Source organism: Coregonus clupeaformis, chromosome 6 (genome assembly GCF_020615455.1).
Source record: "Coregonus clupeaformis isolate EN_2021a chromosome 6, ASM2061545v1, whole genome shotgun sequence".
Lineage (NCBI taxonomy): Eukaryota > Metazoa > Chordata > Actinopteri > Salmoniformes > Salmonidae > Coregonus > Coregonus clupeaformis.
In genome coordinates this window covers 20,917,898-21,062,076 of record NC_059197.1, presented here as the reverse complement: position 1 = coordinate 21,062,076, position 144,179 = coordinate 20,917,898, and the positions used below count along the sequence as shown (strand labels likewise).

The following is a 144,179-nucleotide window of genomic DNA, read 5'->3' as shown; positions in this document are numbered from 1 at the left end:
ACCCCCCAGTCCACACTGACAATCAGAACTCAAACTGTCAAACTGCATCTGCCAGCCTTACAAAGTCACACAAATATCCCACACATCACGTGCCTCTGCATGGGGACCAGCAGATAGCTGCTTATCTTTTCTGTTGTGTAAGGGGCTGAAGTCTCCTCTCCCAAAGTGACAAGGGAGGATATACACTCTGGCCAGGATAAAACTCTCCTTCTATCCTTCTCTCGATCCCTCCCTCTATCCATCCCTCCATCCCTCCATCCCTCTCTCCCTCCCTCCAGACACCTAAGGGTTGTTAAGGACCTGCTACTGCTCAGCAATCTGCTGGAACTAAAGGAGCTCCTCCCCACCCTACTGCCCCCTTTAACTCAATCAATCAATCAAATTTGATTTATAAAGCCCTTTTTACAGTGAGGGAAAAAAGTATTTGATCCCCTGCTGATTTTGTATGTTTGCCCACTGACAAAGACATGATCAGTCTATAATTTTAATGGTAGGTTTATTTGCACGGTGGGAGACAGAATAACAAACAAAAAAATCCAGAAAAACACATGTCAAAAATGTTATAAATTTATTTGCATTTTAATGAGGAAAATAAGTATTTGACCCCTCTGCAAAACATGACTTAGGACTTGGTGGCAAAACCCTTGTTGGCAATCACAGAGGTCAGACGTTTCTTGTAGTTGGCCACCAGGTTTGCACACATCTCAGGAGGGATTTTGTTCCACTCCTCTTTGCAGATCTTCTCCAAGTCATTAAGGTTTCGAGGCTGACATTTGGCAACTCGAACCTTCAGCTCCCTCCACAGATTTTCTATGGGATTAAGGTCTGGAGACTGGCTAGGCCACTCCAGGACCTTAATGTGCTTCTTCTTGAGCCACTCCTTTGTTGCCTTGGCCGTGTGTTTTGGGTCATTGTCATGCTGGAATACCCATCTACGACCCATTTTCAATGCCCTGGCTGAGGGAAAGAGGTTCTCACCCAAGATTTGACGGTACATGGCCCCGTCCATCGTTCCTTTGATGCAGTGAAGTTGTCCTGTCTCCTTAACAGAAAAACACCCCCAAAACATAATGTTTCTATCTCCATGTTTGGGGATGGTGTTCTTGGGGTCATAGGCAGCATTCCTCCTCCTCCAAACACGGTGAGTTGAGTTGATGCCAAAGAGCTTGATTTTGGTCTCATCTGACCACAACACTTTCACCCAGTTCTCCTCTGAATCATTCAGATGTTCATTGGCAAACTTCAGATGGCCCTGTATATGTGCTTTCTTGAGCAGGGGGACCTTGCGGGCACTGCAGGATTTCAGTCCTTCACGGCGTAGTGTGTTACCAATTGTTTTCTTGGTGACTATGGTCCCAGCTGCCTTGAGATCATTGACAAGATCCTCCCGTGTAGTTCTGGGCTGATTCCTCACCGTTCTCATGATCATTGCAACTCCACGAGGTGAGATCTTGCATGGAGCCCCAGGCCGAGGGACATTTACAGTTATTTTGTGTTTCTTCCATTTGCGAATAATCACACCAACTGTTGTCACCTTCTCACCAAGCTGCTTGGCGATGGTCTTGTAGCCCATTCCAGCCTTGTGTAGGTCTACATCTTGTCCCTGACATCCTTGGAGAGCTCTTTGGTCTTGGCCATGGTAGAGAGTTTGGAATCTGATTGATTGATTGCTTCTGTGGACAAGTGTCTTTTATACAGGTAACAAACTGAGATTAGGAGCACTCCCTTTAAGAGTGTGCTCCTAATCTCAGCTCGTTACCTTTATAAAAGACACCTGGGAGCCAGAAATCTTTCTGATTGAGAGGGGGTCAAATACTTATTTCCTTCATTAAAATGCAAATCAATTTATAACATTTTTGACATGCGTTTTTCTGGATTTGTCTCTCACTGTTCAAATAAACCTACCATTAAAATTATAGACTGATCATTTCTTTGTCAGTGTGCAAACGTACAAAATCAGCAGGGGATCAAATACTTTTTTCCCTCACTGTACATCAGCAGATGTCACAAAGTGCTATACAGAAACCCAGCCTAAAACCCCAAACAGCAAGCAATGCAGATGTAGAAGCACGGTGGCTAGGAAAAACTCCCTACAAAGGCAGAAACCTAGGAAGAAACCTAGAGATTATAACAGTACATGGCCATTAAGTACATGGCCAGTACAGTACATGGCCATTAAGGCCAGATTTTTCTCCAAGATTTTCAAACGTTCATAGATGACCAGCAGGGTCAAATAATAATCACAGTGGTTGTAGAGGTTGCAACAGGTCAGTACATCAGGTGTAAATGTCACTTGGCTTTTCATAGACATTTTCATAGGCATTTAGAGGTTGAAATAGCAGGTGCGGTAGAGAGAGAGAGTTGAAAACAGCAGGTCTGGGACAAGGTAGCACATCCGGTGAACAGGTCAGGGTTCCATAGCCGCAGGCAGAAGAGTGGAATCTGGAGCAGCAGCACGACCAGGTGGACTGGGGACAGCCAGGAGTCATCAGGCCAGGTAGTCCTGAGGCATGGTCCTAGGGCTCAGGTCCTCCGGGAGGGGAGGGAGAGAGAGAGAATTAGAGGGAGCATACTTAAATTCACACAGTACACCGGATAAGACAGGAGAATAACACCAGATATAACAGACTGACCCTAGCCCCCCGGCACATACAGTGGGGAAAAAAAGTATTTAGTCAGCCACCAATTGTGCAAGTTCTCCCACTTAAAAAGATGAGAGAGGCCTGTAATTTTCATCATAGGTACACGTCAACTATGACAGACAAATTGAGAAAAAAAATCCAGAACATCACATTGTAGGATTTTTAATGAATTTATTTGCAAATTATGGTGGAAAATAAGTATTTGGTCACCTACAAACAAGCAAGATTTCTGGCTCTCACAGACCTGTAACTTCTTCTTTAAGAGGCTCCTCTGTCCTCCACTAGTTACCTGTATTAATGGCACCTGTTTGAACTTGTTATCAGTATAAAATATACCTGTCCACAACCTCAAACAGTCACACTCCAAACTCCACTATGGCCAAGACCAAAGAGCTGTCAAAGGACACCAGAAATAAAATTGTAGACCTGCACCAGGCTGGGAAGACTGAATCTGCAATAGGTAAGCAGCTTGGTTTGAAGAAATCAACTGTGGGAGCAATTATTAGGAAATGGAAGACATACAAGACCACTGATAATCTCCCTCGATCTGGGGCTCCACGCAAGATCTCACCCCGTGGGGTCAAAATGATCACAAGAACGGTGAGCAAAAATCCCAGAAAAACACGGGGGGACCTAGTGAATGACCTGCAGAGAGCTGGGACCAAAGTAACAAAGCCTACCATCAGTAACACACTACGCCGCCAGGGACTCAAATCCTGCAGTGCCAGACGTGTCCCCCTGCTTAAGCCAGTACATGTCCAGGCCCGTCTGAAGTTTGCTAGTGTGCATTTGGATGATCCAGAAGAGGATTGGGAGAATGTCATATGGTCAGATGAAACCAAAATATAACTTTTTGGTAAAAACTCAACTCGTCGTGTTTGGAGGACAAAGAATGCTGAGTTGCATCCAAAGAACACCATACCTACTGTGAAGCATGGGGTGGAAACATCATGCTTTGGGGCTGTTTTTCTGCAAAGTGACCAGGACGACTGATCCGTGTAAAGGAAAGAATGAATGGGGCCATGTATCGTGAGATTTTGAGTGAAAACCTCCTTCCATCAGCAAGGGCATTGAAGATGAAACGTGGCTGAGTCTTTCAGCATGACAATGATCCCAAACACACCGCCCGGGCAACGAAGGAGTGGCTTCGTAAGAAGCATTTCAAGGTCCTGGAGTGGCCTAGCCAGTCTCGAGATCTCAACCCCATAGAACATTTGTTGAAAGTCCGTGTTGCCCAGCGACAGCCCCAAAACATCACTGCTCTAGAGGAGATCTGCATGGAGGAATGGGTCAAAATACCAGCAACAGTGTGTGAAAACCTTGTGAAGACTTACAGAAAACGTTTGACCTGTGTCCTTGCCAACAAAGGGTATATAACAAAGTATTGAGAAACTTTTGTTATTGACCAAATACTTATTTTCCACCATAATTTGCAAATAAATTCATTAAAAATCCTACAATGTGATTTTCTGGATTTTTTTTCCTCATTTTGTCTGTCATATTTGACGTGTACCTATGATGAAAATTACAGGCCTCTCTCATCTTTTTAAGTGGGAGAACTTGCACAATTGGTAGCTGACTAAATACTTTTTTCCCCACTGTATCCTGTTCTCCTGAAATCAAATCTGGTATATGCATGTTGATATAGGTTGGTGTGAGTGTGTGTGCTTGCATGCACATGCATATGTGTTTGGCAGTGAATGGCTTTCCCAGGCCCTCCAGGCCTTTCATAAGGCTTAGTTTCCTCCATAGTGAACGGTAATGAGAGACAGTAGAGGAGACTCGTGGTCAGGTCCCATGCTGACATCACACCACTCTCTGATCTTGGCACACACACACACACACACACACACACACACACACACACACACACACACACACACACACACACACACACACACACACACACACACACACACACACACACACACACACACACACACACACACACACACACACACACACATATGCAGGCACAAACACACAACACACACACAGGTAGGCACAAACACCTACATACAGACACACAGACACACACGTTTGTTTTAACCTTAACCCTAAACCTAACCCTAACTCTTAACCCTAAACCTAACCCCTAACCCTAATTGTAACCCTAACCCTAAACCTAACCCTTAAGCCTAAAATAGCCTTTTTCCTTGTGGGGATCGGTGAAATGTCCCCACTTGTCCGAATTTTGTTTTACTATCCTTATGAGGTCCCACAAGGATAGTAAAACCAAAAGAAAACACACACACTCACACACACACACACACACACACACACACACACACACACACATATGTTCGAATACACACACAAACAGCCACGATGATCCCATGTTAACATTATACGGTGTTTGATATTCACAATACCTTAAGTCATACGTGTGTGTGTGTGTTCATCTGGAGTCAATCAAGACCATAGAGTCTCTCCAAGGAGGTGGTCTCTCTACAGAAACAGAGCGATGTGAGATTGAGTGATATACTCACTTTAGCAGACAGCCTTTTACAGGTCTGGTTTCGTTCTGCTCACATGCTCTCACACACACACAGCAGGAAGTGGGAGCTTAAACTGCAGAATGGATTTCAGTGTGTCTAGTGTTTTATCTCAGCAGGAGTGGAGAGCTGAGGTAAGAGGGCCTAACAACATGTCTCTCAGTGTTACCAAAACAAAGACCTGACCAAACCAAGGCCAGCAGCCAAATCAATTACAGACCTGACCAAACCAAGGCCAGCAGCCAAATCAATTACAGACCTGACCAAACCAAGGCCAGCAGCTAAAACAAGAACAGTACTCTGTACAACAAAACAAATTACTGTAATAATTTCGCTTCTACCATGGACTATTATGAAACAGTAGTATTCAGATGTTCTCAGGCTCTGAAACCCTGTTTAATGCTTGTTAATGAGAGAGAGAGAGAGAGAGAGAGAGAGAGAGAGAGAGAGAGAGAGAGAGAGAGAGAGAGAGAGAGAGAGAGAGAGAGAGAGAGAGAGAGAGAGAGAGAGAGAGAGAGAGAGAGAGAGAGAGCTGCCAATGGCTCACCTAATGGCATTGATTGCAGTTGTTAATTGCAAAGAGCCATGACATCAATACTGATTAGAGATCAGCACCAGTAATTGTTATAACATCACAAATGATGGATACCATTATGACATCACAAACAAGTAAGAATCCGTCATGGATACCATTATGACATCACAAATTAGTAAGCAGCCACGGATACCAAGATGACAACACAGATGTGAGGACAACCAGCATAGTCACCATTATGAAACTGTTGACAACTATGGCCACTATTATGATGACATCATATTACATGACTCACACTTCACTCAGTCACGCACAGTCACAGCTGATGGCTAAGCAGAATATCAATCAACCAATCGAGCGCATGTAGCCATGATCCTAGTTCTCTAATAGAACCAAAGCCCTTCCTACAGGTTCCAGCTTTCATCCTCTTTTACTCTGTTCTGTCTTTCATTTTTACCCTTTTCTCTCTCTCTTCTCTTCTCTCCAGACTCTGGCACAAAACTCAAGTCAACAAATAGTTTTTTATTCATGATTTTAGCACATGCAAAAAAAGGTATTGGATTCCTTTAAGACGGGGTAGGAACCAGAGTTTAAAAACAGCATTATTCTTCCAACAACCTTCACTCAATTAGATTCCCTTTAAAAAACTTGCTAATGATCCCTAAAGAGTCATCTCTCCTGCACACACACACACTGTCTCTCTACCACTCCTATCTTCACACACACACACACACACACACACACACACACACACACACACACACACACACACACACACACACACACACACACACACACACACACACACACACACACACACACACACTCTGTCTGTCTACCACTCCCATCCTCACACTCACACACACACACTGTCTCTCTACCACTCCTATCCTCACACTCACACACACACTGTCTCTCTACCACTCCCATCCTCACACTCACACACACACTGTCTCTCTACCACTCATATCCTCACACTGACACACTCACTGTCTCTCTACCACTCCTATCCACACACACACACACACTCTGTCTCTCTACCACTCCCATCCTCACACTGACACACACACTGTCTCTCTACCACTCATATCCCCACACTCACACACTGTCTCTCTACCACTCATATCCTCACACTGACACACACACTGTCTCTCTACCACTCCTATCCTCACACTCACACACACACTCTCTCTCTACCACTCCTATCCTCACACTGACACACTCTGTCTCTCTACCACTCATATCCTCACACTCACACACACACTGTCTCTCTACCACTCCTATCCTCACACTGACACACACTGTCTCTCTATCACTCCCATCCTCACACTCACACACACTGTCTCTCTACCACTCCTATCCTCACACTGACACACACACTGTCTCTCTACCACTCCCATACTCTCTCCCTTCTCCCTCCCGCCTCTCTCGCTCTGGCCTGTCTCCCATTCCCTCACACTCATACTCTCTCTTTCTCAAGCGTTCAACCACCACACCTTCAAACACACAGACACTCACGCACACACGCACAGAGGATATGGGCCAGATGCAAGGCTTGGATCAGAGGCAATGTGATGCACTTAACACAGTGGGACCAGGATGTCTCCTGCCCTTGATGTCAGTGGAGCTGTCCACACATCATCACACACATCACAACTGACCTCATTGGCTAGTCCTGCACTCTCAACCAACCATGAAAGAGTGAGTAAGAGCTGAGTGCCAACCACACAGCTCAACTGGCTCTAAAGCTGCATATGTCCACCAATCACAAAATCACTTGAAAAGCAAAGTGATAAGCCCGCTGGACAGTTTTTTTTACAGTTGTTGAAATATAAAGTAATGCTGTCAGTTGAGCATGTGAATAATACTTTGTTGATAGTAAAGGTGTTCAGGAACGAGGAACCACCTTTTCTCTCTCCATCGTTTACCCCCCCCACCCATTTGCTATCCATTTCTCCTTCTCCATCCGTTTTACCCATTCCACCTCTTTCCAAACCCTCATGCTCCCCTCTATCTTGCTTCATCTTGAAACCAACTCTCGTCTTCCTGTAGCCTAATAGTTTAAATGGATCAGATCTCTCTCTCTCTCTCTCTCTCTCTCTCTCTCTCTCTCTCTCCATCTTTCAAAGTTCAGATAGATTACCTTTCACTTTCTCTATCTCCTTCTCTCTCCCCTCACTCTCTCCCTCTCTTTCAAAGTTCAGATGGATCACAAAGTCTCTGCAGCCACCTATTGTTTACTGTGGAGTCTGAGGCCGATATATCGTGGCCATAAAACACAGTGCCATGCACAAGGGAGAGAACACACTCAGTCACTTACTCACAGAAAAATACATAACACATTGGCCAAGTCACACACACACAAACAAAATGCCCCATTCATGAGATGAATTGTGTGTGATTGTGTGTGATTGTGTGTGATTGTGTGTGATTGTGTGTGATTGTGTGTGATTGTGTGTGTGCATGCGGTGGAGATTTTAGTTTCCTCAAGGCCATGTCTGCCCTCTTATTACTCATCTATCAATGGACTAACAAGATCAGTGACAGTGATGCAGTACTCTATGAATGCCTCTTATCTAACTAGCTGTGATTCACTTCTCTAACATGGATGTCAGGCATCAGGCAACACTCACACAGCATGAGACCAACTCTTCACCAGGAAACATGAGCTCTGACAAACACAGCATGAGACCAACTCTTCACCAGGAAACATGAGCTCTGACAAACACAGCATGAGACCAACTCTTCACCAGGAAACATGAGCACTGACAAACACAGCAACATCAACAAAGACATCATCTGTAACTGCAGTAATGCTCCGGTCGTTGGGTTCCTGACTGTGCTCCTATGTGTTTGTGAGTGTGCGTGTGTGTGTGTGTGTGTGTGTGTGTGTGTGTGTGTGTGTGTGTGTGTGTGCACATGCACTTGTACGTGAGGTACACGTGCAGTGTTTGTGTTTGGTGTGTGGGTGTGTACAGGGACTTTGGGGGGCAGGATAAGGGAAGCAGAAGGCTGGCTGTGGGCCAGGGTTCCTAGGAGGAGAACATTGGGCTTATCAGAACAAGCACATGGCCCCAGCTCTACTCCCCTCACTCACTGTCAAAGCTGCCCATACACAAGCCTCTGAAAGAGAGGGGGGAGAGAGTAGGGCGGAGGGGGGAGGATGAAGGGATATGTGGTCAGAGAGAGAGAAGGATGGAATGGAGAGATAGAGGGGGAGAGCAACAAGGGGAAGGTGGCGGGAGATCCAGAGAGATAGAGGACAGAGAAAGAGGGGCAGGTATGGATAGATAGAGAGATAGAGGGAGAAATGGAAAAAGAGCATACAGAAAGAGGGGAAGGGAAACAAAATGAAAGAGAAGTCGAGTTAGAGAAAATGTTAACAGCAAAAGACAGAGAAACACATTTACATTACATTTTAGTCATTTAGCAGACGCTCTTATCCAGAGCGACTTCCAATTAGTGAGTACATACATTTTTCATACTGGGCCCCTGTGGGAAAAACACAAAAGGAGAGGAGCAAAATAAAAGTCCTTCAGTCTGTAAAAGAGTATGTGAAAGAATGTGACTGCAAAGAACACCAAGGAGAGAAAGAACAAGTGGGTGAGAGAGAGAGAGAGAGAAAGAGAGAGAGAGAGAGAGAGAGAGAGAGAGAGAGAGAGAGAGAGAGAGAGAGAGAGAGAGAGAGAGAGAGAGAGAGAGAGAATGAATGAGTGATAAGAGGTCAGGTTTGGTAATGTGTGGCGTAGGGAGTGTCAGCATGTTTCTGTCTAATGAGAAGCCAGGTCAGTGGAGTGTGGAGGTCATTATTAACTTTTCTAGAGGAGCTTGGATTAGTGGATATTACCCACTAATCACTCTGTCTCCATCTCAACTGTCAGATAGCCAGGGAGGGAGGGAGTGTCTGTGTGTGTGTGTCCTCGTACAATTGTATGTGTGTGTGTATGTGCATTTGTGTATGTGCGTACATGCGTGTGTGTGAGTTCATGTGCTTACAAATGAATGAGTCAAGCCTGTGTGTTTATGTGAGCTCAGCCATTGTAAATATTCTGTCTAGATGAGAACAGCTGTCCCAGTCTAACAGATGAAGTCTAGGTGGAGCCACAAACCCAATCTCCAATATTTATTCCTGTTCATTTGCAATTCCCCACTCAGGTAGCTGCTGTTGCAATAGCGACCACGGAAGAGGAGAGTCTGGATTTATAAAGTCAATTGTCAGTAGGATAAAGGTACTGTAGAAAGGTAGGCTGGTGGTGTCCATTTCTATAGCTGTAAAGATACCAACACCTCACTGGGCACAGACGTCAGTTCAACGTCTAGTTTTGATTTACATTTGGTTGAGTTGTCAACTAACGTGAATTTAACAAAAAATGTCACCATGTCATTGGATTTAGGTTAAAAGTTGGGTGATGATGAAATGCCCTTATGTTGATTACTTTTTGCAAAACCAATCAGTTTTCCATGTTGATTCAACGTCATCACATAGATTTCTTGGGTTGAAATGACGTGGAAACAACGTTGATTCAACCAGTTTTTGCCCAGTGGGAAAGTGACCCAAAATTGTCAAGGCACATGGAATGTTGTGGTAATGTTTTTTAGATGTTGTGTGAATGTTTGGGTGGGTTGAAGCAATGGACTGGGATCCCTTGCAGGTCTTTAAGTACAGAAAAACATATTTCCCAAGCCTATTATTTATCGCTGAGGTGATATGCATTTTACCTGGAGAGAGTGAGAGATGGAGGGGGAGGTGGAGGGGGGAGGGGGTTGAAGGGAAAAGCAGAGAGGAAAAACAGAGTGGAGAGGGGGAAGAGAGGGGGAAGAGAGGGGGAAGAGAGGGGGAAGAGAGGGGTCCTGAGATGGCTGCTATAAACATAAGGGTTTCTTTCATCAAAATATGAGTTACAGCCTCATGAGGCTAGACCAACTTTAATCTTATTCACTCACTCCATCCTCCTGTCTTCCTCTCTTCTCTCTCTTTCTAACTTCCTGCTATGTAGAAAACAGATTTTATTAACTATTTTTACTCTCTCCCCCTCCCCTCTCCCTCCCTCCTGCTCCCTCTCTCCCTCTCCCTCACTCTCTCCCTCACTCTCTCCCTCCCTCTCCCCTCTCTCCCTCCCCCTTCTCCCTCCCTCTCCCCAGTGTGTCTGGTTTTATGAGTCCAAAGGATATGAGGTGGGTTGATCCTTGATGGCTTCACCATGTGTGAGTGGGCTATAAATCTATCATCACTAGCCTCTCCACTAGTCAATAGAAGCCCAGGCAAAACATCCTCACAGGTAACCCCATATGCCCTGAAGGATATGGACAGAGAGGGAAAGAGGGATGGAAGTAGGGGGAGAGGGATAGAAAGAGAGGGGAGGTATGTGTTGAGGGGTACAGCTAAGGGAGTGTATGTTTTCTTAACCCCCCCTCACACACAGCTCCCTCCAGATCAGTCCCAGAGCAGTGATCCTGTGGTCAGTTAGGGGCTGTGGTAGTGGACGGAGTATCACCTTTCACCAGCAGGGGGCCTCGGCTGTCACTCTGACAGGACCTCAGGAGACCCCAGGGGGGACAGGGATGACCTGTGTAGCACAGCCAGGCCAGAGAGAGACATAACTGAACACACACCAGGCCTGATTTCACAATGTAACAGAGTACTGAGTGTAGTGGTAGTGAACCCCCCACACACACACTCACACACAGATGCATTGAACATTGAAGGTATGGAAACCTTCTCTTTTCATTTTGGTCAGATCGGGCGCACGCATACACACACACACACATGTACACACCTCTGTTTGTGATCTTTCTCAATGTCACGCCTCAACAGATTCAATCAGAAGGGAGCCTTTGTTTGTCCTCCTTTCTGCCATTTTATTCCCCTTTTCTCTCTCTGTCCCCCGCCGGAACCAAATCACTTCAGTCTGAAAAAAAAACACAGAGACAGGCCTGGGACTCACGGCAACAACACACACACACATAACTGCAAAAACAAATACCTAAAATCACTGAAACACACACACACATCCACTGCTTGCCTACGAAGACCGGGGGGAGAAGTTGATTGAAACTACCAGATTTTGGTTATATGTGGGTGAAACAAGAGTTTGTGTGTTTGTGTGTGTGTGTGTGTGTTTGTGTCCAGGAGGAAATGAGTGTGTGATTTACAGTGTGTTGTCTGTGTGTTGGTCCAAGTGACAGAGTGAGTGACTTGCAGCTGTGTCTCTGTGCTCAGATTGGACCTGAGATTTACACAACCTCTTCAATAGACACACACATACAGTATACACACGCACACGCACACACACACACTGCTGAAGTCTGGATACATTAACGATGCCCCAACTCACTGTCATAAACACTTATAACGAATGTCAGGAATAATTAGTTTATTACAATTTATGAGGTAACCCATACCCCAAAAGTTGTACTAACAGATACAAGGAGAGAGAAAAGTTGTCACTCTCTACACTGGTATGCCATTAAAATGTAATTCAACCTGACATACAATCTTCCTCAGAATGGTTTTGAATGACAGAGCCTCTCTCTCTCTTAAAAGTCTCTTAAAAGTGATACATTTTTAATGTAGGGATGTGCCTTACAATAAACAGGTCTGGAGTATGAACCTGTCTTTTTCTGTTTCCAAGGTGATGTTTACAATGACACACAAATGGGGAAACCTTCAGAGACTGACCAAACAGCTTTATTCCTAAAATCCCCAAAGACCACATCTGTCTCCCTCTCTCTTGCGCTCTCTCTTTCATTCTCTGACTCTCTATTTGTCGCTTTTTCTCTCTACCTGTTTGTCTTTCTCTATCTCCATCTCTCCTCTGTCTCTCCCTCCCTCTGTCTCTCTCACATAAAGTATGCTGTGCTTCTCTGACTTATATATGACAGTGGCATTTTCTGCTGGGGCTAAAGAACAACACACAGAGCAGTTAAAGTGTCAGCAGCCATCTCTCTCTCTCTCTCTCTCTCTCTCTCTCTCTCTCTCTCTCTCTCTCTCTCTCTCTCTCTCTCTCTCTCTCTCTCTCTCTCTCTCTCTCTCTCTCTCTCTCTCTCTCTCTCTCTCTCTCTCTGTCTCTTCTCTCTCTCTCTCTCTCTCTCTCTCTCTCTCTCTCTCTCTCTCTCTCTCTCTCTCTCTCTCTCTCTCTCTCTCTCTCTCTTTCTCTCTTCTCTCTCTCTCTCTCTCCAGTAGTACCCCTAAACCACACTTGACTACACCTCACACTCAGCTACCAGTCCCTCTAACCCAGACATTACCATACCAGTCCCACTCAACCATACTCAACTGCACTCAATGACTCAGAACCATGTTGAAGCACACACTGATTGTCATTGAACCACTGGACAAAAATAAGTGGTCATGCAGAGCTTAAGGGCGTAGCAGGGGAGTGATGTCTCCCCGACTCACAGACATGGGCGTTTGTGCATCAGTAAATGAGTGCGCTTGGCGGGTGGTAGGTAACAGTCCATTACCGTCCAGCCAGCCATTCCTTCTGCACCAATGTGCTTGAAAACTTACTCATGCACTCTCTCACAATGTTCTAATTACCAATGCTCTAACCAACAACAACAAAAACACACACAATTAAGATGCTCACTCTTCTGTGTCCTTCCCCATTTTCTTTCTTTCTCTAAACCTGTGATCTCTTGTTCCCATAGAGGTTGAAAAGTCTTAATTTGATGCCTGTGTGTTTGTTCCCACGGCGATAAAAGATAAACAGACTCACCTGGGAGAAGAAAAGACACAATGCCATTAAACAGGAGTGGTAATGAAAACCTGCTGCTTAAAGATGGAGGGAGGAGATGGGAAGGAAATGAGAGGAAGAGGGAGATGGAGGAGGGAGAAGAGAAAAAGGGGAAGAAACATTTAAGAAAATATTAAGAAAAAATCAGATGAAAATATTAGGAAAAATTCAGAGATGAAAATATTAGGAAAAATTCAGAGATGAAAATATTAGGAAAAAATCAGAGGAGATGGAAGATGAGATGGAAATGAAGAGGAGAAGAAAATGAGGTAAAGAGAGGTAAGTTAATAAAATAACAGGTGGGAAACAGGGAGAGAGAAAATAATAAATGAGGGAAATAGAGATGTAGTACATGCTGAGAGAGAGGGGAGGAGAGAGATGTTGAGAAGAGGGGGATAGTTAGGGAAAGGAGGGTAGTTAGGGAAAGGAGGAGAGTGGAAGGGACTTTTAGGGACCCTATACTAATGCAAGAGCAGACGCGCACGCACGCGCACGCGCACGCGCGCACAGACACACACACACACACACACACACACACACACACACACACACACACACACACACACACACACACACACACACACACACACACACACACACACACACACACACACACACACACACACACACACACACACACACACACACACACACACACACACACACACACACACACACACACACACACACACACACACACACACACACACACACACAGGTCTAACCATACGTTTGTTAGGCCTACTGCTGCTAGGTAGCTCTCTCTCTGCTCTCCCCCTCCCCTCTGTCTGTCCTTGATTGCAGGAGTGAAGTCTGGTGTGCGGGAGTCAGGGTTCCAGCTGCAGCTCATTCACCATAATCACCTCAGCCTTTAAGACCCGGTCAAACTTTCCACTCATCGTCAGATCATAGTCAAGACAACCATGTTAGTCTCGCTGCCGACTCAACCTGTCTGTTTTTCGCTCTTGTGTTTTTTTGGACTGTTTATTTACTTTTTCTCCTGTGCCACAGATATTTGGAACCTGACTCCTGCCTCCGCTTCACTCCTGCCACCACCATCCTGCTCTCCACTATCGGGCCTCTCCTTTGGACTCACCACGGACACTAGGACATTACGGTACCACACCTGCCCTGACCTGGATCTGTACCCTCCCTGTAACCTGGACTTGCTCTTCCCCATTTATTGGAAACCTGGACTATTGAACATTATAATAAACCTGTTAAAACTTCTCTGGCTTGGTGTACTTGTCTGCATTTGGGTTCTATCCAGTTAAATCATAACAGTATGATCTGACCAACATGAACCCAGCAGACAGTAGCTCGGATACCACCCCAGAGTGCACTCAAATTTGGACTGCCATAGCCAATCAGGGCATTCTACTTGGCCAACATGATACCCTGTTTAAGACGATTGCTGAGGACAGTCAGGTGCTGCTTAATCAGGTTCAATTACTCACCAATCAAGTGTCTGCCCTTACTACCCCCTTCAGCCCAGATCAGAGAGCCTTTTGTTCCTGCTCCAGAGCGCTATGACGGGAACATGGGAACCTGTGGCGATTTTTTGACTCAATGCTCGTTAGTGTTTGAACAACAGCCCCTCACCTACGCCTCAGAAAGAGCCCGTATTGCCTACCTTATCAACTCTACTAGCGGTTCCGCTCGTGCCTGGGGATCCGCGGTCTGGGAGAGTCAGTCGGACATTTGCAACGCTTACGTGGCCTTCACCACGGAGATGAGGAAGGTTTTGACCACCCCGTACGAGGCAAGGAGGCTGCGAAACGGTTGTTTTCTTCGGCAGGGGGCTCGTAGTGGGCGGAGATGGCAGTGGAGTTTCGGACTTTAGCAGCAGTGAGTGGTTGGAATGACGAGGCATTACAAGGAGTGTTCATCAATGCTTTGTCTGAGACTTTAAAAGATGAATTGGTGTCATATGATGAATCGCCTACGCTGGATAATCTTATTTCACTCACTATCAGGTTGGATAATCGGATTCGGGAGCGCCGCCGGGAGAGGAGTGTTAGTTCCAAGCAACCTGTCTGTCATCAACAAACTCCTCCTGCATCGTCCCTACAGAGAGAGCCGTGTCTTCCCGAGTCGATACGAGGAGCACTGAACCCAAGCCATGGAGGTGGGTCGTGCACGGTTGTCCTCAGAGGAGCGTGCACGTCGTATTCAGGCTCGGGTCTGCCTGTATTGTGGAGAAGCTGGTCATTTCGTTCCTTCCTGCCCAGTTCATCCGGGAAAAGGGCCGGCTCATCATTTATGGGAGAAGTTTTGGTGAGCCGAGCAGCGGATTCTTCCTCTTCTTCCCGCATTCTGCTCCAGGCATCCCTCCAGTGGCAGTCCCAGAATTTCTCTGTTAGTGCGCTGATTGACTCTGGTGCCGACGAAAGCTTTTGGATAGAGAGTGGGCTCAACAAATGGATTTGGAGACTGTTCCTATGGACTGTCCGCTGCAGGCTAAGGGTCTAAATGGACAATTGTTGACCCGCATTACCCATCAGACTGTTCCTGTTTGTCTTAGAGTGTCGGGAAATCATCAGGAGAACATTCAATTCCATATTATCGACTGCCCACAGACTCCCCTGGTCCTTGGTATCCCCTGGCTCATAAAACACAATCCACACATTGATTGGGTGACAGGTAGCATTGTTTCATGGAGCACATTTTGTCATGTGAATTGTTTGTGTTCTGCTCAGACTCCTGCCAGTACTGTGCCTCAACCTCCACTGGAGTCCATGGATCTTTCTGCTGTTCCTGACGTGTATCATGACCTGGCATCCGTTTTCTGCAAACACAGAGCTACTTCTCTTCCTCCTCACCGGCCTTACGACTGCGCCATTGACCTCCAGCCAGGAGCCCCGCTCCCCAGCAGTCGCCTGTACAATCTCTCCCGGCCGGAGACGGAGGCTATGGAGAACTACATTCGGGACTCCTTGGCGGCAGGTATTATGCGTCCTTCCTCGTCACCTGTAGGAGCGGGATTCTTTTTTGTTGCTAAGAAGGATAAGACCCTCAGACCCTGTATTGATTACCGTGGACTTAACAACATCACCATTAAGAACAAGTATTCTCTGCCTTTGATTAATTCTGCTTTTTCCCCTCCTTCATGGTGCTACCATCTTTACGAAACTGGATCTACGAAATGCGTATCACCTGGTGCGCATTCGTAAGGGTGATGAATGGAAGACTGCCTTCAACACACCCTTGGGACATTTTGAGTATCGGGTTATGCCTTTTGGGTTGTCTAATGCCCCTGCTGTTTTTCAGGCACTAGTCAATGATGTCCTTCGGGACATGTTGAATCGGTTTGTTTTTGTCTATCTGGATGATATCTTGATTTTCTCAGAGTCCTCCCAGGAACATGAACTGCATGTGCGCCAGGTGTTGCAAAGGTTGTTGGAGAACAAACTGTTTGTGAAGATGGAGAAATGTGAATTTCATGTGTCTGAGACCTCTTTTTTGGGTTACATCATAGCTCAGGGGGAGCTGCGGATGGACCCAGCTAAGATCTCTGCTGTCACGGACTGGCCAGCTCCCTCTACCCGCAAAACAACTTCAACGATTCCTGGGGTTTGCGAACTTCTATAGGAGGTTCATCAAGGACTACAGCCGCATTGCGGCGCCACTCACCGCTCTCACCTCCATCTCACGACCGTTCGCTTGGAATGAAGGGGCCGAATCAGCGTTCGAAGAACTGAAACATCGCTTCGCCTCGGCTCCCATTCTGATGCAGCCGGACCCCGACCGCCAGTTTGTCGTGGAGGTGGATGCATCCGACACTGGGGTAGGTGCAGTGTTGTCACAACGTTCTCCTGAAGATAACAAACTGCATCCCTGTGCTTTTCTCTCAAGGAAACTTTCTCAGGCAGAGAGGAATTATGATGTTGGAAATCGTGAACTGCTCGGCCGTTAAGCTGGCTCTCGAGGAGTGGCGACATTGGTTGGAGGGGGCGGAACAACCCTTCATCGTTTGGACGGATCATAAGAATCTGGCTTACCTCCAGTCAGCGAAGCAGCTCAACCCCCGTCAAGCCAGGTGGGCACTATTTTTGGGAGATTCAATTTTTCTCTGTCTTACCGTCCTGGGTCACGCAACGTCAAGCCTGACGCCCTGTCTCGGGTTCATTCGGCTGTTGATACTGGTAGTAACCCTGAACCCATTTTGCCTCCTACCTGCAGTATTGCAGTCATCACATGTGACATCGAGGGGATTGTTAGACAGGCTCAACATCATCAAGCTGACCCTGGGAGGGGTCCTCCTAACCGGATGTTTGTCCCTGAGTCTGCTCGCTCCCAGGTACTTCAGTGGGCTCACTCGTCTCCCCTTACCTGTCACCCTGGAGTTTCGCGGACCCTTGACTTTGTGCGACGGAAGTTCTGGTGGGCCACGATGGAGGCGGACACTCGAGCCTTCATTGCTGCTTGTACGGTATGTGCACGAAGTAAAAACTCCACCCAGGCCAGCGCTGGTCATCTACGACCTCTACCTATACCCAGCCGGCCCTGGTCGCATATCGCTATGGATTTTGTCACTGGACTTCCCCCTCATCTGGTAAGACTGTCATTCTTACGGTGATTGATCGTTTTCTAAGTTCGCTCATTTTTTGGCCCTACCTAAACTGCCCACTGCCAGAGAGACGGCTGATATTTTGGTTGAACATGTGTTCCGCTCTCATGGTCTACCCACGGATATTGTCTCTGACAGGGGTCCCCAGTTTGTCTCCCAGGTGTGGAAAGCTTTCTGTAAAGCTTTGGGCATTACATCCAGCCTGTCCTCTGGATATCACCCCCAGACCAACGGGCAAGCCGAGAGAGCGAACCAGGAGATGGAGACCGCACTTCGCTGTGTCACTGGGTCTAACCCTGGGTCATGGAGCTCCATGCTCCCCTGGGTGGAATATGCTCATAACACCTTGACTAACGCTTCCTCTGGTTTGTCTCCCTTTCTGTGTGCTCTGGGTTATCAACCTCCCTGTTCCCTTCCCAAGAGAGGGAACTTGCGGTACCCTCGGTGCAGTCCCACATGCGCCGCTGCTGCAAGGTCTGGAGGAAGGCCAGGGTAGCTCTGTCCCGAGCTTCGGGCGTACATGCAGAGGCAAGCCAACCGTCACCGGTCCCAGGCTCCCGGTTACTCTCCTGGTCAAGAGGTATGGCTGAAGTCACGGGACCTTCCATTGAAGGTGGAGTCGAAGAAGATGGCGCCTCGTTTTATAGGACCGTTCAAGATACTGTCTATTGTTAACCCTCTGCGCGGTTAAGCTACAGCTTCCTGCCTCCCTACGGGTTCATTCCACCTTTCATGTTTCCCAGATTAAGCCTGTGTCGGTTAGCCCTTTGTGCCCGCCCTCTCGTCCCCCTCCTCCGCCCAAGATCGTGGGTGGGGTCCGGTCTACACTGTCCGGCGACTTCTGGATGTTCGCCGCCGGGTCGTGGGTTTCCAGTACCTGGTGGATTGGGAGGGTTATGGTCCTGAGGAACGTTCCTGGGTGCCCAGGAGCTTCATTGTGGATCCTGCTCTGGTTCGTGAGTTTCATAGGTTACATCCTGATAAACCCTGTCGGCCGCCAGGTGGCGTCCCGTAGAGGGGGTACTGTTAGGCCTACTGCTGCTAGGTAGCTCTCTCTCTGCTCTCCCCCTCCCTCTGTCTGTCCTTGATTGCAGGAGTGAAGTCTGGTGTGCGGGAGTCAGGGTTCCAGCTGCAGCTCATTCACCATAATCACCTCAGCCTTTAAGACCCGGTCAAACTTTCCACTCATCGTCAGATCATAGTCAAGACAACCATGTTAGTCTCGCTGCCGACTCAACCTGTCTGTTTTTCGCTCTTGTGTTTTTTTGGACTGTTTATTTACTTTTTCTCCTGTGCCACAGATATTTGGAACCTGACTCCTGCCTCCGCTTCACTCCTGCCACCACCATCCTGCTCTCTCCACTATCGGGCCTCTCCTTTGGACTCACCACGGACACTAGGACATTACGGTACCACACCTGCCCTGACCTGGATCTGTACCCTCCCTGTAACCTGGACTTGCTCTTCCCCATTTATTGGAAACCTGGACTATTGAACATTATAATAAACCTGTTAAAACTTCTCTGGCTTGGTGTACTTGTCTGCATTTGGGTTCTATCCAGTTAAATCATAACAACGTTTACACAGCCTGGTCCAATAACAGTGAATTAATATATGAAATCTGCCAACCTCATAACTACATTCATTTCCCTGCTTTCTTCCTCGTCTCTCTTCCCCAGGACAGACAGGGCTTTCAGACAGAGAGCCTGAACCCAATCAACAAAGAGAGCCTGCAATCATTATCTCTCTCTCACACTCTCTCAGCTCAAACTATTTACACAATTTGGGAGCAATTTGAGCAGAACCTAGCAGAGATCTGAGTCACCCAACATAGCACTTAACTGCTAGGTATTGAATAGGTTCTTCTGTAAGAACACAGTATGAAACATCACACAGGACAGGACTAGAGGTGTCATGCCCCATTGATCTGAGGTATCTCTGTATAACATCTAATTGAAATACCCCCTCAATTTCATCCACTTGTATGACGGAAATACATCAGATGTAGTTTTGGTTCCATCACAGAGAATGAATAGCACAGACAGCAGGACATTTGGCCACCAGCGATCCTTTCAAACACATGAAGCCTATGATGCCTGGGGTCATGATGGCATGGCACAGCTCGACAACTCACAACACAGCAGCTACACACAGTGGATTCAGGTATGAACTCTACAGCACCTCTAAAACTCAGTGTGAGTTGTTATTGTTGTTTAGTGGTGGTCAGGGGGTGGGCAGGCAGGCAGGCGGGCAGGAAGATGACGAGTGGCTCCTCTTTGTTGTAATAACACCCTGCAAGCTCTTTATCTCCCCAGAGCAAACAGCCCAATCAATATGCAGCAGGTGTGTGTGTACCCACGTGAGAGAGAGAGAGAGAGAGAGAGAGAGAGAGAGAGAGAGAGAAAAAATAGAGAGAGAGAGAGAGAAAATAGAGAGAGAGAGAAAAGAGAGAGAGAGAGAGATAGAGAGAGAGAGAGAGAGATACACTACCGATCAAAAGTTTTAGAACGCCTACTCATTCAAGGGTTTTTCTTTATTTTTTACTATTTTCTACATTGTAGAATAATAGTGAAGACATCAACACTATGAAATAACACATATAAAATCCTGTAGTAACCAAAAAGTGTTAAACAAATCAAAATATATTTCATATTTGAGATTCTTCAAATAGCCACCCTTTGCCTTGATGATAGCTTTGCACACTCTTGGCATTCTCTCAACCAGCTTCACCTGGAATGCTTTTCCAACAGTCTTGAAGGAGTTCCCACATATGCTGAGCACTTGTTAGCTGCTTTTCCTTCACTCTGCGGTCTGACTCATCCCAAACCATCTCAATTTGGTTGAGCTCGGGGGATTGTGGAGGCCAGGTCATCTGATGCAGCACTCCAACGATGAGCCTATAGGGAGGAGGTCAGAGACCTGGTAGTGTGGTTCCAGGACAACAACCTCTCCCTCAACGTGAGCAAGACAAAAAAGATGATTGTGGACTACAGGAAAAGGAGGGCCGAACACGCCCCCATTCACATCGACGGGGCGGGTCGAGAGTTTCAAGTTCCTTGGTTTCCACATCACCAACAAACTATCATGGTCCAAACACACCAAGAAAGTTGTGAAGAGGGCATGACTACGCCTTTTCCCCCTCAGGAGACTGAAAAGATTTGGCATGGGTCCCCAGATCCTCAAAAAGTTCTACAGCTGCACCATCGAGAGCATCCTGACCGGTTGCAGTCATCCAAGTCATAGACTGTTCTCTCTGCTACCGCACAGCAAGCGGTACCGGAGCACCAAGTCTAGGTCCAAAAGGCTCCTTAACAGCTTCTACCCTCAAGCCATAAGACTGCTGAACAATTAATCAAATGGCCACCCGGACTATTTACATTGAACCCCCCCTTTGTTTTTACACTGCTGCTACTGTTTATTATCTATGCAGTCACTTTACCCCTACCTACATGAACAATTTACCTCGACAAACCTTTACCCTGCACATTGACTCGGTACCGGTGCCCCTGTATATAGCCTCATTATTGTTATTTTATTGTGTTACTTTTTTTATTACATTTTTAACTTTAGTTGATTTAGTAAATATTTTCTTAACTCAATTTTCTTAAAACTGCGTTGTTGGTTAAGGGCTTGTAAGTAAGCATTTCACAGTAAGTTGTTGTATTCGGCGCATGTGACAAATACAATTTGATTTGATTTGAGTGATGTCACAATGCAGATGTGCTTGTAGGGGCAGATTCCGACATAGGAAATGCACGCCTTTCCTACGCACTTCTCAGTAGTTGTTACCTTATGCATATTTCAACCTGCGTGTCCTGATCGCGTCTGGTGTGGGGGGACAAAATCAACTTGCGGACACGCGTGTGTGCGGTCTGGGTAGCATGTTACCTTATGCAGGTGCGTAACGGGCTATGCAGTCCTGGTTCCCTTGTGTGCACTGAATACATTTGATTCAACTGCTGAAAACCCTCCCACTTGCTGGCCAACAGATTTTGTTTATGTTTTCATTCAATTGGGTTTTCAGTACATTTATCTTAAGCCATCCATTTAAATATGGTGTACCTTTAATTAGAATTCTGTTGACAGACTCTCTAGAATACATAGAGAGAACAGGTTCAGAATATAGGGATCAATAAAAAAAAATCAATAAAAATATATGCATATTGGTCTGTTTCAGTACCAACTGGTAGATTAAAAAATACTCTGATCTTGTAGATTATATAGGTACATTTTTGGGTAAAGAAAGTATGTATGAATCACACAAAAAACAGGTTTGGAGAGCCTTTACGCTCAAAATATATTTGATTCATCCTGAAAGTTGTCGTATTCAAGTATAATCCATAAAATACTGGAAGGTGGAAAAAGAAGAGTACAATCAGGGTTGAACAATAGTCCTATAAATCTACCCTAATCATGGAACTGTTTGAAAATGGTTCAGTCATGAACTGTGCGCCTTGCTCCAGGTTTAACCTGCTATGTGTGGTCTAAGTTCCATAATGATTCAAATAGGCTACATGTCCCAAATTATTGCACAACATTAGTCTAATATGATCCACTAATGCTAGCGGCCCTCAGGAACAACTACACAGACGTGACAGAGGAAAGAAAGATAAACGGAATGGAATGATGCAAAATGATGTTAGTGACCTTCAGGTCGGAGCTCTAGAAAGAGGCCCAAGTTCCTGACTTGGAATTCCGAGTTGGATGACCATTCAAAATGTATTTTCCCAGTCGGAGCTTGTTTTTTCCCCAGTTCCCAGTTCTCTTGAACTCACTAAAGTCTGAGATTTCCCAGTTCCGAGTTTCCTGTTTTTTTTTTAAGCGGCAGAATTCATGCTGGATTGACAGTATTTATCCTTTTAAGCTTGGATAAGAGACCCTTAAACCTATTCTTGGACCACACATCCACTCCACTGAATAGCAGGCTAGTGATTGCTTTGCAATGCCTGCAGTTAGCCACTGATTCCTTCCAAATCACTCATTGTTGAATTTGCAATTTCCAACTTGTTGTGTAATGTTTATTTTCAATTGCCGATGAGCACAGATACGTTTTATCTCTAATTTCTCTTCCTATGACAAGGATTGAAAAGGATTTGCCAGTAGATTGTCGACTTGATTCATGATGATGACTGCTAGCTTGCTAGCTATGATTTTTAAAGTATGATGTTGACATGATTCAGTCCAATCAAAGCTACGGTAGATATAACGTGATTTGACGTCATTTTATCTGTGGCCAATGACCTTGATCCATCTTGGATGGGCACTTCTAATGTAACTCTATGGCAGCACCCAAGGGGCTTGAATTTTCGAGCTCTCCCCGTACATTGTGCGGTGACATCACCATGAGTGACAGAACACTGAGCCAATCACGGCGCAACTAGAGAACATTACCAAACCCTACGCTCCGTATTTTCCTAGGCTAGGCTGAAACACCTGCATTTTGGAGCTGCGGATTATGCGGCTTTATTAACTCAATGATTATTTATTTTTTACATTGTTTGCAAACTGATGTGTGACACGTATTAATGCCAAAATAACATTGCTAAACAGGTGGGGCTCTGGATAGAGGGCACACAGTATGCCCCAACCCCAATCTAATATCCAGCATCTATCTGAAACACACACACAAATACAACGACCTCCCCGACACAAATCCCTACTGTGCATATTTGTAGTACACATAGTTGAAGGGTTCACTTGATCAGAAACTGTAATTGAATCTTCCACAGTACCTTAATCATCCTTCCTGATATAGGTTTGAGATATTATGTCCCCCCCCCCCCACTTCTAAAACACGTCACACACTTCCTTTGACCTTCTCAGGGCAAATAGAGAAATCTTACACCAAATACCATGTGTTCTAAAGCACTTTCAAAGTGTGGCTCTTTATCTCAATGAAAAATGTTCAGCTCCATTTTCTGACCAGATATTGATGGTTATGTTGGGTTATTTTTCAAATCTCTCCCTTACCTGCGATATGGAATCAATTTATTTTTGTTGCCAGCTAGGGGACAGGGCATTTTGGCTGGCTGGAACTGTCTGTCTTAGTCTGTCTAGACTGGAGCCTTCCCATCACTCCATCCAAGTCTAGTTTATTTGAGAAACACAGCACAGTTGCCACAAGGCCTACACCTGCAAGACACATTAACTAATTAACCTTGACACACCCAGAGTTTACCATAGACAGGGCCATAACCAGAGTTTGAGTTTAAATGATTCAGCCTGACACGTACAGTGAGGGAAAAAAGTACACTGCTCAAAAAAATAAAGGGAACACTTAACAACACAATGTAACTCCAAGTCAATCACACTTCTGTGAAATCAAACTGTCCACTTAGGAAGCAACACTGATTGACAATAAATGTCACATGCTGTTGTGCAAATGGAATAGACAACAGGTGGAAATTATAGGCAATTAGCAAGACACCCCCAATAAAGAAGTGGTTCTGCAGGTGGTGACCACAGACCACTTCTCAGTTCCTATGCTTCCTGGCTGATGTTTTGGTCACTTTTGAATGCTAGCGGTGCATTCACTCTAGTGGTAGCATGAGACGGAGTCTACAACCCACACAAGTGGCTCAGGTAGTGCAGCTCATCCAGGATGGCACATCAATGCGAGCTGTGGCAAGAAGGTTTGCTGTGTCTGTCAGCGTAGTGTCCAGAGCATGGATGCGCTACCAGGAGACAGGCCAGTACATCAGGAGATGTGGAGGAGGCCGTAGGAGGGCTACAACCCAGCAGCAGGACCGCTACCTCCGCCTTTGTGCAAGGAGGAGCAGGATGAGCACTGCCAGAGCCCTGCAAAATGATCTCCAGCAGGCCACAAATGTGCATGTGTCTGCTCAAACGGTCAGAAACAGACTCCATGAGGGTGGTATGAGGGCCCGACGTACACAGGTGGGGGTTGTGCTTACAGCCCAACACCGTGCAGGACGTTTGGCATTTGCCAGAGAACACCAAGATTGGCAAATTCGCCACTGGCGCCCTGTGCTCTTCACAGATGAAAGCAGGTTCACACTGAGCACAGAGTCTGGAGACGCCGTGGAGAACGTTCTGCTGCCTGCAACATCCTCCAGCATGACCGGTTTGGCGGTGGGTCAGTCATGGTGTGGGGTGGCATTTCTTTGGGGGACCGCACAGCCCTCCATGTGCTCGCCAGAGGTAGCCTGACTGCCATTAGGTACCGAGATGAGATCCTCAGACCCCTTGTGAGACCATATGCTGGTGCGGTTGGCCCTGTGTTCCTCCTAATGCAAGAAAATGCTAGACCTCATGTGGCTGGAGTGTGTCAGCAGTTCCTGCAAGAGGAAGGCATTGATGCTATGGACTGGCCCGCCCGTTCCCCAGACCTGAATCCAATTGAGCACATCTGGGACATCATGTCTCGCTTCATCCACCAACGCCACGTTGCACCACAGACTGTCCAGGAGTTGGCGGATGCTTTAGTCCAGGTCTGGGAGGAGATCCCTCAGGAGACCATCCGCCACCTCATCAGGAGCATGCCTAGGCGTTGTAGGGAGGTCATACAGCCACGTGGAGGCCACACAGGCACGTGGAGGCCACACACACTACTGAGCCTCATTTTGACTTGTTTTAAGGCCATTACATCAAAGTTGGATCAGCCTGTAGTGTGGTTTTCCACTTTAATTTTGAGGGTGACTCCAAATCCAGACCTCCATGGGTTGATACATTTGATTTACATTGATAATTTTTGTGTGATTTTGTTGTCAGCACATTCAACTATGTAAAGAAAAAAGTATTTAATAAGATAATTTCATTCATTCAGATCTAGGATGTGTTGTTTAAGTGTTCCCTTAATTTTTTTGAGCAGTGTATTTGATCCCCTGCTGATTTTGTACATTTGCCCACTGACAAAGACATGATCAGTCTATAATTTTAATGGTAGGTTTATTTGAACAGTGAGAGACAGAATAACAACAACAAAAATCCAGAAAAACGCATGTCAAAAATGTTCTAAATTGATTTGCATTTTAATGAGGGAAATAAGTATTTGACCCCTCTGCAAAACATGACTTAGTACTTGGTGGCAAAACCCTTGTTGGCAATCACAGAGGTCAGACATTTCTTGTAGTTGGCCACCAGGTTTGCACACATCTCAGGAGGGATTTTGTTCCGCTCCTCTTTGCAGATCTTCTCCAAGTCATTAAGGTTTCGAGCCTGATGTTTGGCAACTCGAACCTTCAGCTCCCTCCACAGATTTTCTATGGGATTAAGGTCTGGAGACTGGCTAGGCCACTCCAGGACCTTAATGTGCTTCTTTTTGAGCCACTCCTTTGTTGCCTTGGCCGTGTGTTTTGGGTCATTGTCATGCTGGAATACCCATCCACAACCCATTTTCAATGCCCTGGCTGAGGGAAGGAGGTTCTCACCCAAGATTTGACAGTACATGGCGCCGTCCATCGTCCCTTTGATGCAGTGAAGTTGTCCTGTCCCCTTAGCAGAAAAACACCCCCAAAGCATAATGTTTCCACCTCCATTCCTCCTCCTCCAAACACGGCGAGTTGAGTTGATGCCAAAGAGCTCGATTTTGGTCTCATCTGACCACAACACTTTCACCCAGTTCTCCTCTGAATCATTCAGATGTTCATTGGCGCCCCAGGCCGAGGGAATAATCGCTCCAACTGTTGTCACCTTCTCACCAAGCTGCTTGGCGATGGTCTTGTAGCCCATTCCAGCCTTGTGTATGTCTACAATCTTGTCCCTGACATCCTTGGAGAGCTCTTTGGTCTTGGCCATGGTGGCGAGTTTGGAATCTGATTGATTGATTGCTTCTGTGGACAGGTGTCTTTTATACAGGTAACAAGCTGAGATTAGGAGCACTCCCTTTAAGAGTGTGCTCCTAATCTCAGCTCGTTACCTGTATAAAAGACACCTGGGAGCCAGAAATATTTCTGATTGAGAGGGGGTCAAATACTTATTTCCCTAATTAAAATGCTAATCAATTTATAACATTTTTGACATGCGATTTTCTGGATTTTTTTGTTGTTATTCTGTCTCTCACTGTTCAAATACACCTACCATTAAAATTATAGACTGATAATTTCTTTGTCAGTGGGCAAACGTACAAAATTAGCAGGGGATCAAATACTTTTTTCCCTCACTGTAGCATCAGCGACTGATCAGTCAGTTGTAATGATGAATTTCATAAAATCAATCAACTCTTTAGATATCTATTTTCTCAATTGCAGTGTTCATATTTGTATTAACGGAATTACCAATCAAGCACCACACAGACATCAATGGAGCACACAGATGATCGTATTACATGAATTATTAGAATATTAATTACAATTCTGTATTAATATCAGTGATGTAGTGTTAAAAAAAGGTGGGTAATGGGTAAACTATAAACTCCAGTGGGCAATTGAGAGATAAGCACCAATATAAACAAGCGTATGACATTTTTACACTTGGTCTGCGGTTGTGAGGACGGTCGGACGTCCTGCCAAGTTCTCTAAAACGACGTTGGAGGCGGCTTATGGTAGAGAAATGAACATTCCCGCAGGCAGCATGCTAATTGCACACGCCCTAAAAACAACTTGAGACATCTGCGGCATTGTGCGGAGTGACAAAACTGCACATTTTAGAGTGGCCTTTTATTGTCCCCAGCACAAGGTGCACCTGTGTAATGATCATGCTGTTTAATCAACTTCTTGATATGCCACAGGTGTCAGGTGGATGGATTATCTTGGCAAAGGAGAAATGCTCACTAACACGTATGTAAACAAATTTGTACACATTTTTGAGAAATACGCTTTTTGTGCGTATGGAACATTTCTGGGATCTTTAATTTCAGCTCATGAAACACAGGACCAACACCTTACATGTTGCATTTATATTTTTGTTCAGTATACTTACGGACCTTAACATAGACACATCAATCAACACTTCAACTAGGTTTAGATCAATTACTGGCAGACTCAAAACTAATGCACAATGTGAAATTAAAATAAAGATCACACAGAACTTAAACAAAACAGCTTCTTTATTCAATCACAATATACACACTTTAAAATATTATGATTTGGATGGTACTTTTAAAAAAGTGACATTTTTTGTTTAATTTAAAATAGTGTTGATGTACAGGTATCTGTGTTCCAGCAAAAAGTAATTGAGCTGCATAGGACCTGTCCTATCCCAGAATTATTTGCATAGGAGTGTAGTGTCCAATAGAAGGGCTCCATGGAGATGAAAGATCTATATAGAATAGATATCCCTTCAGTAAACATCCATGGGATTCCATGTAGACTAGAGTTGGACTAGAGTTGGTCCAGGAGTTTGTCCTGTTGAAGGAAACTACTGGTCCTGAAGCCTACATGAGGAGTGTGCAATGTCTGCTACACCCAGGCACACAAGAGCACTTTGTCATTCTGATTGGTTCAGTCAGTAATACATAGTCATAATGGTACAAAGGAAAATATTTCTAAAAGGAAAAAAAGATCAAGAGCACCCAAATATATTTCTTAATTTTGTTGTTGTTGTTGCAATAAACAGATCGCTGGATTTTCATATTTGAACTGTAAACTTTTAAAAGGTCACATGTTTCTCAACCGAGCTACTCACTCTCACAATGAACAATCACTCACAAAGGACAAGGGGGCAGAGGGAACACTTATACACAGACTACTGAGGGAATGCGTACCAGGTGTGTGTGATTGACAAGACAAGACAAGACAAATGGAGTGATGATAAATGGAGAGGTGGCTAGTAAGCCGGTGACGACGAACGCCGAAACCTGCCCGAGCAAGGAGGAGGGGCAGCCTCGGCTAAATTCGTGACACATTTAGCTGAGCTCCAATGACTTGGCAGAGTGTCAGACTTCAGTCCCCTTGAAGGAGAAAAATCTATATATTATTATCATTTACTTTTTGGACAGTGCAACCCTTCCATATTCATAAGGAGGATAGGGGCAGGGAGGAAACATATTAGTCCTGTATTTTAGTACAGCTTTGGGGAAGGTAAGTGGATCCTTGACCTTTGTCTAAGTACCACTTCTACTTGCAGCAATTTGGTAAGGGGATGAAATAAGGGTTTAAATCAAGGGTCAGCTGGTTTAAGTTTGGGGTTAGAGTTCAGGGGTTAGAGGTCGGTGGTGAGGACAGGCGTAACCCCGTGTATGAGCAGGGTAGGACCCAGGTCCTTGGTGAGCAGGTCCAGCTGGCGCAGGTAGGCCGTGTAGCGGCGGGTGTCAGCAGGGGGGCGGGGCAAATACAGGAAACGCACGGCCGGAGGGGGGCGGGCCTGCTCCAGGATCAACTTGTTAACGGCCGACAGATACTCATCAGACAGCCTTGTGGCGTTGCTAGGGAAGCTATTCACATAGTCGTTGTCTCCTTCCTCCTCCTCAAACAACCCCCTCTTCCCCACCCCCTCCTCCTCTCTCTGTGATTGGCGGGAGGGCCTCCTCTTGCCCGCCTCACCCTGCCTCTGCCAATGTAGCGCCACCTGCTGGTCCCAGGGCACCGTGTACACGTTGGCTTTGATCCTCAGCTCCTTCAGCAGCTGACCCAGCTTCTCCTCAGAGCCTCGCAGACTCCGCCCTTCCTCCACACACAGAAAGAGGCGGAGTCTAGCATGGCGCCAGGCGCGGACCATGTTGAGGACGCAGGCGAGCTGGAGCAGGAAGAGGGAGCAGGTGTCTACGTAGCTGGAGCTGTCTGGTCTCAGCAGGTTGACGGGCCACACGTCCACGTACAGAGCACCCTTCCCTTGGGACGAGGAGATGGTCGAGGCCCGGTCGAACTGGTGGAAGTAGCGGGCTAGCGCTACGTTCTTCAACATCTTCATGGCGTCTGCGATCACCGCCACGTATTCTTGGGGTCCCATGACTTTTCCGTTTTCTCCGTTGCCCTCCTCCTTGCCATCATTGGATGCCCGCAGGGCGGGGAAGTGGTAGGGCGGGTGTTCGTCCTCGGGGTCCTGAGTGGCGACGGCGGCATCTGTGAGGGCGGGGTCAGTGAGTTTGTCTTTGGGGGTGCAGTCATCATAGAAACCCAGGACCAAGGTGTTGGGCCTCATCCCACCTAGAGAGACAGAGAGGGATGGAAAGAGGGAGAGATGAGTGAATGGGTGAGATGTGATTGTAAAAGAGGTGTGTATGAGTGACAGTTGGGCCAGAGTTACAGCTAATAGAGTACATGGTATCAGAGAGTAGTGAATAGAATCACTGACCTAGGCCAGAGATGAAGAGTAGGTGTTGGACTCCGTGCCGTACTGAGTCAGCCAGGGTGAGGTTGACAAATGCCTTGATGTTGAGGTGGTCCACCAGAGACAACCACGAGTCATAACGACACTGGAGAGGGTCGGACGGTAACGTGTCTGAGAGGGGTGGGGGGGGGGCCAAAGAGAGCGAGAGAGAGAAACAAAACATCAATATCTATGCAAACATTTTGGCCAGGGGCCATTATCTGCCAAGTGCTCTTAGAGAATAAGCGATTAAGTTATTTCTCTGTATTGTGACCTGATTGGGCAGAGTGCCACAGAAGAACAAAAGAGCTACAGACAGAAGAGACACGAGAGAGAGACACGAGAGAGAGAGACACGAGAGAGAGAGACACGAGAGAGAGAGAGACACACAAGAGAGAGAGAGACACACACGAGAGAGAGACACACACACACGAGAGAGAGAGACACACACACGAGAGAGAGAGACACACACGAGAGAGAGAGACACACGAGAGAGAGACCGACACACGAGAGAGAGACCGACACACGAGAGAGACCGACACACGAGAGAGAGACCGACACACGAGAGAGAGACCGACACACGAGAGAGAGACCGACACACGAGAGAGAGACCGACACACGAGAGAGAGACCGACACACGAGAGAGAGAGCGACACACGAGAGCGAGAGAGCGACACACGAGAGAGCGACACACGAGAGAGCGACACACGAGAGAGCGACACACGAGAGCGAGAGAGCGACACACGAGAGAGAGAGACACACGAGAGAGAGAGAGACACACGAGAGAGAGAGACACGAGAGAGAGCGACACACGAGAGCGAGAGAGCGACACACGAGAGAGAGAGCGACACACGAGAGAGAGAGCGACACACGAGAGAGCGACACACAAGAGAGAGCGACACACGAGAGAGAGAGCGACACACGAGAGAGAGAGCGACACACGAGAGAGAGCGACACACGAGAGAGAGCGACACACGAGAGAGAGAGCGACACACGAGAGAGAGAGAGAGACACGAGAGAGAGAGAGACACACGAGAGAGAGAGAGCGACACACGAGAGAGAGCGACACACGAGAGAGAGAGCGACACACGAGAGAGAGAGAGAGCGACACACGAGAGAGAGAGTGACACACGAGAGAGCGACACACACGAGAGAGCGACACACGAGAGAGAGAGAGCGACACACGAGAGAGAGAGCGACACACGAGAGAGAGAGAGCGACACACGAGAGAGCGACACACGAGAGAGAGAGCGACACACGAGAGAGAGAGCGACACACGAGAGAGAGAGCGACACACGAGAGAGAGAGCGACACACGAGAGAGAGAGCGACACACGAGAGAGAGAGCGACACACGAGAGAGAGAGCGACACACGAGAGAGCGCGACACACGAGAGAGAGCGCGACACACGAGAGAGAGCGCGACACACGAGAGAGCGCGACACACGAGAGAGAGAGAGCGACACACGAGAGAGAGAGCGACACACGAGAGAGAGAGAGAGACACGAGAGAGAGAGAGACACGAGAGAGAGAGAGAGACGAGAGAGACACGAGAAAGAGAGACACGAGAGACACGAGAGAGAGACACGAGAGAGAGAGACACGAGAGAGAGAGAGAGACACACGAGAGAGAGAGAGACACGAGAGAGAGAGACACACGAGAGAGAGAGAGAGAGACACACGAGAGAGAGAGAGAGACACACGAGAGAGAGAGAGAGAGACACGAGAGAGAGAGAGAGAGAGACACGAGAGAGAGAGAGAGAGAGACACGAGAGAGAGAGAGAGACTCACGAGAGAGAGAGAGAGACACGAGAGAGAGAGAGAGACACAAGAGAGAGAGAGACACACGAGAGAGAGAGAGAGAGACACGAGAGAGAGAGAGAGACACACGAGAGAGAGCGAGACACACGAGAGAGAGAGACACACGAGAGAGAGAGACATGAGAGAGACACACGAGTATAGAGAGAGACACACGAGAATAGAGACACGAGAGAGAGAGCGACACGAGAGAGTGACACACGAGAGAGAGCGACACGAGAGAGAGACGAGAGAGAGCGACACGAGAGAGAGACACGAGAGAGAGAGAGAGACACGAGAGAGAGAGAGACACACGAGAGAGAGAGAGAGAGACACAAGAGAGAGAGACACAAGAGAGAGAGAGAGAGAGAGACACGAGAGAGAGAGACACGAGAGAGAGAGAGAGAGAGACGAGAGAGACACGAGAGAGAGAGAGACACACGAGAGAGAGAGAGACACGAGAGAGAGAGAGACACACGAGAGAGAGAGAGAGACACACGAGAGAGAGAGACACGAGAGAGAGAGAGAGAGACACACGAGAGAGACACGAGAGAGAGACACGAGAGAGAGACACACGAGAGAGAGCGAGACACACGAGAGAGAGAGACACACGAGAGAGAGAGACACACGAGAGAGAGAGACATGAGAGAGACACACGAGAATAGAGAGAGACACACGAGAATAGAGACACGAGAGAGAGAGCGACACGAGAGAGCGACACACGAGAGAGAGCGACACGAGAGAGAGCGACACGAGAGAGAGACGAGAGAGAGAGACGAGAGAGAGACGAGAGAGAGAGACGAGAGAGAGACGAGAGAGAGAGAGACACACGAGAGAGAGAGAGACACACGAGAGAGAGAGAGACACACGAGAGAGAGACACAAGAGAGAGAGACACAAGAGAGAGAGAGAGAGAGAGAGAGACACGAGAGAGAGAGAGAGAGAGAGAGACGAGAGAGAGAGAGAGACGAGAGAGAGAGAGAGAGAGAGACGAGAGAGAGACACGAGAGAGAGAGAGAGACACGAGAGAGAGAGAGAGACACGAGAGAGAGAGAGAGAGACACACGAGAGAGAGAGAGACACGAGAGAGAGAGAGAGACACACGAGAGAGAGAGAGAGAGACACACGAGAGAGAGAGAGAGAGAGAGAGACACACGAGAGAGAGACACGAGAGAGAGAGACACACGAGAGAGAGAGAGAGAGAGAGACACGAGAGAGAGAGAGACATGAGAGAGAGAGAGAGACGAGAGAGACACGAGAAAGAGAGACACGAGAGACACGAGAGAGAGAGACACGAGAGAGAGAGACACGAGAGAGAGAGAGAGACACACGAGAGAGAGAGAGACACGAGAGAGAGAGACACACGAGAGAGAGAGAGAGAGACACACGAGAGAGAGAGAGAGACACACGAGAGAGAGAGAGAGACACACGAGAGAGAGAGAGAGAGAGAGAGAGACACGAGAGAGAGAGAGAGACACGAGAGAGAGAGAGAGACTCACGAGAGAGAGAGAGAGACACGAGAGAGAGAGAGAGACACACAAGAGAGAGAGAGACACACGAGAGAGAGAGAGAGAGAGACACGAGAGAGAGAGAGACACACGAGAGAGAGCGAGACACACGAGAGAGAGAGACACACGAGAGAGAGAGACATGAGAGAGACACACGAGTATAGAGAGAGACACACGAGAATAGAGACACGAGAGAGAGAGCGACACGAGAGAGTGACACACGAGAGAGAGCGACACGAGAGAGAGACGAGAGAGAGCGACACGAGAGAGAGACACGAGAGAGAGAGAGAGAGACACGAGAGAGAGAGAGAGACACACGAGAGAGAGAGAGAGAGACACAAGAGAGAGAGACACAAGAGAGAGAGAGAGAGAGAGACACGAGAGAGAGAGACACGAGAGAGAGAGAGAGAGAGAGAGAGAGAGACGAGAGAGACACGAGAGAGAGAGAGACACGAGAGAGAGAGAGACACGAGAGAGAGAGAGACACACGAGAGAGAGAGAGAGACACACACGAGAGAGAGAGACACGAGAGAGAGAGAGAGAGACACACGAGAGAGACACGAGAGAGAGACACGAGAGAGAGACACACGAGAGAGAGCGAGACACACGAGAGAGAGACACACGAGAGAGAGAGACACACGAGAGAGAGAGACATGAGAGAGACACACGAGAATAGAGAGAGACACACGAGAATAGAGACACGAGAGAGAGAGCGACACGAGAGAGCGACACACGAGAGAGAGCGACACGAGAGAGAGACGAGAGAGAGCGACACGAGAGAGAGACGAGAGAGAGAGACGAGAGAGAGAGACGAGAGAGAGACGAGAGAGAGACGAGAGAGAGAGAGACACACGAGAGAGAGAGAGACACACGAGAGAGAGAGAGACACACGAGAGAGAGACACAAGAGAGAGAGACACAAGAGAGAGAGAGAGAGAGAGAGAGACACGAGAGAGAGAGAGAGAGAGAGAGACGAGAGAGACACGAGAGAGAGAGAGAGAGACACGAGAGAGAGACACGAGAGAGAGAGAGAGACACACGAGAGAGAGAGACACACGAGAGAGAGAGAGAGAGACACACGAGAGAGAGAGAGAGAGACACACGAGAGAGAGAGAGAGACACACGAGAGAGAGAGAGAGAGACACACGAGAGAGAGAGAGAGAGAGAGACACACGAGAGAGAGACACGAGAGAGAGAGACACACGAGAGAGAGAGAGAGAGAGACACGAGAGAGAGAGACACACGAGAGAGAGAGAGACACACGAGAGAGAGCGAGACACACGAGAGAGAGAGAGAGAGAGACGAGAGAGAGAGACATGAGAGAGAGAGACATGAGAGAGACACACGAGAATAGAGAGAGAGACACACGAGAATAGAGACACGAGAGAGAGAGCGACACGAGAGAGCGACACACGAGAGAGAGACGAGAGAGAGAGAGAGACACGAGAGAGAGAGAGAGACACGAGAGAGAGAGAGAGACACGAGAGAGAGAGAGAGAGACACGAGAGAGAGAGAGACACGAGAGAGAGAGAGAGACACGAGAGAGAGAGAGAGACACGAGAGAGAGACACGAGAGAGAGACACGAGAGAGAGACACGAGAGAGAGACACGAGAGAGAGACACACACACACGAGAGAGCGCGAGGCTGGGCCTGTCAATACAGGAGGAGCTCGGTCACCACTGAAAGTCTAGCACTACACACAGTTTATTAGGTACACCCATCTAGTACCGGGTCAGACCCCCCTATGCATCCAAAACAGTCTGAATTCTTTGGGGCATGGAAATGTTGCTCAATTGGTATCAAGGGACCTAATATGTGCCAGGAAAACATTCCCCACTCCATTACACCACCATCACCAGCCTGTACTGTTGACACCAGGCAGGATGGGGCCATGGACTCATGCGGCTTATGCCAAATCCTGACTCTGACATCAGCATGACGCAACAGGAACTGGGATTCAGCGGACCAGGTGATGTTTTTCCACTCCTCAATCGTCCAGTGTTGGTGATTGCGTGCCCACTGGAGGCGCTTCTTCTTGTTTTTAGTTGTTGGAGTGGAACCTGGTGTGGTCGTCTGCTGTAATAGCCCATCTGTGACAAGGACCGACGAGTTGTGCATTCAGAGATACCGTTCTGCAGTGGTTCCCAAACTGTGTGGGCGCGACGGGTCGGTGCAGGATGTTCTCCAATGCTGGAAGGGGGGCCTGAATGAACAAGTTTGGGAACCCCTGGTGCACACCACTGTTGTACTGCGCCGTTATTTTCCCGTTTGTGGCCCGCCTGTTAGCTTCCACGATTCTTGCCATTCTCCTTCGACCTCTCTCATCAACGCGCTGTTTTCACCCACAGAACTGCCGCTGAATGGTTGTTTTTTGTTTGTCGCACCATTCTCGGTAAACCCTAGACACCGACGTGCGTGTGAAAAGCCCAGGAGGCTGGCCGTTTCTGAGATACTGGAACCGGCGCGCCTGGCACCGATGCTTTATATAGCAAGCCACGGCAACGTGACTCACTGTCTGTAGGAGCGAAACATTTTTGGGAATGAGGTGGTGCACCTAATAAACTTCACACACTGGTAAGCAGCCTGGCTTACCACACATATAGCTTTAGTTACTGTACTGAACTAGCCAAGTCAGAGACATACTTCTTCAAACATTGCTTTGACTTCAACTCAGTCTAACACATTTCCGCTAGACATTCACCAAGAAGCCTGAATTGCGATGGATCAGTGTGAGGTATTCATCCAATCTTGGTGAATAATGGAAGTGAAAAGTGAAATGCTTCTTTATTCTTGAAAACCCAACGTCTCCAAATGTCCTCTTACCCAGGTCTCCTAGCTGTACATGTCCCAGGACATAGAGACCACTCTTCTTGATGTCGTTGATGAAGGTGATGAGACCTACACTGCTACGAGGGTTAGACACCATCAGCAACACCTGGGGTCTCCAGAACTTCACATGGTCCTTACGCACATCCAACATCAACAGGTACTTACGCACCTGGAGGAGAAGGAAGGAGAGAGAGGAGTTAGGTTACAACAGAGCTGTATACTGTATTCTCCTGCAGTGGTTCCCAACCTTTTTTGGTTACTGTACCACCAACTGAATTTAGCTCTGCCCGAGGGAGTACCCCTGAAGTGCCCCCTCGTGAATTTTACCAGTAAGCCTATGGTCTCATGAGTCTTCAAGTACCCCCTGTGGATAGGCCAAGTACCCCCAGGGGTCCTAGTACCCATTGTTGGAAACCACTGCTCTATACTGCATACACAATAGTTAAATCAGGACTGGATGACTGGAGTGCTAAGTGGTTGCAACACACAGATGTAGAATCTTAATTTGACCTATATTGTCACAGCAAAATACTTTTAGTCCATAATGTTGATTGATCGGTGGTTAGACTATTAGCTGGCCAAAAGTAGGCTACATGAAAAATGCAATACTGTTAAGATAACCGTGTGTTAGTGTGGGCTTTCAGTGAACATCTGTACAGTAGGTTGGTTGCCAAGGCATGTTGCTACTACTGTAGCCTAGTGGCTAGATTATTTGGCAAACTCCTCAGTTGTTCATTGTTATACCATACATGTTCATGTCATATACATTATGTTTACATTTTTTAGTCATTTAGCAGACGCTCTTATCCAGAGCGACTTACAGTTAGTGAGTGCATACATAATTTTTTTATTTTTCATACTGGCCCACCGTGGGAATCGAACCCACAACTCTGGCGTTGCAAACGCCATGCTCTACCAACTGAGCTACATCCCTGCCGGCCAATCCCTCCCCTACCCTGGACGACGCTGGGCCAACTGTGCGCCGCCCCATGGGTCTCCCGGTCGCGGCCGGCCACTCGGGAGGTATATGTATATGTATGGTACAACAACAAACCACAGAGGAGTTGGCTAAATTACAAACAGATCTGGTTACTACTGGCAACTACAAACATGGTGTATATTGCTAAAGTTCGACACTCTCTGCATAAAACCCTTCCTTTACTCTCCTCTGACAGACAAGTTCCTGTGCACCCCCACACCACGCCCCCTGTCTGCAGAGTGCGTGTGTGTCTGTGTCTGTCTGGTCTAAATCAGAAGGATTCCGCCACTGCAGAAACAAATTGGATCCACAATCAGAATCCCATTAAGACATGAGACCGTGGCAGAGACTGCAGACCAGGGAGTGTGTAGGAGGGGTGTGTGTGTGGTGGCCATGAAGAGAGTTATCATTATGGAACGGCAGTACCGCCGACCTCCCGCCATATTCTCAGAACATCAAATCACAGAGCTCTACAGGACTACTGTTGAAACATTCCAAGTTTGGAACATAAAACTGCCTATCCTATATTCATTCCTGTTACCTAGCCAACCATAGAGATAATTAGCAAATACTAGGTCCAAATGGCCACCAACCTAAAGATATTCAAGATAATGGGCCTATTAAAATACAGTGAAAACACTCTGTTCCTTCCACCCTTCCTTGGAGTGATCACTGAAGTGGCAAACTGGATATGTGTAAGATGTGTAGTCGATTCTAGGTTTCACTTAGATCAGTGATTACTTTACAGGAGATAGGATACTAAGATAAAAGTATTTGAATAATTAAACACTATGATACAAAGTACTGAAACCATGCTTATGACCAGACAACCTCATGTGAATAATTAGTGTGTGCATGCATGTAAATGCGTGTGTATGTATGTTTATGTGAGAGTATGTGCATGTACATACTGCTAATGATGAGAACACTAAACACTCATAACACAATCATTAACATCTTAATCATCATTATCAAAGTTTATGCTAAACAGAGCGAGGTCCTGGAGTCAACGGGCTTCTGCCTCCTCCACTCATCTACCACTCCATCTCTCCGTCTCTCTCAATCATCCTCTCTTGTGAACCATCTCCATCACTTATTTTCTCAATCACTCCTCCTCTCCATCTCATCACCTTTTCCATTGCATTTCCAACTTTTCTTAACTTCTCTTATTTTAGTCATCTATAAACTCATCTTCATGTCGATCACACCTTCAATACTATCTCCATCCCTCTGTACTATCAGCTTGTATCTCCTTGGCTGGATCACATGAATCCCTTCTTCTATGTCTTTCCTCAATGTCACCCAGTTGGCACCGATCCATACGGAGCACTGCCGAAACATGCACCCTCGTAATCCCCAGACACACACGTTAGTTTAATCTAAGTGGGCCAGTCTCTCCGCGTTCCCCTCGTTTCCCTCTCTCCCTGGGGACGGGGGGATGGGGAGGAGAGGAGGAGAGAGGGAGCAGTGGAGGAGAAAGGCTCAATAAGTTAAGTGGCTGTAATAATGCTCCTGGAGCAGCCTAGCTTTTGACAGGCTCCTGGCACCTCACTGCCCTGGAAACCATCCCCTTGGCAACGGTCCCTCCTGGCAACACTACCCCCTCCTTGAAAATATGGTGTGTAGAGCAAAAGGCTTGTAGAATAGAGGACACATATACAAATACTTCTGGTTGAGAGGCTTGGGCGGTATACCGTATATACAGTGGGGAAAAAAAGTATTTAGTCAGCCACCAATTGTGCAAGTTCTCCCACTTTAAAAGATGAGAGAGGCCTGTAATTTTCATCATAGGTACTCGTCAACTATGACAGACAAAATGAGAAAAAAAAATCCAGAAAATCACATTGTAGGATTTTTAATGAATTTATTTGAAAATTATGGTGAAAAATAAGTATTTGGTCAATAACAAAAGTTTCTCAATACTTTGTTATATACCCTTTGTTGGCAATGACACAGGTCAAACGTTTTCTGTAAGTCTTCACAAGGTTTTCACACACTGTTGCTGGTATTTTGGCCCATTCCTCCATGCAGATCTCCTCTAGAGCAGTGACGTTTTGGGGCTGTCGCTGGGCAACACGGACTTTCAACTCCCTCCAAAGATTTTCTATGGGGTTGAGATCTGGAGACTGGCTAGGCCACTCCAGGACCTTGAAATGCTTCTTACGAAGCCACTCCTTCATTGCCCGGGCGGTGTGTTTGGGATCATTGTCATGCTGAAAGACCCAGCCACGTTTCATCTTCAATGCCCTTGCTGATGGAAGGAGGTTTTCACTCAAAATCTCACGATACATGGCCCCATTCATTCTGTCCTTTACACAGATCAGTCGTCCTGGTCCCTTTGCAGAAAAACAGCCCCAAAGCATGATGTTTCCACCCCCATGCTTCACAGTAGGTATGGTGTTCTTTGGATGCAACTCAGCATTCTTTGTCCTCCAAACACGACGAGTTGAGTTTTTACCAAAAAGTTCTATTTTGGTTCCATCTGACCATATGACATTCTCCCAATCCTCTTCTGGATAATCAAAATGCACTTTAGCAAACTTCAGACAGGCCTGGACATGTACTGGCTTAAGCAGGGGGACACGTCTCGCACTGCAGGATTTGAGTCCCTGGCGGCGTAGTGTGTTACTGATGGTAGGCTTTGTTACTTTGGTCGCAGCTCTCTGCAGGTCATTCACTAGGTCCCCCCGTGTGGTTCTGGGATTTTTGCTCACCATTCTTGTGATCATTTTGACCCCACAGGGTGAGATCTTGCGTGGAGCCCCAGATCGAGGGAGATTATCAGTGGTCTTGTATGTCTTCCATTTTCTAATAATTGCTCCCACAGTTGATTTCTTCAAACCAAGCTGCTTACCTATTGCAGATTCAGTCTTCCCAGCCTGGTGCAGGTCTACAATTTTGTTTCTGGTGTCCTTTGACAGTTCTTTGGTCTTAGCCATAGTGGAGTTTGGAGTGTGACTGTTTGAGGTAGTGGACAGGTGTCTTTTATACTGATAACAAGTTCAAACAGGTGCCATTAAGACAGGTAACGAGTGGAGGACAGAGGAGCCTCTTAAAGAAGAAGTTACAGGTCTGTGAGAGCCAGAAATCTTGCTTGTTTGTAGGTGACCAAATACTTATTTTCCACCATAATTTGCAAATAAATTCATAAAAAATCCTACAATGTGATTTTCTGGATTTTTTTTCCTCAATTTGTCTGTCATAGTTGACGTGTACCTATGATGAAAATTACAGGCCTCTCTCATCTTTTTAAGTGGGAGAACTTGCACAATTGGTGGCTGACTAAATACTTTTTTCCCCCACTGTACCTTATACCGGGGTATTTGGAAATAGCCACGGGATGGTTTTTCAATACCGTTGAAACTATTTATTTGAAGTTTTTCAATACATTTTCATACTTGTGCAATAGATTAGGAGATAAAGCAAATTGCGTTCTTCATTTCACCTGGCACATTATTTTACATTATGAAGCTTACCATAGTTGAGCCACATGTTTGTTTGTAAATAACACAACGGGAGAAAGCGGGAGCAGGTGACTGAGGTGAGTCCAGCTGTGTATTGACAGGGGTGGCGTTTTATATCGAAAGTCACGACAACAGAAGTGCAACGTTATTTGGCTGGCAGCCACACAAGTAAAGGAGCTTACAATGAAAAAGCAAGGTATTTTTTGCCCAAATGATGCATGGCCATTATATTTCTAATGTTTATCAAAAGAAAGAATGTAGCCAGCTTCATTTCCTATGTTTTAAAGTTAATCTAGCATTTTACCGGAGAAAGGTAGGCTGGTTACACTGAGAAAAGTACCAGAGAAAAGTAGACTGGTTACACTGAGAAAAGTACCAGAGAAAAGTAGGCTGGTTACACTGAGAAAAGTACCAGAGAAAAGTAGGCTGGTTACACTGAGAAAAGTACCAGAGAAAAGTAGGCTGGTTACACTGAGAAAAGTACCAGAGAAAAGTAGACTGGTTACACTGAGAAAAGTACCAGAGAAAAGTAGGCTGGTTACACTGAGAAAAGTACCAGAGAAAAGTAGGCTGGTTACACTGAGAAAAGTACCAGAGAAAAGTAGGCTGGTTACACTGAGAAAAGTACCAGAGAAAAGTAGGCTGGTTACACTGAGAAAAGTACCAGAGAAAAGTAGCTCCACATCAGTCAGAGAGCTGTCTGCTGATAGAATGCCTGTTCGTGAATTTTCATCCGAGTGGAGAAGTGCAACTGAAGCACAACATTAGTCTGCTGCCGAGCAGAAATTACAACAAGAAGCATTTTAGATCCGCGTTTACAAAACACAGCATTTATGCGATTTATATGTTTTTCCTGCGTGAAAGAATTCTGCGTTAATGTGACCCCTAACTTTAACTTGCTAGTTATCTAAGTAAGTGGCTGAATTAATAAGTTGACGGGGCATCATATTGTGTTATCTTACTGCCGTGTTTGAGAAGTCAAAGCCCTTTGGATGAGTTCTCTGTAAAGCTGCCACTGTTATCTTGCTTTTTCCTTCTCTGTTCTCGGCCTGTCTGCTCCTCCCCCCTCCTCTCCGAGCAGAGCAGGCAGGCCCATTGCCCTAGCGAATCCAGACACATGTACACATGCTGCTCCAGAGACAGTACTGTTGTTGTTCCTTCAGACAAGCATGCATCAAAAATGGGTTCAATTGTACAACGTCTCTTATTCACATTCGCTTGTAAATGTCCAAACTCACCAAAAATGACATTCGGTAGCTCCTACCGATGTATAACTTTATGAGCTAGATTGCCTGTCTTTGCAATTCATTTATTTTCGTTTGCGCTCGTTAACATACAGTACTTAGATAGCAGCCTCCATGGAAATTCACTATTAATTGTGCCAATTTTGTTAGCATTCTGGTAATAGACGCCCAATAGGATTTTTTGGGCGACCCCTTGTGTACTAAACCGGTAATACCGTAAATCCCGAGATGAGGAGGACAGTTAAATGATATGAAAAACTGGATACCGCTCAACCCTAGAGGATGATGTCATGTCATAATGTTCTACAGACTGATGTAGCTGAGGAAGTGGATGAGCAGCAGAAGTGTGTGTGTGTACACACTGTACTGTGTACCTGGTGGAAGATGAGAGCCTGGCTGATATAGCCCCAGCTGCTGGTCGGGCTGAGGTAATGGATGAGCAGGAGTAGCAGCAGCATGAAGGCGATGGAGGCTGAGGCGTAGATAGAGTTGATCAGGAACATCATGACAGCACAGCCCACGATGCCAAGCACACAGGTGTGCCACGTGAAGTAACGGAAGGTGGGCCTGGAGGGAGAGGGGAGAGGATTTAGAACACACACACACACACACATACCTTTGCAAATGCATTTGCTTTTAGAGACGCAAATTATCATAATTTGATAAAGCATGATAAACAACTGGAGGTGAGTCAGTGTATAGAAAGTGATGGGGTTAATTATCTGCTGTGTTTTTGTGAGCAGTCTTAATGACTTTAACTGCATCTATAGAAAGGTGTACAGTTCCGTGTGTAGTGTACATGCATTGTGTGTGTGCTAATGTGTGTGAGTTTGAGAGTAAATTAGTGTGTGTTAGTTAATGTGTGAGTGAGTAAGTGAGTGAGTGAGTGACAACAGACATGGATTGTGTATGTGTGCCATTCAGAGGGTGAATGGGCAAGACAAAATATTTAAGTGCCTTTGAACGGGGTAAGGTAGTAGGTGCCAGGCGGACCAGTTTGAGTGTGTCAAGAACTGCAACGCTGCTGGGTTTCACACTCAACAGTTTTCCGTGTGTATCAAGAATGGTCCACCAACCAAAGTACATCCAGCCAACTTGACAACTTTGGGAAGCATTGGAGTCAACATGGGCAAGAATCCCTGTGGAAAGTTTTTGAGAGTAGAGTCCATGTCCTAACGAATTGAGGCTCTTCTGAGGGCAAATGGGGGTGCAAGTCAATATTAAGAAGGTGCTCCTAATGTTTTATGTATCTACTGCTGTACATGTCATTCTTAGTTTAGCTTGTGTTAATTACCCCGGTGTACATATGTATCGATTGCATTTTGGGTTGCATTTTGGGTTGTTAATTGGATTCGTCCCGCAATTCTTGATTTCTTGCATTCCTCCCTCTTTTTACTTAAAAAAAAAAAAAAAATGTTTCTAGCTGTTTGACATTTGACTGCATTGTTAGGAGCTTGTAACATAAGCATTTTGTTGCACCTCTATAACACCTGCTGAACTGTGTACACGACCAATAAACTTCGATTTGATTTGATAAATGTCAGCCATTTTGGTCAGGGAGTTGGTCAACCATGGTTTGCCGTGATCGTGTAAAATAATGAATGGAATAATTTATCTGCACTTTATGTTTGTTAGCTAGCTAGCCAGACAGTTTTAGAGGACAGATCGCATTCAAACATCTCCAGAAGTTGCATTGCATGCGCGGCACGGACGCTGTAACCGTAAAACCAGGAAGGTGAATCATTCTAATAAGATTGGTTGCAATAAAATAAGAAAAACAAGCACTATTTGTTTTTCAACAACAAATGTAAAATGTAATGATATCATAAAAATCTCCAGGATAAAAAAGACAAATTGCTGTTGAACCAGCCTTCGTTATAGTAGGCCTAAGGGAGGGCTTGGGTTTTCAACATATGAAATGGAAAACAAACAATTGTTACAGGTTACTTCTAAATACAAGGTTTACCGTGGTTCTCATCTGTCGTTTCATGATGGGCATGGACACAATCTACATCATGGACAGTGTTTTACGCACGTCCAAAACCTGACCTGAATGGCCAAAAATAATGTGGGCCTGCCTGCAATGCTAGATAAGGGAATGTCTGCTCACTGTTCTACTCCTCTCAAACGTTTTATTTTAATAAAGCTTTGGTGATTAAGATTTATTTCCAAGTGATCTCAGGAGCCAAACCCTTTATCGACAGTCTTGACTACTTCACGATTGCATTGGGCAGGACAAAAAGCCTGTATTGAGAGGAGAGGCTATGCCAAATAAAACTAAATATAAATACGAAGTATACAGGCACCAAAAGCACATTAGCTCTTGTTCCATGCGCATAGGGGCAGTGTGCATCACAGCTGGACAGGCTGAGTTTCCGAGGTCAAAATTCATGACATAACCAACTGCGTTACCGCTAAAACCAGGTATTGGTTGGTCTTAAATATCCCTATCAGTGCTACCTGAAATTGGCAATTTGGATCATGTTTTTAAGGACACACCTCAAACATTTCCATCTGAGCGCCAGCGAGCTGATAAAAGAACCTGGCGTTAGGGTTGGAAATTGCAAACTAACCTGCGTATGACACAAGCGCCGCCTTAACGCCAGCCGAAAATTGAGCCCCGAGACATTTATGGTCTGTTTACATATATTTTAAGAGGCTATTTATACAGAACATTGTATTTATAATTATATGACAACATTTTAGGTTGACAATTTTATTACACCATTTCTGATATACTTACAGTGCATTCGGAAAGTATTCAGACCCCTTTACTTTTTTTCTCATCAATCTACACACAGTACCTCATAATGACAAAGCAAAAACCAGTTTTTAGAAATCTGCAGCACTGAAGGTCCCCAAGAACACAGTGGTCTCCATCATTCTTAAATGGAAGAAGTTTGGTACCACCAAGACTCTCCTAGAGCTGGCTGCCCGGCCAAACTGAGCAATCGGGGGTGACCAAAAACCCGATGGTCACTTTGAAAGAGCTCCTGAGTTCCTCTGTGGAGATGGGAGAACCTTCCAGAAGGTCAACCATCTCTGCAGTACTCCATCAATCAGGCCTTTATGGTAGAGTGGCAAGACGGAAGCCACTCCTCAGTAAAAGGCACATGACAGCCCGCTTGGTCTTTGCCAAAAGGCACTTTAAGACTCTCAGACCATGAGAAACAAGAATCTCTGGCCTGATGAAACCAAGATTGAACTTTGGCCTGAATGCCAAGCGTCACGTCTGGAGGAAATCTGGCGCCATCACAATGTGAAGCATTGTGGTGGCAGCATCATTATGCTGTGGGGATGTTCTTCAGCGGCAGGGACTGGGAGACTAGTCAGGATTGAGGGAAAGATGAACGGAGCAAAGTACAGAGAGATCCTTGGTGAAAACCTGCTCCAGAGCGCTCAGGATCTCAGACTGTGGCGAAGGTTCACCTTCCAACAGGACAATGACACTAAGCACACAGCCAAGACAATGCAGGAGTGGCTTTGGGACAAGTCTCTGAATGTCCTTGAGTGGCCAAGCCAGAGCCCGGACTTGAACCCGATCGAACATCTCTGGAGAGACCTGAAAATAGCTGTGCAGCGACACTCCCCATCCAACCTGACAGAGCTTGAGAGGATCTGCAGAGAAGAACGGGAGAAACTCCCCAAATACAGTTGTACCAAGCTTGTACTGTCATACCCAAGAAGACTCGAGGCTGTAATCGCTACCAAAGGTGCTTCAACAAAGTACTGAGTAAAGGGTCTGAACACTTATGTAAATGTAATATTTCAGTTTTTAATTTTTTATAGATTTTCAAAAATGTATAAAAACCTGTTTTTGCTTTGTCATTATGGGGTATTGCGTGTAGATTGATGAGGGAAAAAAACAATTTAATCTATTTTAGAATAAGGCTGTAACGTAACAGAATGTGAAGGGGTCTGAATATTTTCCGAATGCACTGTATATATGCAAAAGTATGTGGACACCCCTTCAAAATTGGTGGATTCGGCTATTTCAGCCACACCCGTTGCTAACAGTTGTATAAATCGAGCACACAGCCTTGGCAGCAGATTGGCCTTACTGAAGAGATCAGTGACTTTCAACATGGCACCGTCATAGGATGCTACCTTTCCAACAAGTCAGTTTGTCAAATTTCTGCCCTGCTAGAGCTGTAAGCGCTGTTATTGTGAAGTGGAAAAATCTAGGAGCAACAATGACTCAGCCGCGAAGTGGTAGGCCACACAAGCTCACAGAACGGGACTGCCGAGTGCTGAAGCTCGTAGCGCGTAAAAATCGTCTGTCCTCGGCTGCAACACTCACTACAGAGTTCCAAACTGCCTCTGGAAGCAACGTCAGCACATTAACTGTTCGTCGGGAGCTTCATTAAATGGGTTTCCATGGCCGAGCAGCCGCACACAAGCCTAAGATCACCATGCGCAATACCAAACGTCGGCTGGAGTGGTGTAAAGCTCGCCGCCATTGGACTCTCGAGCAGTGGAAACGCGTTCTCTGGAGTGATGAATCACGCTTCACCATCTGGCAGTCCGACGGACAAATCTGGGTTTGGTGGATGCCAGGAGAATGTATACTGCCCCAATGCTGAGTGCCAACTGTAAAGTTTGGTGGAGGAGGAATACTGGTTTGGGCTATGGCCCTTAGTTCCAGTGAAGGGAAATCTTAACGCTACAGCATACAATAACATTTTAGACGATTCTGTGCTTCCAACTTTGTGGCAACAGTTTGGGGAAGGCCCTTTGCTGTTTCAACATGACGAAGCCCCCAGACACAAAGCGAGGTTCATACAGAAATGGTTTGTCGAGATCAGTGTGGAAGAACTTGACTGGCCTGCACAGAGCCCTGATCTCAACCCCATCGAACACCTTTGGGATGAATTGGAACGCCGACTGCAAGCCAGGCCTAATAAAGAGTGGAGGCTGTTATAGCAGCAGATGAGGGACCAACTCCATATTAATGCCCATGATTTTTGAACGAGATGTTCGACGAGCAGGTGTCCACATACTTTTGGTAATGTAGTGTATCACATGACTTACTTTTATTTTCTGCCATAAGTAAAATCAGGATTATGCCTCTACCGCCATTAATTCCAATTAGACTGGTTTGGGTATCTCCCTGACCAATATGGCTGCCAAAAAAAATAAAAAACATAATAAGTTATATGGATTCACTGTGTGAAATAATAGGGGTTGACATGATTTTTGAATGACTACCCCTTCCTCTGTCCCCCATACATACATCTGTAAGGTCCCTCAGTTAAGTATTGAATTTCAAGCACAGATTCAATTACAAAGACCAGGGAGCTTTTCGAAAGCCTCAAAGAAGGGCGGTGACTGGTAGATATGCAACAATAACAAATTAGACGTTGCATATATCTTTAAGCATGGTCAAGTTAATAATTATGCTGTGGATGACGTATTAAACCACCCAGACACAACCTAAGATGCAGTCGTCCTTCTGAACGGAGCTGCAGGACAGGAAGAAAACTGCTTAGGGATGTCACCGTGAGACCATTGGTTATTTTAAAACAGCTACAGAGTTCAATGGCTATGATGGGAGAAAACTGAGGATGGACTCTACAACAATGACCTAAACGACAGAGTGAAAAGACTAATAAAATCAAATAAAATATACAGAATAACATGTATTCAACAAGGCACTGCAGGAAGGAAACTGCTTAGGGATGTCACCGTGAGACCATTGGTTATTTTAAAACAGCTACAGAGTTCAATGGCTATGATGGGAGAAAACTGAGGATGGACTCTACAACAATGACCTAAACGACAGAGTGAAAAGACTAATAAAATAAAATATACAGAATAACATGTATTCAACAAGGCACTGCAATACTGCAAAAAAACACAGCAAAGGAATACACTTTTTGGCCTAAATACAAAGCCTTATGTTTGGGGCAAATCCAACAACACATCACAGAGTAACTGCCTCCTTATTTTCAAGCATGGTGGTGGCTGCATCATGGTATGGGTATGCTTGACATCGGTAAAGAATGGGATGGAGCTAAGCACAGGCAAAATCCTAGAGGAAAACCTGGTTCAGTCTGCTTTACACCAGACACTGGGAGAGGAATTGACCTTTCAGCAGGATAATAACCTACAACGCAAAGCCAAATCTACAATGGAGTTGCTTACCAAGAAGACAGTGAATGTTCCTGTTTTGAAAGTTTGGACTTAAATCTGCGTGAAAATCTATGGCAAGACTAGAAAATTGCTGTCTATCCCCAACACCTTGACAGAGCTTGAATAATTTTGAAAATAATACACAGGTGTGCAAAGCTCTTATGAGACTTATCCAAGAAGACTCACAGCTGTAATCGCTGTCAAATGTGTTTCTAACATGTATGAATGAAGTGTGAATACTTATCTAATCAAGTTATATTAGTGTTTTATTTTTCATAAAGCGTAAAAATAATTGACAAGTATTTTTTGTAGATGGTTGACAAAAAAATTACAATTAAATCCATTTTAATCCCACTTTGTAAAACAATAAAATGTGAAGAAATGTGAAATAACACATATGGAATCATGTAGTAACCAAAAAAGTGTTAAACAAATCAAAATATATTTTCTATTTGAGATCCTTCAAAGTAGCCACCCTTTGCCTTGATGACAGCTTTGCACACTTCGCATTCTCTCAACCAGCTTCATGAGGTAGTCACCTGGAATGCATTTCAATTAACAGGTGTGCCTTGTTTTAAGTTAATTTCTTAATGCGTTTGAGCCAATCAGTTGTGTTGTGACAATGTAGGGATGGTATACAGAAGATAGCCCTATTTGGAAAAAGACCAAGTCCAAATTATGTCAAGAACAGTTCAAATAAGCAAAGAGAAACGACAGTCCATCATTACTTTAAGACATGAAGGTCAGTCAATACGGAACATTTCAAGAACTTCGAAAGTTTCTTCAAGTGCAGTTGCAAAAACCATCAAGCGCTATGATGAAACTGGCTCTCATGAGGACCGCCACAGGAAAGGAAGACCCAGAGTTACCTCTGCTGCAGAGGACAAATTAATTCGAGTTAACTGCACCTCAGATTGCAGCTCAAATAAATGCTTCACAGAGTTCAAGTAACAGACACATCTCAACAATAACTGTTCAGAGTAGACTGCGTGAATCAGGCCTTCATGGTCGAATTGCTGCAAGGAAACCACTACTAAAGGACACCAATAAGAAGAAGAGACTTGCTTGGGTCAAGAAACACGAGCAATGGACATTAGACCGGTGGAAATCTGTCCTTTGGTCTGATGAGTCCAAATTTGAGATTTTTGGTTCCAACCGTCGTGTCTTTGTGAGACGCAGAGTAGGTGAACGGATGATCTCCGCATGTGTGGTTCCCACCGTGAAGCATGGAGGAGGAGGTGTGATGGTGTTTTGCTGGTGACACTGTCAATGATTTATTTAGAATTCAAGGCACACTTAACCAGCATGGCTACCACAGCATTCTGCAGCGATACGCCATCCCATCTGGTTTGCGCTTAGTGGGACTATCATTTGTTTTTTAACAAGACAATGACCCAACACACCTCCAGGCTGTGTAAGGGCTATTTGACCAAGAAGGAGAGTGATGGAGTGCTGCATCAGATGACCTGGCCTCCACAATCACTCGACCTCAACCCAATTGAGATGGTTTGGGATGAGTTGGACCGCAGAGTGAAGGAAAAGCAGCTAACAAGTGCTCAGCATATGTGGGAACTCTTTCAAGACTTTTGGAAAAGCATTCCAGGTGAAGCTGGTTGAGAGAATGCCAAGAGTGTGCAAAGCTGTCATCAAGGCAAAGGTGGCTACTTTGAAGAATCAAATATATTTTGATTTGTTTAACACTTTCTTGGTTACTACATGATTCCATGTGTTATTTCATAGTTTTGATGTCTTCACTATTATTCTACAATGTATAAAATAGGAAAAATAAAGAAAAACCCTTATATGAGTAGGTGTGTCCAAACTTTTAACTGGTACTGTATATATACACAGTACCAGTGTGTGTGTGTGTGTGTCAGTGAGGGTGAGCGTGTGTATGTGTGATGCATGTGTGTGTGTGTCATGCCTGAGCTCCCCCACGTGGGCAGGTGCAGACAAAGGTAGGGTCATTGATCACGTAGTGACCCTAATCTCCTGCAATAACATCTTCAGCAGATAAACAGCTATTAAGGCTAGTTACTGTAATTTCCATCCAAATGAACAGGCCCGGGCCCAGCAGGGAGTGCTAGGCTATGCTAAAAGACAGCTTCATTAACAGAGTGGAATGCACCCGAGCGCTAAATGCTACGTAGCCCACGCTAAAACGTGATGGGAAAGAGAAAGAGAAGACAGGTGCAGTCCTTATCCTTCTCTCCTTTTCCGTTCTCTCTATCACCAGAGGAGTGAAATGGCTCTTCTTTGCCCCTACTATTAGCTCTAACTTTCTCTCCCCACTTTCCATTAGTTTTATCGCCAATTTCCCATAATTTGTCACCCTCAATGTTTACTTTTCAATCTTAACCCCCCAACCCCCCTCTCTCTCGCAATGACACTCTCCCTCCCTGCTGGAGAGTGTCATTATGTTAAAACCCTACCTGCTCTCCCTCTCTCCCTCCCTGTTGGAGAGTGTCATTATGTTACAACCCTACCTGCTCTCCCTCTCTCCCTCCCTGCTGGAGAGTGTCATTATGTTAAAACCCTACCTGCTCTCCCTCTATCCCTCCCTGCTGGAGAGTGTCATTATGTTAAAACCCTACCTGCTCTCCCTCTCTCCTCCCTGCTGGAGAGTCATTATGTTAAAACCCAATCTGCTCTCCCTCTCTCCTCCCTGCTGGAGAGTGTCATTATGTTAAAAACCCTACCTGCTCTCCCTCTATCCCTCCCCTGCTGGAGAGTGTCATTATGTTAAAACCCTACCTGCTCTCCCTCCCTGCTGGAGAGTGTCATTATGTTAAAACCCTACCTGCTCTCCCTCTCTCCCTCCCTGCTGGAGAGAGTCATTATGTTAAAACCCAATCCGTTCTCCCTCTCTCTCTCCCCTGCTGGTGAGTGTCATTATGTTAAAACCCTACCTGCTCTCGCTCCCTGCTGGAGAGTGTCATTATGTTAAAACCCTACCTGCTCTCCCTCTCTCCCTCCCTGCTGGAGAGTGTCATTATGTTAAAACCCTACCTGCTCTCCCTCTCCCCCTCCCTGCTGGAGTGTGTCATTATGTTAAAACCCTACGCTGCTCTCCCTCTCTCTCTCCCCTGCTGGAGAGTGTCATTATGTTAAAACCCTATCTGCTCTCCCTCTCTCCCTCCCCCTGCTGGAGAGTGTCATTATGTTAAAACCCTACCTGCTCTCCCTCTCTCCCTCCCTGCTGGAGAGTGTCATTATGTTAAAACCCTCCTGCTCTCCCTCTCTCCCTCCCTGCTGGAGAGTGTCATTATGTTAAAACCCTACCTGCTCTCCCTCTCTCCCTCCCTGCTGGAGAGTGTCATTATGTTAAAACCCTACCTGCTCTCCCTCTCTCCCTCCCCTGTTGGAGAGTGTCATTATGTTAAAACCCTACCTGCTCTCCCTCTCTCCCTCCCTGCTGGAGAGTGTCATTATGTTAAAACCCTACCTGCTCTCCCTCTCTCCCTCCCTGCTGGAGAGTGTCATTATGTTAAAACCCTACCTGCTCTCCCTCTCTCCCTCCCTGCTGGAGAGTGTCATTATGTTAAAACCCTACCTGCTCTCCCTCCCTGTTGGAGAGTGTCATTATGTTAAAACCCTATCTGCTCTCCCTCTCTCCCTCCCCTGCTGGAGAGTGTCATTATGTTAAAACCCTACCTGCTCTCCCTCTCTCTCTCCCCTGTTGGAGAGTGTCATTATGTTAAAACCCTACCTGCTCTCCCTCTCTCCCTCCCTGCTGGAGAGTGTCATTATGTTAAAACCCTACCCGCTCTCCCTCTCTCTCTCCCCTGCTGGAGAGTGTCATTATGTTAAAACCCTACCTGCTCTCCCTCTCTCTCTCCCCTGCTGGAGAGTGTCATTATGTTAAAACCCTACCTGCTCTCCCTCTCTCCCTCCCTGCTGGAGAGTGTCATTATGTTAAAACCCTACCTGCTCTCCCTCCCTGTTGGAGAGTGTCATTATGTTAAAACCCTACCTGCTCTCCCTCTCTCCCTCCCCTGCTGGAGAGTGTCATTATGTTAAAACCCTACCTGCTCTCCCTCTCTCCCTCCCTGCTGGAGAGTGTCATTATGTTAAAACCCTACCTGCTCTCCCTCTCTCCCTCCCTGCTGGAGAGTGTCATTATGTTAAAACCCTACCTGCTCTCCCTCTCTCCCTCCCTGCTGGAGAGTGTCATTATGTTAAAACCCTACCTGCTCTCCCTCTCTCCCTCCCTGCTGGAGAGAGTCATTATGTTAAAACCCTACCTGCTCTCCCTCTCTCCCTCCCTGCTGGAGAGAGTCATTATGTTAAAACCCTCCCTGCTCTCCCTCTCTCCCTCCCTGCTGGAGAGTGTCATTATGTTAAAACCCTATCTGCTCTCTCTCTCTCCCTCCCTGCTGGAGAGTGTCATTATGTTAAAACCCTACCTGCTCTCCCTCTCTCCCTCCCTGCTGGAGAGTGTCATTATGTTAAAACCCTACCTGCGCTCCCTTTCTGCTGGAGAGTGTCATTATGTTAAAACCCTACCTGCTCTCCCTCTCCTGCTGGAGAGAGTCATTATGTTAAAACCCTATCCGCTCTCCCTCTCTCTCTCCCCTGCTGGAGAGTGTCATTATGTTAAAACCCTACCTGCTCTCCCTCTCTCTCTCCCTGCTGGAGAGTGTCATTATGTTAAAACCCTACCTGCTCTCCCTCCCTGTTGGAGAGTGTCATTATGTTAAAACCCTACCTGCTCTCCCTCTCTCCCTCCCCTGCTGGAGAGTGTCATTATGTTAAAACCCTACCTGCTCTCCCTCTCTCCCTCCCTGCTGGAGAGTGTCATTATGTTAAAACCCTACCTGCTCTCTCCCTCCCTGTTGGAGAGTGTCATTATGTTAAAACCCTACCTGCTCTCCCTCTCTCCCTCCCCTGCTGGAGAGTGTCATTATGTTAAAACCCTACCTGCTCTCCCTCTATCCCTCCCTGCTGGAGAGTGTCATTATGTTAAAACCCTACCTGCTCTCCCTCTCTCCCTCCCTGCTGGAGAGAGTCATTATGTTAAAACCCTACCTGCTCTCCCTCTCTCCCTCCCTGCTGGAGAGTGTCATTATGTTAAAACCCTACCTGCTCTCCCTCTCTCCCTCCCTGCTGGAGAGAGTCATTATGTTAAAACCCTACCTGCTCTCCCTCTCTCCCTCCCTGCTGGAGAGAGTCATTATGTTAAAACCCTCCTGCTCTCCCTCTCTCCCTCCCTGCTGGAGAGTGTCATTATGTTAAAACCCTATCTGCTCTCCCTCTCTCCCTCCCTGCTGGAGAGTGTCATTATGTTAAAACCCTACCTGCGCTCCCTTTCTGCTGGAGAGTGTCATTATGTTAAAACCCTACCTGCTCTCCCTCTCCTGCTGGAGAGAGTCATTATGTTAAAACCCTATCCGCTCTCCCTCTCTCTCTCTCCCCTGCTGGAGAGTGTCATTATGTTAAAACCCTACGCTGCTCTCCCTCTCTCCCTCCCTGCTGGAGAGTGTCATTATGTTAAAACCCTCCCTGCTCTCCCTCTCTCCCTCCCTGCTGGAGAGTGTCATTATGTTAAAACCCTACCTGCTCTCCCTCTCTGCTGGAGAGTGTCATTATGTTAAAACCCTACCTGCTCTCCCTCTCTCCCTCCCTGCTGGAGAGTGTCATTATGTTAAAACCCTACCTGCTCTCCCTCTCTCCCTCCCTGTTGGAGAGTGTCATTATGTTACAACCCTACCTGCTCTCCCTCTCTCCCTCCCTGCTGGAGAGTGTCATTATGTTAAAACCCTACCTGCTCTCCCTCTATCCCTCCCTGCTGGAGAGTGTCATTATGTTAAAACCCTACCTGCTCTCCCTCTCTCCCTCCCTGCTGGAGAGAGTCATTATGTTAAAACCCAATCCGTTCTCCCTCTCTCTCTCCCCTGCTGGAGAGTGTCATTATGTTAAAACCCTACCTGCTCTCCCTCTATCCCTCCCCTGCTGGAGAGTGTCATTATGTTAAAACCCTACCTGCTCTCCCTCTATCCCTCCCTGCTGGAGAGTGTCATTATGTTAAAACCCTACCTGCTCTCCCTCTCTCCCTCCCTGCTGGAGAGAGTCATTATGTTAAAACCCAATCCGTTCTCCCTCTCTCTCTCCCCTGCTGGTGAGTGTCATTATGTTAAAACCCTACCTGCTCTCGCTCCCTGCTGGAGAGTGTCATTATGTTAAAACCCTACCTGCTCTCCCTCTCTCCCTCCCTGCTGGAGAGTGTCATTATGTTAAAACCCTACCTGCTCTCCCTCTCCCCCTCCCTGCTGGAGTGTGTCATTATGTTAAAACCCTACGCTGCTCTCCCTCTCTCTCTCCCCTGCTGGAGAGTGTCATTATGTTAAAACCCTATCTGCTCTCCCTCTCTCCCTCCCCTGCTGGAGAGTGTCATTATGTTAAAACCCTACCTGCTCTCCCTCTCTCCCTCCCTGCTGGAGAGTGTCATTATGTTAAAACCCTCCCTGCTCTCCCTCTCTCCCTCCCTGCTGGAGAGTGTCATTATGTTAAAACCCTACCTGCTCTCCCTCTCTCCCTCCCTGCTGGAGAGTGTCATTATGTTAAAACCCTACCTGCTCTCCCTCTCTCCCTCCCCTGTTGGAGAGTGTCATTATGTTAAAACCCTACCTGCTCTCCCTCTCTCCCTCCCTGCTGGAGAGTGTCATTATGTTAAAACCCTACCTGCTCTCCCTCTCTCCCTCCCTGCTGGAGAGTGTCATTATGTTAAAACCCTACCTGCTCTCCCTCTATCCCTCCCTGCTGCAGAGTGTCATTATGTTAAAACCCTACCTGCTCTCCCTCCCTGTTGGAGAGTGTCATTATGTTAAAACCCTATCTGCTCTCCCTCTCTCCCTCCCCTGCTGGAGAGTGTCATTATGTTAAAACCCTACCTGCTCTCCCTCTCTCTCTCCCCTGTTGGAGAGTGTCATTATGTTAAAACCCTACCTGCTCTCCCTCTCTCCCTCCCTGCTGGAGAGTGTCATTATGTTAAAACCCTATCGCTCTCCCTCTCTCTCTCCCCTGCTGGAGAGTGTCATTATGTTAAAACCCTACCTGCTCTCCCTCTCTCTCTCCCCTGCTGGAGAGTGTCATTATGTTAAAACCCTACCTGCTCTCCCTCTCTCCCTCCCTGCTGGAGAGTGTCATTATGTTAAAACCCTACCTGCCTCTCCCTCCCCTGCTGGAGAGTGTCATTATGTTAAAACCCTATCTGCTCTCCCTCTCTCCCTCCCCTGCTGGAGAGTGTCATTATGTTAAAACCCTACCTGCTCTCCCTCTATCCCTCCCTGCTGGAGAGTGTCATTATGTTAAAACCCTACCTGCTCTCCCTCTCTCCCTCCCTGCTGGAGAGAGTCATTATGTTAAAACCCTATCTGCTCTCCCTCTCTCCCTCCCTGCTGGAGAGTGTCATTATGTTAAAACCCTACCTGCTCTCCCTCTCTCCCTCCCCCTGCTGGAGAGAGTCATTATGTTAAAACCCTACCTGCTCTCCCTCTCTCCCTCCCTGCTGGAGAGTGTCATTATGTTAAAACCCTCCCTGCTCTCCCTCTCTCCCTCCCTGCTGGAGAGTGTCATTATGTTAAAACCCTATCTGCTCTCTCTCTCTCCCTCCCTGCTGGAGAGTGTCATTATGTTAAAACCCTACCTGCTCTCCCTCTCTCCCTCCCTGCTGGAGAGTGTCATTATGTTAAAACCCTACCTGCGCTCCCTTTCTGCTGGAGAGTGTCATTATGTTAAAACCCTACCTGCTCTCCTCTCTCCCTGCTGGAGAGTGTCATTATGTTAAAACCCTATCTGCTCTCCCTCTCTCTCCCCTGCTGGAGAGTGTCATTATGTTAAAACCCTACCTGCTCTCCCTCTCTCCCTCCCTGCTGGAGAGTGTCATTATGTTAAAACCCTACCTGCTCTCTCCCTCCCTGTTGGAGAGTGTCATTATGTTAAAACCCTACCTGCTCTCCCTCTCTCCCTCCCCTGCTGGAGAGTGTCATTATGTTAAAACCCTACCTGCTCTCCCTCTCTCCCTCCCTGCTGGAGAGTGTCATTATGTTAAAACCCTACCTGCTCTCCCTCCCTGTTGGAGAGTGTCATTATGTTAAAACCCTACCTGCTCTCCCTCTCTCCCTCCCTGCTGGAGAGTGTCATTATGTTAAAACCCTACCTGCTCTCCTCTATCCCTCCCCTGCTGGAGAGTGTCATTATGTTAAAACCCTACCTGCTCTCCCTCTCTCCCTCCCTGCTGGAGAGAGTCATTATGTTAAAACCCTACCTGCGCTCCCTCTCTCCCTCCCTGCTGGAGAGTGTCATTATGTTAAAACCCTACCTGCTCTCCCTCTTCCCTCCCTGCTGGAGAGAGTCATTATGTTAAAACCCTACCTGCTCTCCCTCTCTCCCTCCCTGCTGGAGAGTGTCATTATGTTAAAACCCTCCCTGCTCTCCCTCTCTCCCTCCCTGCTGGAGAGTGTCATTATGTTAAAACCCTACCTGCTCTCCCTCTCTCCCTCCCTGCTGGAGAGTGTCATTATGTTAAAACCCTACCTGCGCTCCCTTTCTGCTGGAGAGTGTCATTATGTTAAAACCCTACCTGCTCTCCCTCTCCTGCTGGAGAGAGTCATTATGTTAAAACCCTATCCGCTCTCCCTCTCTCTCTCCCCTGCTGGAGAGTGTCATTATGTTAAAACCCCTACGCTGCTCTCCCTCTCTCCCTCCCTGCTGGAGAGTGTCATTATGTTAAAACCCTCCCTGCTCTCCCTCTCTCCCTCCCTGCTGGAGAGTGTCATTATGTTAAAACCCTACCTGCTCTCCCTCTCTGCTGGAGAGTGTCATTATGTTAAAACCCTACCTGCTCTCCCTCTCTCCCTCCCTGCTGGAGAGTGTCATTATGTTAAAACCCTACCTGCTCTCCCTCTCTCCCTCCCTGTTGGAGAGTGTCATTATGTTAAAACCCTACCTGCTCTCCCTCTCTCCCTCCCTGCTGGAGAGTGTCATTATGTTAAAACCCTACCTGCTCTCCCTCTCTCCCTCCCCTGCTGGAGAGTGTCATTATGTTAAAACCCTACCTGCTCTCCCTCTCTCCCTCCCCTGCTGGAGAGTGTCATTATGTTAAAACCCTACCTGCTCTCCCTCTCTCCCTCCCTGCTGGAGAGTGTCATTATGTTAAAACCCTATCTGCTCTCCCTTCTCCCTCTGCTGGAGAGTGTCATTATGTTAAAACCCTACCTGCTCTCCCTCTCTCCCTCCCTGTTGGAGAGTGTCATTATGTTAAAACCCTACCTGCTCTCCCTCTCTCCCTCCCTGCTGGAGAGTGTCATTATGTTAAAACCCTACCTGCTCTCCCTCTCTCCCTCCCTCTGCATTTCTTTTGCTCTCCTTGTCTCTGTAATCCCTCTCTCATTAGTGGCAGTGTATCGCTGGCACTCCCCATGTCTCCCCCCTCTCTCCTCGCCCACATCCCAATCATTTCCCATTGAGTGATGTCACTTTGCTGACATCAGCGAAAAACAAAAATGTCCACCATCAAGTACTTAGGGAGAGAGAGGGGACCCGGCGGCCAGCCAAAAGACACGTCATGATTAGAGAGGACATAACTGTACTACGTCAGTCATATCATTCAGAAGGGTATCTCACTGTAATTAGAGTAACCTTCACAAAACGTACGCTAAGAGTGACAGAATACACTCAGACTCACTGCATGTTAATAACAGAGCCTGGCCTTCAAGTCTTACCCAAAAACATAGCCTGTGTGTGTCTAAGCCACTCAGCCCTCTCCTCTAGTGTAAACCCAGTAGTCAGTCCCATCAGTAGTAGAACATACTGCCCCATTTACTGATAAAGCTGCAGCCAACCGCCCCTTTACACACACACACACACTCAGAAAGATGAAGAGGAGTGTGTTGGACACAGTGGACATGTTCAGGGGACACAGTTAAAAACACACACAGATTTTCACACACCACTTTACACTCTTTTCTCTCACACACACACACACACTTAACAAGCAGACAGCTCTTCCGCTACATCATCATTTAGCAGCCCCTCCCCCATCAGCTAAACACCCGTGTGCCAAATTTAGGGGAAAGAGGAAATATTTCTGCTAAATTAGTTATGCTAATTGCAGAGCAGTTCTCAGGGGAGAGCAGCGCTAAATGGCTTTAAATGATTTTCGCCTGGAAAGAGGTGCAGGGAACACAAACAACACCCAGAACCCGCCCTGCGACAACAGCAGCAGCAACAGGCTAATATAATTAAGGAAGTGCACCACAGCAGCCAGCCAACCATGCGCCTTATTAGTCCCCAGCCGAACCCCGTCGGCCAATAGGGAGGGAGATACGGAGAGAGAGAAAAGTTTGGTTAACTATATATAACTTTATATACCCTTGACACATGAACAAGCACATATATGGACAGAGAAGTACAGGGAGGCAGGAACTTCTAGAGATAGTTTCCCCTTTATGAAAAATGTGTTGTGGTACACGTGTCCATACACCAACCCAGTCACACATCATTAACAGCATACATTAGAGCTGCACGATATGATTATCTAGGTAATATTTGCTCTAAGCCTAACTGAACTGTGCTGCCTGCTTGAGTGAAAGGGGGTGGGTGGGTCTCGGTGTGTGCTATGTGGATATTGCACATGTCTATATCGCAATTTCGATAAAAATTTGATGAATTGTGCAGCCCTAGCATACATCAACATTTGAGGATTCACTGTATTCAACACCCACACTTATCTTCAGTCCCTCTCAGATGTGCAGCTGGGAGCAGTGGCCAGTTTATGTCTTAATTAGCACATGGCCACGACACCCAGCTGGCACACACTGTGGAACACTAACACACTCAACATATTCTAACCATCAGAGAGAGCATGTGTGTGAAAGGAAGAGGAGAGAGAACCAGAGGAGGTGGAGGGGAGAGAGAGAGAGACAGAGATGGAGGAGACAAAGAGAGGAGACCGAGAGAGAGAGAGAGAGAGAGAGAGAGAGAGAGATGGAGGGGAGACCGAGAGAGAGAGAGATGGAGAGGAGACAGAGAGATGGAGGGGAGACCTAGAGAGAGATTTAGGCCCCCTCAGATCAGACCTATGCCCCTCCTACCCACCCCAAGCCCCCCACTCCCACAAAGAGGGCCTCAACATGAAAGTCACACATACGCCCAGTCCGTGAGCAGGCAAACAGGCCCAACACCCACTCTTACACTAGCCCAAGCCAATGGCATGTACCAGATGCTCAGCAGGCTCTGCTCACAATTACTGGCCTGAGGCCAAACCACACAACCAACAACATTAAACACTTTATGGAACACAAAGCCTTCACTATTTCATCCTGGAATATCCAAGGCCTGAGGTCATCTGCCTTTGGCCTAAAGAGCAGGAATCTGGACTTCACCAAAGAAATCGGAAATACAGACATTGTGATCCTACAAGAAACATGGTATAGAGGAGACGGACCCACTGGTTGCCCTCTAGGTTACAGAGAGCTGGTAGTCCCATCCACCAAACTACCAGGTGTGAAACAGGGAAGGGACTCAGGGGGTATGCTAATTTGGTATAGAGCATACCTAACTCACTCTATTAAATTAATCAAAACAGAAACATTTTACATTTGGTTAGAAATTCAAAAGGAAATGATCTCAACAGAGAAAAATGTCCTCCTGTGTGCTACCTATATCCCCCCACTAGAATCCCCATACTTTAATGAAGACATATTCTCCATCCTGGAGGGGGAAATCAATCATTTCCAGACCCAGGGACATGTACTAGTCTGTGGCGACCTAAATGCCAGAACTGGACAAGAACCTGACACCCTCAGCACACAGGGGGACAAACACCTACCTGGAGGTGACAGCATTCCCTCCCCCATATGCCCCCTAGGCACAACTACGACAACATAACCAACAAAAATGGGTCACGACTCCTGCAGCTCTGTCGCACACTGGGTATGTACATAGTCAATGGTAGGCTTCGAGGGGACTCCTATGGTAGGTACACCTATAGCTCATCTCTTGGCAGTAGTACTGTAGACTACTTTATCACTGACCTCAACCCAGAGTCTCTCAGAGCGTTCACAGTCAGCCCACTGACACCCCTATCAGACCACAGCAAAATCACAGTCTACTTGAACAGAGCAATACTCAATCATGAGGCATCAAAGCCAAAAGAACTGGATAATATTAAGAAATGCTATAGATGGAAGGAAAGTAGTGTTGAAACCTACCAAAAAAAAATTAGGAAACAACAAATTCAATCCATTCTAGACAACTTCCTGGACAAAACGTTCCACTGTAATAGTGAAGGTGTAAACTTGGCAGTAGAAAACCTAAACAGTATATTTGACCTCTCAGCTTCCCTATCAAATCTAAAAATCTCTAACAGAAAACCAAAGAAAAGTAATAACAGTGATAAATGGTTTGATGAAGAATGCAAAAACCTAAGAAAGAAATTGAGAAACCTATCCAACCAAAAACAGAGACCCAGAAAACCTGAGCCTACGCCTTCACTATGGTGAATCACTAAAACAATACAGAAATACACTACGAAAAAAGAAGGAACAGCATGTCAGAAATCAGCTCAATGTAATTGAAGAATCCATAGACTCTAACCACTTCTGGGAAAATTGGAAAACACTAAACAAACAACAACACGAAGAGCTATCTATCCAAAACGGAGATGTATGGGTAAACCACTTCTCCAATCTTTTTGGCCCTAAAACAGAGAACAAACAGCAAAAAAATATACATGATCAAATGCAAATCTTAGAATCAACTATTAAAGACTACCAGAACCCACTGGATTCTCCAATTACATTGAATGAACTACAGGACAAAATAAAAAACCCTCCAACCCAAAAAGTCCTGTGGTGTTGATGGTATCCTCAATGAAATGATAAAATATACAGACCACAAATTTCAATTAGCTATACTTAAACTCTTTAACATCATCCTTAGCTCTGGCATATTCCCCAATATCTGGAACCAAGGACTGATCACCCCAATCCACAAAAGTGGAGACAAATTTGACCCCAATAACTACCGTGGGATATGCGTCAACAGCAACCTTGGGAAAATCCTCTGCATTATCATTAACAGCAGACTAGTTCATTTCCTCAGTGAAAACAATGTACTGAGCAAATGTCAAATTGGCTTTTACCAAATTACCGTACGACAGACCACGTATTCACCCTGCACACCCTAATTGACAAACAAACAAACCAAAACAAAGGCAAAGTCTTCTCATGCTTTGTTGATTTCAAAAAGCTTTTGACTCAATTTGGTGTGAAGGTCTGCTATACAAATTGATGGAAAGTGGGGTTGGGGGAAAACATATGACATTATAAAATCCATGTACACAAACAACAAGTGTGCGGTTAAAATTGGCAAAAAACATACACATTTCTTTCCACAGGGCCGTGGGGTGAGACAGGGATGCAGTTTAAGCCCCACCCTCTTCAACATATATATCAACGAATTGGCGAGTGCACTAGAACAGTCTGCAGCACCCGGCCTCACCCTACTAGAATCTGAAGTAAAATGTCTTCTGTTTGCTGACGATCTGGTGCTTCTGTCACCAACCAAGGAGGGCCTACAGCAGCACCTAGATCTTCTGCACAGATTCTGTCAGACCTGGGCCCTGACAGTAAATCTCAATAAGACAAAAATAATGGTGTTCCAAAAAAGGTCCAGTTGCCAGGACCACAAATACAAATTCCATCTAGACACCGTTGCCCTAGAGCACACAAAAAACTATACATACCTCGGCCTAAACATCAGCGCCACAGGTAACTTCCACAAAGCTGTGAACGATCTGAGAGACAAGGCAAGAAGGGCCTTCTATGCCATCAAAAGGAACATAAAATTTGACATACCAATTAGGATCTGGCAAAAATACTTGAATCAGTTATAGAACCCATTGCCCTTTATGGTTCTGAGGTCTGGGGTCCGCTCACCAACCAAGAATTCACAAAATGGGACAAACACCAAATTGAGACTCTGCATGCAGAATTCTGCAAAATCATCCTCCGTGTACAACGTAAAACACCAAATAATGCATGCAGAGCAGAATTAGGCCAATACCCGCTAATTATCAAAATCCAGAAAAGAGCCGTTAAATTCTATAACCACTTAAAAGGAAGCGATTCCCAAACCTTCCATAACAAAGCCATCACCTACAGAGAGATGAACTTGGAGAAGAGTCCCCTAAGTAAGCTTGTCCTGGGGCTCTGTTCACAAACACAAACAGACCCCACACAGCCCCAGGACAACAACAACAACAACACAACTAGACCCAACCAAATCATGAGAAAACAAAAAGAGAATTACTTGACACATTGGAAAGAACAAACAAAAAAACAGAGCAAACTAGAATGCTATTTGGCCCTAAACAGAGAGTACACAGTGGCAGAATACCTGACCACTGTGACTGACCCAAACTTAAGGAAAGCTTTGACTATGTACAGACTCAGTGAGCATAGCCTTGCTATTGAGAAAGGCCGCCGTAGGCAGACCTGGCTCTCAAGAGAAGACAGGCTATGTGCACACTGCCCACAAAATGAGGTGGAAACTGAGCTGCACTTCCTAACCTCCTGCCAAATGTACGACCATATTAGAGACACATAATTCCCTCAGATTACAGCGATCCACAAAGAATTCGAAAACAAACCCAATTTTGATAAACTCCCTTATCTACTGGGTGAAAAACCACAGTGTGCCATCACAGCTGCAAGATTTGTGACCTGTTGCCACAAGAAAAGGGCAACCAGTGAAGAACAAACACCATTGTAAATATAACCCATATTTATGTTTATTTATTTTCCCATTTGTACTTTAACTATTTGCACATTGTTACAACACTGTATATATACACATAATATGACATTTGAAATGTCTTTATTCTTTTGAAACTTCTGAGTGTAATGTTTACTGTTAATATTTATTGTTTATTTCACTTTTGTTTACTATCTACTTCACTTGCTTTGGCAATGTTAACACACGTTTCCCATGCCAATAAAGCCCTTAAATTGAAAAATGGAATTGAATTGAGAGATGGAGGGGAGACAGAGAGAAAGAGAGAGATGGAGGGGAGACAGAGAGAAAGAGAGAGATGGAGGGGAGGCCGAAAGAGATGGAGGGGAGTGAGAGAGAGATGGAGGGGAGACCGAGAGAGAGAAAGTGAGATGGAGGGGAGCCTGAGATAGAGAGAGCGAGATGGAGGAGACAGAGAGAAAGAGAGAGATGGAGGGGAGACAGAGAGAGAGAGATGGAGAGGAGACCGAAAGAGATGGAGGGGAGTGAGAGAGAGATGGAGGGGAGACCGAGAGAGAGAGAGAGATGGAGGGGAGACAGAGAGTGAGATGGAGGGGAGCCTGAGATAGAGAGAGCGAGATGGAGGAGACAGAGAGAAAGAGAGAGATGGAGGGGAGACAGAGAGAGAGAGATGGAGAGGAGACCGAAAGAGATGGAGGGGAGTGAGAAGAGAGAGGGAGACCGAGAGAGAGAGAGAGATGGAGGGGAGACAGAGAGTGAGATGGAGGGGAGCCTGAGATAGAGAGAGCGAGATGGAGGAGACAGAGAGAAAGAGAGAGATGGAGGGGAGACCGAAAGAGAGAGAGAGAGATGGAGGGGAGACAGAGAGTGAGATGGAGGGGAGCCTGAGATAGAGGGCGAGATGGAGGAGACAGAGAGAAAGAGAGAGATGGAGGGGAGAGAGACAGAGAGATGGAGGGGAGACAGAGTGAGATGGAGGGGATACCGAGAGAGAGAGATGGAGGGGAGACAGACAGAGAGATGGAGGGGAGACAGAGTGAGATGGAGGGGATACCGAGAGAGAGAGATGGAGGGGAGACAGAGAGCGAGAGAGAGCGAGATGGAGGGGAGAGAGAGAGAGAGATGGATGGGAGAGAGAGAGAGAGCGAGAGATGGAGGAGAGAGAGAGCGAGAGATAGAGGGGAGAGAGAGAGAGCGAGAGACGGAAAGTAGTCAGAGAGAGATGGAGGGGAGACAGAGAGAGAGACGGAGGGGAGACAGAGAGAGAGACGGAGGGGAGACAGAGAGAGAGACGGAGGGGAGACAGAGACGGAGGGGAGACGGAGGGGAGACAGAGAGAGATGGAGGGGACACAGAGCGAGATGGATGGGAGAGAGCGAGAGATGGAGGGGAGAGAGAGAGCGAGAGATGGAGGGGAGAGAGAGAGCGAGAGATGGAGGGGAGAGAGAGAGCGAGAGATAGAGGGGAGAGAGAGCGAGAGACGGAAAGTAGTCAGAGAGAGAGAGACGGAAAGGAGTCAGAGAGAGAGAGACGGAAAGGAGTCAGAGAGAGAGAGAGACGGAGGGGAGAGAGAGACTGAGGGGAGACAGAGAGAGACGGAGGGGAGACAGAGAGAGACGGAGGGGAGACAGAGAGAGAGACGGAGGGGAGACAGAGAGAGAGACGGAGGGGAGACAGAGAGAGAGACGGAGGGGAGACAGAGAGAGAGACGGAGGGGAGACAGAGAGAGAGACGGAGGGGAGACAGAGAGAGAGACGGAGGGGAGACAGACAGAGAGACGGAGGGGAGACAGACAGAGAGACGGAGGGGAGACAGACAGAGAGATGGAGGGGAGACAGACAGAGAGATGGAGGGGAGACAGACAGAGAGATGGAGGGGAGACAGACAGAGAGATGGAGGGGAGACAGACAGAGAGATGGAGGGGAGACAGACAGAGAGATGGAGGGGAGACAGACAGAGAGATGGAGGGGAGACAGACAGAGAGATGGAGGGGAGACAGACAGAGAGCTGGAGGTAGAGAGATGAGGAGGAGAGATGGAGCTGAGAGAGAGATGGAGAAGAGACAGAGAGAGAGAGCTGGAGGGGAGTCAGAGAGATGGAGGGGAGACAGAGAGAGAGAGAGAGATGGAGGGGAGAAAGAGAGAGAGAGAGATGGAGGGGAGAAAGAGAGAGAGATGAGGGGGGAGAGAGACAGACAGAGAGATGGAGGGGAGACAGGTGGATGGGAGACAGAGAGAGATATGGAGGGGAGACAGACAGATGAGGGGAGACAGACAGACAGAGAGGTGGAGGGGGAACAGACAGAGAGATGGAGGGGAGAGTTGGAAGGGAGAGATGGAGGGGGAACAGACAGAGAGGTGGAGGGGGAACAGACAGAGAGATGGAGGGGAGAGTTGGAAGGGAGAGATGGAGGGGAGAAAGAGAGAGATGGAGGGGAGACAGAGAGAGGGGAGAGATGGAGGGGAGAGAGAGAGGGGAGACAGACAGAGATGAGGGGAGACAGACAGAGAGATGGAGGGGAGACAGAGAGAGATGGAGGGGAGACAGAGAGCGAGAGCTGGAGGCAGAGAGCGAGAGATGGAGGGGAGACAGAGAGCGAGAGATGGAGGGGAGAAAGAGAGAGATGGAGGGGAGACAGAGAGAGGGGAGAGATGGAGGGGAGAGAGAGAGGGGAGAGAGACAGAGATGAGGGGAGACAGAGAGAGAGATGGAGGGGAGACAGAGAGAGATGGAGGGGAGACAGAGAGCGAGAGATGGAGGGGAGACAGAGAGCGAGAGATGGAGGGGAGACAGAGAGCTAGAGATGGAGGGGAGACAGAGAGGGGAGAGATGGAGGAGAGAGAGAGATGGAGGGGGGAGAGAGATGGAGAGGAGAGAGAGATGGAAGGGAGAGAGAGATATGGAGGGGAGACAGAGAGAGATGGAGGGGAGACAGAGAGAGATGGAGGGGAGACAGAGAGAGATGGAGGGGAGACAGAGAGAGATGGAGGGGAGACAGATGGAGAGGGGAGAGAGATGGAGGGGAGACAGAGAGAGATGGAGGGGAGACAGAGAGAGATGGAGGGGAGACAGAGATGGAGAGGGGAGAGAGATGGAGAGGGGAGAGAGATGGAGAGGGGAGAGAGATGGAGAGGGGAGAGAGATGGAGGGGAGACAGAGAGCGAGAGATGGAGGGGAGACAGAGAGCGAGAGATGGAGGGGAGACAGAGAGCGAGAGATGGAGGGGAGACAGAGAGCGAGAGATGGAGGGGAGACAGAGAGCGAGAGATGGAGGGGAGACAGAGAGCGAGAGATGGAGGGGAGACAGAGAGCAAGAGATGGAGGGGAGAGCGAGAGATGGAGGGGAGAGAGAGAGATGGAGAGGGGAGAGAGAGATGGAGGGGAGACAGAGCGAGAGATGGAGGGGAGAGAGAGAGATGGAGAGAGAGATGGAGAGGAGAGAGAGATGGAGAGGAGAGAGAGATGGAGAGAGAGAGAGATGGAGAGAGAGAGAGAGAGATGGAGGGAGAGAGAGAGAGATGGAGGGAGAGAGAGAGGAGAGAGGAAAACGAGAATGGGAGAGAGAGAGATGGAGGGGAGAGAGAGAGAGAGATGGAGGGGAGAGAGAGAACAGAGAGAGATGGAGGGGAGAGATAGAGAGAGAGAGATGGAGGGAGAAAAGAGAGAGAGAGAGAGATGGAGGGGAGAGAGATACAGAGGGAGAGAGAGAGAGATGGAGGGAGAGAGATAGAGAGTAGAGAGATGGAGGGGAGAGAGATAGAGAGAGAGAGAGAGAGATGGAGGGGAGAGAGATGAGACAGAGAGAGAGAGAGATGGAGGGGAGAGAGATACAGAGAGAGAGAGATGGAGGGGGAGAGAGATAAGAGAGAGAGATGGAGGGAGAGAGATACGAGAGAGATGGGAGGGAGAGAGATACAGAGAGAGAGATGGAGGGGGAGAGATACAGAGAGAGAGATGGAGGGAGAGAGATACAGAGAGAGAGGTGGAGGAGAGAGATACAGAGAGAGAGATGAGAGGGAGAGAGATACAGAGAGAGAGAGATGGAGGGGAGAGAGATACAGAGAGAGAGGAGGGGAGAGAGAGAGATGAGGGAGGAGAGAGAGATGAAGGGAGAAGGGAGACAGAGAGATGGAGACAGAGAGAGATGAGGGGAGACAGAGAGAGATGAGGGGAGACAGAAAAAAAAAAAATGTAAAAAAGAAGGAGAGATGAGGGGAGAGAGATGGAGGAGAGAGACGGAGGGGAGAGACAGATGGAGGGGAGACCGAGAGGAGAGAGATGAAGGGAGACAGAGAGAGATGAGGGGAGACAGATGGGAGAGATGGAGGGGAGACAGATGGGAGAGACAGAGGCGAGAGATGGAGGGGAGACAGAGAGGGGAGAGATGGAGGCGAGACAGAGGCGAGAGATGGAGGGGAGACAGAGAGGGGCGAGATGGAGGGGAGACAGAGAGGGGCGAGATGGAGGGAAGACAGAGGGGAGAGATGGAGGGAAGACAGAGAGGGGAGAGATCGAGATGGAGAGGAGAGAGAGAGATGGAGGGGAGAGAGATGGAGAGGGGGAGAGAGAGAGAGAGAGATGGAGGGGAGAGAGAGAGATGGAGAGAGAGAGATGGAGGGGAGAGAGAGAGATGGAGAGAGAGAGAGTGGAGGAGAGAGATGGAGGGGGAGAGAGAGATGGAGGAGAGAGAGATGGAGGGGAGAGAGAGATGGAGGGGAGAGAGAGATGGAGAGAGAGAGAGAGGGAGAGAGAGAGAGATGGAGGGAGAGGGAGAGAGAGGGAGACGGAGGGAGAGAGAGCGAGAGATGAGGGGAGAGAGAGGAGAGATGGAGAGAGAGAGATGGAGGGGGGAGAGAGAGCGAGAGATGGAGGGGAGACAGAGAGCGAGAGATGGAGGGGAGAAGAGCGAGAGATGGAGGGGAGACAGAGAGCGAGAGATGGAGGGGAGACAGAGAGCGAGAGATGGAGGGGAGAGAGAGAGATGGAGAGGGGAGAGAGAGATGGAGGGGAGAGAGAGCGAGAGATGGAGGGGAGAGAGAGAGATGGAGAGAGAGAGATGGAGAGGGGAGAGAGATGGAGAGGAGAGAGAGATGGAGAGGAGAGAGAGATGGAGAGAGAGAGAGAGATGGAGGGAGAGAGAGAGAGAGAGAGAGTGGGAGAGAGAGAGAGATGGAGGGAGAGAGAGAGAGATGGAGGGTAGAGAGAGAGATGGAGGAGACAGAGAGAGAGAGATGGAGGGGAGAGAGACAGAGATGGAGGGGAGAGAGATACAGGAGAGAGATGGAGGGAGAGAGATAGAGAGAGAGAGATGGAGGGGAGAGAGAGAGAGAGAGATGGAGGGGAGAGAGATACAGAGAGAGAGAGAGAGATGGAGGGGAGAGAGATACAGAGAGAGAGAGAGATGGAGGGGAGAGAGATACAGAGAGAGAGAGATGGAGGGGAGAGAGATACAGGAGAGAGAGATGGAGGGGAGAGAGATACAGAGAGAGAGAGAGATGGAGGGGAGAGAGATACAGAGAGAGAGAGATGGAGGGGGGAGAGAGATACAGAGAGAGAGAGATGGAGGGGAGAGAGATACAGAGAGAGAGATGGAGGGGAGAGAGATACAGAGAGAGAGGTGGAGGGGCGAGAGATACAGAGAGAGAGATGGAGGGGAGAGAGATACAGAGAGAGAGATGGAGGGAAGAGAGATACAGAGAGAGAGAGATGGAGGGGAGAGAGATACAGAGAGAGAGATGGAGGGGAGAGAGATACAGAGAGAGAGATGAGGGGAGAGAGAGATGAAGGGAGACAGAGAGATGAGGGGAGACGAGAGAGATGAGGGGAGACAGAGAGAGATGAGGGGAGACAGAAAAAAAAAAATGTAAAAAAGAAGGAGAGATGAGGGGAGAGAGATGGAGGAGAGAGACGGAGGGGAGAGACAGATGGAGGGGAGACCGAGAGGAGAGAGATGAAGGGAGACAGAGAGAGATGAGGGGAGACAGATGGGAGAGACAGAGGCGAGAGATGGAGGGGAGACAGAGAGGGGAGAGATGGAGGCGAGACAGAGGCGAGAGATGGAGGGGAGACAGAGAGGGCGAGATGGAGGGGAGACAGAGAGGGGCGAGATGGAGGGAAGACAGAGAGGGGAGAGATGGAGGGGAGACAGAGAGGGGAGAGAGAGATAGAGATGGGAGAGAGAGAGATGGAGGGGAGAGAGATGGAGAGGGGGAGAGAGAGAGAGAGAGATGGAGGGGAGAGAGAGAGATGGAGAGAGAGATGGAGGGGAGAGAGAGAGATGGAGAGAGAGATGAAGGGGAGAGAGAGATGAAGGGGAGAGAGAGATGGAGAGGAGAGAGAGAGATGGAGGGGAGAGAGAGATGGGAGAGAGAGATGGAGGGGGAGAGAGAGATGGAGGGGAGAGAGAGAGACGGAGGGGAGAGAGAGGGGAGACGGAGGGGAGAGAGAGGGGAGACGGAGGGGAGAGAGAGAGGGAGAGAGGGAGACGGAGGAGAGAGAGGGGGAGACGAGGGAGAGAGGGAGAGGGGAGAGAGAGCGAGAGATGGAGGGGGAGACAGAGAGCGAGAGATGGAGGGGAGACAGAGAGCGAGAGATGGAGGGGAGACAGAGAGCGAGAGATGGAGGGAGACAGAGAGCGAGAGATGGAGGGGACAGAGAGCAAGAGATGGAGGGAGAGAGAGAGATGGAGAGAGAGAGAGAGAGCGAGAGATGGAGGGGAGAGAGAGAGATGGAGAGAGAGAGATGGAGAGGAGAGAGAGATGGAGAGGAGAGAGAGATGGAGAGGAGAGAGAGATGGAGGGGAGGGAGAGAGAGATGGAGGGTAGAGAGAGAGAGATGGAGGGTAGAGAGAGAGAGATGGAGGGGAGAGAGAGAGAGATGGAGGGGAGAGAGAGAGAGATGGAGGGGAGACAGAGAGCGAGAGAGGGGAGAGAGAGAGCAAGAGAGATGGAGGGGAGAGAGATACAGAGAGAGAGATGGAGGGGAGAGAGATACAGAGAGAGAGAGATGGAGGGGAGAGAGATACAGAGAGATAGAGATGGAGGGGAGAGAGATACAGAGAGAGAGAGAGATGGAGGGGAGAGAGATACAGAGAGAGAGAGAGATGGAGGGGAGAGAGATACAGAGAGAGAGAGAGAGGGAGGGGAGAGAGATACGAGAGAGAGAGAGATGGAGGGGAGAGAGATACAGAGAGAGAGAGATGGAGGGGAGAGAGATACAGAGAGAGAGATGGAGGGGAGAGAGATACAGAGAGAGAGATGGAGGGGAGAGAGATACAGAGAGAGAGAGATGGAGGGGGGAGAGATACAGAGAGAGAGATGGAGGGGAGAGAGATACAGAGAGAGAGGTGGAGGGGCGAGAGATACAGAGAGAGAGATGGAGGGGAGAGAGATACAGAGAGAGAGATGGAGGGGAGAGAGATACAGAGAGAGAGATGAGGGGAGAGAGAGATGAAGGGAGACAGAGAGATGAGGGGAGACACAGAGAGATGAGGGGAGACAGAGAGAGATGAGGGGAGACAGAAGGAGAGATGAGGGGAGAGAGATGGAGGAGAGAGACGGAGGGGAGAGAGAGATGGAGGGGAGACCGAGAGGAGAGAGATGAAGGGAGACAGATGGGAGAGATGGAGGGGAGACAGATGGGAGAGACAGAGGCGAGAGATGGAGGGGAGACAGAGAGGGGAGAGATGGAGGCGAGACAGAGGCGAGAGATGGAGGGGAGACAGAGAGGGGCGAGATGGAGGGGAGACAGAGAGGGGCGAGATGGAGGGAAGACAGAGAGGGGAGAGATGGAGGGGAGACAGAGAGGGGAGAGATAGAGATGGAGGGGAGAGAGAGAGATGGAGGGGAGAGCGATGGAGAGGAGGAGAGCGAGAGATGGAGGGGAGACAGAGCGAGAGATGGAGGGAGAGAGAGAGAGAGAGAGAGATGGAGGGGAGAGAGAGAGAGAGATGGAGGGGAGAGAGAGAGATGGAGAGAGAGATGAAGGGGAGAGAGAGATGAAGGGAGAGAGAGATGGAGAGGGAGAGAGAGAGATGGAGGGGAGAGAGAGATGGAGGGGAGAGAGAGATGGAGGGGAGAGAGAGAGATGGAGGGGAGAGAGAGAGATGGAGGGGAGAGAGAGAGATGGAGGGAGAGAGAGAGATGGAGGGGAGAGAGAGAGAGAGAGAGAGGGAGACGAGGAGAGAGAGAGGGGAGAGGGAGAGAGGGGGAGATGGAGGGAGAGAGAGAGAGGGAGACGGAGGGGAGAGAGGAGAGAGAGAGATGGAGGAGAGAGAGATACAGAGAGAGAGATGGAGGGAGAGAGAGAGAGAGGGAGAGAGAGATGGAGGGGAGAGAGAGATGAGGGGAGAGAGAGATGGAGAGAGAGAGGAGGGAGAGAGAGACGGAGAGAGAGGGAGAGAGAGCGGGAGAGAGAGCGGGAGAGAGAGCGGGAGAGAGAGGGGAGACAGAGAGAGCGAGAGATGGAGGGGAGACAGAGAGAGAGAGAGATGGAGGGGAGACAGAGAGATGGAGGGGAGACAGAGAGATGGAGGGGAGACAGAGAGATGGAGGGGAGACAGAGAGATGGAGGGGAGACAGAGAGATGGAGGGGAGACAGAGAGATGGAGGGAGAGAGAGAGATGGAGGGAGAGAGAGATGGAGGGGAGAGAGAGAGATGGAGGGAGAGAGAGATGGAGGAGAGAGAGATGGAGGAGAGAGAGAGGGAGAGGGAGAGAGGGAGAGAGAGCGGAGAGAGAGCGGGAGAGAGAGGGGAGACAGAGAGAGCGAGAGATGGAGGGGAGACAGAGAGAGAGAGAGATGGAGGGGAGACAGAGAGATGGAGGGGAGACAGAGAGATGGAGGGGAGACAGAGAGATGGAGGGGAGAGAGAGAGATGGAGGGAGAGAGAGATGGAGGGGAGAGAGGGGAGACGGAGAGAGCGGGAGAGAGAGGGGAGACGGAGAGAGCGGGAGAGAGAGGGGAGACAGAGAGCGGGAGAGAGAGGGGAGACAGAGAGCGGGAGAGAGAGGGGAGACAGAGATGGAGGGGAGACAGAGAGAGCGAGAGATGGAGGGGAGACAGAGAGAGCGAGAGATGGAGGGGAGACAGAGAGAGCGAGAGATGGAGGGGAGACAGAGAGAGCAAGAGATGGAGGGGAGACAGAGAGAGAGAGATGGAGGGAGAGAGAGATGAGGGAGAGAGATACAGAGAGAGATGGAGGGGAGAGAGATACAGAGAGAGAGATGGAGGGGAGAGAGATACAGAGAGAGAGATGGAGGGGAGAGAGAGATGAAGGGAGACAGAGAGATGAGGGGAGAGAGATGGAGGGGAGAGAGAGAGATGGAGGGAGAGAGAGAGATGGAGGGAGAGAGAGATGGAGGGGAGAGAGAGATGGAGGGGAGAGAGAGGGGAGACGGAGAGAGCGGGAGAGAGAGCGGGAGAGAGAGCGGGAGAGAGAGGGGAGAGAGAGAGAGCGAGAGATGGAGGGGAGACAGAGAGAGAGAGATGGAGGGGAGACAGAGAGATGGAGGGGAGACAGAGAGATGGAGGGGAGACAGAGAGATGGAGGGAGAGAGAGAGTGGAGGCGAGAGAGAGAGGGAGAGAGAGAGGGAGACGGAGAGACGGGAGAGAGAGGGAGACGGAGAGCGGGAGAGAGAGGGAGACAGAGAGCGGGAGAGAGAGGGAGACAGAGATGGAGAGAGAAGAGAGAGCAGAGATGGAGGGAGACAGAGAGAGCGAGAGATGGAGGGGAGACAGAGAGAGCGAGAGATGGAGGGGAGACAGAGAGAGCGAGAGATGGAGGGGAGACAGAGAGAGCGAGAGATGGAGGGGAGACAGAGAGAGCGAGAGATGGAGGGGAGACAGAGAGAGAGAGATGGAGGGGAGACAGAGAGAGAGATGGAGGGGAGAGAGATACAGAGAGAGATGGAGGGGAGAGAGATACAGAGAGAGAGATGGAGGGGAGAGAGATACAGAGAGAGAGATGGAGGGGAGAGAGATACAGAGAGAGAGATGGAGGGGAGAGAGATACAGAGAGAGAGATGGAGGGGAGAGAGATGCAGAGAGAGATGAGGGGAGAGAGAGATGAGGGGAGAGAGAGATGAGGGGAGACAGAGAGATGAGGGGAGACAGAAGGAGAGATGGAGGGGAGAGACGGAGGGGAGAGAGATGAGGGGAGTGGGAGAGATGGAGGGGAGACAGATGGGAGAGATGGAGGGGAGAGACGGAGGAGAGACAGAGAGGGGAGAGATGGAGTCAAAACAGAGGCGAGACAGAGAGGGGAGAGATTGAGGGAGACAGAGAGATGAGGGGAGACAGATGAGGGGAGATGGAGGGGAGAGATGGAGGGGAGACAGAGGCGAGAGATGGAGGGGAGACAGAGAGGGGCGAGATGGAGGGGAGACAGAGAGGGGCGAGATGGAGGGGAGACAGAGAGGGGCGAGATGGAGGGGAGACAGAGAGATGGAAGGGAGAGAGAGAGATGGAGGGGAGAGAGAGAGGAGGGGAGAGAGATGGAGAGGAGAAGGAGAGCGAGAGATGGAGGGGAGACAGAGAGATGGAGGGGAGACAGAGATGGAGGGGAGAGAGAGATGGAGGGAGAGAGAGATGGAGGGGAGAGAGAGATGGAGGAGAGAGAGAGGAGAGAGAGAGAAGGAGGGAGAGAGAGAGAGATGGAGGAGAGAGAGAGGGGAGAGAGGGAGGGAGAGAGGAGAGAGAGAGAGGAGAGAGAGAGAGAGGGAGAGAGAGAGGGGAGAGAGAGGGAGAGAGAGGGGAGACAGAGAGGGGAGAGAGAGAGAGACGGGAGAGAGAGAGAGAGCGAGAGAGGGGAGACAGCAAGAGAGAGAGAGGGGAGACAGCAAGAGAGAGAGAGGGGAGACAGCAAGAGAGAGAGAGGGGAGACAGCAAGAGAGAGAGAGGGGAGACAGCAAGAGAGAGAGGGGAGACAGCGAGAGAGAGAGGGGAGACAGCAAGAGAGAGAGGGGAGACAGCAAGAGATGGAGGGGAGACAGCAAGAGAGATGGAGGGGAGACAGAGAGAGGGAGACAGAGAGAGAGGGGAGACAGAGAGGAAGGGGAGAGAGGGGAGATAGAGATGGAAGGGAGAGAGGGGAGAGAGATGGAAGGGAGAGAGGGGAGAGAGAGATGAAGGGAGAGAGAGATGGAAGGGAGAGAGAGATGGAGGGGAGACAGAGAAGGTAGCGATGGAGGGGAGACAGAGAGAGATTGAGGGGAGACAGATGGAGGGGGAGACCGAGAGATGGAGGGGAGACAGAGAGAGAGAGCAAAGCTGTCATCAAGGCAAAGGGGTGGCTATTTGAAGAATCTCAAATACAAAATATATTTTGATTTGTTTAACACTTTTGGGTTACTACATGATTCTATATGTGTTATTTCATAGTTTTGATGTCTTCATTATTATTTTCCTACAATGTAGAAAATAGTAAAAATAAAGAAAACCCCTTGAATGAGGAGGTTTTCTAAAACTTTTGACCGGTAGTGTATGTAAATAAAAACCTGTTTTATCCATTTTAGAATAAGGCTGTAACGTAACAAAATTTGGAAAAAGTCAAGGTTTCTGAATACTTCCCAAATGCACTGTACACACACACACACTCTGTTCTTTATTTTACTCGTATTATTATCTATCCTGATGCCTAGTCACATTACGCTGCCTTCATGTACATACAGTGGGGAGAACAAGTATTTGATAACCTGCAAAATCGGCAGTGTTTCCTACTTACAAAGCATGTAGAGGTCTGTAATTTTTATCATAGGTACACTTCAACTGTGAGAGACGGAATCTAAAACAAAAATCCAGAAAATCACATTGTATGATTTTTAAGTAATTAATTTGCATTTTATTGCATGACATAAGTATTTGATCACCTACCAACCAGTAAGAATTCCAGCTCTCACAGACCTGTTAGTTTTTCTTTAAGAAGCCCTCCTGTTCTCCACTCATTACCTGTATTAACTGCACCGGTTTGAACTTGTTACCTGTATAAAAGACACCTGTCTACACACTCAATCAAACAGACTCCAACCTATCCACAATGGCCAAGACCAGAGAGCTGTGTAAGGACATCAGGGATACAATTGTAGACCTGCACAAGGCTGGGATGGGCTACAGGACAATAGGCAAGCAGCTTCGTGAGAAGGCAACAACTGTTGGCGCAATTATTAGAAAATGGAAGAAGTTCAAGATGACGGTCAATCACCCTCGGTCTGGGGTTCCATGCAAGTTCTCACCTTGTGGGGCATCAATGATCATGAGGAAGGTGAGGGATCAGCCCAGAACTACAGGGCAGGACCTGGTCAATGACCTGAAGAGAGCTGGGACCACAGTCTCAAAGAAAACCATTAGTAACACACTACGCCGTCATGGATTAAAATCCTGCAGCGCACGCAAGGTCCCCCTGCTCAAGCCAGCACATGTCCAGGCCCGTCTGAAGTTTGCCAATGACCATCTGGATGATCCAGAGGAGTAATGGGAGAACGTCATGTGGTCTGATGAGACAAAAATAGAGCTTTTTGGTCTAAACTCCACTCGCCGTGTTTGGAGGAAGAAGAAGGATGAGTACAACCCCAAGAACACCATCCCAACCGTGAAGCATGGAGGTGGAAACATCATTCTTTGGGGATGCTTTTCTGCAAAGGGAACAGGACGACTGCACCGTATTGAGGGGAGGATGGATGGGGCCATGTATCGCGAGATCTTGGCCAACAACCTCCTTCCCTCAGCAAGAGCATTGAAGATGGGTCGTGGCTGGGTCTTCCAGCATGACAACGACCCAAAACACACAGCCAGGGCAACAAAGGAGTGGCTCCGTAAGAAGTATCTCAAGGTCCTGGAGTGGCCTAGCCAGTCTCCAGACCTGAACCCAATAGAAAATCATTGGAGGGAGCTGAAAGTCCGTATGCCCAGCGACAGCCCCGAAACCTGAAGGATCTGGAGAAGGTCTGTATGGAGGAGTGGGCCAAAATCCCTGCTGCAGTGTGTGCAAACCTGGTCAAGACCTACAGGAAACGTATGATCTCTGTAACTGCAAACAAAGGTTTCTGTACCAAATATTAAGTTCTGCTTTTCTGATGTATCAAATACTTATGTCATGCAATAAATTGCAAATTAATTACTTAAAAATCATACAATGTGATTTTCTGGATTTTTGTTTTAGATTCCGTCTCTCACAGTTGAAGTGTACCTATGAAAAAAATTACAGACCTCTACATGCTTTGTAAGTAGGAAAACCTGCAAAATCGGCAGTGTATCAAATACTTGTTCTCCCCACTGTATCTACCTCAAGTGCCGCATACCTCTGCACATTGATCTGGTACCTGTACTTCCTGCATACAGTATAGCACCATTCTTGTGTACTTTATTTTATTTCTCATGTTAGTTACTATTTCATTTGTTATTATTTTTTTATATATTTTTTAAAACTCTGCATCGTTGTGAAAAGGTTCGTAAGGAAGCATTTCACTGTAAAGTCTTCACCAGTTTTATTCGGCGCATGTGATTAATAAAATGTGATTTGATTTAGTACCTGAAGTTAGGAGCTGAGGCCCACTCCAGAGCCAGACAGGCCAGGTCCACAGCTGCATAGACCAGCAGGAAGAAGATGGTTACAATGCTGGCGATGGTGTTCAACTTCCCTGTGAACAACACCAACTACAGATGGAGAGAGAAGAAAATAGAAAATTGTGATTAATGAACCTGTTTCATTGACGGGAAGGAGAGGGACAGAGTGAGAGAGGGAGGATGGAGGGGAGGAATGGTTTCTCCTCTGACCTCCACAACACCAAGTCAGTGAGAGTCAGATTCCCCAGTTCTCTCCTGAGACGCTCTTTTACAACAGCATTAATTAGCTATTAACTGAGCTCTCTGCCTCAGGCCAGCATGGGCAACTTCTGGGCCTGCCACTGCACCACACCATCACCTGTGTGTGAGAGATCAGGTCAGTTGTCTTCATGGTGTATGTCCAGTCCAAGTAAACATCACGCTATTCTGAGAGGCTGAGTTATCACTACCATCACATAGCCCTTTACTAAAGGTCAGATCAAAAAGATTGAGGGGCTTCAAAATCAGTGTCATGGTCTCCCTGTTTCTCAAATATAATCTGGATCAGTTTGAATTGATGCATGACTTGTTCTTTTTCTACCCCCTTCTTTCACCCTCCTTCCTGCCCTCGCTCGCTCCCTTTCTCTCGTCTGTGAGATTAATATGGAGTGAGATTAGATTATCACACTTGTGTCATCAGTGAATCATTCAAATGGCAGAGAGAGAGAGCAATAGAAAAAGAGGGAGAGGACTAGGGAGTCAATGAGCTCTGATTCAGGCTAACGATTCCCTCTAATTACTCCCCCACTCCAGTGGAGAAGCGGAGCGAGGGATGAGAGAGGAAGAGAGAAAGACGAGCCATTTAGCCTTCAACCCTCCCTTCTAGAAGAGTGACTAGCCAGTCATTAATAGAGCTCTCTCCTCTTTGTATCTTTACCCTCCCATCTCTTGCCTCCTCTCTCACCCCTCGTCTCCCTTTCTCACTATGTCTTGGCCATTTCTCAGTACTCTCAAATGACTTCCCTTCTCCTCTCTCCATCTACCGTTCTCCTTTCTCCTCTCTCCATTTATCTTTCTCCATCTACCTTTCCTTCATCTGACCTGATCAGAGATTATTGAGCAGGTGAAATCAGACCTATCCTCTCCTCTGTGTCTTACCTGTACTAGGAACCAGGAGAGGAGGACCGACACCAGGGATTCCCATTGTCTTACCTGTACTAGGAACCAGGAGAGGAGGACCGACACCAGGAGTTCCCATTGTCTTACCTGTACTAGGAACCAGGAGAGGAGGACCGACACCAGGGGTTCCCATTGTCTTATGTACAGAGACACCAGGGGTTCCCATTGTCTTACCTGTACTAGGAACCAGGAGAGGAGGACAGACACCCAGGGGTTCCCATTGCGAGATGTCTTCTTAGCTGGAGACAACGCCGTGCCTGCAGAGAGAGGGCGAGAGAGAATATGTGAGAGCAAGAGTGAGGTCAAGAAGGAGCAAGATGGAGGGAATTAAAGTTTAGGACCACATTTCACAGTTGATACATGAAATGAATTAAATTAGGAGACTTTCAACTCAAATCAATGCAGCCAAGAACAGGGGATGGAGAAGGGGAGAGGAGAGAGAGGAGAGGAGAGGGAGGAGAGGGAGTGGAGAGGGAGGGAAGACAAAGCAGATCATTTTAAAACTGGGTGAGATGAAGAGGTGTGTACATGTGTGTTACACTATATTAGCCAGTGGGTGTAGGACAGTGGCAAGGTGAAGCAGCATGCACCAGGTATGAATGACACACACACACAATAAGAACTTCATTTGAAGTCACAAACACCTTCAATCAAACAGTCAACTAGGCAAAGAAGACAAAACCCATAAGCTAACATTTATTTTTAACCCCTGAAAGGCACTGCTAGCAATCCAGAGCTGAGTAACTGTCAGTTTGGTTCAGTCTAGTTCAGTATGGTTGAGTCATCTCCCCTGCTCTGCTCCAGCTGCCCACTACAGGGGAACCCTGCTTAATACTGCTATTAATCTCCCCTATCCACACACAATGCCAGTGAGAGGGGAGAGAGAAGAAGCTATAAAGAAAAATTATGAGGGAGAGGGGGAGAACGAGAGAAGAGGACATAGGTGTACCCACCAAAGAGGTCGTCCCGTGCCAGGGCGTAGAGGATGCGAGAGGCCCCTATCAGGTTACTCATGGCAGCAGACATGGTGGAGGAGTACACGCCGACGGTCACAAACGGGTTCCACACATTAATGTCCCGCAAGAAACTGTAGTCCCTCTGGAGGAGAATACTGAGAGAGGATGAGAGAGAAATCAGATTGTGTTACCTATGAAGAGTAAATTGTAACACTTTACGTTACAGCCTTATTCTAAAATGGATAAAATTGTTTTTTTCTCTCAATCTACACACAATACCCCATTATGACAAAGCAAAAACGGGTTATACATTTTTGGAAATGTATAAAGAATAAAAACTGAAATATTACATTTCCATAAGTGTTCAGACCCTTTACTCAGTACATTGTTGAAGCACCTTTGGCTGCGATTACACCCTCGATTCTTCTTGGGTATGATGCTATAAGCTTGGCACACCTGTATTGGGGAGTTTCTCCCATTCCTCTCTGCAGATCCTCTGTCAGGTTGGATGGGGAGCGTCGCTGCACAGCTATTTTCAGGTCTCTCCAGAGATGTTTGATCGGGTTCAAGTCCGGGCTGGGCCACTCAATGACATTCAGAGACTTATCCCAAAGCCAATCCTGCATTGTTTTGGCTGTGTGCTTAGGGTCGTTGTCCTGTTGGAAGGTGAACCTTTGCCCCAGTCGAAGGTCCTGAGTGCTCTGTAGCAGGTTTTCATCAAGGGTCTCTGTACTTTGCTCCGTTCATCTTTCCCTCGATCCTGACTAGACTCCCAGTCCCTGCCGCTGAAAAACATCCCCACAGTATGATGCTGCCAGCACCATGCTTCACCGTAGGGATGGTGTCAGGTCTCCTCCAGACATGACGCTTGGTATTCAGACCAAAGTGTTCAATCTTGATTTCATCAGACCAGAGAATCTTGTTTCTCATGTTCTGGGTCCTTTACGTGCCTTTTGGCAAACTCCAAGCGGGCTGTCATGTGCCTTTTACTGAGGAGTGCCTTCCGTCTGGCCACTCTACCATAAAAGCCTGATTGGTGGAGTGCTGCAGAGACTGTTGTCCTTCTGGAAGGTTCTCCCATCTCCACAGATGAACTTCGGAGCTCTGTCAGAGTGATCATCAGGTTCTTGGTCACCTCCCTGACCAAGGCCCTTCTCCCCCGATTGCTCAGTTTGGCCGGGCGACCAGCTCTAGGAAGAGTCTTGGTGGTTCCAAACTTCTTCCATTTAAGAATGATGGAGGCGACCGTGTTCTTGGCGACCTTCAATGCTGCAGATATTTTTTGGTACCCTTCCCCAGATCTGTGCCTCGACACAATCCTGTCTCGGAGCTCTACGGTCAATTCCTTCGACGTCATGGCTTGGTTTTTGCTTTGACATGCACTGTCAACTGTGGGACCTTACATAGACAGGTGTGTGCCTTTCCAAATCACGTCCAATCGAATTTACCACAGGTGGACTCCAATCAAGTTGTAGAAACATCTCAAGGATGATCAATGGAAACAGGATGCACCTGAGCTCAATTTCGAGTCTCATAGCAAAGGGTCTGAACACTTATGTAAATAAGGCATTTGTTTTTTTATTTTAATACATTTGCGACAATTTCTAAAAACCTGTTTTCACTTGGCCATTATGGGGTATTGTGTGTAGATGAATGGGGATTAAAACAAAAATTTATCCATTTTATAATAAGGCTGTAACGTAACAAAATGTGGAAAAAGGGTCTGAATACTTTCTGAATGCACTGCATCTCCCTCTACTCCCTAATCAACCACTATTTCCTCCTTTTCAACATTCTTCTCTTTCTCCCACCCCCAATCACCCTCCATTTCACCATCTGTCTTTCTACCCCTCTCACTTTCAATCTCTCCCCACCCGTGTCCATTCTCTCTCCCCCCCTTGCTGCCCACCCCATTGTCCATTCTCTCCCCCCTTGCTGCCCACCCCAGTGTCCATTATCTCCCCCCCTCGCTGCCCACCCCAGTGTCCATTCTCTCTCCCCCCTCGCTGCGCTGCCCACCCCAGTGTCCATTCTCTCTCCCCCCTCGCTGCGCTGCCCACCCCAGTGTCCTTTCTCTCTCCCCCTCGCTGCGCTGCCCACCCCAGTGTCCATTCTCTCTCCCCCCTCGCTGCGCTGCCCACCCCAGTGTCCATTCTCTCTCCCCCTCGCTGCGCTGCCCACCCCAGTGTCCATTCTCTCCCCCCTCGCCCACCCGTGTCCATCTCCCCCCTCGCCCACCCGTGTCCATTCTCTCCCCCCTCGCCCATGTCCATTCTCTCCCCCCCGCTGCGCTGCCCACCCCAGTGTCCATTCTCTCCCCCTCGCTGCGCTGCCCACCCCAGTGTCCATTCTCTCCCCCTCGCCCACCCGTGTCCATTCTCTCCCCCCCTCGCCCACCCCAGTGTCCATTCTCTCCCCCCTCGCCCACCCCAGTGTCCATTCTCCCCCCTCGCTGCCACCCCAGTGTCCATTCTCTCCCCCCCTCGCTGCCACCCCAGTGTCCATTCTCTCCCCCTCGCTGCCACCCCAGTGTCCATTCTTCCCCCCTCGCTGCCACCCCAGTGTCCATTCTCTCCCACCCTCGCTGCCACCCCAGTGTCCATTCTCTCCCCCCACTCGCCGCCCACCCCAGTGTCCATTCTCCCCCCACTGCCGCCCACCCCAGTGTCCATTCTCCCCCCTCGCTGCCACCCCAGTGTCCATTCTCCCCCCATCGCTGCCACCCCAGTGTCCATTCTCCCTCCCTCGCTGCCACCCCAGTGTCCATTCTCCCCCCCTCGCTGCCACCCCAGTGTCCATTCTCCCCCCAGTGTCCATTCTCCCCCCCTCGCTGCCACCCCAGTGTCCATTCTCCCCCGAGTGTCCATTCTCCCCCCTCGCTGCCACCCCAGTGTCCATTCTCCCCCCCAGTGTCCATTCTCCCCCCTCGCTGCCACCCCAGTGTCCATTCTCCCCCCTCGCTGCCACCCCAGTGTCCATTCTCTCCCTCTCTCTCTCTCCACTGTAATTAAGACTCCATTCACGTTTTTTTTTAGGTCCTCTGGTTTTAATACTTATCATCATGGCCCTATTAAATATTGTTCCGTCCAGCCACACACCATTTTTTTCACACTGAAACCCAGATAGCGCCACACAAGCACAAGATAAATTAATATCACCACCGAAAATTAGGAAATGCCAATGATTTGGTTTGTGTGTGTGTTTAGTGTGTGTGTGTGTGCGATTGTTATGAGACGGGTGCCGCAGTTAAACGTTTATGAGCCATTGCTTTAAATCAGGCTCTCTGACATATTCTTAATAGTGATCCACGTTCAATGATCCTATCCAAAAGCAGCACACACACACACACACACTGAGTCGTGAGAAAATAACACTCATGAGTGTATGCGCGTGTGTTGGTTGGACCATTGAAAGTTACTCTGTTTTGTGTGTGTGCGCACGCAATGGAGCTGGTCAGTGCTATGGCCTGGTTATTAATTCCTGTGACGTGTGGCAGGTGCAGTATAAATCTGCACGAGCTTGACATTTTCAAACCTGCACTCCAAAACAAAGCCATCATCAAGAGGTGACAGCCATGCAGAGAGGGAGAGCAGAGGAGGAGAGAATGTGTGCATTTGTGTGTGTTCATGCACATTTGGGTACTTTCATATGGGCATTTTTATTAACATGTCTGTGTAGGCTATGCATTTGTATAAGCATGTGTATATACGGTTATTTTTGAGTGTGTGTGTGCGCGTCCTGGTGTCCCCTCCATCCCATAATGCAGATTATTGATGGGATCATGAAGCTGGAATGAGCGCTGCCATGGAAAAAAAAGATTTTTAGTCATTTTAGCAGACGCTCTTATCCAGAGCGACTCAGAACGAAGTAAAGCACCTGACAGAAGAAAATAGGTTTTTTAAGAGGAGGGGAATGCAGTTAAATGAGTAAGACAGCCTGGAGACTGGACGCTCATTCTCATTCCACACCTCCTCTGTTCTTTCCCTCGTTTGTTGATCACCTCATTCATACTCTCATTTGTTTATTCATACGTTCATGTCCTTTTATCATTTATTTTCATATCTTTTAAATAAGCTTCAGAACCAACTACAGAGGGGAGGGGGGCAGAGAGAGCACCACACACACACACAGAGACAGAGAAGGGAGGGAGAGAGAGCGCCATACACACACAGACAGAGACAGAGAAGGGAGGGAGAGAGAGCGCCATACACACACAGACAGAGAAGGGAGGGAGAGAGAGCGCCATACACACACAGACAGAGAATCTCTGATGGTTAAGTGCTCCCTGGGGGCTAGGCTGTGGCTGAGGAGTATTAAATGGGATCAATAGCTAACAAGGCCTGTAGATCTCCTCTCCCTCTCTCATTCTTTCACTCACTCACTACCTACCACACTCTCCATCGTTCAGTCTGTCTCTACTACACCCCTTTTGAAAACATGTTTATGTTTTTTCTTTATTAGGATCCCCATTAGCTGTTGTTCATGCAGCAGCTACTCTTCCTGGGGTCCACAGGATTACAGAGGACATGGGCAACATAACATGAACCTTGTCCATCTCTCTCCCTGTGTGTTGGCAGGGACAGGACCAGTGGTAGTAAGGGTAGAAGGGTGAAGGACATTTGGAGCGTTCTACAGCCTACCACAGTGGACAAGAACACTCACCACACTACTGCCATGGAAAGACAGAGACAGACAGAGAGGGGGAACTAGAGAGAGAGAGATCTCTGTGGTAGAGAGATAGCGAGCAAATAAAGGGAGGATTGACAGAGAGAGCTAAGGCCAGGCACTCTGCAGTGGGGTGATAGCAAGGGAACAGAGGTATGAGACGGAGGGAGAGAGGGAGAGGACAGACAGACTGAGAATGTTGGACTTGTTGCCTCAATGTCTGGTGGACTTGTTGCCTCAATGTCTGGACAAGAGACTAGTACTACGAGCCAGCAAGTGTGTGGGGGGGAGAGAGAGAATGAAACAGTCCGAGGGGAAGCTAGGGAGGAGACGAGACGCGAGAGAGAGAAACAATACCACATTCTCTCACACACAAGTAAAAGCCATATGGGGGGCTGAAAAGCAGAAGAATAAAAAGCAAAGATATGGAGAGAGCCTTGTGGGACTGCAGCTTCCCCACACACACACCAGGCTGCAGGCTGGAGATAGCAGAACAAAAGAGGGAGGCAGACTTAAATTAATATAATTATTCAGCCAGTAATAAATACATAAGCTGCTATAGCAGAATGGGATTAGCCAACGGGTCACTGATGCACAATACACAGACGTGTACACACACACACACACACACACACACACACACACACACAACAAGGTCACTCAACCAGACACACACATACAGAAACACACACATTACAATGTCACTCATCCATAGAGGGACACACACACCACACTGCAGTTAGTCATCCACACACGCCAAAGTCACTCATCCAGGAAATGAACAAACACACACACACACCCGGTCTTCACTTTACCCAGAGAAAGAGAGAGACAGTAAGATACACACAGATCACTCGGGTCCCGGTCCCTAACCAAGATACACACTAAGCGGAGTGTATATTGGGGGATTGGGCAGGACTTAGCTGTGAGAGGGGCTGGAGAGTTGGCAATGGGCTATCTGTCACCACTGGCTACCCTGTCACACAGGGTTAACAGACTTCTCATCTCTGGACACTAGACCTTCCTCCATCATCATCATATACATTGGGCTCCTATACACCTTCCCAGAACCACCTAGAACACACACACACACACTCTGTAAATGTTCACCTGTAACAAACACACACCTGTAACCTCTTCAGGTATGCATCAGGTGTCATTCTCCCAAAACGCAGCACTATTGTAGATCTGAACACCCATTCTTAGAATCTCCCTGACATTCACGTTAAGTGAACACAGTTCCTTTACCAAGAAGGCAGAACAACTAGCTGAAGAGGGGAGCAATGTATTTAGGCTTTATTCAAAAGGTTATACCGTTTCTCTATCAGTAAGGCCAGGCAGCCCAATTCTGATATTTTCCCAACTAATTGGTCTTTAGACCAATCAGATTTGAAATAAATCTGATGCGAAAAGATCGGATGTGATTGGTCAAAAGATAAATTAGTGGAAAAATATCAGAATTGGGCTGCCTGTGTAAATGCAGCCTAAGAAACCTCTGAACATCATGTTAGAGTCTGAAATACAAAGGGAGCTCCTCATGTTGTGAAATGGTGTGACTGACACCTGTTGGATATTTCTGGGTACTGCTACCATGTTACTCTATTTTTGACAAACAAAAGGGGAATAACGTCCAACTCAAAAAGCTTCTATTTGTTCCTCCTCAGTGAGAATCACTGACCCATTTCTCACTGACCCAGACCGTGATAGAGCTTCAACTGCTTTCCTGTCAACGAGGTGATGTTGCTATGGCAATGCAGAGTCTCCGGGGGTGTTCCGGTGTTTGGCATTTAGCAATGTCGCATTGATGTGGCGTTGACTGATGGCTTTAATACACATTCTTTCTTTTTAATCTGAGTAATCCATTTAGTCTGTCTCTTAATGACATGAACAGGGACGGTGGTGACAGGTTCACTTTAAAAAGTGAATATCATAAATATTGTGATAAAAGTGAAGAACGTTTTCTTTAGTTTGGTGACAGATGTACCCATCCGTGACTAGCGACATGGGTTTTTCCAGAATAGTGACTTGACTAGGAAAAACTTTGGTCCCTTTTTTGGGTCCTACAACTGACAACCACATCTTCTAACTTTCAACAACAACAAAAATGTGGCCTATTGTTGATAGACAACCTGTGACCTGCCTTGTGACAAGGGTGTATTTGTTTCATATTGTAAATAGGAATTTATGAGAGTTTATCTCTAGTCAAGGATGTTACACAGCCCTTCTAGTGAATGAGGTTATAGTCAATGTGGAATGCCCTAACCAGAAATAAAAAGTTTATGATTCCAGTAACAGGCATGATGAAATGGTGGCTTTACCCCTGGCCAAGTTACTCTATTATGCAGTCAGTGTGTTTTTCACATGTGCAGTAACTACTAAGACAGTTAAGTAAAAGGCTTAGATATGGTTGAGAGACACCATCAAGTACTATGAAAGGACCTTGGAGGTACAGTGCCTTGCATTTCATCCCCCTTGGTGTTTTTCCTATTTTGTTGCATTTCAACCTGTAATTTAAATGGATTTTTATTTGGATTTCATGTCATGGACATACACAAAATAGTCCAAATTGGTTTCAAAAAATACTAGCAAATAAATAACGGAAAGGTGGTGCGTGCATATGTATTCCCCCCTTTGCTATGAAGCCCCTAAATAAGATCTGGTGCAACTAATTACCTTCAGACGTCACATAATTAGTTAAATAAAGTCCACCTGTGTGCAATCTAAGTGTCACATGATCTGTCACATGATCTCAGTATATATACACCTGTTCTGAAAGGCCCCAGAGTCTGCAACACCACTAAGCAAGGGGCACCACCAAGCAAGCGGCACCATGAAGACCAAGGAGCTCTCCAAACAGGTCAGGGACAAAGTTGTGGAGAAGTACAGATCAGGGTTGGGTTATAAAGAAATATCTGAAACTTTGAACATCCCATGGAGCACCATTACATCCATTATTAAAAAATTGAAAGAATATGGCACCAAAACAAACCTGCCAAGAGAGGGCCGCCCACCAAAACTCACAGACCAGGCAAGGAGGGCATTAATCAGAGACGTAACAAAGAGACCAAAGATAACCCTGAAGGAGCTGCAAAGCTCCACAGCAGAGATTGGAGTATCTGTCCATAGGACCACTTTAAGCCGTACACTCCACAGAGCTGGGCTTTACGGAAGAGTGGCCAGAAAAAAGCCATATCTTAAAAGGAAAAAATAAGCAAACACGTTTGGTGTTCGCCAAAAGGCATATGTGGGAGACTCCCCAAACATATGGAAGAAGGTACTCTGGTCAGATGAGACTAAAATTGAGCTTTTTGGCCATCAAGGAAAATGCTATGTCTGGCGCAAACCCAACACCTCTCATCACCCCGAGAACACCGTCCCCACAGTGAAGCATGGTGGTGGCAGCATCATGCTGTGGGGATGTTTTTCCATCGGCAGGGACTGGGAAACTGGTCAGAATTGAAGGAATGCTGGATGGCGCTAAATACAGGGAAATTATTGAGGGAAACCTGTTTCAGTCTTCCAGAGATTTGAGACTGGGACGGAGGTTCACCTTCCAGCAGGACAATGACCCTAAGCATACTGCTAAAGCAACACTCGAGTGGTTTAAGGGGAAACATTTAAATGTCTTGGAATGGCCTAGTCAAAGCCCAGACCTCAATCCAATTGAGAATTTGTGGTATGACTTAAAGATTGCTGTACACCAGCAGAACCCATCCAACTTGAAGGAGCTGGAGCAGTTTTGCCTTGAAGAATGGGCAAAAATCCCAGTGGCTAGATGTGCCAAGCTTATAGAGACATATCCCAAGAGACTTGCAGCTGTAATTGCTGCAAAAGGTGGCTCTACAAAGTATTGACTTCCAGGTTGTAAGGCAACAAAATAGGAAAAATGCCAAGGGGGGTGAATACTTCCGCAAGCCACTGTAGTATCATTCATAAACCCTGTACATTTCCTCCATTCAGTCGGACTATCTAAGACCAATAAAGTCACACTCCACTGCATGCCGGCCCTGTCCAACATCAATAAAGCAACACTAAACCAACAGCAGATAAGAACACAGCTAGATAACAACCGGACTGAACCCACTGGATAAATAAATGTATTATTTTATTATAATGTCCTGAAGTATGGATCAAAATGGACTCTGAATTTCCTCAAAGTGTAAAAAATAATGTACGCGTGCCTACGAGACCAGTACTGACCGGTCCTGAATGCCACTTCCCTCATGATCTAGCTTGTGTAGAAATCAACCACCTAGGATATCATGATCCGGTGTGTCTCAACTACTACATTATCCATCACTGACCACGTTTACATGCGCACAGTATCCCAGATAGTAACTCATATCCCGCTTAAGGTCTTATTCAGGATAAGCTGTTTACATGCACCTTTGATATCCCGCTCACGAGTATCCCTGTATCCATGAATAAAGTGAATATTCTTCATTTAAGTTCATATGGGTTAAATGGTATAGTAACTGAAATCTAGGCCTTTAACCTCTCACATTTAGCCTAATATAATATCAACTCCTGCATAATTATGCATTTCTTGCAGCGCCTAAAAATATACAACAAATGCTAATTTTGTCTCGGGAACAGGAGTTGAGAAATATGATCTGTCTTTCAGCATCTCTTGAGAAAATGCAAATGTGCGTGTAACTTATCTTTGACACTTATGCAAGCAGACAGTATTTCAACCAGATAAAATATGCACCCAAGACGAACTGAAGTCTTATCAGAAACGTGTTTCATCGTTTTCTCAGCTTTTCATTTCCTTAAAACCAGTCAAACTGATGACATTTGGACATTTTGCACCGGAACAATCTTTCCACTGTTCTGGAGTTATTGCATTTTCTCCCAGGGTCCCTAAATGAAACAAACAACTTTACCGGTGTTAACTAGATTATAATTCATTCATTCTATCGATGTAAGACATTCTGGTAAGCACCTACTTTATTTAACCTTCTGGGCAACAAGTTATGACAGAAGAGAAGCAGCATGCATCTAACTATAGTTGACAAATGGCCTACCAAATGCTGGAAATTATAATATAGCCTACCAAATGCTGGAGATTATAAGTAGAAACGTATCTAAATTAGGGGTGAAAGTAGCCTAAGCCAGTAGGCTATACGGTCCAGTAGGCTATACGGTCCAGTAGGCTATACGGTCCAGTAGGCTGCGGTGTATCATCAAAATACATTCTTATGGAATTATTATGGTAGATCGAACTGCGCAGGTATAGCCTACTTTTTAGTGATTTGTTTGACAATCAGATGAAAAAAAGAAATCATACAACACCCATGATATGCAAAACTGAGCCTGCGCAGACAGCAAAAAACAACAGTAAACGGGATAAGATGTTTACATGCCACAGTATCCCATCTAAGATCAGAATATCTCAGGCATCTTATCCGGGTCTCTCATAACCAGGATACAAGGGTTATTGTAAATGGGATATGTTGTTTATATGCTTCAACTCAAACAGAATACTAGAGTATCCAAATTGAATAATAACGGGATATTGGTGGGCTTGTAAACGTGGTCAATGAGTCAGCATATTTCTCTCCCCTTTCTATCTGCCAACGTCTGATCTACTCTTTCTTCCTCATACCACCTCTTCTTTCCTTTCGGTTCTCTTTGTGGTGTAAAATATGTCACATTACTACTTCCACATAACTACTATTGAATGGTCCCGGACACACACATTATGTTCTTCTATCCTCGTTGGGACCTAAAATTGATTTCCATTCAAAATCCTATTTTCTCTAACTCTTAACCCTAACCACTTACCCTAATCCTAAACTTAAAATAGCCTTTGTTCTCATGGGGACATCAGAAATGTCCCCACAAGGGAACATTATCCTTGTTTTACTATCCTTGTGGGGACTTTTGGGGATTTTAGGTCCCCATAAGGATAGAAGAACCAAGCCCCACACACACACACGTCATGTGAACAGGGTCTCATTGCCTCCATTGAAGCAGCCCTCTCATGAGGTCATGTGATTAGCACGCGGAGTGCTAGGACACAGCCCTTAGCCGTGGTATATTGGCCATATATCAGAAACCCCCGAGGTGCCTTATTACTATTATAAAACTGGTTACCAACGTAATTAGAGCAGTAAAAATAAATGTTTTGTCATACCTGTAGTGTACGGTCTGATATACCACGGCTTTCAGCCAATCAGCATTCAGGGCTCGAACCACCCAGTTTATAATCACATTTAGAATTCTTTAATTGAGTGCAAATTTGAGTCGAGTTCGATTGGATGTGTGCACCTGTGTGTGTGTGTCTATATCTGTATGTGAACATACGTGTTACAGGTGTGTTCATCTACATAGATTATGCCCAAAACGTGTGTGTGTGTGTGTGTGTGTGTGTGACTGACCGGTCACAGGAGCAGGCCACCATCAGACTGAGGAGGTTGTAGATGATGAAGGTGAAGATGACAGCTGTGATGGTTCCTCGAGGGATGGAGTAGCTAGGGTTCTTTAGGTCACCTGGGACACAGCACAACACCAGGTTAGACACACACACGTCTCTGGTCCCTTGGATAACTCCTGACCAACCCCTTTGAAAACTGAGCAGCTAAATAGATATTCCATCTCTCCACCCATTGATCAAACATCCATTTCTTACCTGACATGTTGGATCCGGCCATGATGCCTGTGCACCCGTTAAACATGACAGCAAACACCGTGGCAAAGGACATCATGGTTCCTGTTGTGTAGTCCACAGCATAGTCAGCTAGGGGGGATTTATTTAGATATCAATTCAATCAGCTCCATGTCCGAATCCCCAAATTCATATATTTAACACAAAAAAAGGAATTGATTAACGTACATGCCTCTTGGAATTCAAAAAGTACAGAAATGCCTTATCTTGCCATCTCAGGTTCAGGTATAGTTTGTGTTACATATGAAGCCATTGCCTTTTAACCCACTTCCTTCTCACTGGAGGGAAAGCTTTACAGTGGGAAACAAAGTGTGTGTAATTTTTTTGTTAACAGGGTCTTTGAAGGCGCAGTGTGTGTGTGTGTGTGTGTGTGTGTGTGTTTGAGTTATGGCGATTAGCAGAGTAATCATGTGGTTGATTTCCACACTGAAAATAAATCCCTCAGCTCAGTCCAGCAGTGAGGTTGGTATGTTACGGTGGAAATGGGGAGCCAAAGGATATTTACGAGACCCACTAATTACAACTAAATAATCAATTACCTTTTTCACTGCCAGCAACCCTGGTAAACATTCAGCAAATCAAGAGCCTAAGCCTATAATTGGTGTAAGATAATAAACCAGTAAATTCTGCCACCATAAAGTATGCATAACTGACATGAGACATCACTCACATTGCTTATGCTCACATTAATAATGCTTTGCTATATTCATTCCTTAAAGAGGCACAATGCAGAAATCGCTCCGCCATTTTCTGGTTGCTAACATTCGAAGTTTGCCTAATTCCAGTTTATGTGAGAGAACAAGCAAGCATAGTGTAGAAAATCTTGTACCATCTAAACCAATGGGAAATATATTTTCCATAACCAAAAATATTGTATTACCAGCCGTTTGAAGCTGGTGTACAAAACCGAAAGTAAAAGATGCAAAAACTAAACTTAAGAACGAGAAGCATAGAAATAGCGCACATAGAACAGATCTACCGCTTCTTAGACTTGCTTTCAATGAGAATGACAGATCTATAACACACATTTCTATATGAATTTGGAAGGGGCGCCCAAAAAGTTACATATTGCAGCTTAAATCAAGTGCAATTCTATTTAGCACACACATTTATGTTGGTGCGCAACACACACACAGTCCACCCAACCCCCCCGCCAGCACTCATGCAGACACACACACACTTTCTCACCATCCAGGTTGCCCAGCAGTGTGTCCAGTTTAAAGCCGGTGAAGTTGGCCATGGTGGGTGGCTGTGGCCCCGTGCCGTTGTGGACGGGCGGAGCGGCGGGCAGGAGGATGGTGCGCGGGCGCACGGCGAAGAAGCTGATAAAGATGGTGGCCAGCACCAGCATGACCACCAGGAAGATGAGGAAGGAGGCCTTGGCGTAGATCTCTGCCCCCACCAGACACACCAGCAGGCAGAGGAGGAGGATGCCGGTGGCATAGAGCAGTGACCACCAATACCCCGCTGGCAACACCTGGAGGGAACCCGCTGGGCTCATCCCATCTGGAGAGGGAAGGGAGAGATTGGGGTGAGAAGAGGAGGTGAGGTGAGTGAGGGGGTGAGGGGTGAGTAGGTTAAAAGGTGAGGGGTTAATGAGATGAGAGAGTGAAGGAGTGAGGGTGAAAGGTTGATAGTTGAAACAGACCATGAAAGGTCACAAAGGGTTGTAATCCAATTCAGTTTGATTTAAATTGATTCCGTTTAATTCAATAAGCTTTAATGGGCATGAAATGCATGAGTAGATATTTTCAAAGCAGATTATACTGGAAAAGTATTCTGTCTGAATGTAAACAGAGCACAGGTTGGTATTTATTGGAATGACTCATGTACTGGAGGCAGTTCTGCAGGGTAGATTTTAAACCTAACCTTAACCACACTGCCAAGCTTATGCCTAAACCTAACCTTAAATTAACATCAAAAAGCACATTTTTGTTTTCATAAATTTTTACGATATATAGCCAACTTTGACTTTGTCGCTGGCCCATCTAGTGGAAATCGCTCAGCTCTGCCTCCAGGACAAGATTCATCCGAATAAACGTTGACCTGCAAACAGAGCAGGAAGAGGGAGAGAGTATGGCTGTATACCTTCTGGAAGCCCGAAGGTTGCTACTATGGCCTCGACCAGACCCAGGATATAGAGGGCACTGCTACACACGTTGGCCAGGAAGAACATGACACCTAGGCTGCCACCAAACTCTGGCCCCAACGCACGACTTATCATGTCTGGGGAGGAGGGGGTTAAGGCTGGGATACACAGGAGTTAAGAGTGAGTGTCAATGTGTGTGTGAGAGAGAGTGTGTTTGTGTGTGTATGGGGACACTATAGTGTAGTGAAGGCCTTTAAAATATGAATGTCATCAGGCACTGAAAGAATAGGCCCAGGCACACACATCCCCTTCTCACACACTCACAATGTGTCTTACAGATAAAGTGAAAACAATACCGCCATTCACTGGCACACACACAAATACCTATACGTTGACGAATGCAATGCTACAGTAATGAAACTGAAAGAACACTGTAAGGTGGTGTGTGTGGACAGTATATGGGCTTGTGTGGGAATGGCATTCATGTATCGCCTGAAATGATGTCTATACATCTGACTATCATGTGCAGCTGTGTGTCAAGTGTTTGTGTGTGTCTTCGTGTGCGTCATGTGTCTTCGTCATGTGTCTTCGTGTGCGTCATGTGTCTTCGTCATGTGTCTTCGTGTGCGTCATGTGTCTTCGTCATGTGTCTTCGTGTGCGTCATGTGTCGTCTGTGTCTTCATGCGATGTGTTTCGTCATGTGTCTTGGTGCGTCATGTGTCTTCGTCATGTGTCTGCTCGTGTGCGTCTGTGTCTTCGTGTGCGTCATGTGTCTTCGTGTGCGTCATGTGTCTTCGTGTGCGTCATGTGTCTTCGTGTGCGTCATGTGTCTTCGTGTGCGTCATGTGTCTTCGTGTGCGTCATGTGTCTTCGTGTGCGTCATGTGTCTTCGTGTGCGTCGTGTTGGTGAGCAGGATACAGTAAGCCCCTCCTGCGTCCAGAGCTCCATTGGTTGAGATGGCACACACAGACAGCACGGTCATGCTGATGATGAAGTAGGCCACTAGGAACATGGCTATGGCCTGATACAGCCCACACTGGCCCACCACCAACCCTGCAGGGAGAGGAGAGAACACAACGACCACACTATGGTTTAACAACACTTCAAATGCAAATCATCTAAAAGTCCCCAACAGGAACTGGGATTGGTGGTTTAACAAAGTGGTGGAACAACTTTCTTACAGCAAGTTGGAACTTGGAATTTACAGTAATTGTCTACAAGAACATGCAGTGGGGAATTCACATTGGCTTTCACCTTAACTACACAGTTGAGACAGCAGTTTGACCCTCCTCCCCCATGACAAGATAAAGAGTCATGTCATTATTAATCAAAACACCATGCCAAGGCATCCAGTTATGTTTAAGAAATGTTGTTGAATGTCACACACAGTGAAATCAGTTTAGACTGACAATATATTTATTGACAATAGCATATGGCAAAATACCAAACTTCTACAATGCTACCAGTTCCTTGCAACATTCAACAATAGGTCAAGATGCAGAACAAGTTATTTCATGCTTTTAACCAAAACAGTCTTCCAATTCACTGGGCCCCACTCCTATGCATTGTTGAAACAGAAACGCCATATTGTTCCATATAAGACACAATGCACTGCAGTGCTTATGTTATGTGGAATGGTATTCTTGTCTCTCAAACTAGTGGCTGTTCAATGTGTGCGTGTCCACACCACAGCAGCTGAGGGATCACGAGACGGGGGCAAAAGAGGAGAGAGGGTGGAACAAACCAAGGCGAGCGAGAGAGAGAGAGAGAGAGAGAGAGAGAGAGGAGAGAGAGAGAACACTCACAGACAGACCACTATACTTACCATGAGAACTCTGTGATTGAATAAAAAACATCTGAACAAAGAAAACATAGATGAGAGACATTGATGAATGGGGATTGTGTTTGTAAACGTATCTTTGATTATTTGTGATTGTATTATGGATACGGTTGTCATTATTGCCATCAGAGATATTGGACCTCGAGCTCTGCGTCATGTGAACGTGATTAATAGCTCGAGACTGGAGTTATGGCGTGAGGAAATAATCAATTTCTTGCAAAAACTACATTTTACTCCATGTCGTTAGTCCACTTGAAACTACTATATTCCTCCAGTAAGAAAATTGTTGTTGTACATATTAATACATATTTAAGTTAATGATTATGACCCCCATAACGATCCATTCCTAATGTGTCCTGGGATGCACTCACTCCAGTAGGCCCTATCCATTAACCTACTTTTTCTCCACACCTCTCAGGAGTTCATACCCTTGTACTGTAACACATCAAGGGACTTTCTAAGTGGCAAAAGGGTCATTCCACCAAGTGTAACTGGCTCAACATTTTTTAAATATTTTTTTATTTCACCTAATTTTAAGATTCTGTCATAAAGAGCACTTTCAACACGTTTTCCCATCTCAAGTGGTTAAAAACAAAAATGCGTGCCTATTAAGTGCCAAATAAAGTTAGAGGGTTGATTATTTTATCTTAAATCATCCATAAATCCCCTTTTGACAGGAAGCTTGTTGTGTGCGTCAGGGAGTGGCATTTGAATGCAAGCTTCACAAAAAATGTGAAATTGTTAAAACATTTCTAGCCTGTCTATCTATGGTTAACAGGGTCGACATGTTCTGCCCGACCCGCTCGGCTTTCCATCACAAAACACCAGAAAATGGCCAATGAGAGTAGAACCAGCTAACCTGCTTTAACACCATTTAAAAAGCAATAGGTTCACCATTAAAATAAGAGTTTAGTTCACGTAACAGGGTTGACCTTAAAATGAGGGACAGATGTAAATGAATCACTACCGAATAAAACATACAAGATAAATGGGTTTCCATCGCATTTTCAACTCTACTGATGGTTTTCTCAACAACAACAAAAATACATAATATAGCGAGTGTGCCACCTCCGGTATTGGCACGTGTGTTCTAGCGCACGTATAGCCTACATGATGGGATTATTATTGACAAAATATATTATTTTGTCAAACGGCAGCCAAGCATCGATGATAATGTCACCAGAATAAGACCCTCGATATTTGTTGGAAAGGCGCATTAAGCTCATCACCTTGCACTTTCACCACCCTGTGAAGTTCATCATAATTTATTTCATCTGTAGTCTAATAAACTGCATGCCTTTCCGACGAATCGTAGTGGGAGGACCACTCAACACGTCATCGCGTGACTCCAAATTTACTTCGATATGATGGTTATTATAGCAATATTTGCGCATAAAAAGCGTTTCCACCGACATTTCTTGCATAATTAATTTTATCGACACAAAAAGATCCCACCTTGTCTAGTGTATTTTGTTTTATCGACATTTGGAAAGTTTACCGAAAAAAAGTGTGTTTCCATCAGGCTTGTCATTACATTTTTTATTCAATAATGTTGAATAAAATGATATCTTAATGTCAAAATATAATTGTATTTACTTTCCTAATTCAAACGCAAATTTCTGCCCGATGTAGAATTCAATGCAATTCAACTTCGGGTTTCCAGGCAACAACTGGCTCGAAGTTACCAACATGGGCCTATAATAAAGCTATGTTGTGGACATTATAATAAATAACGGTTGGCTATACTCACCAATTCTTAGGAAGACCACCACGCTGAACATAGACAGTAAGGTGGGTATAACCACGCCAAAGAATGTGGAGAGCTTTTTGGGCCGGCTGTGGTGCGCCGACTTCCGTCTGGAAACAGCCGGGGACTGTTCGACAGCCTCCCTGGACAGACATGGCTGATGCTCCCCGGACTGCTCATTGACACTTGTGGAGAGGCGATAGTGCAGGAGTGGTGTCCTCTCCGACATGGCGAAGCTGCTGTTGGCTACTACGACTAGCCAGAACTTCAAAACACCCCGTCACCAATTGTGTCGGCTTTATCAACTAAACTAGTTTCTAGCGTTCACTCCCAAACATAGAAGCAAAAATCTGTGCGCATGACTTTACTAAGACATTGTTTTCTCAATCATGTAAAGAGACGCTGAAGAACATTGTCACGCGCCAATCGTTGAAGTCTGAATGCTAATCAATATAGTAATATAGCTTGCCTACCTCGACATTAGAAATACATTTTCTACTCGTGTAGCCTAACTCCACTCGAAATCAGAGAAAACACGATCATGTCGTGGCCTACATAAAAACCTTACATTTTCGTAAAAGTTGTCCGTCGCATTGTAGGCACTTTCCAACAATACGTGAGCCATTTAGGTCACGTAATCATACAGCACATTTTCAAAGTAAAAGTCCCCCTAAAGTAACCTAACGTAACCGGTAAAAGAAACACCTTGCGGAGTTCCTACGTTAGGTTTTCAGGGGAAAGGGAACATAGGTTGAAGATACTGTTTCCCTGAAAACCGGATACATCCGGTTGATTCCATCGCCAGAACAACCGGATAAATCAGGTTGTGACTAACACAGCTAAGGGTGAGTTTAAAGTTACTTAAACATACATTTATCGAAAACACAAACAATATATTATCAAAATCAAATAACAAACATTGATTTACTGTATTTTTTTTATTTTACTATAATGATGATGTTTTTCATTATAGTTCCCTTGTAAAAAACAACAACAATAACAACACAATACCAACAGAAGTAAATGGTTTTTAACTACTGTCAACTCGTAACAGAACAGGATTTAAACGTTTTGAAGTGAACATTTTCACATTGGTCCTGTCCAGGGGTAACTTTGGGAGGGGGCCACAGTGTCCCCCGACCATCTCAGTCCCCAGTATCTATGCTGCAATAGCCTATGTGCTAGGTGGTCATCTGGTTTACTGTAATCTTTGGCATGCTCTCTAGGACCATGCCTCAGGACTACCTGGCCTGACGACTCCTGTCTGTCCCCGTCCCCAGTCCACCCAGTTGTGCTGCTGATCCAGTTCTGCCTGCAGCTGTGGACCCCTGACCTGATTCACCGGGTGTGCTACCTTGTCCCGGACCTGCTGTTTTGACCTCTTCTCAATTCAATTTAAGGGCTTTATTGGCATGGGAAACGTATGTTAGCATTGCCAAAGCAAGTGAAGTAGATAGTAAACAAAAGTGAAATAAACAATAACAATTAACAGTAAACATTACACTCAGAAGTTCCAAAAATATTAAGACATTTCAAATGTCATATTATGTATGTATACAGTGTTGTAACAATGTGCAAATAGTTAAAGTAGAAATGGGAAAATAAATAAACATAAATATGGGTTGTATTTACAATGGTGTTTGTTCTTCACTGGTTGCCCTTTTCTTGTGGCAACAGGTCACAGATCTTGCTGCTGTGATGGCACACTGGTATTTCACCCAGTAGATAAGGGAGTTTATCAGAATTTAACAGCTCTTTTCTGGATTTTGATCATTAACGGGTATCGGCCTAATTCTGCTCTGCATGCATTATTTGGTGTTTTTCGTTGTACACTGAGGATATTCTTGCAGAATTCTGCATGCAGAGTCTCATTTTGGTGTTAGTCCCATTTTGTGAATTCTTGGTTGGTGAGCGGACCCCAGACCTCACAGCCATAAAGGGCAATGGGTTCTATAACTGATTCAAGTATTTTTAGCCAGATCCTAATTGGTATGTTGAATTTTATGTTCCTTTTGATGGCATAGAAGGCCCTTCTTGCCTTGTCTCTCAGATCGTTCACAGCTTTGTGGAAGTTACCTGTGGCGCTGATGTTTAGGCCGAGGTATGTATAGTTTTTTGTGTGCTCTAGGGCAACGTTGTCTAGATGGAATTTGTATTTGTGGTCCTGGCAACTGGACCTTTTTTGGAACACCATTATTTTTGTCTTAATGAGATTTACTGTCAGGGCCCAGGTCTGACAGAATCTGTGCAGAAGATCTAGGTGCTGCTGTAGGCCCTCCTTGGTTGGTGACAGAAGCACCAGATCATCAGCAAACAGTAGACATTTGACTTCAGATTCTAGTAGGGTGAGGCCGGGTGCTGCAGACTGTTCTAGTGCCCTCGCCAATTCGTTGATATATATGTTGAAGAGGGTGGGGCTTAAACTGCATCCCTGTCTCACCCAACGGCCCTGTGGAAAGAAATGTGTGTGTTTTTTGCCAATTTTAACCGCACACTTATTGTTTGTGTACATGGATTTTATAATGTTGTATGTTCTTCCCCCAACACCACTTTCCATCAATTTGTATAGCAGACTCATGCCAAATTGAGTCAAAAGCTTTTTTGAAATCAACAAAGCATGAGAAGACTTTGCCTTTGTTTTGGTTTGTTTGTTTGTCAATTAGGGTGTGCAGGGTGAATACGTGGTCTGTCGGACGGTAATTTGTTAAAAAGCCAATTTGACATTTGCTCAGTACATTGTTTTCACTGAGAACATTAACTAGTCTGCTGTTAATGATAATGCAGAGGATTTTCCCAAGGTTGCTGTTGATGCATATCCCACGGTAGTTATTGGGGTCAAATTTGTCTCCACTTTTGTGGATTGGGCTGATCAGTCCTTGGTTCCAAATATTGGGGAAGATGCCAGAGCTAAGGATGATGTTAAAGAGTTTAAGTATAGCCAGTTGGAATTTGTGGTCTGTATATTTGATCAATTCATTGAGGATACCATCAACACCACAGGCCTTTTTGGGTTGGAGGGTTTGTATTTTGTCCTGTAGTTCATTCAATGTAATTGGAGAATCCAGTGGGTTCTGGTAGTCTTTAATAGTTGATTCTAAGATTTGCATTTGATCATGTATATTTTTTAGCTGTTTGTTCTTTGTTATAGGGCCAAAAAGATTGGAGAAGTGGTTTACCCATACATCTCCGTTTTGGATAGATAGCTCTTCGTGTTGTTGTTTGTTTAGTGTTTTCCAATTTTCCCAGAAGTGGTTAGAGTCTATGGATTCTGAAATTACATTGAGCTGATTTCTGACATGCTGTACCTTCTATTTCCGTAGTGTATTTCTGTATTGTTTTAGTGATTCACCATGGTGAAGGCGTAGGCTCTTTTCTGGGTCTCTTTGTTTTTGGTTGGATAGGTTTCTCAATTTCTTTCTTAGGTTTTTGCATTCTTCATCAAACCATTTATCACTGTTGTTACTTTTCTTCGGTTTTCTGTTAGAGATTTTTTGATTTGATAGGGAAGCTGGGAGGTCAAATATACTGTTTAGGTTTTCTACTGCCAAGTTTACACCTTCACTATTACAGTGGAACGTTTTGTCCAGGAAGTTGTCTAAAAGGGATTGAATTTGTTGTTGCCTAATTGTTTTTTGGTAGGTTTCGACACTACTTTCCTTCCATCTATAGCTTTCTTAATATTATTCAGTTCCTTTGGCTTTGATGCCTCATGATTGAGTATTGCTCTGTTCAAGTAGACTGTGATTTTGCTGTGGTCTGATAGGGGTGTCAGTGGGCTGACTGTGAACGCTCTGAGAGACTCTGGGTTGAGGTCAGTGATAAAGTAGTCTATAGTACTACTGCCAAGAGATGAGCTATAGGTGTACCTACGATAGGAGTCCCCTCGAAGCCTACCTTTGACTATGTACATACCCAGCGTGTGACAGAGCTGCAGGAGTTGTGAACCGTTTTTGTTGGTTATGTAGTCGTAGTTGTGCCTAGGGGGGCATATGGGGGAGGGAATGCTGTCACCTCCAGGTAGGTGTTTGTCCCCCTGTGTGCTGAGGGTGTCAGGTTCTTGTCCAGTTCTGGCATTTAGGTCGCCACAGACTAGTACATGTCCCTGGGACTGGAAATTATTGATTTCCCCCTTCAGGATGGAGAATATGTCTTCATTAAAGTATGGGGATTCTAGTGGGGGGATATAGGTAGCACACAGGAGGACATTTTTCTCTGTTGGGATAATTTCCTTTTGAATTTCTAGCCAAATGTACAATGTTCCTGAGAGTGTCTCGCTGGTCTGGGCGGGGTGTCTGTTGATCTGTTGCTCAGTGTGAGGCTTTGGGTCTGCGGTTGAGGGCGATATCCTTTAGGGTCCGGGCAAAAGTGGGCACTGCTGTCCTGTATAGGTGGACCTGGTTGTAAAGGCTGTTCAAGTCCAGGGTGCAGTGGTGGGCCAGGTAGACATTAGGTTTTGAGGCACAGTCACGGGAAATACTTGTGTGTACCTGCTGTATGGTAGCAGGGTGGAGGTATTTTCGTGGTAGCAGGGTTGAGATAACCACTTGTGCGTTGGGGAACGTAGAATAAGCTTTTTCTATCACTCCCTTGAGTGCAGTGTCCACCCTTTCCTGCTGTGTTCTCAGGTCGTTTGTGCCTGTGTGTATTATTATGTGGCTGGGTGATCCTAGTTGGTCCTCAGACAGAAGTTCTAGGGCGCGCTGGGTGTTTGGGCACCAGAGTTCATTTTCTTGTATGTATTTCCCGTTTGAGTCCATAAGGAGTACAATCTGTGGCTTGTGTATGTCCTCAGTGGGTGTGGGGGGGTCGTCAGGAGGGCTATCAGGGTGGCTGACAGAGGGGGTGCTGAGAGGGGTTGGGATCCCCTGGGCTTGGGGTTCTTCATTTGTTTGTCCGGCTGTGTTGTCGAGGTTATGGTCAGGGTCTAGGGTGTACTGTTCTGCTGCAGTGTCGAGACTTTGGTCAGAATCTGAGGTGGGCTGTTCTGCTGGCTTCTCTGCGGGGGTGGCCAGCTCTCTAATGGGTTGTTCTCTGTCACCCGTCATCGTTCTCACCTTCTCCTCCAGCACTCTGATCCTTTCTCCTGCTGATGTTGTCTCACCATAGTCGAGAGTGCTTCTCTCTCTCTCTCTCTCTCTCTCTCTCTCTCTCTCTCTCTCTCTCTCTCTCTCTCTCTCTCTCTCCTGGACCTGCTGTTTCGACCTCTGAATGCATGGCTATTAAAAGCCAACCGACATTGACTCCTGAGGGGTTGAACTGTTGCACCCTCTAAATCGTTTTTTCATTATAGCTCTACACATCAGATTTCTACTATAACATTTAAACTGTAGAAGTTGTCAGCCCTGTACATCTGCTTTCTATTGTACTTTTAAAACTATAGAAGTTGGTGTTTTGGAATCCTCAGACCCTCTACTAATGGGATCCTGTGTCATCCCGTGAAGATTTGTGTCATTAGGGTATTTTTTAGAGAGCTGTAAATAAGGCCTCTATTGATAATGTCAATTTTAGTCAGCGGTGACAGTAGGTTTCTGCCGAAAAAATACACTTATGCGCTCAATCTTCATGATATGACACTGGATCTTTTTAGTAGAGGGTCTGAGCATACTAAAATATCTCCCTTTATAGGTGACAACTTCTATAGTTTAAATGGTACATTAGCAAACAGCTGTATAGGGCTGTAATGAAGGCCTCTAATGAGAACTTATTTTTTGGTCAGTGGTCACAGTAGCTTTCTGCTGAAAAAAGACACTTATGCGGTCAATCTTCATGGTATGTAACTGGATCTTTTTAGTAGAGGGTCTAATGGTTCTGAAATACCCCCCTTTTATGATGACTTCTATAGTTTAAAATAAGTGTTATAGAATCCAACATCTGTAGATCAATCGATCACATTTATTTCATAAAGCCCTTCTTATGTCAGCAGTTGTCACAAAGTGCTTTACAGTTACCCAACCTAAATCCCCAAAGAGCAAGCAATGAAGATGCATAAGCACAGTGGCTAGGAAAAACTCCATAGGAAGCGGGAACCTAGGAAGAAACCTCGAAAAGAACAAGGCTCTATATTGTTTGTCTTTTCAATAAATGTATGTTTAAGTGACTTTAAACAATTTTTTTTTTTTGCGAATTTAAATCAGAAAACGTCCTCTAACAGTCAAGTAAAATTTTTTCAGGGGATACTTTTTTATTAGTAAATTAGCGTATGACCATGTGACGTTAATGGCGCTAGCCTTTGTGATGCTGGCTGACTGATCTAGAAAGTATTATTTATGATGCAAGGTGATTTGTAGATCAGTCAGTCAGTCGGAAGTTACCTGCACTGTCGGCTACAATGTCGAACAAGCCCATAGTGTTAAACTAAACGGAGGACTTTTATTTTGAAGCTATTTGCGCTTTTTGGGACCCGTTGATGTTGCTTATTGGCGCTGATTTTATGGAGCTTAATACTTGACTAGATTTATCATGTGACGCCAGGATTGTCTAGCTTGTCATCGATCATATGATCCAGTCCGTTCGTCCAATCAACTCCCTCCTACTTGTTAATGCACTTTTTTTTTATGTCTTAAAATATAACATTGTAACAACCTCCATGTCTTACTTCCTTATTACTGGAAACTTTGTATCGAAACGAAAGTTGACACCTGTTTAGACTCAACAAGTGACATTGTGTCGTTGGAATAAATTAGCATACAGTAATTACGTTGCGGTTGGCTAATCCTTCTATTTACCGTGGAATTGCAACCTAAAAACCGCAAAATAAATCACTGAGTCCAGCATTGATACCCAAAGTCCACACTCTTGGATTAGATTTAATATTATACTGATGTAGTCTATAAATACAAACCAAGGGTAGGCTACATAAAATCTATATATTGAATTATTCACATAGCCTACACCGTTTAATGGAATGCACTTAATGATTTCATTTTGTTATAACATTCCATGTAACGGTCTAAATCATGCATATAAAAAATACAGAAATAAGAAGCAAATAATATTTCAATATAAAATCTGATATAGCCAAACAAGATTTTTTAACAAGGACACTTTAATATCAATCATATACCCAGAGAGAGATACATATAGAATACAACACACAAAACTCTTTCTCCCTCTCTTGACATTTTCATTCAGTCTTTTGGCTCAACCTTTTCCAAACCAGTCATTTTTCAAAAGTATACCTTTGATGAATATTCCTCTTCCATTCTTCCAACCAGCGCAGTAATCAATTTTAACCAACCATATTTCCACCATGGATATTTCTTTCCCTCCTGACATGGCTTTGAAAAGCCATGCATATTAGGCTACCTTTACTCTGTTGATATTCCCATTTGAGAAAATCATGTAAGTCTTCTTCCAATTTGGCACTGAGGGACATTAAAGTCAGGGCAAAAGTCTTTAGAATTGTCTTATCTAATAAGAGCATAGGTCCAGTCTCTTTGGTCTTGGTATTGGTTTCTCGAATAGTGCCTGCTTCTGATAGAGAGCAATGGTAATGGCGTCTTTTTGTAGGCACTAACTCTGCCATGGCTTGTTGGCCAAAGCCTATGGGGAAATTCATGGGGCTCTTGTAGGGGTTTTGGATAAAAGCCAAAAAATAAAGTCTGTGATAAACACAGGCTTAAAAGATCTCACGTTTTGTTCTATGAGATAATTTTAATTAGTTAACGTCACTTTTTCTGAATTTTCACGCATTTATGTAATCAAAACAAGCACATAATGCACAGAAGGGCTTCAAAATTCATAAAGGTCAGGTTAACTGACTGATATAATCTCATAGAACAAAACGTATAAAATCTCCTAAACCTGTGTTAACCCCATTCTTTCCACATTCATTTCCCCCATAGGAATGGCCGAACCAACCATATCATAGAACAAAACCTATACGATCTCCTGAGCCTGTGTTAACCCCATTCTTTCCACATTAATTTCCCCCATAGGAATGGCCGAACGAACCAGAGGTAACTCATTTCTAGTTTATAGGACTACAAGCTGGCCTGCTCAATAGAAGCCAGTTGTAGCCTAGCTACTCAGATCCCACCTACTCCTCAACAGGTACCGCATCATATCATACTGTATATGACCAGAAGAGGGCGCGCTAACTCCATCAATAAATCCAGGTGGCAACGAAACACTGCCATATAGTACAGACAGTTATTTCGTTGCCATTTCATTTTTACATTTGTACATTTTAGTCATTTAGCAGACGCTCTTATCCAGAGCGACTTACAGTTAGTGAGTGCATAATATTTTTTTTCACCCTAGATTCCTCAACAAGTTCAGCCTTGATAAAAAGGGAGAGATCCCAGGCTATCATCCCTGATCACCAACAACGATGAGACAGCCTATAGGGAGGAGGTCAGAGACAACAACCTCTCTCTCAACGTGAGCAAGACAAAGGAGCTGATCATGGACTACAGGAAAAGGAGGGCCGAACACGCTCCCATTCACATCGACAGGGATGTAATGGAGCGGGTCGAGAGCATCAAGTTCCTTGGTGTCCACATCACCAACAAACTATCATGGTCCAAACACACCAAGATAGTAGGGAAGAGGGCACGACAATGCCTATTCCCCCTCAGAAGACTGAAAAGATTTGGCATGGGTCCCCAGATCCTCAAAAAGTTATACAGCTGCACATTAGAGAGCATCCTGATTGGTTGCATCACCGGCTGGTATGGCAACTGCTCGGCACCCGCCGTAAGGCGCTACAGAGGGTAGTGCGTATGGCCCAATACATCACTGGGGCCAAGCTTCCTGCCATCCAGGACCTCTATACTAGGCTGTGTCAGAGGAAGGCCCAAAACATTGTAAACAACTCAAGTCACCCAAGTCATAGACTGTTCTCTCTGCTACCGCACGGCATGCGGTACCGGAGCGCCAAGTCTAGGTCCAAAAGGCTCCTTAACAGCTTCTACCCCCAAGCCATAAGACTGCTGAATAATTAATCAAATGGCCACCCGGACTATTTGCATTGGCACCCCCACTACCTACATGTACATATTACCTCAATTACCTCGACTAACCTGTACCCCCACACATTGACTCGGTACCGGTACCCCCTGTATATAGCCTCGTTATTGTGTTACTTTTTTAAACTTTAGTTTATTTAGTAAATCTTTTCTTAACTCTATTTTCTTAAAACTGCATTGTTGGTTAAGGGCTTGTAAGTAAGCAGTTCACGGTAAGGTCTACACCTGTTGTATTCGGCGCATGTGACAAATACAATTTTATTTTATTTTATTTGGTCCAGACCGCTGTCTCTGAGGTCCAGGGAGAGCCACTCCAGCTTCCCCCGGAGCAGCCTGCTGTACAGCTGCAACACCTGGGTCAGACTCCGGCTCTGCTGGCTGGGACAACCTGGGTCTGGGTCTGTCAAGTCACCCTGTGGACCAACAGACACACAGTCAAGTGTTTGTGAGGGGAGAGAGAGAGGGCTGGCATGAATGAAGATAGTGAGTGTGTGTGTGTCTCTGTCTGTGCGTGCGTGAGTTTGTGTGTATGTGCGTGCATGTGTGTGCGTCTCACAGTGATGTCCAGGTTGGTGACTATGTGCAGGTAGTTTGTGATTCCATGCTCCAGTCTCTCCAGCAAAGATGACTGACATCTGAGTTTGGTCTGTGTCCTCATTCTCCCCACACTGTCCAACAACACCCCCAGAGCCCCTCTCACTTCAGCATGCTTCTGCTGTAGCTAGGTACACACACACACACAATCGATTTGCAACTTTATGTGTTATAGAGCATTATAGATGTAAGTGTTATAGAGAGAAACACTTACAGATTTGTGATCCCAGGATGCCTTTAGAATCCTGACACAGGGTAGCTGAAGGAAGGAGGGGAGTTGGTCTGGACCACTACAGCCAACCTGGATGGATCAAAGAAACAGTAAAGATACATAAAACAGATAAGATAGACACAATGTGTAGATTTCTGTGTGATTGACAAGTCTCTCACCATGGCAACCTCCAGGTTGTTCATGTTTCTCCTGGTGCTTATGTCGCACACAAAGTCGATTGGTCTGGTCTGGACGTTGGGTACCTCAGAAGAAACCACGCACAACAGCAGGAGCAGAAGTCCTAAAGGAGTGAAGAGCAGAGATTACTTAGGCTTTCATGAATACATCCAACTGTTATTGGTTCAGTGAACTCATCTCTCCAATTAACGGCAATTAGTTTAGTATTTTTCGACTTTGACGATTTGTACACATTTGTATTGACTTTACATAAGAAAATACTTCCTTAAAGCAAGCAACTCCCCCCAGGACTCCCACACAGAAGAAATACCAGCCCGCGCTGAGACGCATGAGATTGAACTTCACTCAACTTTACTAGAGTTTAGCCCGTTAGTTTACACTATCAACATTTCCCTCTACTGTGGGAATTGTGATCGAATCAACATAATATTAGCCCCTTTCAATGCAACATACCAAAACAAATCTAACTGCAAGAGTCATGACAGTCTGTGATTTTGTTTTAGGCAGAGTGCATCAGAGGAGGATTCTATTGCATTGACAGGCATGAGTGGTCGAGAGTAGATGTGCTGTTTTGAGTTCAAAGCATGCAGCCGCGTGTGCAAATTTGTTCATATTCTTTGCTAGTCAGTGAGTTATTAGCCCAGTTCTAGCTAATTCATGGTCAGCAATGGGGGAGTGACAGAGACCAGCTTTTGCTTCACTGGCCTTTTTAGCGCAGTGTGTGACCATTTGGCTTCCTAAAGAGGGTCAAAGTTACCCACCGTTTACCCCACTTCATTTCATTTCTTCACTTTGACATGAGGGGCACCAGCGAAACGGGGCTTGGCTCCTTTGAATATCATCAATTTGTCATTCTGTTTAGCCAAGTCAGTGTAGTTCTAATCCCTTTCCAGTTTACAGACTGGTCGTCAGTCTCCTTATCTAGTCATCAATATGCTATGCATTACTTACCTGGAGAAGAGAGATCCAAGGACTGACGCTATTTTGCCGGAGATGGCAGCTCAAATAAATGCTTCACAGAGTTCAAGTAGCAGACGCATCTCAACATCAACTGTTCAGAGGAGACTGCGTGAATCAGGCCTTCATGGTCGAATTGCTGCAGAGAAATCACTACTAAAGGACACGAATAAGAAGAAGAAGAGACTTGCTTGGGCCAAGAAACATTAGCAATGGACATTAGACCGGTGGAAATCTGTCCTTTGGTCTGATGAGTGGGTGGCTACTTTGAAGAATCTAAATTCTAAAATATATTTTGATTTGTTTAACACTTTTTTGGTTCCTACATGATTCCATATGTGTTATTTCCTAGTTTTGATGTCTTCACTATTATTCTACAATGTAGAAAATAGTTAAAATAAAGAAAAACCCTTGAATGAGTAGGTGTGTCCAAACCTTTGACTGGTACTGTATGAAGTGTAAGACTGTGTGTGAGTTTTGCCGGTGTGAGTGTGTGTGTAATACTTGTTACCATACCATCTCTGCACTCCTTACCAAGCGTGCATACTGTATGTGTGTGAGTATAGGTGGATGTATGTTGTGAGCATCCCCTGTTTACTTTCTTCGGCCTGCACCGTCATCAGAGTCCCTTATTCCACCATGCTCTGACAACCGCCTATGTGGACTCCCAACCGCGGTTTTCATTCTATGGAGTAGGGAGGAATATCATTATCCACTTAGCCTGATGTGGCCCTGGGTTGTTTAAACACCCTCGTCCCTTGGTGCGTCTTCCTCGAGCTGGTATGCACAGAACAATTCTCTCAGCAGATCTATGGAGTAGAGCAGGACTCTTCGGCTTACCAACTCTGCGAAGGCTGCCCTTTGGGACCGAGATACTCCCATGGCTCGTAATACTTGATTGTTACGAGTAGGCCACTTGCCCCTGGCCTCTACCAGGAAGCCAAAGAAGGTGGCCCTATCGACTCCCGGCAGCTTGTTTATGATTTATGGAGCAACAGGGAGGTACAGTGCCTTGCAAAAGTATTCATCCTCCTTGGCGTTTTTCTATTTTGTTGCATTACAACCTGTAATTTAAATGGATTTTTATTTGGATGTCATGTAATGGACATACACAAAATAGTCCAAATTGGTGAAGTGGAATGAAGAAATTCTAAAAAATAAATAACGGAAAAGTGGTGCATGCATATGTATTCACCCCCTTTGCTATGAAGCCCCTAAATAAGATCTGGTGCAACCAATTACCTTTAGAAGTCACATAATTAGTTAAATAAAGTCCACCTGTGTGCAATCTAAGTGTCACATGATCTGTCACATGATCTCAGTATATATACACCTGTTCTGAAAGGCCCCAGAGTCTGCAACACCACTAAGGAAGGGGCACCACCAAGCAAGCGGCACCATGAAGACCAGGGAGCTCTCCAAACAGGTCAGGGACAAAGTTGTGGAGAAGTACAGATCAGGGTTGGGTTATAAAGAAATATCTGAAACTTTTAACATCCCACAGAGCACCATTAAATCCATTATAAAAAAATGGAAAGAATGTGGCACCACAACAAACCTCCCAAGAGAGGGCCGCCCACCAAAACTCACGGACCAGGCAAGGGCATTAATCAGAGAGGCAACAAAGAGACCAAAGATAACCCTGAAGGAGCTGCAAAGCTCCACAGCGGAGATTGGAGTATCTGTCCATAGGACCACTTTAAGCCGTACACTCCACAGAGCTGGGCTTTACGGAAGAGTGGCCAGAAATGAGACTCAAATTGAGCTTTTTGGCCATCAAGGAAAATGCTACGTCTGTGGCCAGAAAAAAGCCATTGCATAAGCAAACACGTTTGGTGTTCGCCAAAAGCCATGTGGGAGACTCCCCAAACATATGGAAGAAGTTACTCTGGTCAGATGAGACAAAAATTGAGCTTTTTGGCCATCAAGGAAAACGCTATGTCTGGCGCAAACCCAACACCTCTCATCACCCTGAGAACACCATCCCCACAGTGAAGCATGGTGGTTGCAGCATCATGATGTGGGGATGTTTTTCATCAGCAGGGACTGTGAAACTGGTCAGAATTGAAGGAATGATGGATGGCGCTAAATACAGGGAAATTCTTGAGGGAAACCTGTTTCAGTCTTCCAGAGAATTGAGACTGGGACGGAGGTTCACTTTCCAGCAGGACAATGACCCTAAGCATACTGCTAAAGCAACACTCGAGTGATTTAAGGGGAAACATTTAAATGTCTTGGAATGGCCTAGTCAAAGCCCAGACCTCAATCCAATTGAGAATCTGTGGTATGACTTAAAGATTGCTGTACACCAGCGGAACCCATCCAACTTGAAGGAGCTGGAGCAGTTTTGCCTTGAAGAATGGGCAAAAATCCCAGTGGCTAGATGTGCCAAGCTTATATAGACATACCCCAAGAGACTTGCAGCTGTAATTGCTGGAAAAGGTGGTTCCACAAAGTATTGACTGGGGGGGTGAATAGTTATGCACGCTCAAGTTTTCAGTTGTTTTGTATTATTTCTTGTTTGTCTCACAATAAAAACTATTTTGCATCTTCAAAGTGGTAGGCATGTGTCACGCCCTGGCCATGAGAGGCCGGTTGTCTTTAGTTGGTTTGGTCAGGGTGTGAATTTCTATGTGTTGATCTAGTTTTGTATTTCTATGTTGGCCGGGTGTGGTTCCCAATCAGAGGCAGCTGTCGCTCGTTGTCTCTGATTGGGGATCATACTTAGGCAGCCATGTTGCCTACCTTAGTGGTGGGATCTTGTTTGTGTTCCTGTTAGGCTTGTGGTGTGTATAGCCCATAGGACTTCACGTTTTCGTTTGTCAAGTTTTTATTCGTCTTAATAAACATGTACGCATACCACGCTGCACCTTGGTCTGACCCGTCTCTCAACGACCGTGACAGCATGTTGTGTAAATGAAATGATACAAACCCCCCAAAAATCCATTAAAATTCCAGGTTGTAAGGCAACAAAATAGGAAAAATGCCAAGGGGGGTGAATACTTTTGCAAGCCACTGTATTTGTATTTGCCAAGGCAGCAGCTACTCTTCCTGGGATCCAGCAAAATTAAGTCAGTTTTCCAATTTCAATACATTAACAACAGATTTCACAACACATTAAGTAGTGCGCAATATTTTCAGATTGAGCCACCTCGAGGGTGTCAAAGGCGACTTCGTATCGCACTGTAACGTCAACCACCAAATCTGCACAGTTTGGTTTCCTACGTCTCCCATCCAGCGTGGAGATACGTATCTCCTTGATAAAATTCCATCCATTGCTTTCGGCTTCTGTTACTAATAGGTCACACACCTTGTTGTGCCTATTTATGCAGGCTCCTTGGATCGGGCAGTGACCCAGTATGAAAAAAATGTATGCACTCACTAACTGTAAGTCGCTCTGGATAAGAGCGTCTGCTAAATGACTAAAATATAAATGCACCTGCAAGAGGAATCCATCTCCGGCCTTACCCTTGCGAGCATCCAGGTGGGATAAACGCTGGCCCTCAACTTAAGCCCATCGATGTACTGAGAAGGGATTAGCAAGGCTTGGAGTGATTAGCAAGGAAATGTGGAAATGGATCAGCCTGGCAACTCAAGGTATGGGGTTGCAGGCCTTTGGTAATGACAAGACCAGTAACCACACTGATCCATTTCCACATTTCCTCCTGCCTCCAATCACACGGATTGGGGACTGTGGGATCACTAAGCCAGTTGTGTTGTTGTCAAGGGAGGGCATCTTTGTGTCGCTCCCACAGTCTGTCAGACATATTCCCTTGAACTCCGATTCATCAACTGTGCTGCGAGTTGTTCTCCGGGTGCACTCATCTGCTGAATGCCACAGCTGGTGGATCTTTCTGGCCTGGATCGATGGAATCTGGTGGGCCAACTTCACGATGCCAGGCCTCCTGTCTCAGTGTTTCTCATACAGCAACCCATTACAGGTGGGAAGTAGAGCCATTCCTTCACCACGGTTCTTATCATTCCAACTGTAAGGGAGTCTGTACACCTATTACTATGACATTATTAACGGGGCACCACTTGCTACATTTCAGCAAGAAACTATAAAATAGTTACAATTATAACTACGGTTAAGTTATCATTCTGAAGGCAATTAAGTTCTTAAAATGACAAGGCAATGCATTCCTGGAGACACCAAACAACATACTTTTCCTTGGACAAGCAAGCCTGTTAATTTTCAGGAAAATATATCATACACATCCTAAATACAAAATCACACACACACACATCTCAACACTTTTAACCATGTCATTTTCAGTCCATTTACGTTGTTTGCTTGAGGAAATAAGAGAGTTTGAGGCACTTTCGTGTGCAGTGTATTGTTCGCCAATGGAGAAGTTCATCATCACTCTTCATCATAACCCTGCTGTGTCCATGTCTCCGGCGGGCCGTCTGAGCACCATTTGGTTAAACTTGCCACCCTTGAGCTGATAGGAGGAGCTTGGACTAGAGGTGTGAGATGAGCAAAAGGCGACTCCTGCTGGGAGGTTGCTGTGAGTGGCACCCCTCTTCCTTTGTGCTCTGGCCAGTGAAAAGAGGCCCTTGTGTATTCTCATTGTGGTTGACGTCTGGTGTGGATGTGTTAATTCAACACTCCTCTACTCATCTATTTTGGTCAGGTCGACCCCCTTTAGGTTGCCGTGGTCAGCCTTGTAGATTAGCCTCGGGACAGCGAAGGAGTTCAACATCTTGATCTTTTGAGAAGGGCCAGATTGAACAGCAGCGGTGACATCGGATCACCTTGCTTAACACCGACTGACATGTCAATCATTGAGGATTTCACTCCATCGACAATGACCCTTGTGCTTTTCTTTTTCCATGATGTGCCGGTCGAGGCCCCTTTGACCTAGAACACCCAGAAGGTGTTTGTGCGATACCGAGTCAAAAGCCTTCGCAAAGTCCACAAATACCACTGCTAGGTGTGTTAGTTGTTTTTTAATCTGTTTGATGAGCCCCTGGAGCAACATCACATTTTTCAAACCCCCCTGGGCAGATATGAAGCCCCTTTGTCACAGATTTATCGGGCAGGCACGCACCAGCCTGGCTGTAACAATCCTTGAGAAGAGCCGTGCAACTATGGATAGGCCTCCACCCTCAGATCTGCCTTCATTCCACTGGGTCGGCCATTTTTGGTATCAATGAAGTGCGGCACTCTTTGAAGGTCGATGATAGGGCCCCTGTCACCAGTCACATTGAGAACAAGCGAACCAATTTCCTTCTTCTGGGGTTCCAACTTAATAGACTTTAATAGACTGTCCCTCTACAAGCATGGAGTCCATGAGTGAGGGAGACGCAATATGGCGACCGTGAAGTAGTCAGGTGAAGGTGATCCATTTGGCATTCCCTTTCTTTACTAAAATATGGCTCTTAAATTGAGTCAAGAAATAACTGAAACGTTATGTTGGCAACTCTATGTTATGGCAAATACTAGATCGAGAAATAGAGACAAACAAACACAACAAAACAATGCGACCATGGACCAAGTAGCTGCTGCTGACTCGACTAAAGTGAGTTTACAGAAATTCGCACTGACAATGAGAAACTGTCTAAGCAGATGAATAAAATATCAGATGATGTCAAAAAAATACTAACTGATATGACTGAACTGGGCAAACGCTTAGAGGAGGCCGAAACCACCTTAACCCTGGAAAAAATCGCATGAGAAAAGCTCCAGAAAACCGTGGCTGAACAAAAAGATAATTACAGGACTAACTGAAAGAATAAACAGGATGAAGGACTTCAATCGGCGTTAAAATCTTCATTTTGTAAATTTTCCCGAATGCTGTGGAGCATCCGGAATGGGAAAATTCCTGGAAAAGGTAATCCCACAACTATTGGGCCAGGAGAACTTCACATGGGCTCCCACAATCGAACTAGCACATCGAACAGGCGGCCCGAGAGGGGACACAAGCAGCAAACCAAGGAGCATCATCGCAAAGTTCCTTAACTATAGGGACAAAGATTAAGTTCTATGACTGGCCATCCAAGCCAAAAAGTCAGGAGTCGGACCTTTGATGTATGAAGGCCATCAGATCTACATCAACGCCGAGATGAGCAGAAACCTCTACATGAAATTCGACCGCAGAATTCGACCGCATAAAGAAAAATCTATGGGAAAAACAAATCCCGTTCTCTCTGGTGTACCCCGCGCAACTACTGGTCAAATGGAAGGAAAGAGACATCACACTGAAATCAGCAAAAGAAGCTACCCGATTCCTGGATAACCTGGACAAGGAGAACTGTGGAAATGGGGTGGCGCACAATTGGCCCAGCGTTGTCCAGGGTAGGGGAGGGAATGGCCAGCAGGGATGTAGCTCAGTTGATAGAGCATGGCATTTGCAACGGCAGGGTTGTGGGTTCGATTCCCACGGGGGGCCAGTATGAAAAAAAAAAAAAGTCATGTATGCACTCACTAACTGTAAGTCACTCTGGATAAGAGCGTCTGCTAAATGACTAAAATGTAAAAATGTAACAATGAAATGGCAACGAAATAACTGTATAGACTACAGGACAGCCTCTCAACACACAATGTACGACAGATGGGGCACTGGACTATTGAACTGTTTAGGCTACTGAAATGAGGTGAACAATGGACTATTACACCTCACCACATCATAGATAAAAAAAAAAAAGTATGTGTTTTTAATGCTTTCACTCACACGCCTATTGAAAAGACAATCACAGCACCACTCAGGCGATCTGTCTAAATGAAAAACACTTTAATAGCTATTGGCTATGCAGTCTAAATGACAACCCATTCGTTGGTAGGCTATAGCCATGATAAAGATAAGTAACAAACTGACAAGTGAACAGGACAACATAATGATTGCTATGATCTGGACAATTATTTTTGAATGCTCCCCAGCCAATATGCTATAAAGGCCTGAGTAGGTGGAAATAATTTAAATGCCCCATATGTGAAAAAAGACTGGGAGAGATGAAATGTCAGACAGCCTAAGACACTGAAATTGTAAGCACACAGTACTTTAATTTCAGTCGCGCTCTCTCCTTTCTTTATTTTTTTGTATGTTCTTTACTTTTGCCCGATTAAGGCATGCTAATAGCGAAATTGATATATGAATTGAAAAATATGTGTTATCAATGTGGGCAACATGATATCATCACGTTGATTTATATTTTCTTTTTATTTTCCCATAGAAAGTACAATGAATAATGTTAATGAATTGGTTGAGTAAATGTTGAAGAAACATGGGCAACTGCCGAGTTTATAAAATAGATAATAATACGACCTATGATTCCATTGCCCAACTAGGACTAAAAGAGAACTCAATTCTTTTTTTTCTTTTTTCATTATTTCATTTATAGTATGTGTAACCTCAGACAGTAGAGGGGTCTGAGTTGCTGCGTCTTCAGCTCCCATACCCATTCCCAACTGCTGCAGAGTGAATGTCAGCACTATGTGCACATGCTATGTGCAGTCAACTACTTTAATTCGTGTTTGTGAAGTGAATGTACAGTGGGGAAAAAAGTATTTAGTCAGCCACCAATTGTGCAAGTTCTCCCACTTAAAAAGATGAGAGAGGCCTGTAATTTTCATCATAGGTACACGTCAACTATGACAGACAAATTGAGAAAAAAAAATCCAGAAAATCACATTGTAGGATTTTTAATGAATTTATTTGCAAATTCTGGTGGAAAATAAGTATTTGGTCACCTACAAACAAGCAAGATTTCTGGCTCTCACAGACCTGTAACTTCTTCTTTAAGAGGCTCCTCTGTCCTCCACTCGTTACCTGTATTAATGGCACCTGTTTGAATTTGTTATCAGTATAAAAGACACCTGTCCACAACCTCAAACAGTCACACTCCAAACTCCACTATGGCCAAGACCAAAGAGCTGTCAAAGGACACCAGAAACAAAATTGTAGACCTGCACCAGGCTGGGAAGACTGAATCTGCAATAGGTAAGCAGCTTGGTTTGAATAAATCAACTGTGGGAACAATTATTAGGAAATGGAAGACATACAAGACCACTGATAATCTCCCTCGATCTGGGGCTCCACGCAAGATCTCACCCCGTGGGGTCAAAATGATCACAAGAACGGTGAGCAAAAATCCCAGAACCACACGGGGGGGGACCTAGTGAATGACCTGCAGAGAGCTGGGACCAAAGTAACAAAGCCTACCATCAGTAACACACTACGCCGCCAGGGACTCAAATCCTGCAGTGCCAGACGTGTCCCCCTGCTTAAGCCAGTACATGTCCAGGCCCGTCTGAAGTTTGCTAGAGTGCATTTGGATGATCCAGAAGAGGATTGGGAGAATGTCATATGGTCAGATGAAACCAAAATATAACTTTTTGGTAAAAAACTCAACTACGTCGTGTTTGGAGGACAAAGAAGGCTGAGTTGCATCCAAAGAACACCATACCTACTGTGAAGCATGGGGGTGGAAACATCATGCTTTGGGGCTGTTTTTTCTGCAAAGGGACCAGGACGACTGATCCGTGTAAAGGAAAGAATGAATGGGGCCATGTATCGTGAGATTTTGAGTGAAAACCTCCTTCCATCAGCAAGGGCATTGAAGATGAAACGTGGCTGGGTCTTTCAGCATGACAATGATCCCAAACACACCGCCCGGGCAACGAAGGAGTGGCTTCGTAAGAAGCATTTCAAGGTCCTGAGTGGCCTAGCCAGTCTCCAGATCTCAACCCCATAGAAAATCTTTGGAGGGAGTTGAAAGTCCGTGTTGCCCAGCGACAGCCCCAAACCATCACTGCTCTAGAGGAGATCTGCATGGAGGAATGGGCCAAAATACCAGCAACAGTGTGTGAAAACCTTGTGAAGACATACTGAAAACGTTTGACCTGTGTCATTGCCAACAAAGGGTATATAACAAAGTATTGAGAAACTTTTGTTATTGACCAAATACTTATTTTCCACCATAATTTGCAAATAAATTCATTAAAAATCCTACAATGTGATTTTCAGGATTTTTTTTCCTCATTTTGTCTGTCATAGTTGACGTGTACTTATGATGAAAATTACAGGCCTCTCTCATATTTTTAAGTGGGAGAACTTGCACAATTGGTGGCTGACTAAATACTTTTTTTCCCCACTGTATGTAAATGTAATATTTCCGTTTTTTATTTGAAATACATTTGCTAAAATTTCGAAAAACCAGTTTTTGCTTTGTCATTATGGGGTATTGTGTGTAGATTGATAAGGGGAAAAAATCAATTTGAGAAAAAGGCTGTAACGTAACAAAATGTGGAAAAAGTCAAGGGGTCTGAGTACTTTATTTGTGCATCTGTAACTTTCTCACTCATCATTATTTACGATTCATTCAGGATTATCCATAATCATTCATGTAGAAGTGTTTAGAAACATATTATATTCTTATTTACAATAAAGATACACCAAAACGACACAATATATTATTTACCATTCATTTCTATTGGACACAAAATAATCTGAAACACAACCAAAACAAACACTAAATACATCCAACAAATGTGTACAGTAACAAGCTTGATGTAGTCATTGCGTGAACGTGGGACCAATTAGTGAACTTTTTACTACTTCAATACACATACAAGTGAAATTATCCCAATACTTTTGCTTCCCTAAAATGGGGGGACTATGTTCAAAAAGTGATGTGGATGTGGATACCCTGATATGGATGAAAATACCCTTACATTAAAGCTGACAGTCTGCACTTTAACTTAGCCATTTAACTTAGCCATTGTTTGATTTCAAATCCAAATGTTTGGATTATAGAGCCAAAAGAAGAAAAAAAATTTCACTGTCCCAATAATTACAGAGAGCACTGTAATTCATATCATAGGCCTAATAGTACTGTAGAGCTCTTTTTACTTGCACACAATATAGCTGGATCGCCCCGTCCTGCCCCTAGGGGTCCCCCGCCCCGCAGCGCCCCAACCCAACACACTCCGCAGCGCCCCAATTTCGTGATATCCAATTGGTAGTTATAGTCTTGTCCCATCGCTGCAACTCCCGTACGGACTTAGGAGAGGCGAAGGTCCATAGCCATGCGTCCTCCGAAACACGACCCTGCCAAGCTGCACTGCTTCTTGACACACTACTCGCTTAACCTGGAAACCAGCCACACTAATGTGTCGGAGGAAACACTGTACAACTGGCGACCGAAGTCAGCGTACATGCACCTGGCCCGCCACAAGGAGTCGCTAGAGCGCGATGGGACAAGAACATCCCGGCCGGCCAAACCCTCCACTAACCCGGACGATGCTGGGCCAATTGTGCGCCGCCTCATGGGTCTCCCGGTCGCGGACAGCTGCGACACAGCCTGGGATCGAACCCGGGTCTGTAGTGACCCCTCTAGCACTGTGATGCAGTGCCTTAGACCGCTGCGCCACTCAGGAGGCCACTCAGGAGGCCACTGCTTTAGGATTTTAGGGAAACATTCATTATTGGTTTCAGGTGTGTTAGGCCAAAGCCAGAGTGACAACCAACAGTACGGCAGACCCCAAAGGCCAGGACTGAGCAGCCCACCAGCTAGGGATTGCCTAAATAGGTATCTACCCTGACGTGGGCATGTTTTCAATACAGACTCTTTTGTCGTACAGTATTCAAAAGGCATCTAGATCTTATGAAAGTTGCACAGTATACCCTTAATCTTGTAATAAATCAAATCTAGTGATACATAACTTGACATTTCTGCCATCCATTGTGACATTGAGAGAGGATAACCAACCTTCCAATTAATGGCAATGCATTTCTTAGCCGCTATAAATGCTAGGTTACACAATTTCTTCTGATAACAGTCTCCAATATAAATAATTAGTCATTTAGCAGACGCTCTTATCCAGAACGACTTACAGGAGCAATTAGGGTTAAGTGCCTTGCTCAAGGGCACTGACAGATTTTTCACCTAATCGGCTCGGGGATTAGAACCAGCAACCTTTCGGTTACTGGCACAACGCTCTTACCCACTAAGCTACCTGCCGCCCAATATCAACATTTCCAAGCAAACAAAAACAGGGAGAAGGGAGAATATGTAGTCATGCTGAGATAAAAGAACATACTCTTTGCCAGAATTCAGCCAACCTCCACAAAAGCATAACATATGCAAATATGTCCCCTTGTGTTTTACACCTCCAGCAGAGGAATTACATTTCTGATTGCATGATATACAGTTTCACTGGCATATAGTACGTTCTACAGTCATTTATGTCTGAGATTATATGAACATGACTGGGCATTCAAACATATCTGTATCTATTCATCATCATCAGTAGTGTCTCCCAGGTCCTCCTCACATTTTTGTCTTACATGTTTTGTGTCATCGGGAAAAGCCTCCATCAGCCCTTGATACAGTTCAGAAATCAACTTCAGAGGTCTGTCAGATTGCCTTAAAATAGTTTAAATATTTGAAGCTTCTGGCTTGTCCAGTGTTTGATGCACAGAGAGAATAAAGTGTTGCATCTGCAAAAGTTAACCTCAGCGCCACCACAGACTGGTCTTCCCTGGTTGCCTGACTCTGCTGAGACCCCTGCTGAAACCACCATCTGATTCTGCTAAGATGAAGCATGACAAATAATTACCTTGGTGTACATTTATACATTATATTATCCAAGAATAGAATCAATCTTTCAATCATTGAAATGACCAGTATTCCCAGATCCCAGACAGTAGCTTAAAGCTGCTGCCATGTAGCTCAAGATGGAACTTTGTATCCATTCACTGATAGTTATAATATACTGCAAAATTCACCTGAGCTCTGGATTCCCTGGCTGTCTGACCCTGCTAGGACACCTGTCACCATCTGATCCTTCTAAGACATGATGAGCATAGTGTTATGTAGTGTGTACTGATTGGGCACCATGAGTCATGACAGTGAAGCCTGTAGAGCTGTTTATGCCGTGTCAGTGTGAAAAGTAGGGAATTAGCTGAAACTGACAGATCAATAACGTTACATTGCTATACTGATTCTATTTTTTTTTTAAACACATTGTGCTGTCAACAAATGTCAGAATAACGGTCTTCAATTGTTTGGCCGCTGGTTTCATCGTTTGATTCAGGTCTAGTGTAGTTAAGGCAAAAATAATACATACAGTTAGTGAGCTAGCTAGCTAGCTGACGTTAGCCAACTTTTGGCTAGCTCTAATGATACATCAGCTGGCGAAAACTAGCCAAGTTAATTTACTTCTGTTGAAACGGGACAAAACAAAGGCTACAAAACATTTCCATACACACAACAGCTGTTAGATACTGCTACCTGACAGATACTGAGATAGCTAGAGGCTAGAGCTGAAATGGCTGTGGTAGCTACTAGCTACAGTAGCTACTGTAGCTAGTCCATTCACTTCAGACAGGACTTCAGTCAAGAGGGGATGAAACATTAGCTAATGTTACAGGTCAGTTAGCTACACTATTAGCTCAGCACTGGGAATAAATACTTTTTTTCCTCTTAAGTCAAACAGCAGTTACCTTGCATCAGTCAAATAAAGAGTAGCCAGTTTCTGCTCTGCTTGCTTTTACAATTCTGAGAAAAAGCACAACACAGACAGAGCCTGCCTCTGTTCATCTCTCCCGTGACGGTCCTATAAGCCAGCCTTTCAGAAGCTTTGCCTTCACACAGCCTGTCCACACGCTCTGTGGTGTCCACGCGGTCCTAAATCCAGCCGGCTTAAACCACCAAACAGCTACCCGACCGCTCTGAGGCGTCCGCATGGTCTTAAAGCACACCGATCCCTATTTTTGTATCACAGTGCAATAATAAAACTCGGGGGGACAAAAATGCAATTTCAGAATGTGGGGGATCAACTTCCCCCCCCGTCCCCAGTGATAGTTGTGCCCCTGTCTCATACTAATTTGAGTATCCTGGATTTATGTTTACTATGATATGTCTAGTCTATGAGCATGCTCACCTCTCTGTCTAAGATTAGGGTGCCCAGTTTTGACTGCTCTTTGTCAAACAACATCTGTTGCCAATGGAAGTCAGCCCTCTTTTCTTTCCATCTCTTATTTCCACTCATAGCCATAGGCCTGCTTCCCCCTGCAGCGCTCTGCCCAACTTGTCCTCCCGCAACTTTGCCCAGCAACTTCTGTATTTCCGGTGCCGAAGATTCGATCAGTGCAGGATTCTGATCCACACCCCTCAAAGGGTAATGCGATGGCCCCGATTTCGAAATCTTCATCCACCCCCATTTTGGCCTTGACCGCAGCCCGAAGTTTGTCGCGGGCCCAGTGTCACCTGGATTTATCGTTCACAACAGGGGCTTCCACAGGACCATCTTTCGAATTGCCAGCGTTCATTTAAAATAATGCCATTGTTGATTAGATGCTTTTTCATTAATTAGGCTATTTTCTGTTTAACCATATGGCCTATCCACTAGAAACTAATGGACAATATGGACACAGATATAAAAATGAATACTATATTTATATATATAAATACATACATACATGTTTTAAGTTTCCAAAGTTACCATAGATTGCCATAGATTACCTTTTAATTACCAAAATTACAGAAGATTCCGGTAACTTTGGTAAATTACCAGTAGTTTTGCAACCCTATACTACAAACAACGGCCACAGGTGAAATGACAACAGTTCCCCTTTCACCAAATACATATTCTCTTCATCATTGTGTGTGTGTCTGTGTGTCATTTTGTCTGTCTGTCTGTTAGTTTTGTGGCACCTTGAGTGGTTTGACTGAAGACATTCTAGGAAGGTCTTTTTGAAGGTTAAGCAAGGATCCATATCTTTGTATGCATAACAAATAGTGATAACACTTTACTTAAAGTCGACATGTGTAATGCTTTATAAGTTGCTTTTTGATGACTATACTGCCAGCAACAAACATTTCAACTTGATTTATTCAAACTAATCTTTTTGTCTTCTTCCACCTTCTTAGAACTACAGAGTGTCACGTCCATATTTAGGATACTGCATACAATCAACAAACTTAATACAGAGAACTAATCGGTTTGTTTGAGCTTCTGCCAGCATGTGTTGTGTGTGGCCTTCAGCAGAGAGTAAGTGGGGAGGAAATATGGCTTTGAGCCAGGAGAGGACACACTTGAAGAATGTTAAATTAGCAACCATAACATGACACTGCCATTACCTAGAAATGGGTTCTTGTTGATAGTAATTTCTCTTTATTACTTAAGGTGTGAGGGTGTGTGCAGGATTTAAATTGTGTGTGTGGTTAACTGAATAATTTAATGTTCATTGCCAGTAAATAATTCACTCCACTTACAAAGGTAGAATATTCATAGCAAAACCCTCAAATGAATGGGTCAATAGCCTATTGTCAATATGCTGTACAGGTAGGGTTGCAAAATGTCCAAATATTGGCAGGTTTTCCAGCACCTCTGGTTGGAGTATTCCCTGAATTAGCAATGAATAAGCAGGAAATCCGGAATCCTCCAACCAGGATTTCTGAAAAACTGGGGAATTTAGGGAAAGTTACTGGAATTGTACATCCTTATAGCTAAACCTAACAATGAACTATGGAGAGAATGAGTTGGGTACTTTCCTTGAAGCAGTATAAAGAATGGAGGTCAATGAGGAGAGGGCGGTGCAATGACAAACAATATAGTATTTTATTATTATTATTCATTTCAAAAGTATATTGTCACAGAGATCCAAATTACACATACTATATTTTATGGATTAAACACAGTATATGAGATGGATATTGGAGTGATAAACATATGTGTTACTGCTCTATGGTTTAGTCTGAGTGAGTGTGTCTATGTTGTGAGACAGAATATACCCATCACAAAATATAATGACATTTTATTGGTCACGTACACATATTTTCCTAGCTCCAACAATGCAGTAAAACCTAACAAAACAATACATGCAAATCCCAAAAAGAAAAAGAGAGGAATTAAGAAATATAGAAATATTTGAACGAGCAATGTCAGAGTCCGGAATATAAATATATACAGTATGTATATGATTGTGGGTATAAACATTATGGATAGTATAGGAATAGAAAAGGTGTGTACAGCAGTAGTTACTATTTATAGGATGAGCCTTGACTAGAATACAGTATATATACTGAAAATATATATATAAACGCAACATGCAACAATTTCAAAGATTTTTGCTGAGTTACAGTTCATATAAGGAAATCAGTCAATTGAAATAAATTCATTAGGCCCTAATCTATGGATTTCACATGACTGGGCTGTGGCACAGCCATATGCGGGCCTGGGAGAGCATAGGCCCATCCACTTGGGAGCCAGGCCCACCCACTGGGGAGCCAGGCACAGCCAATCAGAATGAATTTTCCCCACAAAAGGGCTTTATTACAGACAGAAATACCCCCCAAGACGATCCCTGCAGGTGAAGAAGCAGGATGTGGAGGTCCTAGGCTGACGTGTTACAAGTGGTCTGCGGTTGTGAGGCCGGTTGGACGTACGGCCAAATTCTCTAAAATGACGTTGGGGCGGCTTATGGTATAGAGATGAACATTAAATTCTCTGGCAACAGCTCTGGTGGACATTCTTGCAGCCAATTGCATGCTCCCTCAAAACTTGAGACATCTGTGGCATTGTGTTGTGTGACAAAACTACACATTTTAGAGTTGCCTTTTATTGTCCCCAGCACAAGGTGCATCTGTGTAATGATCATGCTGTTCAATCAGCTTCTTGATATGCCACACCTGTCTGGTGAATGGACTATATTGGCAAAGGATAAAATGCTCACTAACAGGGATGTAAACAAATTTGTACACAAATTTGAGAGAAATAATGTTTTTGTGTGTATGGAACATTTCAGGGATCTTTTATTTCAGCTAATGAAATATGGGACCAACACTTTACATGTTGCGTTTATATTTTTGTTTACTATACATATGAAGTGGGTAAAACATTATGTAAACATTATTGAAGTGACCAGTGTTCAATGACTATGTACATAGGCCAGCAGTTTCTAAGGTGCAGGGTTGAGTACCGGGTGGTAGCCGGCTAGTAACAGTGACTAAGGTTCAGGGCAGGGTACTGGGCGGAGGCCGGCTAGTGGTGACTATTTAACAGTCTGATGGCCTGGAGATAGAAGCTGTTTTTCAGTCTCTCGGTCCCAGCTTTGATGCACCTGTACTGTCTCCGCCGTCTAGATGGTAGCGGGGTGAACAGGCCGTGGCTCAGGTAGCTGAGGTCCTTGATGATCTTCTGTGACACCAGGTGCTGTAGATGTCCTAGAGGCCAGGCAGTGTGTCCCCAGTGATGCGTTGGGCTGACCGCACCCCCCTTTTGAGAGCCCTGCGGTTGTGGACGTTGTAATTGCCCTACCAGGCGGTGATTAAGCCCGACAGGACGCTCTCAATGGTGCATCTGTAGAAGTTCGTGCGGGTCTTAGGGACCAAGCTGAATTTCTTCAGCCTCCTGAGGTTGAAAAGGCGCTGTTGTGCTTTCTTCACCACATGTCTGTGTGGATGGACCATTTCAGGTTGTCAGTGATGTGCACGCCGAGGAACTTGAAGCTTTTCACTCTCTCCACTACGGCCCCGTTGATGTGGATGGGGCAGTGCTCCCTCTGCTGTCTCCTGAAGTCCACGATCAGCTCCTTAGTTTTGTTGATGTTGAGGGAGAGGTTATTTCCTGGCACCATTCCGCCAGGGCCCTCATCTCCTCCCTGTAGGCTTTCTTGTCGTTGTGGGTTATCAGGCCTACCACTGTTGGTAATCAGGCCTACCACTGTTGGTAATCAGGCCTACCAATCAGGCCTACCAAGTTTGCGCCAGGGCCTGCAAACTTGATGATTGAGTTGGAAACGTGCGTGGCCATGCAGTCATGGGTGAACAGGGAGTACAGAAGGGGGCTGAGCAAGCACCTAGTGAGGCCCCCTGTGTTGAGGATCAGCGTAGCGAGGTGTTGTTGCCTACCTTCACCACCTGGGGTCGGCCCGTCAGGAAGTCCAGGACCCAGTTGCACAGGGAAGGGTTCAGACCCAGGGCCTCGAGCTTAGTGATGAGCTTGGAGGGCACTATGGTGTTGAAGGCTGAGCTTTAGTCAATGAACAGCATTCTTACATAGGTATTCCTCTTGTCCAGATGCGATAGGGCGTTGGTGATTACGTCATCCGTGCACTGGTTTGCGCATGCTCTGAAGACGTGGGCTAGGGATGCCATCTGGGCCAGCAGCCTTGCAGGGTTAGCTACAGCCAAATGTCTTACTCATGTCGGCCACGGAGAACGAGAACGGGTGAAGAAGGTGTTTAGCTTGTCCGGGAGCAAGGCTGATGTTCCCTTTATGATCTGTGATTGTCTGGAGTCCCTGCCACATGCGTCTCGTGTCTGAGCCATTGAATTGCGACTCCACTTTGTCTCTGTACTGACATTTTGCCTGTTTGATTGCATTACGGAGAGCATAGCTGGACTGTTTGTACTCCATGTTCCCAGTCACCTTTCCGTGGTTAAATGTGGTGGTTCGCGCTTTCAGTTTTGCTCTATCCACAGTTTTTGGTTTGGATAAGTTATAATCGTCACAGTGGGAACAACATCCTGTATGCACTTCCTGATGAACTCAGTCACCGAGTCAGTGTATACGTTAATGTTATTCTCAGACGCAACCCGGAACATATCCCAGTCCGCGTGATCAAAACAATCTTGAAGCATAGATTTCGATTGGTGAGACCAACGTTGAACAGTCCTTACCACGGGTATTTCCTGTTTATCTCAATTTGCCCTACCTGAGTCGGATGGAGATGCCCTTGGACACCAGGGTTGGGGTCAATTACATTTCAATTCCAGTCAATTCAGGAAGTACACTGAAATTCCAATTCTCTTCAATACTTTTCATAGCCTTCTCTTCAATACTTTTCATTTGGAATTGGAATTGGGTTTTCTTTCTGATTTGACTGCAATTGAAATGGAATTGACCCCAACACTGTTGGACACTGAATTTAGGTCAGTTTTCTAATATCCTCCTTAGTACTTAAGGGTCTGATTTGGGGTAGGTAAGCTGATCCTAGATCTGCACCTGAGGGCAACACACACTCTATCACCCTGAATTCTGGGAAACATTTGCTAATTAGAGTACTCTATAGAGGTGTGAACTTGGCCAATCAGAGACAATTGTTTTGAGCGTGCTCAGTAGTGCCGGTGCCTGTGTTGGCGTTGTCCCCCTGGTCCTTCCGTCCTCCTCTCCGGGTACCAGATGTGTGGCGGACAAATTAGGGATTCACAGCGAAGCTTGTTATTTCCCTTGACAGGGTATCTGCAGGTAACTTGAAGTTGAATTTAATGTTATGATTTAACTGGATAAGAACCCAAATGCAGACAAGTACACGAAGCCATAGAAGTTTTAACAGGTTTATTTACAATGTTCAAAGTCCAGGTTTCCAAATATATGGGAAGAGCAAGTCCAGGTTACAGGGAGGGTAACAGATCCAGATCAGGGCAGGTGTGGTACCGTAATGTCCTAGTGTCCGTGATGAGTCCAAAAGAGAGGTCCGGTATTGGAGAGCAGGATGGTGGTGGCAGGAGTGAAGCGGAGGCAGGAGTCAGGTTCCAAATATCTGTGGCACAGGAGAAAAAGTAAATAGAACAGACCAAAAACACAAAGAGCAAAAATAACCAGGTTGAGTCGGCTGCGAGACTAACATGGTCGTCTTGACTATGATCTGACGATGAGTGGTAAGTTTGACCGGGTCTTAAAGGCTGAGGTGATTATGGTGAATGAGCTGCAGCTGGAACCCTGACTCCCGCACACCAGACTTCACTCCTGCAATCAAGGACAGACAGAGGGGGGAGAGAGCAGAGAGAGCAACCTAGCAGCAGTAGGCCTAACAGTACCCCCCCTCTGGGACGCCACCTGGCGGCCGACGGGTTTATCGGGATGTAACCTATGAAACTCTCGGACCAGAGCAGGATCCACAATGAAGCTCCTGGGCACCCAGGAACGTTCCTCGGGACCATAACCTCCCAATCCACCAGGTACTGGAAACCACGACCTCGGCGGCGAACATCCAGAAGTCGCCGGACAGTGTAGACCGGACCCCACCCACGATCCTGGGCGGAGGAGGGGGACGAAAGGGAAGCGGGCACAGAGGGCTAACCGACACAGGCTTAATCTGGAAAAACATGAAAGGTGGAATGAACCCGTAGGGAGGCAGGAAGCTGTAGCTTAACCGCGCGAGGGTTAACAATAGACAGTATCTTGAACGGTCCTATAAAACGAGGCGCCATCTTCTTAGACTCCACCTTCAATGGAAGGTCCCGTGACTTCAGCCATACCTCTTGACCAGGAGAGTAACCGGGAGCCTGGGACCGGTGACGGTTGGCTTGCCTCTGCATGTAACGCCGAAGCTCGGGACAGAGCTACCCTGGCCTTCCTCCAGACCTTGAAGCAGCGGCGCATGTGGGACTGCACCGAGGTACCGCCAGTTCCCTCTCTTGGGAAGGGAACAGGGGAGGTTGATAACCCAGAGCACACAGAAAAGGAGACAAACCAGAGGAAGCGTTAGTCAAGGTGTTATGAGCATATTCCACCCAGGGGAGCATGGAGCTCCATGACCCAGGGTTAGACCCAGTGACACAGCGAAGAGCGGTCTCCATCTCCTGGTTCGCTCTCTCGGCTTGCCCGTTGGTCTGGGGGTGATATCCAGAGGACAGGCTGGATGTAATGCCCAAAGCTTTACAGAAAGCTTTCCACACCTGGGAGACAAACTGGGGACCCCTGTCAGAGACAATATCCGTGGGTAGACCATGAGAGCGGAACACATGTTCAACCAAAATATCAGCCGTCTCTCTGGCAGTAGGCAGTTTAGGTAGGGCCAAAAAATGAGCGAACTTAGAAAAACGATCAATCACCGTAAGAATGACAGTCTTACCAGACGAGGGGGGAAGTCCAGTGACAAAATCCATAGCGATATGCGACCAGGGCCGGCTGGGTATAGGTAGAGGTCGTAGATGACCAGCGCTGGCCTGGGTGGAGTTCTTACTTCGTGCACATACCGTACAAGCAGCAATGAAGGCTCGAGTGTCCGCCTCCATTGTGGCCCACCAGAACTACGTCGCACAAAGTCAAGGGTCCGCGAAACTCCAGGGTGACAGGTAAGGGGAGACGAGTGAGCCCACTGAAGTACCTGGGAGCGAGCAGACTCAGGGACAAACATCCGGTTAGGAGGACCCCTCCCAGGGTCAGCTTGATGATGTTGAGCCTGTCTAACAATCCCCTCGATGTCACATGTGATGACTGCAATACTGCAGGTAGGAGGCAAAATGGGTTCAGGGTTACTACCAGTATCAACAGCCGAATGAACACGAGACAGGGCGTCAGGCTTGACGTTGCGTGACCCAGGACGGTAAGACAGAGAAAAATTGAATCTCCCAAAAAATAGTGCCCACCTGGCTTGACGGGGGTTGAGCTGCTTCGCTGACTGGAGGTAAGCCAGATTCTTATGATCCGTCCAAACGATGAAGGGTTGTTCCGCCCCTCCAACCAATGTCGCCACTCCTCGAGAGCCAGCTTAACGGCCGAGCAGTTCACGATTGCCAACATCATAATTCCTCTCTGCCTGAGAAAGTTTCCTTGAGAGAAAAGCACAGGGATGCAGTTTGTTATCTTCAGGAGAACGTTGTGACAACACTGCACCTACCCCAGTGTCGGATGCATCCACCTCCACGACAAACTGGCGGTCGGGGTCGGCTGCATCAGAATGGGAGCCGAGGCAAGCGATGTTTCCAGTTCTTCGAACGCTGATTGGCCCCTTCATTCCAAGCGAACGGTCGTGAGATGGAGGTGAGAGCGGTGAGTGGCGCAGCAATGCGGCTGTAGTCCTTGATGAACCTCCCTATAGAAGTTCGCAAACCCCAGGAATCGTTGAAGTTGTTTTGCGGGTAGAGGGAGCTGGCCAGTCCGTGACAGCAGAGATCTTAGCTGGGTCCATCCGCAACTCCCCCTGAGCTATGATGTAACCCCAAAATGAGGTCTCAGACACATGAAATTCACATTTCTCCATCTTCACAAACAGTTTGTTCTCCAACAACCTTTGCAACACCTGGCGCACATGTAGTTCATGTTCCTGGGAGGACTCTGAGAAAATCAAGATATCATCCAGATAGACAAAAACAAACCGATTCAACATGTCCCGAAGGACATCATTGACTAGTGCCTGAAAAAACAGCAGGGGCATTGGACAACCCAAAAGGCATAACCAGATACTCAAAATGTCCCAAGGGTGTGTTGAAGGCAGTCTTCCATTCATCACCCTTACGAATGCGCACCAGGTGATACGCATTTCGTAGATCCAGTTTCAGTAAAGATGGTAGCACCATGAAGGAGGGGAAAAGCAGAATTAATCAAAGGCAGAGAATACTTGTTCTTAATGGTGATGTTGTTAAGACCACGGTAATCAATACAGGGTCTGAGGGTCTTATCCTTCTTAGCAACAAAAAGAATCCCGCTCCTACAGGTGACGAGGAAGGACGCATAATACCTGCCGCCAAGGAGTCCCGAATGTAGTTCTCCATAGCCTCCGTCTCCGGCCGGGAGAGATTGTACAGGCGACTGCTGGGGAGCGGGGCTCCTGGCTGGAGGTCAATGGCGCAGTCGTAAGGCCGGTGAGGAGGAAGAGAAGTAGCTCTGTGTTTGCAGAAAACGGATGCCAGGTCATGATACGCGTCAGGGACAGCAGAGAGATCCATGGACTCCAGTGGAGGTTGAGGCACAGTACTGTAATGTTACCTGTCACCCAATCAATGTGTGGATTGTGTCTTATGAGCCAGGGGATACCAAGGACCAGGGGTGTCTGTGGGCAGTCGATAATATGGAATTGAATGTTCTCCTGATGATTTCCCGACACTCTAAGACAAACAGGAACAGTTTGATGGGTAATACGGGTCAACAATTGTCCATTTAGGACCCTTAGCCTGCAGCGGACAGTCCATAGGAACAGTCTCCAAATCCATTTGTTGAGCCCACTCTCTATCCAAAAGCTTTCGTCGGCACCAGAGTCAATCAGCGCACTAACAGAGAAATTCTGGGACTGCCACTGGAGGGATGCCTGGAGCAGAATGCGGGGGAGAAGAGGAAGAATCCGCTGCTCGGCTCACCAAAACTTCTCCCATTAATGATGAGCCGGCCCTTTTCCCGGACGAACTGGGCAGGAAGAGACGAAATGACCAGCTTCTCCACAATACAGGCAGACCCGAGCCTGAATACGGCGTGCACGCTCCTCTGAGGACAACCGTGCGACCCACCTCCATGGCTTCGGGTTCAGTGCTCCTCGTATCGACTCGGGGAAGACACGGCTTTCTCCGTAGGGGAAGATGGGGAGGAGTTTGTTGATGACAGACAGGTTGCTTGGAACTAACACTCCTCTCCCGGCGGCGCTCCCGAATCCGATTATCCAACCTGATAGTGAGTGAAATAAGATTATCCAGCGTAGCCGATTCATCATATGACACCAATTCATCTTTTAAAGTCTCAGACAAAGCATTGATGAACACTCCTTGTAATGCTCGTCATTCCAACCACTCACTGCTGCTAAAGTCCGAAACTCCACTGCCATCTCCGCCACACTACGAGCCTCCTGTCGAAGAGAGAGAACAACCGTTTCGCAGCCTCCTTGCCTCGTACGGGGTGGTCAAAAACCTTCCTCATCTCCGTGGTGAAGGCAACGAAGCGTTGCAAATGTCCGACTGACTCTCCCATGCCGCGGATCCCCAGGCACGAGCGGAACCGCTAGTAGAGTTAATAAGGTAGGCAATACGGGCTCTTTCTGAGGCGTAGGTGAGGGGCTGTTGTTCAAACACTAACGAGCATTGAGTCAAAAAATCGCCACAGGTTCCCATGTTCCCGTCATAGCGCTCTGGAGCAGGAACAAAAGGCTCTCTGATCTGGGCTGAAGGGGTAGTAAGGGCAGACACTTGATTGGTGAGTAATTGAACCTGATTAAGCAGCACCTGACTGTCCTCAGCAATCGTCTTAAACAGGGTATCATGTTGGCCAAGTAAAATGCCCTGATTGGCTATGGCAGTCCAAATTTCAGTGCACTCTGGGGTGGTATCCGAGCTACTGTCTGCTGGGTTCATGTTGGTCGAGATCATACTGTTATGATTTAACTGGATAAGAACCCAAATGCAGACAAGTACACGAAGCCATAGAAGTTTTAACAGGTTTATTTACAATGTTCAAAGTCCAGGTTTCAAATATATGGGAAGAGCAAGTCCAGGTTACAGGGAGGGTAACAGATCCAGATCAGGGCAGGTGTGGTACCGTAATGTCCTAGTGTCCGTGATGAGTCCAAAAGAGAGGTCCGGTATTGGAGAGCAGGATGGTGGTGGCAGGAGTGAAGCGGAGGCAGGAGTCAGGGTTCCAAATATCTGTGGCACAGGAGAAAAAGTAAATAGAACAGACCAAAAACACAAAGAGCAAAAATAACCAGGTTGAGTCGGGGCGAGACTAACATGGTCGTCTTGACTATGATCTGACGATGAGTGGTAAGTTTGACCGGGTCTTAAAGGCTGAGGTGATTATGGTGAATGAGCTGCAGCTGGAACCCTGACTCCCGCACACCAGACTTCACTCCTGCAATCAAGGACAGACAGAGGGGAGGGAGAGAGCAGAGAGAGCTACCTAGCAGCAGTAGGCCTAACATTTAAGACTTTTAAAGACCTTTTTAATGCAACTTGAAATGCAATTTAATACAAATGTTGTGGTCTGCACATGCCACACACCTGCTAATATTCCTCCACAAATGAGCCCATGTTGGCAAAAAGTTGTATTTTTAGGGCTGGCTCTTTCACCAAAGGCTATAGCCTACATGGCCCATATTATCAGGCAGGTGTAATATTGGCAATGAGAATGATCCTGTATCCTAACTGATGTAGCATAGTGGTTAGGCTATAGATGGCTGAAGCATGGGGTTGCATTTGTTTAGTGTTCAGAATTTTGGCTTCGATACCATTACCAGCTTAGTATAATGATACTCAATTCCATAATGATACCACTGTGAACAAAGTCAAATAAACAGCAATGTTACTATACAAAACACGTGGTCAACTCTCCATCTGGACAGCTAGGCCACTGGGTGTGCAGGCTTTTGATCGTCCTCAAGGTCCTGTTGAGCAGTTGATTTGTAGAATCTGATGTGTTAGAGTAGGGCTGGAACAAAAGTCTACACACCCAGTAGCTCTCTTGGAGGTATTATGCTATAACATTAGAACATTAACCTACAACCAAAAAGTATAATAAAAGAATGCCCTCATTCAGTGAATCAGGTATCAAATGGCTATACTTCGAAGAAAGGTAGCTAAGCAGGAGGGCTCTAGACTGACTTTTTCCAGTGCCAAGTAAGACATGAAAGAAGCTAGCTATTTCATCTAACATGTTCAGGGAATGCATGATGGATATTTTGATTTGCAACATGTCAAAATAGGATCCAGAATAATCAGGTATCTTTTTGGCTCTTTTAGAGATTAATTAGTTTTTTGTGCATATTGACCTAGCCTATATACTACATAATTTACCACCTGAGGAAGTGGGAACTCAAAACACATTAGCTAGATTGCTAACTCTAAATATGATATTGTTGCTAGATAGCCATGCAATTTATCTAACAGTAAATGAAATGTCGTACAAAAACGTTCCATTGGTAGGCCTATAGGCTACTTGATTTATTCACCGCAAATGGCACGCTCCGCTCTGTTCTGCTGGTGCATCATCTCAATTACATACTCAGTTTGTAAAGTGGTGTTATTTCCTCTATAGATGATTGTTATACTCACATAAAGCTGAGACTCTCCTCTTTTTTAGCAGTAGTTGTTTTAAAAACTGTCTTTCCCGCAATTACAATTAGAGATTATGCTCAACTGTCAGTATGCTTGCTCTTATCAGAATGCATCTATCCCTTCACTTTGTGTGCTAAGAGGGGGAGTGAGAGCCAGCATCGAAACAGGGATGCAACCAAGAGTTTTTACAGAGTTTTTACATTGTGCGGGACTCTTAAAAACTCTCCTGGTTGCATCGAAGCTAGTCAGGACAGATACTTTCATTGCAGGAAGTAGGTTAGTGCACATTACTGTTGACCAAATAATGGTTTTAGAACCAAACAATCTACAGGAATGTTGTGCAGCCTAATCACTGAAATTACCGATGTAAGCAAAATTGCTTCGGTATGAGGTAAGAGGAGGGCAATGTCATGTCGGTAATTTTGGGTTCATCGTCCCACCTCTTGTTAGTGTTGTCATCTATCAAATTGTATAGGCTACCTTGCAGACCCAGCGCCAGGATAAAGTGACTAAGGGGGCAGTTAAAATCGTGAGGGGGCACAATTTTTTGGGGTTCTTGCATTGGAATTATTTTGAATTCTGCTTATATCACGCTATACCACAAACATTAAGTTCAAGTGCAGAGACTCCGAGACCATTGATGGAGTGCTTTTTGGCACGAAATCTGTAGCCTATCTCCGCTGTGCTGTATCAGCACAATGGACAGCGCCCTACACACTAAAGCAAGGCCATTTCGGTAATGAATATAGGCTAGAAGATATTTGGGTTTGTAATAGGTGAATTACCCTATGTGAATGCAGCCGTACACACATCTGTTTTACCAAAACAATGCAAACTAAATGCTGAAAGTAGTAGCCTAGTTATTCATGCATGCAAACAAAAATACTGAATACCGACACAACTGCGAAATGTGAACGAATGAATATGAACAGAACAAAACAGCAGTATCAAGTAGGCCTAGTAAACAAAATATCAGTTCGATAAAGGCATTACACAATCTATATTTAAGCTAGTTACATTAACAGTAAACAAATGCAGTAAACAAAAAGCAAATGGAGATCCAAATAACCAAAACATAGCCTACAAACTACTACAGTGAGATTAAGCCATGCACAGCTGTCTTGCCAAACAAATAGGCCTATAGGCCCGCTTGAAACATGGAAAACTATGCCGCTCATGAGTACAGCAACAAGTTGTGATATGGCACAATACACTTATGTGGATACATTTTACCCACATAATCAATTAAGCAATGCCAGCCTACCCTAAACACTTTTCCAATACGTACAGTTCCATTTACAACCAAAACCAAAACCAACAACCAAGAAAACCATAATAGAATGTATCTATTTCTATGATGATGAAACATTCCGATATGTAGCTATACCCAGGGGCGTTATTTGGGTTCTTGCATTGGAATTATATTGAATTCTGCAGCACGAGTACTCCAGCCACTCTCTTCCTTTGAACCAGTTGCTATTAAATGAACATGTTTGGACAGAAAACCTGCGGCTAGGGTAGGATTCTAGGTTAACCTGGGCTGACTCCTCTGTTCCAAGATCGTCAGGAACAGTCAGAGGTGGAGGGAGCTGTGGAACGATTATCCTGGCGGCTCTTGTGGAAGGGTGGGTAGGCTCTGCAAGCGGAGCTAGCTGGAGCTCGGCAGCATCACTACTGCTGGCCTTGCCCACGGCCTCTGTGGTTTGATGCTGCTGCTGTTCATCGCTCTCCTTCTCCTTTTGGCTTTGTTTGGGTACTTTGGCAAAGCCAATTTCGGATATCCATTGTGGCAGTGGCAGATTAGCTGGTTCAAGCTAGCTAAATAGGCTAAGGCTAATAACACTAATGCTTTTTACAGTTATCTAAGAAGCTAACTAAACTCTGTAGTGGTGGGGCATGAGGCAGAGTTGATTGAAGCAGCTTCAACTGTAAACTTGACCCCGCCCTTATAAATCAAAATCAAACCCAAAGGAGTCATACCTAACCACCCCAGTGGCTTTCCATTGCCCCACTAAACACACCGTGGCACGCTCTGTCCATTGTGCTGACACAGCGCAGCAGAGATACAGATTTTGCACCAACTCAATCATTTGAACTTTTTTGCTAATAGTATATAGGGACATAAAACTAAAACTTAGGGGGCTAAGCTTGTCTCTCCTATGGCGACGGCCAGACTCACACTGGCGATGCACATGACATGCACACACAGAGGAGCACATGTGGTTGGATAGCTCTCTAAGTTGAAAGCGCGCCTCGAGTATTATTTATGTTCATAAAAAAACAAAAAATGTTGCAGTGACAACAATTAAGCAACGGCACAATATAACAGAAATACTGTAGTCATCTCTATCACATTTTTTGGTTAAGAGATTTATGAATTATTGATAAATCAGGAAATCTGATTTTACCTGTCAATTGGCCTATGGACTTAACTTTATAGGGTCATCAAAGACATTACCATGATGAACCATGTTAAGTTTGGCATTGATTTCTTTAAAAAATAAGGAAACTATTCGCAATTCACTTTTTTATATTTCATAGATAATTTATTTTCTCTTGACATCCATTTTTGGGAGACATAGGGTTATCGCATATAGGGTTGTGAAATTTCCTTTAAGGAGAGAAAGTTATTAATGTCTGACGGGTGATTGTTTGAGGCTTCTTGGGTGTATGACATCACTCCAAACACCAAACATAGTGGACAGTTTCTCTTGCTATATGAAACCAGTAGTAACCACGAACTTCAATTAAAAGATTAATCTAACATTCCCACGGCCCAATAATATTGTCGCCGAGGAGGGCTTGCTAGCTAGCTACAGTTGAAGTCAGAAGTTTACATACACCTTAGCCAAATACATTTAAACTCAGTTTTTCACAATTCCTGACATTTAATCCTAGTAAAAATTTCCTGTCTTAGGTCAGTTAGGAACAACACTTTATTTTAAGAATGTGAAATGTCAGAATAATAGTAGAGAGTATGATTTATTTAAGCTTTTATTTCTTTCATCACATTCCCAGTTGGTCAGAAGTTTACATACACTCAATTAGTATTTGGTAGCATTGCCTTTAAATTGTTTAACTTGGGTCAAACGTTTTCGGTAGCTTTCCACAAGCTTTCCACAATAAGTTGGGTGAATTTTGGCCCATTCCTCCTGACAGAGCTGGTGTAACTGAGTCAGGTTTGTAGGCCTCCTTGCTCGCACACACTTTTTCAGTTCTGCCCACACATTTTCTATAGGATTGAGGTCAGGGCTTTGTGATGGCCACTCCAATACCTTGACTTTGTTGTCCTTAAGCCATTTTGCCACAACTTTGGAAGTATGCTTGGGGTCATTGTCCATTTGGAAGACCCATTTGCATCGGCCTGGAAGCAACGTCCTTTTTCCTCCAAACATAACGATGGTCATTATGGCCAAACAGTTCTATTTTTGTTTCATCAGACCAGAGGACATTTCTCCAAAAAGTACGATCTTTGTCCCCATGTGCAGTTGCAAACCGTAGTCTGGCTTTTTTATGGCGGTTTTGGAGCAGTGGCTTCTTCCTTGCTGAGCGGCCTTTCAGGTTATTTCGATATAGGACTTGTTTTACTGTGGATATAGATACTTTTGTACCTGTTTCCTCCAGCATCTTCACAAGGTCTTTTGCTGTTGTTCTGGGATTGATTTGCACTTTTTGCACCAAAGTACGTTCATCTCTAGGAGACAGAACGCGTCTCCTTTCTGAGCGGTATGACGGCTGCGTGGTCCCATGGTGTTTATACTTGCGTACCATAGTTTGTACAGATGAACGTGGTACCTTCAGGCATTTGGAAATTGCTCCCAAGGACGAACCAGACTTGTGGATGTCTACAAATTTTTTTGAGGTCTTGGCTGATTTCTTTTGATTTTCCCATGATGTCAAGCAAAGAGGCACTGAGTTTGAAGGTAGGCCTTGAAATACATCCACAGGTACACCTCCAATTGACTCAAATGATGTCAATTAGCCTATCAGTAGCTTCTAAAGTCATGACATAATTTTCTGGAATTTTCCAAGCTGTTTAAAGGCACAGTCAACTTAGTGTATGTAAACTTCTGACCCACTGGAATTGTGATACAGTGAATTATAAGTGAAATAATCTGTCTATAAACAATTGTTGGAAAAAATTACTTGTGTCATGTCCTAACCGACTTGCCAAAACTATAGTTTGTTAACAAGAAATGTGTGGAGTGGTTGAAAAACAAGTTTTAATCACGTCAACCTAAGTTTATGTAAACTTACGACTTCAACTGTATATTGTTTGAGTCATCTCAGCCGTTTTCTTGTAAAACAAAACTAGCATTTCGCTAGCTAGCTAAGGCGTTAGTTTTACTGCCTCAAGATTAAGAGCCCATGGGGGCTTCAGAAAAAAGAAACTGCCGCGTGTAGAGACATGTGCACATTTGTTGATATTTCTTGCTATTTAGTGAGTAATTTGCCCAGTTACAGCTGATCTTTGGTCAGCAAACAGGGTTGCACATCAAAATATCCATCATGCATTCCCTTCAACTGATATCCAAACTTAAACAACAAAGACGGATAAACATTTCCACTGCTTGAATTAATTTTCCTAATTTCTTCCACAAGAATGAATAATGAGCAGAGACGGGGTGGGCGTGGAGAGGAGGGGCTGCAACAGGATACATGTGCTAGCGGTTTTCAAAGTAAAAGCTGTGTGACTAACATTACCTGACCATCGCTCCAGCTAGCTAGCTAGCCTTCGCCAGGTTAGCTATAATAAAGGCCACCAACAAGTAGCGTTAGTTAGTTAGCTAACCCCAGGGGGCATCTTCAACACCTCCTCACCTTGAGGACACACTGTGACTGCGTCTCAATAGTCTAGTAGCTTCCTCTCACAGGCATTTTACTTTGGACTCTTCTGTTTATCACTTGTCACTAGTATGTACAGAGGCCCTCGTGATCATCAAATATGAATGTTTTTATGGATGTTTTGTATTTTATTTTGTGATTCTGTTTTTACTTTTGTTTGTATGAGCTGCACTGAAACTAATTCCAATCAACTCTGTTGCTATGGCAATGGCAAGAGTTACAGTTATGTCAGTTGGTGTGAATAAAATAAAATGTATTATTTAATATTGTATATTTTCCATGCTTTATTTCTGATAAGAAATATATCCACGAGTTTGATAATTTCAGTAACTGCTACGTTGCTTTGGCTCTGACGTGATCACCACATAAAATTGTAAGAATAAATTAATGTAATGCTATTGTTTGGATAACTTTGCTGCACTGATTTCCTAGGTATATTGTCATGTATACTCCCAACACATATCAATTAATTAAATCCATCGGAACATGAAACGGCTTAATCTACCAACCAATTACAGCTGACAACCCCTTCTCCCTAACCCTCCCCCGTACGCTAGCACACCACAAGCACAGAGGCACGCCTCGCAGTCGTGTGATTGACTGAAATTAAATGATGACAAATACTTTACTCAGTAGGTCCCATAGATATCTATGGTCAGTCCCAGTAAGGCCAACTTTGAGTGGTTGATATCCCAGGTTTATAGTATATGCGTTGTGCACGATAACCTGGACGAGGTTATGTTTGCTGTGATCGTGTATTGACCAGGTTGTGTGGTTAATGTGTGGTCTATCTGTGGTCCGAGGGAGCTGGCGTGCAGACGGCGGGAGTGGAGTTTGTGGAGGTGTTTGGGTAGGAGAGGACAGTGGACTCAGTGGAGAACATCCCTGACACTTTGCATTGTTGTCACTGCTACTTCCCACCTGACGGGTAAGAGGACATCACTTCTACTTATACAATCAATAAATCAATCAATCAATAAATCAATCAATCAAGCACAATTACATATGGCATTTTATTTTACATCAGCAGTTGTCACAAAGTGCTTTTACAGTAACCCGGCCTACACCAGAGAAACCCGGGACAGACAGGACACCACTGCTCCTGCCATCTCTTTCTCCCTGTTTGATGTCATATCCTGCTCCTGTTTAGGGCCAGCCGAATGCAGGTGTGCTCTCCCGTCAACATGAGGCTTCTGCTGCTTCCACCCCAAATACAAACAGGTACACACATATACAGATACACAAACACACACTATTTTGGAATGTTCCCCTATTTACATGTTTGTGTGTATGTTTGTTGTGTGTCAGAGGTGAGGGTTGATAAGCCAGTGTTTGAGAAGAGGCGTCTGGTGTGGGAGGACATGCAAATGCACTCCAAGTTCCTGGACAGAAAGGTGACATATTTGTTTTTCCCTACACCCTACCATTATCCCTTACTCTCACCTTTGCCCCTTACCCTTAAACCACTAACCCCTAACATTCCAACATGACCTGACATGTGTGTTACAGGAGGAGTTGAAGGCAGAGCGTGTCTCGCACCTGAGGCAGAACCCAGAGCCCAGCCATGATGGCTGACTTCTCCCCTTTGGGCTGCTGCCGAACCTCGGGGGGCACTTTCAACACCTCCTCACCTTGAGGACACACTGTGGTTGCGTCTCAATAGTCTAGTAGCTTCCTCTCACAGGCACTTTACTGAGGAAAATACTCTTCTGTTTATCACTTGTCACTAGTATGTACAGAGGCCCTCGTGATCATCAAATATGAATGTTTTTATGGATGTTTTGTATTTTATTTTGTGATACTGTTTTTACTGTCTCGTGCACTGAAACTAAAACTAATTCCAATCAACTCTGTTGATGTGGTAATCGCAAGAGTCACAGTTATGTCAGTTGGTGTGAATAAAATAACTAATTGTTATTTAATGTCTTGTATATTTTCAATGCTTTATTTCTGTTAAGAACTTTATCCTTGTGTGTAATAATTTCAGTAACTGCTATTTTGCTGTGGCTCTGATGTGATCACCCCATAAAACATTAAGAATAGAGTTATGTAGTAATGCTATTGTTTGGATAACTTTGCTGCCCTGATAACCTAGGGATATTGTCATGTATACTCCCAACACATATCAATTAATTAAATCCATCTCAATGTGAAACGGCTTAATCTACCAACCAATCATCTCCCACAACCCCTTCTCCCTATCCCTCCCCCGTACGCTAGCACACCACAAGCACAGAGGCACGCCTCGCAGTCGTGTGATTGACTGAAATTAAAGGATGACAAATACTTTACTCAGTAGGTCCCATAGAATTATATGGTCACTCCCAGTAAGGCCACATTTGAGTGATTGATATCCAAGGCTTATACAGTGCATTCGGAAAGTATTCAGACCCCTGCCACACCAGAGAAACCCGGGACAGACAGGACACCACTGCCCCTGCCATATCTTTCTCCCTGTGTGATGTCATTTCCTGTTCCTGTTTAGGGCCAGCCGAATGCAGGTGTGCTCACCCGTCAACATGAGGCTTCTGCTGCTCCCGCCCCAAATACAAACAGGTACACACATACACAGATACACACAAAACACACACTATTTTGGAATGTTCCCCTATTTACATGTTCGTGTGTATGTTTGTTGTGTGTCAGAGGTGAGGGTTGATAAGCCAGTGTTTGAGAAGAGGCGTCTGGTGTGGGAGGAGGACATGCAGATGCACTCCAAGTTCCTGGACAGAAAGGTGACATATTTGTTTTTCCCTACACCCTACCATTATCCCTTACTCTCACCTTTGCCCCTTACCCTTAAACCACTAACCCCTAACATTCCAACATGACCTGACATGTGTGTGTTTCAGGTGGAGTTGAAGGCAGAGCGTGTCTCGCACCTGAGGCAGAACCCAGAGCTCCCCGCCATTATGGGCAACTTTTTGCTGTTTCTATTACTATGAAAACCAAGCGACGTCTTATGTTTGCCCCTGAAGACTTCTCCCCCTTGGGCTCCCAGGGGGCACTTTCAACACCTCCTCACCTTGAAGACACACATTTGAGCTGCGTCTCAATAGTCTAGTAGCTTCCTCTCACAGGCACTTTACTGAGGAAAATACTCTTCTACTTATAATAATAATAATATGCCATTTAGCAGACGCTTTTATCCAAAGCGACTTACAGTCATGCATGCATACATTTTTGTGTATGGGTGGTCCCGGGGATCAAACCCACTACCTTGGCGTTACAAGCGCCGTGCTCTACCAGCTGAGCTACAGAGGACCACAGTAGTACTTGTCACTAGTATGTACAGAGGCCCTCGAGATCATCAAATATGAATGTTTTTATGGAAGAATTGTACTTTATTTTGTGATACTGTTTTTACTGTCTTCTGTTTTTGTTTGTATGAGCTGCACTGAAACTAATTCCAATCAACTCTGTTGCTATGGCAATGGCAAGAGTTACAGTTATGTCAGTTGGTGTGAATAAAATAAAATGTATTATTTATTGTCTTGTATATTTTCAATGCTTTATTTCTGATAAGAATTTTATTCTCGAGTTTGATAATTTCAGTAACTGCTACATTGCTTTGGCTCTGATGTGATCACCCCATACATTTGTAAGAATAAAGTTATAAATGAAAGTAATGCTATTGTTTGGATAACTTTGCTGCCCTGATTTCCTAGGGATATTGTCATGTATACTCCCAACACATATCAATTAATTAAATCAGACAGCTGGCAAAGATGTTCAATGATTCATCATTTTACAAAACACAATGCATTTACTAACAATTAACTGTTTTATTGTAAAATAAACAACAAAATATAAAAACATTTAAAATATAAAATAAACAAGTTGTCACGAACGTCATGAAAAGTGGACCAAGGCGCAGCGTGATATGAGTACATACTTTAATAGGTACTTTTCAAATACAACAAAACGAAACGTGAAGTCCTCGGTCATACACAAACCTACACGGAACAAGATCCCACAAAACACAAGTGCACAACAGGCTGCCTAAGTATGGTTCCCAATCAGAGACAACAAGCAACAGCTGATTCACGTTGCCTCTGATTGAGAACCACCCCGGCCAACATAGAAACACATAACCTAGAACAGAACATAGAAAACGAAACATAGACACTACACAAAGAAACTAACACCCTGGCTCAACATACAAGAGTCCCCAGAGCCAGGGTGTGACAGTACCCCCCCAAAGGCGCGGACTGCGACCGCGCCAACATAAACCCAACAGGGGAGGGGCCGGGTGGGCATTCAACCTCGGAGGCGGATCCGGCTCGGGCGTTGCCCACCACCCCCTAACAACCCCCCCGTAGCGCCCCTGGTCTGGTCCCGCTGGCTGGAGCTGGACTGGACATCGGTGGAGCGGATTGCTTAGGCTCCGGTGTGGAGCAGCTGACCGGTACCTGACCAGGCACCGGTGAAACAGGCACGGCTGTGCCGGACTGACGACGCACACCACAGGCTTGGTGCGGGGAGCAGGAATGGGACGGACCGGGCTGACGACGCGCACCACTGACTTGGTGCGGGGAGCAGGAATGGGCCGGACCGGGCTGACGACGCGCACCACTGGCTTGGTGCGAGGGGCAGGAACGGGCCGGACCGGGCTGACGACGCGCACCACTGGCTTGGTGCGGGGAGCAGGAACAGGCCGGGCCGGGCTGGCGACGCGCACCACAGGCTTGGTGTGTGGAGCAGGAACAGGCCGGACCGGGCTGGCTACGCGCACCACAGGCTTGGTGCGGGGAGCAGGAACAGGCCGGACCGGGCTGGCTACGCGCACCACAGGCTTGGTGCGAGGGGCAGGAACAGGCCGGGCCGGGCTGGCGACAGCGCACCACAGGCTTGGTGCGAGGGGGCAGGAACAGGCCGGGCCGGGCTGGCGACGCGCACCACAGCCTTTTTGCGAGGGGCAGGAACAGGCCGGACCCGGGCTGGCGACGCGCACCACAGGCTTGGTGCGGGAGCAGGAACAGGCCGGGCCGGGCTGGCGGCCAGCACCACAGGCTTGGTGCGAGGAACAGGAACAGGCCGGACCGGGCTGGCGACGCGCACCACAGGCTTGGTGCGGGGAGCAGGAACAGGCCGGACCGGGCTGTGGAGACGGACTGGAGGTCTGGAGCGAAGAGCTGACACAACCCGTCCTGGCTGAATGCCTATTTTTACACACTCTGTGTGAGGCATCAGCACAGGACGTACAGGGGCTGTGTACTCGTACTGGCACTACAGCACGTGACACTGGCGCAGGATATCCGGGACCGAGGAGGGGTACTGGAGGCCACGAGCATTGAGCCGGCACACTCCGTCCTGGCTGCATGCCCACCTTAGCACGACACGTGCGTGGTGCTCGCACAGGACGTACCGGACTGTGCCGGACCACTCGCGGCACAGTACGCAGCTCCACATACCTCGGAACCTGCCTAGTCTCACGCTGCCTAGCCTGAGTACGGGGAGTTGGCTCTGCTCTACCTCTAGGCTCCGCCAACCTCCCTTCCAGCCCCCCAAACCCGGTGGCCTCCTCTCCTAATCCCCAAACTCGCCCTGTAGCTGCCTCCAGCAGCCCCGTCGTCCATGCCGTGTGCCCCCCCAAAAAAATTTCTTGGGGTTGCCTCTTGCGTGTCCGACGTCGACCCGGTTGGCGCCGCTGCTCCTCTCTATGGCGCGCCTCCACCGTCTCCTCCCACGGACGGCGATCCATTCCGGCCTGGATTTCCTCCCAAGTCCAGGACCCCTGCCCGTCCAAGATCTCCTCCCAAGTCCAGGCTGTCTGCTCCTGGACACGCTGCTTGGTCCTGTTTTGGTGGGATCTTCTGTCACGAACGTCATGAAAAGTGGACCAAGGCGCAGCGTGATATGAGTACATACTTTAATAGGTACTTTTCAAATACAACAAAAACAACAAAACGAAACGTGAAGTCCTCGGTCATACACAAACCTACACGGAACAAGATCCCACAAAACACAAGTGCACAACAGGCTGCCTAAGTATGGTTCCCAATCAGAGACAACAAGCAACAGCTGATTCACGTTGCCTCTGATTGAGAACCACCCCGGCCAACATAGAAACACATAACCTAGAACAGAACATAGAAAACGAAACATAGACACTACACAAAGAAACTAACACCCTGGCTCAACATACAAGAGTCCCCAGAGCCAGGGCGTGACACAAGTGCAGGTCAAACAACTTTACCTCAAGAAAAAATACAGTCAGGTCCAACATTTTTGACACACTTGATAAAGATGAGCAACAAATAATGTATAAAATAAATAACATAAATACAGAGCTATATTGTATGCTCCAGAAACATTTGAAAATATATTATTTTATACTAATACTATTGTTCAGAGAATTATAACTTTATTCGTACAAATGGGGTTATCACATCAGCGCCAAAGCAAAGTAGCAGTTACTGAAATGATCACAGTCGATGATAAAGTTCTTAACAGAAATAAAGCATGGAAAATATATGACATTTTATTTATTCACACCAACTGATATAACTGTAACTCTTGCCATTGCCATAGCAACAGAGTTGATTGGAATTAATTCCAGTGTCGCTCATACAAACAAAAACAGTAGACAGTAAAAACAGAATCACAAAATAAAATACAAAAACAATCATATTTGATGATCACGAGGGCCTCTGTACATACTAGTGACAAGTGATAAACAGAAGTATTGACCTCAGTAAAGTGCCTGTGAGAGGAAGCTACTAGACTATTGAGACGCAACCACAGTGTGTCCTCAAGGTGAGGAGGTGTTGAAGGTGTTCGGTGGAAGGGAGAGAAGTCCTCACAGGCGACCATGAAGACGTTGCTTGGTTAATGTAGTAACAGGAACGGCAAGAAGTCAGCCATCATGGCGTGGAGCTCTGGGTACTGCCGCAGGTACGAGGCATGCTCCGCCTTACATTTACATTTACATTTACATTTACATTTACGTCATTTAGCAGACGCTCTTATCCAGAGCGACTTACAAATTGGTGCATTCACCTTATAGCCAGTGGGATAACCACTTTACAATATGTTAATTTTTTTTATTTTTTGGGGGTGGGGTAAGGGGGGGGTAGAATAATTACTTTATCCTATCCCAGGTATTCCTTAAAGAGGTGGGGTTTCAAGTGTCTCCGGAAGGTGGTGAGTGACTCCGCTGTTCTGGCGTCGTGAGGGAGCTTGTTCCACCATTGGGGTGCCAGAGCAGCGAACAGTTTTGACTGGGCTGAGCAGGAACTGTGCTTCCGCAGAGGTAGTGGGGTCAGCAGGCCAGAGGTGGATGAACGCAATGCCCTCGTTTGGGTGTAGGGACTGATCAGAGCCTGAAGGTACGGAGGTGCCGTTCCCCTCACAGCTCCGTAGGCAAGCACCATGGTCTTGTAGCAGATGCGAGCTTCAACTGGAAGCCAGTGGAGTGTGCGGAGGAGCGGGGTGACGTGAGAGAACTTGAGAAGGTTGAACACCAGATGGGCTGCAGCATTCTGGATGAGTTGTAGGGGTTTAATGGCACAGGCAGGGAGCCCAGCCAACAGCAAGTTGCAGTAATCCAGACGGGAGATGACAAGTGCCTGGATTAGGACCTGTGCCGCTTCCTGTGTAAGGCAGGGTCGTACTCTCTGAATGTTGTAGAGCATTAACCTACAGGATCGGGTCACCGCCTTGATGTTAGCGGAGAACGACAGGGTGTTGTCCAGGGTCACGCCAAGGTTCTTTGCACTCTGGGAGGAGGACACAATGGAGTTGTCAACCGTGATGGCGAGATCATGGAGCGGGCAGTCCTTCCCCGGGAGGAAGAGCAGCTCCGTCTTGCCAAGGTTCAGCTTGAGGTGGTGATCCGACATCCACACTGATATGCCACCTGGTTATCAGAAGGGGGAAAGGAGAAAATTAATTGTGTGTCGTCTGCGTAGCAATGATAGGAGAGACCATGTGAGGATATGACAGAGCCAAGTGACTTGGTGTATAGAGAGAATAGGAGAGGGCCTAGAACTGAGCCCTGGGGGACACCAGTGGTGAGAGCACGTGGTGCGGAGACAGATTCTCACCACGCCACCTGATAGGAGCGACCTGTCAGGTAGGACGCAATCCAGGAGTGAGCCGCGCCGGAGATGCC

At 46.3% G+C, this 144,179-nt stretch overlaps 1 protein-coding gene across 1 annotated transcript; it reads right to left on the bottom strand.

Moving 5' to 3' along the window:
* Positions 1–28,692: 28,692 nt before the first annotated feature.
* Positions 28,693–96,285, bottom strand: LOC121567723 (solute carrier family 12 member 9-like). Its single transcript, XM_041877952.2, has 13 exons — positions 95,582–96,285; positions 92,910–93,044; positions 91,989–92,126; positions 91,089–91,406; positions 89,865–89,972; positions 89,614–89,725; positions 78,563–78,720; positions 77,784–77,866; positions 76,417–76,541; positions 42,377–42,569; positions 36,310–36,484; positions 30,171–30,317; positions 28,693–30,022 (listed from the first exon to the last, which is right to left on the bottom strand). Exons 1-13 carry the CDS (start codon positions 95,805–95,807, stop codon positions 29,079–29,081), a joined length of 2,862 nt encoding a protein of 953 aa, XP_041733886.1. The 5' UTR covers positions 95,808–96,285; the 3' UTR covers positions 28,693–29,078.
* Positions 96,286–144,179: the final 47,894 nt, after the last annotated feature.

Coding starts and splice junctions, on each gene's coding strand:
- LOC121567723 (XM_041877952.2), bottom strand. CDS start 95,807: ATGTCGGAGAGGACACCACTCCTGCACTATCGCCTCTCCACAAGTGTC. Junction 89,973..91,088: donor ACTGCTGGGCAACCTGGATG/GTGAGAAAGTGT, acceptor AATCCCCCCTAG/CTGACTATGCTGTGGACTAC. Junction 78,721..89,613: donor GTGGCCTGCTCCTGTGACCG/GTCAGTCACACA, acceptor ATCCTCTCTCAG/TATTCTCCTCCAGAGGGACT.